At 54.0% G+C, this 140,886-nt stretch overlaps 6 protein-coding genes, 2 long non-coding RNA genes and 1 pseudogene across 9 annotated transcripts in view; 6 read left to right on the top strand and 3 right to left on the bottom strand.

Annotated features, from left to right (window-relative positions):
* The window catches only part of SNRPA (small nuclear ribonucleoprotein polypeptide A), a 10,376-nt gene extending 9,764 nt beyond the window's left edge, over positions 1-612 (top strand). The window contains exon 7 of the mRNA XM_050984151.1: positions 1-612. This exon is cut by the window's left edge and continues 845 nt beyond it. The gene's annotated coding sequence lies outside the window, so the exon portion shown is untranslated.
* A 16,402-nt stretch (positions 613-17,014) lies between these two features.
* Positions 17,015-21,353, top strand: LOC103821177 (zinc finger protein 418-like). The gene is made up of 3 exons (XM_050984055.1): positions 17,015-17,408; positions 17,813-17,897; positions 18,084-21,353. The coding sequence occupies exons 2-3, from the start codon at positions 17,843-17,845 to the stop codon at positions 19,355-19,357; spliced, it is 1,329 nt and encodes a 442-aa protein (XP_050840012.1). The 5' UTR covers positions 17,015-17,408; positions 17,813-17,842; the 3' UTR covers positions 19,358-21,353.
* Positions 21,354-21,482: 129 nt separating this feature from the next.
* LOC127060508 (zinc finger protein 572-like) lies at positions 21,483-23,952 on the top strand (annotated as a pseudogene).
* Positions 23,953-27,509: 3,557 nt separating this feature from the next.
* On the top strand, positions 27,510-96,719 carry LOC127059077 (zinc finger protein 646-like). The gene is given in 15 exon segments (XM_050984777.1): positions 27,510-27,929; positions 28,353-28,434; positions 28,620-29,267; positions 38,043-38,516; positions 38,519-38,791; positions 79,394-80,158; positions 81,663-81,679; positions 84,022-84,412; positions 89,597-89,727; positions 92,151-92,232; positions 92,421-92,831; positions 92,834-93,300; positions 94,051-94,434; positions 94,862-94,937; positions 95,126-96,719. Coding segments are annotated over 14 exon segments (5,502 nt in total). The 5' UTR covers positions 27,510-27,929; positions 28,353-28,382; the 3' UTR covers positions 96,457-96,719.
* Positions 65,192-68,325, bottom strand: LOC103824831 (zinc finger protein 397-like). The gene is made up of 2 exons (XM_009100139.4): positions 68,244-68,325; positions 65,192-66,403 (listed from the first exon to the last, which is right to left on the bottom strand). Exon 2 carries the CDS (start codon positions 66,387-66,389, stop codon positions 65,733-65,735), a length of 657 nt encoding a protein of 218 aa, XP_009098387.1. The 5' UTR covers positions 66,390-66,403; positions 68,244-68,325; the 3' UTR covers positions 65,192-65,732.
* Positions 72,565-77,342, bottom strand: LOC127060567 (uncharacterized). The gene is made up of 2 exons (XR_007779781.1): positions 77,302-77,342; positions 72,565-76,208 (listed from the first exon to the last, which is right to left on the bottom strand). It is a non-coding gene; the product is annotated as an uncharacterized LOC127060567 (long non-coding RNA).
* A 1,527-nt stretch (positions 96,720-98,246) lies between the features above and the next one.
* On the top strand, positions 98,247-108,630 carry LOC103824830 (zinc finger protein 271-like). Its single transcript, XM_050984215.1, is given in 4 exon segments — positions 98,247-98,628; positions 99,019-99,100; positions 99,254-100,489; positions 107,080-108,630. Coding segments are annotated over 3 exon segments (2,328 nt in total). The 5' UTR covers positions 98,247-98,628; positions 99,019-99,045; the 3' UTR covers positions 108,117-108,630.
* On the top strand, positions 103,416-105,073 carry LOC127060544 (uncharacterized). The gene is made up of 2 exons (XR_007779733.1): positions 103,416-104,262; positions 104,494-105,073. It is a non-coding gene; the product is annotated as an uncharacterized LOC127060544 (long non-coding RNA).
* A 21,518-nt stretch (positions 108,631-130,148) lies between the features above and the next one.
* The window catches only part of MAP2K7 (mitogen-activated protein kinase kinase 7), an 18,478-nt gene continuing 7,740 nt past the window's right edge, over positions 130,149-140,886 (bottom strand). For both annotated transcript variants that reach the window (XM_050984038.1, XM_050984037.1), the window contains 8 exons: positions 140,047-140,160; positions 139,240-139,359; positions 137,493-137,600; positions 136,236-136,415; positions 135,160-135,240; positions 134,264-134,406; positions 133,050-133,095; positions 130,149-132,024 (listed from right to left, as the gene is read on the bottom strand). In XM_050984038.1, the coding sequence (XP_050839995.1) occupies positions 131,890-132,024; positions 133,050-133,095; positions 134,264-134,406; positions 135,160-135,240; positions 136,236-136,415; positions 137,493-137,600; positions 139,240-139,359; positions 140,047-140,160 (927 nt within the window). In that variant the 3' untranslated portion in view covers positions 130,149-131,889. The remainder of the gene's footprint in view (positions 132,025-133,049; positions 133,096-134,263; positions 134,407-135,159; positions 135,241-136,235; positions 136,416-137,492; positions 137,601-139,239; positions 139,360-140,046; positions 140,161-140,886) is intronic.

Genomic DNA, 140,886 nt, shown 5'->3' on the forward strand with positions numbered 1-140,886 from the left:
TTTTACCCCAAATTCTCCTTTTTTCATTTTAAATCCTTCTTTTTCCACCCCAAATCCCCCTTTTCCCACCCAAAACCCTTTTCCTTCCCAATATCCCCTTTTCCCATCGCAGCTGGGGTCAGTTCTGACCCCAAATCCTCAATCCCCACCCTAAATCCCCTTTTCCCACCCAAATCTCCTTTTTTCCATCCCAAATCCTTCCTTGTGCATCTCAAATCCTCCTTCTTTCACCCCAAAATCTTCTTTATCCATCTTAAATCCTATTCTTTCATCCCTAATTCTCCTCACCCCAAATCCTTATTCTTTCATCCCAAATCCCTTCTTCCACCCTGGATCCCCACCCTAAATCCACTTTCTCAGCCCCCCAGGGGCTTTTGGGGTTTCCCAAAGAGTTTTTGGGGTTTTTCCCAGCATTGTACCCAGAGTCTCTCTGCAGACATTGCACCTGGAGCTGCCCCCACCCCAGATAAACCCAAATCCCCTTTTCCCACTCCCCCTGATGTTTCTCGGGTTCCCAAGGGGGTTTTGGGGTCTTTCCCAGCATTGTACCCAGGGTCTCTCTGCAGACATTGCACCTGGAGCCTTCCCAAATAAACCCCACTGTGCCCCCCAGTGCCGGAGTGGTTTTGGGGGGGTGTGGGGGATTGGAGGGGGTGTGACCCCCCCAAACTTCAGGGATTTGGGGGGATTTGATCCTAAAATTTGGGGTTTGGGGGGTTTGACACACTAGGTAGGGTTTGGGGTTTGGGGGTGTTTGACAGTCCCAAGATTTGGGGTTTTGGGGGTTTTGACCCCAGGATTTGGGGATTGGACCCCAGACTTTGGGGATAAGGAGAGTTGGACACCCCAGATATTTCAAACTCCAGGAGCTGGGTATTGGGGGTTTTAACCCCAAACATTGGGGTTTGAGGGTGTCTGGTACCTCAGGATTTAGGATTTGGAGATACTTGACCCCAGACTTTGGGAATTGGGGGTGGTGGACACCCCAAATGTTTTACACCCCAGGATTTGGGGTCCTGGGGATTCAACCCCAACATTTGGTAATTGGGGAGTGTTTGACACCCCGGCATTTGGGGGGTTTGCTTCTGAAGTTTGGGTTTCAGGGTGGAGGGGGGAGGTTGGATTTAGGGATGTTTGACCTCCCCCCAAGTGTTGGAACCCCCAGGATTGAGGTCAGGGGTGTTTGACCCCAGGATTTGGGGTGTTGTGACCCCCTCAGGTTTGTGGTCAGGGTTGGGATTGGAGCCATTCCTTGGAAACGGCAGCAGGATCAGGAATGGGAACAGGATCGGGAAGGGGAGACACCCTGACCCAATAATGGTCCCCAACCCCAGGGAGAGATCTCGCCCCAATCCCGGAATGGACCCCTCCCTATTCCCAGACTCCACCCCACTTATGGACCCTTCCCCACTGCTAGACCTCTCCCCAGTTCCAGATCCTCCCCCGTTCCCAGACCCTTCCCCATTCCTAAACCCCTCCCTGTCAGGCTCCGCTCATACGAACTGGGGTCATGATGGGTCATTAACTGATCTTGGAGTGCAAAACAGAACATTGAAAGGGGATTGCAGTATCAATCAAAACCAAATGCACCCTTTATTGAATGACCACAGCAAATGTGTTAAAGGAATTAGGGAAAGGAAGAGAATAGAAAAGAGGGGAAGAGAGAGGGGGGGGGGAACCTAGCTACCAAATGTAGAGAGACAAAGTCCATGTAGTCCAGCCAATGGAGTTCACCTAGTCACGTCGGGGAGATCTCAAATACTGGTTAACTCAAGGTTCTGTTATAGTTATTGCTGAGAGGAGGAGAACAGATCTTGAAATCAAGGGGGAACAGATACAATAAAGAATAAGTCTATTGAAATTGCTGAGAGGGAAAATGGTTTCGAAGATGGGTACGGACAGTCCATGTTCTCAGCAGGATAAGTCAATATCAGCAGTGAGTGGGAGCCATTGTTTCAGGACTGGTTTCTATGGGAAACCAGTCTAGGTCCAGTGAACACATCCACAGGCAACACTTAGCAGGCATCCTGCTTCAGTCAGGCCAGCACCCCTGGATCACGATTATAGGGGTCTGAGTCTCAGTCCTTGGGAGGGGGCTTCAGTCTCTGTCTGTCACGGTGGTAGTGGAGCAGATGAAGGGTTTTCCATGGGGGGGGGCTACCAAAGTTGCACCAGCAAGTTCATCTGGCCAAGAGGTGGGAAAATTCCTGGGCTATTGTCACAAAGCAGGTGCAAGCGTATAGGGCGTGTCGTCACTTGGCAGGCCAGAATTCTGCTCATGGGCCTCAGGATTTTTGGTTCTTATCCACCCCAAGCAGGCCAGAATTCTGATCAGGATCCTCAGGGTCCCGATGTCTGTCCTGGGGATGGTCATGAGGTAAATGAGGGGAATTTCAGACCATCTCTCACACCACCCCATGACTCACAACAGTCTTCCAAGGGTCTTCATCACCAGGGTTCCATAGTGTAGTTGTGAAGTCTTCAGGACTTGTCAAATGTTAGCAGGTAGCATGTCCTGGAAAACAGAGACAGTAGTCAGAGAGAAAAGAAGGAAAAGATAAAAAAAGGGGAAAAGGGAAAAAATAAATAATATTAATTAAAACAATATTCTTTTAAAACAAGTTTTTCAAATGATCCAAACAAATCACAAATAATCAAAGGCGACGAAGCAATAAACAAATACAACATGTATTAATTTAAAATATTTTTTTCAAAACAAATAACAAAAAATCAAAAGTAATTTTCACAAAATCACAAAAGAAAATTAAATATTATTTCAATACACATACTATAAGTTATAATTGCCTTGTGTCAACAGTCTTGGGGATGCCCACAGTGAAGAGAACATCAGCCAAGTTGGGTGCATGAATTATAAACTTCAGTTTTGTTAACCACTTTCTCATTCTCCAATTCATAATGAATAAGATTGCCAATAAAGTAAAACCAATCCAAACTAAACTCAGGAGGACAATGATGGGATGACTCGTATTGTTCAGGACACTTGTGGCAGTAGGTGACCATCCAAAAAGAGTGTCCCCCCACCTGTGTTCAGCATCTTTTCTTACTCTCTCTATGACATGGTGTATTTCTTTCACATTGTGATGAACACTTACCAGGGATTTCTGTCCATTTTTCTTGATCTTTTCCAAAATTTCGATTAAATCCTGATGAAGCAACAATTGCTTTACCAAAGTAATGTTCATCCCAATGGGAGGAGGTAATAGTTTGTGAATCAGTGTGTAATTGCATTGTAAAAGGTGATGGGAGGTAACTGGAGCTTCTTCAGAAAAATCACCTCTTGCAATTTTAGTAAAGTTACAAGCACAAAACTTTGAATGATTTTTAGTATCCACTACTACATTTCTAGGAACACACTATCCCAAGCAGTTCTAAAGCATGCACACCCATTGCCTATGTATAGAAGGACTGTTTCAGAAGTCTTGTTAGGATGAATTTCCAAATGACAGATATTTTGCTCTGTGTCCAAAGAAACATCTTGAGCTAGAATTGCATTGCTTTCACAGATGAACCCTTGTTGTTCTCGGACAATACAAGATTCCAAATCAACAGTTTGCCATTTTTTACCAATTTGATGGTCCCATTCTCTATGTTCAGAAGGATAGAGAACAGCTCCATCACGATTCAGCCCTAATGCAATAACAGGAAATATCAAATACACAGAGGCATTACGTATGGTTAACACAAAAGCTGTGGCTGTGGTTGTAATGGGGCCAAAAGTAAAGTTCACTAAGTTCCACCAGGATTGGAATTCTCTTTCAATATCAGTAGCCCTGTCCCAAATTATTTTCCAAATTTCAGTAGGAAAAGTGCTTTCTTCACCTTCTCTTATAATTGAGGCAGCAACTGACTGCATCCATGATTGTGCCTGGATACAGCTGAGAGCCAAAGCAAGGTTATTTTGTGTAGCACTGAGTGCATCAATTACTAATTTGTGATAATTTACATTTATCTTCTCCCAGTTTGGTAATATGTTTGATCATAATCACTGATGTGTTCCCAAAGACAATAAGGACGACCACAGTGGTTGTAATTTGGTCAAATCTCTATTTGTGGCAGCCGATTTATTCATTAGTACTTCTGAATCAATACTATTTAGAATTCCCAAACCTGTTCCCGCAACACCAGTTATGTCTCTTAGCATCCATTTTTTGAAAGAGCTCCATTTTCACAGCCAGGTTGTCCAACCCTCAAAGGAAGTCTGCAAAAAAGGCAAACAGGCCGGCTGAATTTCTGAGACATTGTTTTGCATCAGAAATTTGACTTGTTTAAGAGACCATGCTGGATTGAACAATATTTGTTGTTGACCAGTTTTCCTGATTATATAGGGTCCAATTTCAGCAATTCTCGGACTAAGCATAGCCAGTGGTTGGGCTGAAGTGGTGGTAGTAGAATGTTGAGTCATAGCACTTATTATAAACTTAAGAGAAAGGCCTTCAGTATTTTTGGTCCAAAGACAAACTACTTCTGCAGTTTGTCTTACTGTAAAATTGTGCCAACAGTCTTGTACGCTTGGGTGTGTACAAACCTGTTGGCTTATTTGTCTGATCTGTCAAAACACTGATTGAGATTGCCTTACTATAGATAGTTCTGTTAATCATTTGGCATTCTATGCTAATTTCTTCTCCCACTACCCCTTGAAGCTGCCAGGTTTTTTGCTTTTCCCACTCCTGCCTAGTGTATATCTGATTTTCATGCATAACAACAGTTGATTAAAGGGTTTAAACCCTTTATATTTCCCATGGATCCGGTAAAGTGAACAAAAGCCTGGGACCAATTCGGTAACATATTGACTAAGGGGGCTCTCAGTCCCTTCTACCAATTGGGGTATAATTATTGTACTTAATGTGGGCTTCATGCTCTCAGTCCCTTCTATCCACTGGGATGTAACTATGGTACTCCGTGTGGGTTTTGTTAGAGCATTTATCTTAAATTTATAAACTAAGCCTTTTAAACCTAACAGATCTGTCAAGTTATTTTGCCAGCAGCATGTCACATAAGTTGGTTTAGCTAAAGTAAAATTATGCCAGCAATCAATTGGTTCATTTTTACAATCCTTTGTAATTGCCACATTGTTAGTTTTGTTACCAACATTGTTGGTTTTAATTACCAACATACTCCTGACGGCAACAGAGAGTAAGGGGAATTTGTTTGGCACACTCCCACTTCTTTGTAGGACACAGCCTTGCTGAAGGGATATCCAGAAAATTTTTCCCACCTGGTTCCATAAAACTTCCAGCAACTGTAATGGAGGTGGCTTTCTCATGGGGAGATCCTTCTACTTTTCTGCAATGGTGCTACCACAGTCATTTCACCGATTGTTCAGTTAGGGTTCTAGTCCAGTCCTTCTGATCCCATCCCCACTCACTTGGACAATATAGCTCGGAGTCATGCAACACTATAGTCACTAGGTTTGGGTGGCAAGCCTTGGGATATGATCCTAGAACATTAGTGTGAGGGATGACCACGACCACTCAGCAGGATTCTGCCCATGGAGTTGTGGTAGGATGCAGAAAAGCATCACCAGTGCTATCATCGTTCATATGATTCTCATGTCCCTTGGGGTTCTTCTGTAAAAGTAAAAAGAACAGAAATCCTACCACTGAGAGGCAGAAAAGAGTTCAAATGATGGGATTATCCAGCATATATTTATCCAATGCTCTTTCCCTAGAGCATCAGAGGCTACCCATGCATATTTATTCTGAGGTTTTTCAGCACTAGTGGTACTTCCCCTACAGTAGGGAGGTCTACCAGAACAGGTTGTCCAGGGTGATGTGCTGGATTTTTTGAATCATCAGGTCCCCATAGTGAGGGGATGATGCTTGGAGCTGTTGGGCAAGAGGCAGTGATTTTGGGACATCCATTCACCCCCCATCTACTGTTCATTCCTTTAACAGCTTCCCATAACCGAACGTCCCAATTTCCCTCCTGTGGCTTCAGAAGTTGTTTCAAAAAACCATTGGGCCTTTCTACCATCCCGTTAGCTTGAGGGTAGCAAGTGTTGTAGAAAGTCCACTTAATTCCTTCACCTTTTGCCTAGTCCTGTACAACTCTAGCAGTGAAGTGGGAGCCGTTGTCAGATTGAATTTCCTGTGGCTTTGGGAAAGTTCCAAACCACCTTTGCAAAGCTTTAACCGTATTATCACCTGTAGCTCTTTTAAAAGCATCAGCTTGAACCAATCCAAATACAATTTCTACTCCTGCTAGCACAGTGTTTGCCTCCTGACTTTTTAAAGGGGCCGATATAGTCTACTTTTCTTAAATGCAGAGGGTTATCTTCTAAATGATGTCCTTCCAGTTGCCTGCAACATTCCTTGCAGGCTGAGATGCATGTTTTACACATTTCCCTGGTAACTGGCCAACCACAAGCATGAGCTTCCTTGTACAAATTACAAATCTTTTGTACCTGTGTGCTGTCTTTTTACATGCAGCCATTCCAACAGTTGTTCCCAGTCCTCAGTAATTTGTTCCTTTTTCAGGGGGCTGAGCCTTTGAGAGTTCATCAGCTCTATTATTCCACTCTCCTGCTGGATTTCCATGTTTGGTGAGAAGCTACACAACCAACAGAAAAATTTCCTTGATTTGCAATATCTAAAATTTCTTACCACTTTTCCTTTTGCCACACTGGAATTCTGTTAACTTCCCAATCATTTTGCTGCCAGAAAGGAAGCCACTCGGTACAACCTTTGTACACTGCATAAGAGTCGGTGTAAATGCAGACAAGAGAAATGTTCTGTGCCTCACATCAGAAAACAATTCCAAACAGCTGTGAGTTCCCCAACCTGAGAGCTGCCTTTCCCTTTGGTAATAATTCTTTCACCAGATGAAATGTGTAAGGCAGCTGCCCTACATCTCCATACCTTCCCTTCCCGTTTCGCAGAGGCATCTGTGAACCAAGAACTTGCTGCTAGTTCGGGGGAGAAAGGAAGGGCAGCTTTGATTCCAGAGGCAGGTTTATCTTGGCTGCTAGCCAGGCTCTCGGTGTCTTAGATTGCTAGATTTTAGCAGCACCTTCTGTTATTGAGATGGTATTACAGTAGTGTTCCATCTGAGCATACCATTTTCTGACTGAGGCTCTTTGGGCCACCCCATCAGGTGGGGGGGTCCCATTAGTGACAATTTTGATAACTTTGAAAGGGCATCTATGAGAGCTAAACTAACCACAAACAGCCCCTTTTCCCAGGCACTGTACCTTTTCTCAGCATCTTTGGAACCACAGGAATAAAAACCAGCAGGCCTTGTTGGACCCTCGGGACCCTGCTGCCAAATGTGTATTGACAGCCCTGAGGAGACAAATCCCCATTCCACCTGAAAGGGATCTGTGGGATGGATAGGGCCTAGTGCTTGGTGACCTCAAAAATCAGTAATTGTAATGCTTCTTCCTGAGAAGGAGTCCAATCCAATTTCACCCCTTTCCTCAGCAAGTCATAAAGCAGCCTAGCAATTATTGAGAAATCTGGGATGTGATGTGTTTTCTCCAGAACACTAACAGAGCTTGCTGGAGATCATTCCTGGATTGAGGCATTTTAATTTGATCTGAAGAGGTTCAGGTATCTGGTGGAGTACACGTCATACCTCCTTTCCACCAAATTCCCAAAAACTTCACTTCCTGAGAAGGCTTCTGAATTTTCTCTGGGGGCATCTGCAAATCAAGACTAAGTGAGAGATTATTTTATGCTGATGTTTCTCTACTATCTCTATTTCACCTCCCCACCCAGAATGTCATCAATGTATTGATAAACAGCTACAGGATCAGGTTTGGGTATTTTTTCTAATTCCTGGGCTAAAGCATGCTGGGCCAAAGTGGGGGAGTGTTTGTAGCCTTGGGGAAGCCCAGTGAAAGTGTATTGCTGTCCTTCCCCTGTGAAGGCAGAACGGTCCATATCTTCTGGCTGTATAGGTATCATAAAGAAGATGTCTTTGACATCTATAGTTGTCATGACTGAGTGAGCTTTTTCTTGAAATGATGTTATTAACCCAGGTAAGTTTGGCACTGCTGCTGTAAGAGGCTCTGTGTTGGCATTAAGCCTACAAAAATCCACTGTTAACTTCCACTTTCCATTGGCTTTTCAGCCAGTCTGAATTGAAAGGAGAATGTGTGTGAATTATTACCCCTTGGTTTCTCAAGTCCTGTATAACCACTTTGATACCTTCTCTGGCACCAGAAGGTAGAGGGTATTGTTTTACATGAGTTCTTTTACTACACAGTAGAGAGGGTGAGGCTTGAAGCAGCCTAATGTTAAGTGGCAGTGTGCCAAAAGACCACAGAAATCCCTCAGAGTCTTCCCACTGCCTCCCAGCAAGGACATCCATTCCTAATAAACTATTTGGAATGTCCCCAATTACCATTTTGATGACTAATTGATGCTCATCTCCAGTGGAGTTTGACTAAGGCAACATTCATAGATTCTGTAGTTCCCGTAGCATTAAGAACACGACATTGTCTGAGTTGGAACAATTCCACACCTCTGGGCATCCTTTTTTGTTAATGCAGAGTTTTGAGCCCCAGTATCAATCAAAACGGTTACTAGTAGTCTTTTGGGGCCTTTAATAGCTGGGATTAATATATTTCCTGATTTATTTTCAGTGAGCATTCTTAAATAAACCCAAGCTCTGTCCCTTTGCCCACCTGTAAGTGGTGGAGAGATTAGTTTTCCGAAAACCCTGCTGGTTTTGGTTCATTGTCTGTGTTCTGAGAACCCTGGGGGAGGGTTCCACTGCCCAGATTCTGAGAGAGAAACTGGGAGAGGGTTAATTTTGGCTCATTGCCCATGTTCTGTGGGGGAGGCTGGGGGAGGGTTAATTTTGGTTCCTGAGAAGGGAGGGGTGTACTGGGTTGAGCCGATGGATTTGGTTTTCGATAGTGCCAATTATTTATTATTTTCTGCAATTTATCTAGGATCAAACCATCCATCACCACTTTTGGGACCCCCTTTTTAATTCCCAACAACCACCAATGGTGATGGTTAGAGATCTGCTTTCCCTTCTCTATATTTTCACTGTGAGGAGCCCCAGTAAACCGAACACCTTTTGTTTTTTCTGATTTCTCCTCCAGGGTTTTTACAGGTTCATATTGTCTACAATAATTAATCAGATCTACTGCAACTTCACCCCATGTCCAAACTTTACAGCTAATGGCAGGTGAATCAGATTGAGAAGCTGAGGGCTGTGAGGGGGAAGAGTATGGAGTGAAGCCAGGATCTCTAGATCCACTTTGGTCAGTGGAGTTCCTGAGGAATCTATCTGGTCTCTCTACAGGACTCAAAGCCATGATGGTTTTCTGTAGAGTGATTGCTGTAGTTTAAGCGTTTCTGGAACCCCATGAATTCAAGGGGTCATTAGTTCTGGCTTCACTGGTAATTGCATCGGGGATTCAAAACCAGGAATTAATTTTTTTTCATGACTCATTTGCGGGCAGGCGTGTCACCGACATAGTTTATGAAAAATCCTTTACTTAGGAATTTTCCTCTCCTGAGAGCTGAGAAGCCTCAGGAACGGACAGTAAACAATTCTTATCTGCTGCTGTGGAATGCCACGGGAAAATCTGTGATTGGCCCGGTCAGACTGTTTGCAATTAAGAGCCTATCACAATTCACCTGTTCGGCCTGTCTCGGGCTGAGAAGACTTCAGTTTACACATTCCTATTCTATTCTTAGCTTAGCTTTGTAGTGAAATCCTTCTCATTATTCTTTTAGTATAGTTTTTATATCTTATATATCATATAATAATAAATCAAAGCCTTCTGATGCATGGAGTCAACGTTGTCGTCTCTTCCCTCATCCTGGGACCCCCAGAAAACCGCTGTAATACAGGCGGCTTTGTGGACACTTTCTAAGAGCTGCTCGGGGGTACCGATGATTGCCAGGGGGTCACCCCTTTCCAAAGGATTCATTCCCCCGGCCCAAAAAGCTGCGTGCTGTGTCAGGGACCACATGTCATGCTTATCTCCTGTTGTTAACAAGACTCCATGTCCCCAGTACCCACTGGCCTCCTGTTCAGGTAATTTGATATGATCCCCACCAGTGAGGGACACGTGGAAGACATATTCTGTCTCCGATTCTTGTGGGAGGCGCCCGAATTATTTTTTCAGCTTAGCAAATTTAGTAGAGCTGAATAGTATTTGTTTAGTTGTGATATTTGGGTCAAGATCCTCATCATTAATACAGTTCTATTCTGTTTGAACCAAGGGTCTCAAGCGAGGACAGCAGTATTCCCCACAATTTTTTTACTGCCTCAAGTTCCTTATGGGGATAGATCTGTTTAATGTGAGAAGTTTCCTTTTCCTCTGCCTCTGTAGAGCAATTGGCATTATGTGAATTCTTAAAATGTTCCTCTCTAAGGGCAGCTCGCAACATATAGATCTCGTTTCTATCTTCATTTAATTGTTTTTGCAAAATTTCAACTAGGTTTTAAAGGGAATCTATTATTGCTATTTCCTCACTTCTTCACTTAAAATGGGTCACTATGGCTGCTGTGAGACAAGCTCCCAAAAAAATGAGCAGAGGATGGTTTTATTTTTGCCCAGTTTAAATTTTGTTTCATGTTGTAAAGAACATATTCTGTCAATAACATTTTCTAAATTAAACCAGCTGTTCTCTACCCAAACTTCCCCCCCTGGAGACGGTTTGGCACTGTATTTAGCAAGCAGAGCATAAAACTCAGCTTTAACTTTTGCACTCTTTTCACTCATTTTGTGAAGGGACCAGAACCACGACAGGGAGAAACAGACTTAAGTTACACAATCACACAGCCTTTGCTGGGACGAAGCTGCCTGAGAGGCCCTGCTCAGTTACTCCAAAGGTGTCCCTTCCTTCCCAGACAGTCCAGATACACACAAACACTAAAACAGTTTCCCCTTTTTGCACTAAGAGATCTTTTGTGAAATTCTGGAGACAGAACCCTCAGTTGAGTATGGGGATGCTTTTCACCTAGGTGAGTGCAGTTTGCAGGAAATTTGAGTCATACCCCTTGCTATCCAGATACGTTCAACCCTTTGGGGATAGACGGGCTGGGTGAGGCTGGTGTAGAACTTTTTATCTGTATCATCAGCCCATGCCTGGTGCTTCTTCAGTCTAACCTGGTTTTAGCTGATTTTGCAGTTTCCAAGTTCTGTTAAAACTTGCTATCTTGCTCTTGATGGCATTTGTTGTGTCACTTCCTCTGCTATCTTGCTTTCTCTTCTCACTTGCTCTCCGTGCACATCTTGTTCCAGTGCTGCTTGTGGTGAACCTTCCCTTGCACACCACTAAGGATTCCTCCACCCCGCTGTCCCAGCAGTTCCATGCCCAGCAGGAGGAGCAGCAGGGCTGACAGGGCATGCCCCCAGATTTCACCCGCACTGATGACACAGCTGGACACTTGGGAGGCTGCCTCAGGCTTTATTGTCCACCAACATCCCAACAGGGAGCAGAAAACTGTCCCCCCTCCTGCAGACACTGATTCCAGAGGCTCACAATGCCTCCTTGCTTTCATGAGCTTCTGTCAAGTCCCAGTGAAACCTCGGTGCCACATTGTTCCACAGCCTCACAACGCTCTCCTGGCTTCCACAAGGTTCCTCTGGGACCCACTGCAGCCTTGGCTCCATCAGGGTCTCCTGGCTTCCATCAGGGTCTCCTGGCTTTCATGATGCTCCACTACGTCCTAAGGAGCATCCATGGCTCAGCTCTGGAGCCCTGCAAGATCCAAAGATTTCCCCCCAGAAAGCACCAACCCAGGGACCCCCATGATATTTGGGCAGAGCTCCCCTTTTCCCAGCATCTGCTTGGAACCCAAGTGACCGCTGTGACTCCATGGAATGTCCTGGAACAAACCATCCCTTGTCAGACAGCGGGGTGCCATGGAACACAGGTGCCACTGGGACACAGCCACTGCCCATGGAACCAGGTGTCCATGGTGACAGAGCCGGGCCTGATGGAACACTGGAGAACATTGTTACCCACTGGAATCTCATGGAACCAGGTGTCCATGGTGACAGAGCTGGGCCTGAGGGAACACAGGAGACCACTGTGACCCAACGGAATCTCACAGAACCAAGGCTCTGCTGTGACACAGAGGGGCCTCTTGGCATCAAGGAGACCACTGTGAGGCAATGAAATGTCCTGGAACAAGGAGTAAATTGTCAACACATCAGGGTCTGATGGAGCCCAGGAGCTGATGGGACACTTCCAAGGCTCATGGGAGCAAGCGTCCATAGTGGCAGAGCCAGGTCTAATGGAACACAGGACAACATTGTTACCTGATGGAATCTCATGGAACCAAGTGTGCGCTGTTTTACAGCGCAGCCTCATAGTGGTGAGACTCTTGTGTTGCAATGGAATATCCTGAAACCAAGGCTCTGTTGTTACAAACCTGAGTTTCATGAAACCAAGGACACCACCGTGATGGAATGGAACCTCAAGGAACCAAGGGTCAACTGTCAACACATCAGGCTCTCAGGAAACCAAGGAAAACATTGTGACACAGTGGAATCTCATGGAAACATGGCTTTATTTTGACAAAGGGGCCGAACAGAAGACAGGTGCCATTGGAACCCAAGAGAGTTTTCCCCAGCAGTTCACAGCTTTTAACCCCCTGTGTTCTCAGAGGCGTATCCATGCCCTCAGTGGACAAACCAGGTGCCAATATAAAATTCTGAGCACCTATTGATTTGATCACAGCATCCCAAAAACTCACATCCTCTTAATCAAACCATGACAGGCTCCAATACAAACACAGCCACAGCTTTTGTGTTAACCATACATTGTAATGCCTCTGTGTATTTGATATTTCCTGTTATTGCATTAGGGCTGAATCGTGATGGAGCTGTTCTCTATCCTTCTGAACACAGAGAATGGGACCATCAAATTGGTAAAAAATGGCAAACTGTTGATTTGGAATCTTGTATTGTCCAAGAACAACAAGGGTTCATCTGTGAAAGCAATGCAATTCTAGCTCAAGATGTTTCTTTGGACACAGAGCAAAATATCTGTCATTTGGAAATTCATCCTAACGAGACTTCTGAAACAGTCCTTCTATACATAGGCAATGGGTGTGCATGCTTTAGAACTGCTTGGGATAGTGTGTTCCTAGAAAATGTAGTAGTGGATACTAAAAATCATTCAAAGTTTTGTGCTTGTAACTTTACTAAAATTGCAAGAGGTGATTTTTCTGAAGAAGCTCCAGTTACCTCCCATCACCTTTTACAATGCAATTACACACTGATTCACAAACTATTACCTCCTCCCATTGGGATGAACATTACTTTGGTAAAGCAATTGTTGCTTCATCAGGATTTAATCGAAATTTTGGAAAAGATCAAGAAAAATGGACAGAAATCCCTGGTAAGTGTTCATCACAATGTGAAAGAAATACACCATGTCATAGAGAGAGTAAGAAAAGATGCTGAACACAGGTGGGGGGACACTCTTTTTGGATGGTCACCTACTGCCACAAGTGTCCTGAACAATACGAGTCATCCCATCATTGTCCTCCTGAGTTTAGTTTGGATTGGTTTTACTTTATTGGCAATCTTATTCATTATGAATTGGAGAATGAGAAAGTGGTTAACAAAACTGAAGTTTATAATTCATGCACCCAACTTGGCTGATGTTCTCTTCACTGTGGGCATCCCCAAGACTGTTGACACAAGGCAATTATAACTTATAGTATGTATATTGAAATAATCTTTAATTTTATTTCGTGTTTTTGTGAAAATTACTTTTGATTTTTGTTATTTGTTTTGAAAAATTATTTTAAATTAGTACGTATTGTATTTGTTTATTGCTTTGTCGCCTTTGATTATTCGTGATTTGTTTTGATAATTTAAAAAAATGGTTTCTAAACAATATTGTTTAATTAATATTATTTATATTTGTTTATTGTTTCCTTTTCCCCTATTTCTATCTTTTCTTTTCCTTCTTTTCTCTCTCTCTCTCTACATCCTGTCTCTGTTTTCCAGGACATGCTACCAACATTTGACAAGTCCTGAAGACTTTGCAGCTACACTATGGAACTCTGGTGATGAAGACCCCTGGAAGACTGTTGTGAGTCATGGGGTGGTGTGAGAGATGGTCTGAAGTTCCCTCATTTACCTCATGACCATCCCCAGGACAGACATCGGGACCCTCAGGGTGTTGGGAAGGATGAAAGTTTGACAAGGAAGTCTCACAGATATGTATGCTTAGCAGAAAGATTTTTGAATGTAGAGTCTGAAGAAAGAATAGAGATGGAAGCAAGTTTTGATATAGAAGAAAAGAATTGCTGAGCCAGTCTCACTGGGTAACCAAGGAGGCAAAGGGGATGTTAGTTAGAAGGGGTTTTTATGGCTTAGAGCAAAGGATAAACCCACCTCAAACAAGATGTTTTTACCAAGCAGGAAGAGAGCACAGGCGCACAAGTCAGCAAATGTTGCAAGCAGAAAAAAGGTCTCAGAATTTTCCACTGCAAGAAAACTGAAAAACAACTTCTAGCTTAAATTGTAATGTACTAACTTTTAGTGATTGGAGAATAGTAGCATGAGTATGGTAATTACAGGAGCTATGATAGGCTATAGGTAAAAGTAAATGTATAGATTGGTTCTTCTGTGTTAAGATGCTCAGTATAGAAAAGTATATAATGCATTGTAACCAAAGCCAAAGGGTCTCCAGGCCTGCCTGCAGCTGGAGCTGACATCTGCAGGCACAGCCCACGACCCTGGACTGCTGTAACATCTTGCATGTAATAAACTGCATTTTGGAGAGCTGCCTGGAGCCCCACATCTCTCATTTCAGCTCTTACACCTGAGGACCCTGATTGGAATTTTGGCCTCCTTGAGGTGGATGAACGGCAAGATTCTGAGGCTCCTGAGCAGAGGTCTGGCCTGCCAAGTGATTGTTTGCAGGTGTATTTGCTGCCATGGTACACAGCTTCTAGCAGGGCCTGGTTAAGGGAGCAATGTGCCCTACATGCTTACACCTGCTTCGTGACAATAGCCCAGGAATTTTCCCACCTCTTGGCCAAATGAACTTGCTGGGGCAACTTTGGTGGTCCCTCCCATGGAAAATCCTTCATCTGTTTCACTACCACCATGAGGAACGGAGACTGAAGCTCCCTCCCAAGGACTGAGACCCCTATAATTCTGACACGGTACGCTGACCTCACCGAAGTGAGCAAAAACGTGGTGGCCAAGGGTCTTGTTGGAGACAGCCAGATACTGTGGAGACAGGGACATGGGGCTGGAGGTGGCCCTTGGTACCTCAGTGTCCCCAAATCACCCCGGTGTCCCCAGTCCCCTCCCTAGCCCTGAGAACCTCCACGTCTGCCAACCTCCTGTACACAACCCCTCCAGGTCCCCATGGCACCTTGTTGAGGGAGTGTGCAGGGTGCTCCAGGGGGTCCCAATGTCCCCAGTCTCTCCTGGTGTCCCCAACCCTGCCTGGCATCCCCGTGCTGCCTTTTAAATGGCATAGCCCACGTGCTTCAGGAGGTCCCTTTGTCCCCAAGCCCCACAATGTCCCCAACCCTTCCCAGTATCCCCATGCCACCTTCTTGAGGACAAAGGCCAGGTGCTCCAGGAGGTTTGGCAGGTATAGATGGCCTGGGTGTCATCAGTGCTGTCTTTGTAGCCCTTGGGGAACATGTGCTTGAAGGCCACCGTGTTGTCCTCCTTGAAGGCCACCACCAGCTGGTTGCTGAGCCCAAACAGGATCAGCTTGGGGACAAAGGCCACCACCTCTGTCACCACCTGTCCCACCATGGTGACACTGCTGTGTTTTGTCCCAAAATGGTGTCACCCCATGCTTGGGAACAAAGTCCTCCATGGTCAGGCCCTGTCCCACCCTGGTGATACCACTGTGTTTCACCCCAAAACAGTGTCACCCTATGGTTTGGGACAAAAGACACCACTGCCATCAGCTCCTTTCTAACTAAGGTGATGTTGCCATGCTTTGTCCCAGGACACCCCAGCATCTCTTTCAAAGTGTCCCCATGTCCCCACGCTCCCTCCCGGTACCCTAGCCCCTCATGCTACCATCCCCAGTGTCCCCACCTGCCATCCCCACTGTGCCAGCTTGTTGTCTACCAGCACTGGCATCAAAGCTGCTTCAGCCGTGCTGTACACGGCTCAGCAGCTGCTCGGTCTCTGGGGACACCCGCCAGTGTCACCTCAGTCTGGTGTCCCGCCTGCTCGGTGTCAGCCCCTGGTCCGTGTCCCCGTTGTTCAGTGTCACCCCGTGTCCTGGGATCACCCCTGTCCCGGTGTCCCCCCTACTCGGTGTCACCCCCCGGTCTGTGTCCCCCTCGGTCCGGCATCACTCCTCTCTTCCAGTGTCCCCACTGCCCAGTCCACAGCGTCCCCTGTCTCCGTTAAACCCCCGGTCAGGACTCCCTGTCCCCGGTGTCACCCGTGTCCCCCCCACCCCGTTCTGGTGTCTCTGCTCGCTGTCCCCTCTGCCCACAGTGCAGGGGCACAGTGTCCCCTGCAGGCGGTAACTCCCCCGGCCCGGTCCTCGGTGTCCCCTCGCCCGAGTGTCGCTCCTGTTCCCGGCCCCCCCCGCCCCGGTGTCACCCCCCGTCCCGCCCGCTTCCCGGTATGCCCATTCCCCGTGTCCCTGTTGGCCGGTTCCCTTCTCTGTCCCGTTCCCACTCCCGTTCCCGGTCCCTTTCCCGTATTTCCAGTCCCATTCCCGTTTCCGGATTCCCGGACCCTGTTCCCATTCCCGGCGGCAATCCCGCTCCCGGCTCCTGTCCGCATTGCTAGTCCCAATCCCGTATTTCCTGTCCCATTCCCGGTCCCCTTCCTCATTCTCGGTCCGTGTCTCCATTCCCGGTCCCCATTCCTGGTCCCATTCCCGTATTCCTGGTCCCCATTCCCGCTCCCTGACCCCTCTCACCGGACGCCGCCGCCATCGCTCCGGCTCCCCTTGGTTCACGTGACCGAGCAAAACCCGCGCTGTTCCCATCCACCAATCCCAGCGCGCAATCCCTCCTTTATTTGCATAACCGCGCCCTTCATCTTGGCCCGGTCCACCGCCGGCTGCAGGGGTGTCCGGCCGCTGTTTGCTCCCAGTTCCCTCTCAGCGCTCCCAGTAAGAGCGGGACTGGCAGGGAAAGCGCTCCCAATTTCCTCTCGCTGATCTCAGGATCCCTCCGGTGCTCCCAGGATCGCTCCCAGTGCCGCGCGGGGCGGGGCCGCTTTGGGAACCCCCCCCAGGGCAGAGCGCGGCTGCTTTTGAGCGTCGGCACTGCCCGTGTGGGGCGGGGAGCAGAGGAGGAGCGGGAGGAAGAGGCGGGACAGAGGAGGGACAGAGGAGGAGGAAAAGGAAGAAGAGGAGCCGGAAGTGGAGATAGAGACGGACGAGGAAGAGGAGCAGCAGCACCAACACCGCGTGGTTCCCCCGCTCAGGCCGCAGCCCCCCCGCCTCCAGAACCCACAGGTGAGCGGGGAGCGGGAGCTCGCCCCAAATCCTTCGGCGGGGAGGGGTCTCCGGGAGGTTTTTTTGTGTGGCAAAGGATCTTAGGATCTTCCAGGACCCAAAAGCTGAGCCACAAATTACCCTTGGGGGGGTCCCTCGTGCCCTGTCTCTGCGGGCAGAGAGGCGATATCGGGTTTGGGGACGCCAGGGAGAGCCGGGGGGAACGCGGGAGCCTCGAAGAGGGGAGAGCGCAGAGGGGCGATCACACAGCTGGGAGACCCCGGCAGCCTGGAGGGTTGAAGGAAGCCAGAGATGAGCGGGGTCCGGTCACCCCTGGGCTGAAAGGGGCGCTGACTTCTCCAGCTGCACTTGGGCAGTGGGACCATCAAAACAAACGCATTCAGCCCTTGTTTTCCCCCCCAAAGAAGGATTTCCCGTTCCTAAACCTTGGCCGGATGGAGGAAGAGGAGGCTGGGAGGAAGAAGAAGATGGCCTGGGAGCCCCAGGCAGGTGAGGAGGAAGTCAGTGCCCCTTTTCCCCTCTCTCCTGCTCCATCTCCCAGCCCAGCCCAGCCCCCAGCAGCAGAATAATCCTGCTGCTGATGCCATCCTGCTGGGGATGCACTCGGGGAATCTCCTTGCCCTGCCCTGTGGCATGCAGCCAAATCCCATCCCCTCCTTGTCCTTCTTCCCCCAGACACTGAGCTGAGGGTGGAGAGCAGGGAGGATGAGTCACCACAGCAGAACCTCATGGATGAGGCCGTTTTGAGCTGTTCCACTGCACAGGAATCCAACGTGGAGGAAAATCCCCAGAGATCCCGCACAAGGAAGGGCTGCAAACGTAGCCCAGGGAGGTCAGAGGAGGAAAGATCCACCCTGGGACAGGATGGTGGTCAGAGCTCAGAGCTGGGGGTCCCCGAGCAGCTTCCCAATGGGGAGAAGCCCCACAGGTGTGGGAAATGTGGGAAGAGCTTCAGCCGAAGCTCAGCCCTGATCCGCCACCAAAGGATCCACACTGGAGAAAGGCCCTATGAGTGTGGGGAGTGCGGGAAGAGCTGCAGAGACAACTTTGACCTGATCAACCACCAGAGGAGCCACACTGGGGAACGGCCATATGAGTGTGGGGAATGCGGGAAGAGCTTTCAGAGAAGCTCCACTCTTCTGAAGCATCAGCGGACACACACAGGTGAGAGGCCCTATGAGTGTCCCAAATGTGGGAAGAGGTTTCAGACAAGCACCCATCTCCTCACACACGAGCGGATTCACACAGATGAGAGGCCCTTCCGCTGCCCCGACTGCATGAAGGGCTTCAAATATAACACCGACCTCATCAAGCACCGGCGCATCCACACCGGGGAGAGGCCCTACGAGTGTGAGGAGTGCGGGAAGAGATTCACCCAGAAGTCGAACCTGATTGTCCACAAGAGGATCCACACCGGTGAGAGGCCCTATGAGTGTGGGCAGTGTGGGAAGAGATTCAGCCAGAGCTCTGAGCTGATGCTTCACCAGAGGATCCACACTGGAGAACGGCCTTACGAGTGTCCCGACTGTGGGAAGACCTACAGCCGTAACGATCACCTGATGATCCACCAGAGGAGCCACACCGGGGAGCGGCCCTACGAGTGTGGGGAGTGCGGAAAGAGGTTTCAGAGTAGCTCAGATGTCCTCGTACATCAGCGGATTCACACGGATGAGAGGCCCTTCCGCTGCCCTGAGTGTGGGAAGGGCTTCAAGCACAACTCCACCCTCGTCACCCACCAGCGCATCCACACTGGGGAGAAGCCCTACAAATGTCCCCACTGTGGGAAGAGCTTCAGCCAGAGGTCAGCCTTGACCCAACACCAGTGGAGGCACCACTATGAAAGCCCTGTGAGTGCCCCAAGTGTGCAAGGAGTTTTGTGCACTGCTACAATTTCATTACCCGTGGCAGTATTTGTGCTGCACGATGCCCAGTGGGTACAGCCCCAATGATGTGTGGTGCTAGTAATCTGTGTTGGGAAGGCACCTGGCTGGGGGCTCCACCTCTTAAAGGCTCCATGTGGCCTTGATTATTTTTTCATTTCTCTCTTTCCTTTCAAAACGCCCCAAACCAGGATAAAAATAGAAAAAAATGAAAAAAAAAACCAAGGATGGGGACATGTGGTAATCTTCCAGGGGATGTGGGGGCTGCTGTGTTCCAGGGAGTTGAGGGTTCCTGGATGGGACTTGGGGTTGCTCAGGGCTTTGGGCACCCTAGGCTGGGTGACTCTGGCTGCACTGGGAGACCCTGGAGGAGGTTTTGGGGCAGCTGATCAAGGACCCCCTGCCCTAGAACTGACCCCATGACTCCCTGTCCTGGTTCCCCATGTTCCCTGTCCACGATCCCCCTCTCCCTGCTGTCACTCCCCCTCCTCCCCACCTGTTCCCACGTCACCGCACTCCTTGTCCCATCCTGCTCCCATCCCAGTCTGGATTCCATTCCCAGTCTTATTCCCCGTCCTGGTCCACTATTCTTTGTCTGGTTGCCGGTCCCATATTCCCAGGCCCATATTCCCTCTCCTGTTCCCGTTCTCATATTCCCAGTCCTGCTGCCGGTTGCGCTTCTGTTCCCATATTTCCATTTCTATGTTCCCAGTCCCATTCCTGTATTCCCGTTTGCGATCCTGGTCTCATCTTCCTAATCCCCATCCCATATTCTCTCTCCGGTTCCGGGTTCCATATTCCCTGTCCCGGTCCCATATTCCCTGTCCCCGTCCCTATCCCTTCTTACCCACCCCCCCCACGTGACCAGGGAGGTTCCGCGCTGCTCCCGCCCACCAATCCCAGCGCGCGGTCACTACTGTATTTGCATAACCACGCCCTTCGATTTGGCCCCCGCCCACCGCCGGCTGCACCCGTGTCCGGGCGCTGTTTGCTCCCAGTTCCCTCCCAGTGCTCCCAGTAAGAGCGGGACTGGCAGGGAGAGCGCTCCCAATTCCTTCCCGCTGATCTCAGGATCCCTCCCGGTGCTCCCAGGATCGCTCCCAGTGCCGCGCGGGGCGGGGCCGCTTTGGGAACCCCCCCAGGGCAGAGCGCGACTGCTTTTGAGTGTCGGCACTGGCCGGGTCGGGCTGGGAGCGGAGGAGGAGCGGGTGGGAGAGAGGAGGAGGAGGAGGAAGAACAAGAACAGGAGGAGGAAGGAATAGGAGCAGCAGCAGAAGCACGCGGTGCCCCCGCCCGCCCGCAGCACCCCCAAGTCCAGCAGCATCGCCCCTCCCCAGAACGCGCAGCTGAGCGGGGCCGGGGGGGTTGGCCCCAAATCCATCACGGATATCTCCAGGAGGTTTTGGGTTTTTTTTGTGGGGTAGGGGATGCTTGGATCTTCCAGAACCCCAGAGCTGAGCTGGAAATGCCCATTTCGGGGATCCTGGGGAGGTCCCACGTGGCGATCGCCCAGTAATGCCAGGCACAGGGGTGATATCCGGATATCGGTGATATCCCGGGATGTCGGAACTCAGGACATCCCTCTGGGATTCCAGAGTTGCCGGGACCCCTGCCAGGAAGCTCATACCCTGGCACATAGCCCAGAACAGCGGTGGGTTCAATTATTGCCAGCTTTGTATGAAGACCTGAAAGCCACAGCAGTTTAAATAGTGTAATAATAAAATTACCACTGGGTGAAAATGTAGGTTTTGGGATTTTTAGAATAGGGGTTTTGGGAACAAGATGGAGGGACTTGGGCGTGTCTAGCCTTTCTTCTTCTCTACCTCCATCTTCACTGGTGATGCTGGCACTTTTGGATTGGTTTAGAGTAGAAACTCACTGTCTAACATAGGTGATAGGTACTGGAAAGTAATTGTAAACATGTTATACATAGGTTTTATTATAAAGAGATAACACTGCCCGGGGGCAGGCAGAGTGCCTCTGACTGTCCTGCTGAGCAGACCTCGGCTGGGCAGGAGGAAAAATTTTACAGATAACATACAATAAACAATTCAGAGACTGAAAACTGAAGAGCTTTGAGTCATCCTTTGAAGGTGCAGGCTGAAGCAGAGACTTTTTATGTATCTCAGGGTCACAGAGCCCCACGAGCTTCTGAGACCAGGGGAGCTGGGGATAAACACGAGCCCTGGAGGTGGAAGAGTGCAGAGGGGTGATCCTGGAGTGGGGGGGATCCCCAGCAGCCTGGAGGGGTGAGGGAGGCTAGAGATGAGCGGGGTTTGGGCCCCCTGAGGCCAATAGGGGCAGTGACTTCTCAAGCTGTACTTGGGCAGTGGGACCATCAAACCCAAGGCACTCAGGCCTCATTTTCCCTCTGAAACTAAGATTCCCATTCCTAAACCTTGGCCAGATGGAGGTAGAGGCTCTGAGGAAGATCCCGTGGGACACCCTGGCAGGTGAGGAGGAAGTCAGTGCCCCTTTCCCCCTCTCCTGCTCCATCTCCCAGTCCAGCATGGCCTCCTGCTGCAGGACAATCCTGCTGCCAAAGCTCTCCTGCTGGGGACACATTTGGGAAATCTCCTTGCCCTTCCCTGTGGCATGGAGGCAAATCCCATCCTGTCCTTGTCCTTCCTCCCCCAGAGCAGGAGCTGAGCATGGAGAGCAGGGAGGACAAATCCCTGTGGCAGAACTTCGTGGAAGAGGCCGTTCTAAGCAGCTCCACAGTGCAGGAATCCAATGGGGAGGAAAAACCCTGGAGATCCTGCATGAGGAGGGGCTGCAAGCTTAGATCACAGGGATCTGAGGGGGTAAGATCCACCCTGGGCTGGGGAGGTGGACAGAGCTTGTTGGGGGTCCATGAGCGGCTTCACAATGGGGAGAAGCCCCACAAGTGCTCAAAATGTGGGAACAGCTTCAGCAAGAGATCCTTCCTGATCTATCATTGTAGAATCCACGCAGGGAAATGGCCCTATGAGTGTGGGGAGTGTGGGAAGAGCTTCTGTAAATGCGCCAGCCTGATTGTCCACCAGAGGAGCCACACTGGGGAGAGGCCCTGTGAGTGTGAGGAACCCAGAAAGAGGTTTCTGACCAGCTCCCATCTCCTTGTATACTAGTGGATTCACACAGAGGAGAGGCCCTTCTGCTGCCCTGACTGTGGGAAGGGCTTTAGGTGCAACTTCCACCCTGTCAGCCACCGGCACATCCACACCAGGGAAAAGCCCTGTGTGTCCTGACTGTGGCAGGAGCTTCTCACAGAGCTCAGCCTTGACCCAAAACCAACAGAGCCACCACTAAGGGAACCCTTGCAAGTGCCCTGAGTGTGGGAAGAGCTTTGTGGGTTGCTCCAGCTCCATCCCCCATGGAAGGATCTGTGCTGGATGATCCCCAGTGATCCGTGGTGCCGGTGATCCGTGTTGGGAAGACCCTGCCTGGGGGCTCCACATCCTGCTGGCTCCCTGTGGTCACCTGAACTCAGCCACAGCCCAACATCAGAAATCCATTGTGGAGAGCGGATTGGTCAACTTCCAACCCCAGAAAAATCTCCTTTTGCTGCTTCTGGTGGCATCAAGCAACATTGAATGGCCTTGCAGGTCTTCTCCAACATAAATCCACCCTTTTAATTCTCCCTGGCCCACACACATCTTCCACAGCCAAATGGGGATAGACTGGGGCAAAACCCCTGATTTTGGAGACAGCTGGGTGGAAATCCCTCCAAAAAAGGTTCTTCCCACCCATCCAAGCACATGGATGCTCTGTTGGCAGGGACATAAATAATTTTGGTTTGGTCTTGAAACAAAAAAGTTTCTGTTCATCCCTTTGAAACTCCTGAAATTGGGGTAAAAATAAAGACAATGAAGGTATAGATGGGGACACATGGGGGATAATGACATGGTTGGGGACGTGTGGGGATATGGACATGAATGGGACACAGGGATACAGACGTGCCATGACACCCATTGACACCCTGTGACGTGCCATGATACCCTTGGTCCTCTGATTTCTGGTTTCCCCCCCTCCCCCATTTTGGGTCCTTTCCCCCTCTTTTGGATCATTTCCCCCTTTTTTGGGTCCCTTACCCTCTGTTTTGCATCATTTCCCCCCTGGTTTGGATCCTTTCTCTCTTTTCCATTCTTTCCCCCAAATTTGGGAGCCCTCCCCATGCTTTTGGCACAGAAAAAAGGAAAAACTCTGCCTCAAAATCCCTAAAAAGAAAAATTCTGCCTCAAAATCCCAAAATAAACCAATGAAAAAGGAGAATTCCACCCCAAAATCCCCAAAGGAACAACAGGAAAGGGAAGAAATCTGCCCCAAAATCCCAAAAAAATCCTGTGAGTTCTCAAAGTCCCCCAAAAACACCAGGAAAAGGAAAAATTCCACACTAAAATCCCCCAGAAATGAAATTTTCACACCAAAATCCCAACAAAACTAATGGGAATGGAATAATCCACCTAAAAACCCCAAAGAGTTCCCAGACTTCCTAGAAAAGGAAAAATTCTGCACCAAAATCCTCAAAAAAACCAACAGCAAAGGGAAAACTTGGCCACAACATTTCCAAAATAATCACCACAGGAAAGGGAAAATTCCCCCCCAAAATTCCATGCAGAAATTTGGGAAAAGTGAATGCAAACCTCACACTAGAATTTTAGGGGTGTGAAACACCCATAAGTGGGATTATCAGGAATTTTGGGGGGGGGTTTGGGATTTACCTGTGGAATTGGAGGGTGAAGTTGCCGTTGGTGCCATCCAGCCGGGTGTCCCTGGGGTGCACCCCCAGGATCTCTGTGGGGTCAGAATTGGGGTCAGGGAATGCCGGGAGCCCAAAGCCCCTGGGACTTCCCATATCCTGAATCCCAAATGCCCCAGGACCGCCCCAAATCCCAAACCCTGAATCCCAACTCCCAAATGCCCTGGGACCATCCCAAACCTTGCACTTTAAACCCCAAAGCACCCTGGGCCTGTCCCAAACCCCAAATTTCAAATCCTAAACTCCAAACCCCTTGGGACCATCCCAAATTCTCAACCCCAAGTCCCAAACCCCAAATCCAAACCCCTTGGGACCAACCCAAACCCAAACCCCAAACCCAAGCCTCAAACCCCAAATCCCAAACCCAAACCTCAAATCCCAAACCCCAAACCCCAAATCCAGCTCCCCACACCACAAATTCCAAACCCACACCCCAAGCCCAGTGTCCCTACCAGAGACCACGCTGGAGTCGATGTCCCCCCTGCAGAAGAAGTGCTGGCACAGTTGGAGCCTGGTGCCACCCTCAGTGCCACCCCCGGCGCCACCATAGGCGTAGTCACCCCGGGTCCCATTGGGGACAGCCAGGTACTACAGGGACACCAAGGCTGGAGGTGGCCCTGGGGCACCTTGGTGGCCCTAAACCACCCCACAGCCCCAAAACATCTCCATGACCCCAAAACATCCCCAAGGCCCCAGAACATCCCCATGGCCCCAAAACATCTCTGTGTCCCAGAAACATTCCCATTTCCCCACCATAGGTGTGGTGGCCAAAAGTCTTGTTGGGGACAGCCAGGTACTGCGGGGACAGGGACAGCAGCACTGGTGGTGGCACCTTGATGGCCCCAAATAATCCCCATGTCCCCAAACCTCGCCTGGTGTCCCCAACCCTCCTGATGTCCTCAACCCCTTCTGGTGTCCCCATGCCACCTTCTTGAGGGCATAGACTAGGTGCTGCAGGAGGTCTCGATGTCCCAAATCCCTCCTGGTGTCCCCAGTCACCCCAGTGTCCCTGTGCCACCTTCTCAAGGGCATAGGCCACATGCTCCAGGAGGTCCCAGTGTCCCCCATCACTCCCAATGTCCCCAACCCTTCCCAGTGTCCCCATGCCACCTTCTTGAGGACAAAGGCCAGCTGCTCCAGGCCTTCCCAGTGTCCCCATGCCACCTTCTTGAGGACAAAGGCCAGGTGCTCCAGGAGGTCCCTGTGGGTGTAGATGGCCTGGGTGTCATTGGCACCGTCCTTGTAGCCCTTGAAGAACAGGTGCTTGAAAGCCACCATGTTGTCCTCCTTCAAGGCCACCACCAGCTGGTTGCTGAGCCCAAACAAGATCAGCTGAGGACAAAGGCCACCTCTGTCACGATCTGTCCCATCATGGTGACACTGGTGTGTTTTGTCCCAAAACAGTGTCACAGCCTGGGGACAAAGGCCACCACCCCCATCAGCCCCTGTCCCACCACAGTGACACTGCCATGTTTCACCCCAAAACAGTGTCACCCCATGCCTGGGGACAAAGGCCACCACTGCCATCAGCTCCTTTTTCACCATGGTGATGGTTCCATGCTTTGTCCCAGGACACTCCAGTGTCCCTTTCAAAATGTCCCCATGTCCCCGTGGCCCCTCCCTGCTGTCCCAGCCCTTTGTGCTGCCATCCCCACTGTGCACACTGTCCCCAAGTCCCAGTGGCCCCTCCACGGTGTCCCCATGTCGTGGTTTGAGAGGAAGTGAGTTCTTTGGGATTCTGTGGTCAAACCAATAGGTGCTCAGATTTGACTATTGGCACCTGATATGGCCACTGAGGACATGAACAGGGCTCTGAGAACACAGCGGGGTTAAAAGCTGAGAACTCCCAGGGCAGAGTTCTTTTGAGTTCCATCCGTGAAAGAGAGATCAGACCCCCCTGCCTGGCTCTGAGCTGGGCAGGGGAGGGGAGGCCACGAGGCCTGACTGAGGCAGGCTGGGTCTGGGACAGAGAAGGGAGGTGAAGGTCCCTGCAAGATGGAAAAGTAGAAGAAGCCTGAGAGGCTTCAGGCAGCCCCGGCTGGGAGTTTTGGACAGGCAGAGCCTGACAATTTCAACCCTTTTCTTGGATGCTGGAAACCTTGCAAATGCTGATTCCTCCTGGAGTTGAATGAGAAGAAAGACAGAGATGAGATAAGAGGAAATGGGCCACGAGAGGAGCTGAAAAGAATCTTAGGTGAGAAGAAGTGATGGAGTAGCCTTTAGCTAAACTTTTCTTGTAATGCCATGGACAGAACCATTTTTCCTGTGTCACAGAGACTGCATTTAGGGGGGAGGCAATAGCTTGGAGCCAAGAGAGTGCAGTGATGTGATGTGAAGGGGTGTGTGAAGAGGGATGAGTGAGGAGAGTGGTGGTGGTGCCTCCATCTTCAGAGAAGAAGATGATCTCTGTTCTTGAGACCCCTCGGCCCCAGGGGGTGAAATCTGGGGGGGACAGGTGTCCCAAAAGTGAGAGACTGTGCTCTTTTTGGAACTGGGCAAAGCACCCTTTAAAAAGGAAAACCCTAGAAGCAGCTCTGGTCCATGCACAGTGGTGAGAGCACTGGGCATGGAAGGAAGATGTCATGATGGCAAAATGATCTCCGGGCGGTGCCATGTGTGACATGGAAACACATGAGGTTTCAATTATGTTTCCAGGGGAAGCCTATGGTACAAGAGGGACTCCTCTCTCCTTGATGAACTGAGAATTGATTATCTGAAGGGTGATGATGGAATGAGAGTTAGTGATCTGAGGGGTGAATGTACTGGAAATTTGGTGGGGGGGGAGGAGGAATGTTTTTGGAAGGTTTTCATCCTGAGTTCCGTGTGTTTTCTTTTACAGTTGTAATTAACTAAAGTTTTTTTTTTTTTTTCCCTTTATTCCTAAGCTGGAGCCTGCTTTGCTCTATTTCTGATCACATCTCACAGCAGACACCAGGGAGAAGGCATTTTCATGGGGGCACTGGCATTGCGCCAGGCTCAAACCATGACACCCCATGTCCCCCCTGCCACCTCTCCGGTGTCCCAGTCCCTCAGGCTGCTGTCCCCACTGTCCCCACCTGCCATCCCCGACTGCCATCCCCGGTGTCCACCCCGTCCGGTGTCACCCCTTTCCAGGTGTCTCTCCTGTACTGGTGTCAACCCCTGATCTGTGTACCTCCGGTCCGGTGTCGCTCTTGTGTCCGTGTTCCCCTTGTGCCCTTCCCATCCCTGTCCCGGTCCCATTCCACTCCCGTTCCTGGTCCCTTTCCCGTGTTTCCAGTCCCATTTCCAGTGCCTGTCCCGGTGCCAGTCCCTGTCCCCATTCCCGCTCCCTGTCCCCTCTCACCGGACGCCGCCGCCATCGCTTCGGTCCCCCCGGCCCTCCCGTAACCGAGCAAACCCCGCCCTTCTCCCGCCCACCAATCCCAGCGCGCAATCGCTTCTAAATTTGCATAACCGCGCCCTTCGGTTTGGCCCCGCCCACCGCCGGCTGCAGCCGCCTCCGGGCGCTGTTCGCTCCCAGTTCCCTCCCAGCGTTCCCAGTAAGAGCCGGACTGGCAGGGAGAGCGCTCCCAATTCCCTCCCGCTGATCTCAGGATCGTTCCCAGTATTCTCAGTGCTGTTCCTGGTGCTCCCAGTGTCGCTCCCAGTGCTGCGCGGGGCGCGGCCGCTTTGGGAACCCTCCCCCCCCCCCCACCTAGGGCAGAGCACGGCTGCTTTTGGGTGTCGGCACCTGCCCGGGTCGGGCTGGGAGCGGAGAAGGAGCGGGAGGAAGACGAGGGAGAGAGGAGGAGAAGGAGGAAGAAGAGCAGGAATAGGAGGAATAGGAGCAGCAGCAGCAGAACCAAGCGGTTCTCCTGCCCGCCTGCTCAGGCCGCAGCTCCCCCGGCTCCAGCAGCATCGCCCCCCCGGAACCCACAGGTGAGGTGAGCGGGATGGGGGAGCTCCCCCTAAATCCATCGGAGGGGTCTGTGGGAGGGTTTTTTTTTGTGGGGCAGGTGATGTTTGGATCTTCCAGGACCCCAAAGCAGAGCCACAAATGCCCCTGGAGGGATATTGGGGATCCCACCTGGCGATCGCCCGGTACCGACGGGCACAGGGGCTGTATTGGATTTGGGAATACCGGGAGAGCCGGGGGAAAACTCGGAAGCTCCGAAGCGGGGAGAGCGCAGAGGGGCGATCCCGGAGCTGGTGGATCTCTGGCAGCCTGGCAGGGTGAGGGAGGCTAGGCATGAGGGGGGGCTGGGTACCCCGAGGCTGAAAGGTGCGGTGACTTCTCCAGCTGCACTTGGGCAGTGGGACCATCAAACCCAACGCACTCAGCCCTTGTTTTCATCCCCAAAGCTGGATTTCCCATTCCCAAACCTTTGCCTGATGCAGGAGGAGGCTGCAAGGAAGAGAAAGATGGCTCGGGAGCCTAAGGCAGGTGAGGAGGAAGTCAGTGCCCCTTTCCCCCTCTCTTCTGCTCCATCTCCCAGCCCAGCATGGCCCCCGGCTGCAGGACAGCCCTGCTGCCAACGCTGTCCTGCTGGGGATGCCCTGGGGGATCTCCTTCCCCTTCCCTGTGGTACAAGGGCAAATCCCATCCTCTCCTTGTCCTTCCTCCCCCAGAGCAGGAGCTCAGGACAGAGACCAGGGAGGACAAATCCCCGGGGCAGAACCTGGTGGAAGAGTCCGTTTTGAGCTGCTCCACAGTGCAGGAATCCAGTGGGGAGGAAAAGCCCTGGAGATGCCGCACGAGGAGGGGCTGCAAACGTAAATCACAGGGATCCGAGGAAGAAAGACCCACCCTGGTCCAGGGAGGTGGACGAAGCTCGGAGCTGGGGGTCAGTGAGCAGCTTCAGGATGAGGAGAAGCCCCACAAGTGCTCGGAATGTGGGAAGAGCTTTAGTAAGAGATTCTCGCTATTGCGCCACTGGAGAATCCACACGGGGGAGAGGCCCTACGAGTGTGGGGACTGTGGAAAGAGCTTCTTCGAGCACTCCAAGCTGATTGTCCACCAGAGGAGCCACACAGGGGAGAGGCCCTATGAGTGTGATAAATGCAGGAAGAGATTTCAGATCAGCTCCACTCTCGTCAGGCATCAGCGGATTCACACAGATGAGAGGCCCTTTCTCTGCCCCGACTGCGGGAAGGGATTCAACCGTAACTGCACCCTCATCAAGCACCGGCACATCCACACCAGGGAGAAGCCCTAGGAGTGTCCCGAGTGTGGCAGGAGCTTCTCACTGAGCTCTCACTTGACCAAACACCAACAGACCCACTACTAAGGGAAGCCCTGCCAGTGGCCCAACTCCGAGAAGAGCTCCGTGCACTGCTCCAGCTCCATCCCCCATGGGAGGATCTGTGCTGGAAGATTCCCAGTGACCCCCGGAGGGCAGAGCCCCGGTGATCCATGTTGGGAAGACACCTGCCGGGGGTGCTCCACATTCTCCTGGCTCTCCTGGTCACCTGAACTCATCCACAGACCAATATCAGAAATCGATTGTGGAAAGTGGATTTGCTAACATCTGACTGCAGAAAAATCTCACCTTTTATGTCGTCTAGTGGCATTGAGCAATACAGGACAGACTTGCAGGTCTTCTCCAATATAAATCCATTGTTTTAGTTTTCCATGGCCCATGGCTGTCTTTCACAGCCAAATGGGGACAGACTGGGGCAAACCCCTGATTTTGGAGACAGTGGGATGGAAACCCCTCCAAAAAAGGTTCTTCCCACCCACCCAAGCACATGGATGCTCTGCTGGCAGGGACTCGTAAATAATTTTGTTTTGGCCTTGATTTTCTTTTCCCTTCTCTTCATCCCTTTGAAACTCCTGAAACTGGGGTAAAAATAAAGACATTGAACTAAGGCATGGATGGGGGCATGGGAGGACAATGACATGGGTGGGGACAAGGGGGGACGTGGAAATAGATGGGGACATGGGGGACACCGACATGGAGAGTGACATGGGGGTGATGCCCTGAGTTTTAGCTTTCATGTTTTTTAGGTTCTCTACTGCCTTGGTGTGTAACTCTGAACTTTGTATTAATTGTTTGTAAGTTCTCTTCACAGAGTAGTTAGACAAAACGATCCTTTTCCACCTTGAGGATCCAAGGGCAGCTGTGATGGCCTCAGGCCCAAAAAGCAAAAACAGTGAATTGAAGGGAGAACACAAGGAGGATGGGACTTCATAACCTGAAGCTGTAATTGGACAACTTACCCCATATGTAAATAGTTATTTAACAAACCATTGTTTATAAAAATGTGAAAAACTTTTAAAAGTGTGAAAACTCGTGACCAGTGGTCCATGTTGTGTCCATCTTGGGCAGAGCCCCGGCCAGGCTCTTGTACTGCCCAAGGTATATCCTTTAAAGGCCTTTTAATAAATACCTGCTTTATTCCTTTAACTCTGTCTAGCCTCTGTTCCAGGTCAGCCTCTCATAGGCATCAGTTCTGGCACCCCATGAAGGGACTGAAGGGATCTGGAAAACCCCCTGGACCAGAGGAACACCTTGCTGCTCCTCCCTACTCTTGCCAGCACTCCCAGGGTGCCCCAACTGCAGTAGAGAAGGTATCAGAGCCCAAGAATCCTTGGGCCTGGCACAGAGGCATGTGAGTAACTGCATAAAGGAGGAATTCTGTTTTAGCACCTGAGTTAGGTGTTAGGAGATCTCTTGGAGTTTTGTTTAGTGTGGAAGGACCCTAAGGGGTTCAGGTGGAGTTGCTTTACATTCACTCTCTGTCTCATCCACTAGAGCAAGAGAGGAGACTCTGAAAAGGGGAGGCTTCAGCATTACAGTGGTAAGTGTTGGCCTGAGGCCAGGAGTGGTGCCATAGGTCAGCTCCTGCACTATGGTTCCAAAGGCTGTGAGCTCTCATCCTGCATCTTACTTGTTCTGGCTTGCTCTTTCACTATTCCTCTCAATGGCTCTTTTGATCTCCTTCCAAACGTTCCTACTTGCAAATGTTAAGATGGAGTTTGTATTCTCCTGTGACTGTAATAGTAATATACCAAGAAACAGTCCTCTGGGGTTAGTATTGAAAAACTGGCACGACCTAAAAGGTCATCCCTTTTAAATCCAGACTTATCAGGCTCTCAGAAAAGGTGTGTCCAATGTATGAACTAGACAACAATGAGGCGTGGCCTGAATTTGGTAGTTTCGGTAAGAAATTAACATCAAGTTTAATATCCCACATATGGGGGGCAAATATTTCGACAAGTTAGAATATGCTAGGCTTCTCATGGCATTAGCATGTCAGCAAAGCCCATCAGCAAACAAAAAGGAACAGCATATACTCGTTTTAAATAAAAAAGAGGGGAAAGTAAAAAGGAGCAGTCGATATTGAGCAGATAAGGAGGAGTTTCCATTTGTTAAGATAACCATGAGTTCCCATAGCAACCCTGAACATTGCAGAGATGACATCTTCAAAGTGAGCAGGCACACAGCCTGGCTTCCACCACGGTGTAAGTCATGCTTAGAGCTTTCTAGAACTGGCATTGGTAGAAGCAGATGTACTACTCCAGCAGAGTCAACAGAGTCAGGCAGCTCTTGCTCAAGTAACTCCGACGAGGAGGAGAATGAGATTATTGCTGCCTCGAGCAAGCAGAGGAGAGGAAAGATAGCTAAAAAGGCCATACTGCACCCCCCCATAGCTAAATGTACTAGGTCAAAAAAGAAAAAAGGTAAAGAACTGGTTTTGCAAGCCCCATTGCAGCAGGCAGCTGGCAACCAGGGGCCAGTATGTGTAAAGGTTCCATACTCCCTTATCGAGTTGGAATAGTGGAAAACTACTGTGGGGAAATATAAGGAGAATCCAGTTTAAGGTGGCAAAATTAGTAGAAAGAGCAATTAACTCACAAAACCCTGACTGGGCTGATTTGAACTCTATGCCAGACACATTAATTGATCCCAATGAGAGATAGATGGTCAGTGAAACAATTGCATCAGTAGAGGCTAGCACAGCAAACGGGTTGTTTCAAGGCACCATTACACAGATATTTCCCCTAGAAAATCCAGGTTGGGATCTAAAGATACCAGAACATATGGCAAGGTTAAAACAATATCAAAGTCTTGTGGTATATGGGTTAAAACATAGTGTCCCTAAAGCTATAAATTGGTCAGAGACTTACAAAGTAAGGCAAAATTATGATGAATCACTCTCTGATTTTTTTTAATGGATTAAGGGAAACTGCCATCAAATATACAGATGTAGATCCCAAAACAGCTGATGGTAAAGCACATCTAGTTCTCTTATTTACAGCTCAAATGATATAGGAAGAAAGCTGCAAAAGATACAAGGGAGTTTGAGACATAAATTGGTAGAGGTGGCCTGGAAGGTATTTTAAGACAGGGGCCCAACTGAAAGAGTTAAATCCCAACCTAATAAGAAGGCAACTCAGGAAAAGTCATGCAAGAAAACATCCCCTGCAGAGAAAGATCAGTTGGTTTATTGTAAAAAAATGGGGGCATTGGAAGAATGACTGTCCAGCATTGAAAGAAAAGTCCCCAGTTCCCCAGCTCCTGTAGAGTACTCCTAGAGTACAGAGCTCTAGTAGGTCAAGTTCCAAGTGATGTGGACCAAAGGCCAGCCCCTCAGTGGAGCCTTTGGTTACAGCTAAGCTCTGGAAAGATGACACTGAATTTTTAGTAGGTTCTGAAGTGGCATGTTCTATGTTAAATACCTTAGAAGGGAAGCTGAGTCACGATACTGCACGTGTTGTTGGGGCAACTGGGGTAAGCGAAACATGGCTTTTCTTCCAACCTTTAAAATTTAAACTGGGAAAGCGCTGGGTAACCCATCAATTCCTCTATCTGCCTCACTCCCCTAAATCATTGCTGGGGAGGGATTTACTAGAAAAATTGGAAGCAGAAATTAAATTTAAAAAGGAAAAGAGTGTAAGAGTTGTAATTCCTGAATCTAAATTTATCCAGGTTGCTGCACTTTTTATACAGGGAAAGTGTGAAGCTGAGAATGTGGTAAGTCCAATAGTGTGGGCCAGTGATATCCTAGGAAGATCCAAACAAGCAGAACCAGGGAATATTGCACTCAGACCAGGAGCCACACTGGTAAGGCAAAACCAATACCCTTTGGAATTAGAAAACCACAAGGGATAATTATCTGTAATCAAAAAACTCCTTCAACATGGGTTACTAGTGCAGTGTGAGTCAAAATACAACACCTCCATCTTAGCTGTTAAAAATCACCCCAAAATTCCTCACCCACAATTGTCCACCCCCTGGACCCCCGCAGGCACTTGGCCACTGAGCTGTCTCTGGTGCACCACAAAATCCCTGAAAAATCACCCCAAAAGCCATCGATATCCCCTAAAATGTTCACCTGTTACATCCACATGCCCCAGGCACTTGGCCACAGAGCTGTCACTGGTGACATCAAGCCACAGGATCCATAGGATGTCCCTGAGGGTGGCCCCAGCCACCGCCTCCAACAGCCCCTGCCACAACAAGTGGCCAGGACTGCAACACCAAAAATCAGTCAGAGACCCAAAAAATTCATCAGGGATCCCAAAAACCCATCAGGGATTCCAAAATCCCATGTTAGGGACCATACCTGGGTGTCCACACCCTTCCCTCCCAGTATTTCCCATGTCCCCTCCCACCTTGGGGACATTTGGGGACACCCCGCTCACCCTCCCAGAGTGTCCTCTCTTTCCCTCCCACAGTGGGGACAACTCCAGTGTCCCCTTCCCTTTTGTGGTTTCTGCCCTTTTGCTCCTGTGTTGGGGACATTTGGGGACAACCCCCCTCACCCTCCCATGTTCTGCACATCCAGGGTGTCCCTTAACAAGTTGGGGACAATCCCAGGATGTCCCCCCTCACCCTCCTTGACTTGGAGACATTTGGGGACACCCCCCTTACCCAGGTATTGCTTCTGGGGGTCCCTGGTGAGCTGCACAGCCATGGCCAGGCTGATGCCTTAGGAGCAGCTGGTGACAAGGACAGTGTGGGCTGGGGGGGTGGCCAGGGTGTCACCTCCCCACCCCGACAAAGGCTCCTAATGGGATCAGCGCTAATGTGGCACCGGGAGTGGGGTCAGGACAGGAGGGAACAAACGGAGGTGACACCCTGAGATCCCCCCAACAGGGGGAATCCTCCCTTAGCTGCCTCCTGGGGTGGCAGAGATCTGGGGACAGAAATATCCCTAAAGGGACCTTGGGGGATCCCATGTGGAGATGGCCTGGTACCAGCAGTCAGAGGGGTTGTCACTGACATGTTCTATGAAAAATCCTTTCCTTAGGATTTTTCCCTCCTGAGAAGCTGAGAGGACTCAAGAACAAACTGTAAACAATTCTTATCTGCTGCTGTGGAATGCAACAGGGGGAATCTGTGATTTGCCTCATCTTGTTGTTTCTAATTAATGGCCAATCACAGTCCACGTGTCCAGACTGTCTCAGTCAGACACAAGCCTTTGTTATTCATTCCTTTTCTATTCTTAGCTTAGCCTTCTGATTAAATCCTTTCTTCTATTCTTTTAGTATCATTTTAATATATTATACATCATAAAGTAATAAACCAAGCCTTCTGAAACATGGAGTCAAGATTCTCGTCTCTTCCCTCATCCTAAGACCCCTGTGAACAATGCAACAAGGGGTGATACCGGGTTTGGGGATCCCCAGGAGAGCCAGGGTGGAATGTGGGAGCCCTGAAGTAGGGACAGCACAGAGGGGTGATCCTAGACCTGTTGGACCTCTGGGAGCCTGGAGGAATGCGGGAGGCTGGAGATGAGTGGGCTCCAGACCCCCTGAAGCTGAAAGGGGCGCTGACTTCTCGAACTGGACTTGGGCAGCGGGACCATCAAACCCAACGCACTCAGCCCTTGTTATCCCCTTCACCAGGATTTCCCATTCCCAAACCTTGGCCCAATGCAGGAAGAGGAGGCAGCGAGTAAGAGGACACACTCACACCTTGTTTTCCCCCCAGAAAAGGAATTTCAGTTCCCAAAGTTTGACCAGATGGAGGAGGAGACCATGAGGAAAATGAAGATGGCCCGGGAGCCCCAGGCAGGTGAGAAGGAAGAAATCAGTGCCCCTTTTCCCCTCTCTCCTGCTCCATCTCCCAGCCCAGCCCAGCCCTTCTCGGAACTCAGGACATCCCTTTGGGAGTCCGGAGTTGCCGGGACCCCTGCCAAGGGGCTCAGAGACCCTGGCACATAGCCCAGAACACCGGTGGGTTGATTATGAACTGTGGACCAAATTGCCAGCTTTATATGAAGACCTAAAAGCCACAGCAGTTCAGATAGTGTAATAATAAAGTTGTCACAGGATTTAAATGTAAGTTTTGGGATTTTTAGTATAGGGGTTTTTGGAGACAAGATGGAGGGATTTGGGTGTGTCTAGCCCTTCTTCTTCTTCTTCTTCTTCTTCTTCTTCTTCTTCTTCTTCTTCTTCTCTTCTCTCTTCGTCTTCTCTTCTCTTCTTCTTCTCTTCTTCTTCTCCTTCTCTTCTCTTCTCTTCTCCTTCTCCTTCTCCTTCTCCTTCTCCTTTTCTTCTTCTTCTTCTTCTCTTCTTCTTCTCTGCCGGCCCTTCTGCCGTCGCCTGCTCGGCGCCGGCTCCTTCGCCTTCTCCTTCTCCGTCTGTCTCCTTCTCCTTCGCTTCTCCTTCGCCTTCTCCTGGCTCCTTCGTCTCGGCTGTCGGCTTCGTCTGCTGCTCTCTTCTGTCTTCTCCTTCTCTCTTTCCTTCTCCTTCTGCCTTCTCCTTCTCCTTCTCCTTCTCCTTCTCCTTCTCCTTCGTCCTTCTCCTTCTCCTTCTCCGTCTCCTTCTCCTTACCTCCGCCTCCTACGTCTCCTCCTCCTACCTCCTCCTCCTCCTCCTCCTATCTCCTCCTCGCTCCCTCCTCCTCCTCCTCCTCCTTCATCTCAGTTCTCCTTCTCCTTCTCCTCCTCTCCTCCTTCTCCTCCTTCTCCTCCTTCTCCTCCTTCTCCTCCTTCTCCTTCTCCTTCTTCTCCTTCTCTACCTCCATCTTCACTGGTGATGTTGGCACTTTTGGATTGGTTTAGAATAGAAGCTTACTGTCTAACATAGATTATAGGTATTGGAAAGTAATTGTAAATATTGTTGTCATGGTTTGAGCTTGGCACAATGCCAGTGCCCCCATGAAAATGCCTTCTCCCTGGTGTCTGCTGTGAGATGTGATCAGAAATAGAGCAAAGCAGGCTCCAGCTTAGGAATAAAGGGAAAAACTTTATTAACCTACAACTATAAAAGAAACACACAGAACTCAGGATGAAAACCTTCCAAAAACATTCTTCCTCCCCCCACTAAATTTCTAATACATTCACTCCTCAGAATACTCACTCTCAGTCTAGCACTACTTTTCAGATAATTAATTCTCAGTTCATTAAGGAGAGAGGAGTCTCTCTTGTACCATAGGCTTCCCCAGGATATACAGTTGAAACTTCTTGTGTTTCCATGTCACACGTGGCACTGCCTGTAGATCCTTTTGCCATCGTGACATCTTCCTTCCATGCCCAGTGCTCTCACCAATTGTGCCTGGACCAGAGCTGCTTCTAGGGTTTTCCTTTTTAAAGGGTGCTTTGCCCAGTTCCAAAAAGAGCACAGTCTCTCACTTTTGGGACACCTGTCCCCCCCAGATTTCACCCCCTGGGGCCGAAGGGTCTCAAGAACAGAGATCATCATCTTCTTCTTCCCTGAAGATGGAGGGCACCACCACCACCCTCCTGACCCACTGTCTCTGTTCACACACTCCTTCACATCACATCACTGCACTCTCTTGTCTCCAAGCCATTGCCTCTCTTTAAATGCAGTTTCTGTGTCACAGGAAAAATGGTTCTGTCTATGGCATTACAAGAAAAGTTTAGCTAAAGGCTACTCCATCACTTCCTCTCACCTAAGAGTCTTTTCAGCTTGTCTCGTGGCCCATTTCTTCTTATCTCATCTCTGTCTCTCATTCAGGGGGAATCAGCATTTGTAAGGTTTCCAGCATCCAGGAAAAGGGTTAAAAGTCTCAGGCTCTTCCTGTCCAGAACTCCCAGGGCTGTCTAGCCGGGCACCTCACCACAACCCCCCTCCCTCCTCTTTCACGCCAGCCATGCTATTAAATTTCAAGGTGGCACAGGCACAGACACCAGCTCTCTCTCTCTCTCTCCTGGGGTGGGGCTGCCTGAAGCCTCTCAGGCTTCTTCTACTTTTCCATCTTGCAGGGGCCTTCACTTCTCTTCTCTGTCCCAGGCCCAGCCTACCTCAGTCAGGCCTCATGGCCTCCCTTCCCCTGCCTAGCTCAGAGCTGGGCAGGGGAGGTCTGATTTCTCTTTCAGGACAGAACTTAAAATAACTTCCCCCTGGGAGTTCTCAGCTTTTAACTCCCCTGTGTTCTCAGAGCCGTGTTCATGTCCTCAGTGGCTATACCAGGTGCTAATATTCAGATCTGAGTACTTATTGGTTTGACTACGACATCTCAAAAAACTCACTTCCTCTCAAACTATGACAATTATACACGTAATTTTTTAGTATATAAAGATAACACTGCCCAGGGGGCAGGCAGAGTGCCTCTGGCTGTCCTGCTGAGCGGACCTCGGCTGGGCAGGAGGAAAAATTTATAGATAAGATACAATAAACAACCTTGAGACCAAAAAACTGAAGAGTTTCGACTGATCCTTTGAACACACAGGCTGAAACAGAGACTTTTAACACAAGTCGGGGTCGCAAACCCTGCGGCCACCTAACAGGCCCCCAGCTGTGGGACATCCCTGCTGCCAAAGCCGTCCTGCCAGAGATGCACTGGGGGATCTCCTTGCCCTTCCCTGTGGCACAGAGGCAAATCCCATCCTCTCCTTGTCCTTCCTCCCCCAGAACAGGAGCTGAGCATGAAGAGCAGGGAGGACAAATCCCCGCAGCAGAACCTGGTGGCAGAGGCCGTTTTGAGCAGCTCCACGGCGCAGGAACCCAACGGGGAGGAAAAGCCCCGGAGATCCCGCACGAGGAGGAGCTGCAAACACAGATCGTGGGGATCTGAGGAGGAACGACCCACCCAGGTCCAGGAAGGCAGCTGGAGCTTGGAGCTGGGGGTCCCCAGTTTCACGATGGGGAGAAGCCTCACAAGTGCTTGAAATGTGGGAAGAGCTTCAAGAAGAGATCCTCTCTGATTTGTCACTGGAGAATCCACATGGGGGACTGCCCGTACGAGTGTGGGGAGTGTGGGAAGGGCTTCACCCAGAGCTCCTACCTGACTGTCCACCAGAGGAGCCACACAGGGGAACAGCCCTATAAGTGTGGGGAATGTGGAAGGAGCTTCAGGACCAGATCCAAACTTATCCACCACCAGATGATCCACACTGGGGAGAGGCCCTATGAGTGTGATAAATGCATGAAAAGGTTTCAGAACAGCTCCAATCTCCTCACACATCAACGGATTCACACACATGAGAGGCCCTTCCGCTGCCCTGACTGCGGGCAGGGCTTCAAATGCAACTTCCACTTTGTCACCCACTGACTCATCCACACTGGGGAAAGGCCCTGTGAGTGTGAGGAGTGTGGAAAGAGCTTCGGACAAGCTCTGAACTGATTGTCTACCAGAGGATCCACACAGGGGAACAGCCCTATAAGTGTGACAAATGCAGGAAGAAGTTTCAGAGCAGCCACCATCTCTTCTTGCACAAGCTGATTCACACAGAGGAGAGGCCCTTCCTCTGCCCCAACTGCAGGAAGGGCTTCAGGTACAACTGTAACCTCTTCACCCACCAGCACATCCACACTGGGGAGAGGCTCTGTGAGTGTCCCGAGTGTGGCAGGAGCTTCTCACAGAGCTCTCACTTGACCAAACACCAACAGACCCACCACTAAGGGAAGCCCTGCCAGTGGCCCAGCTGCGAGAAGAGCTCCGTGCACTGCTCCAGCTCCATCCCCCATGGGAGGATCTGTGCTGGATGATCCCTAGGGCCCCATGGTGAGCAGAACCCCAGTGATCCATGGTACCAGTGATCCATGTTAGGAAGACATCTGGCTGAGGGCTCCACATCCTCCCGGCTCCTTGTGCCCTAGATTGTCTTTTCATTTCTCTTTGTCCCTTCAAAACATTCAAAACCAGGGTCAAAATAGATGTTGAACTGAAACATGTATGAGGATATGGTGTGGGCATGGCCATGGATGTTGTCATGGGGGATCTTTGATGGGATGTGGGGGATGCTGGGTTCAAGGGAGGTGAGGGTTCCTGGGAGGGACTTGGGGGTTGCTCAGGGCTTTGGGCACCCTAGGCCGAGTGGGGAGACCCCGGCAGAGGTTCTGAGGCACCTGATCAAGGACTCCCTGCCCTGGACCTTTGCCCATGTCCCCCCATTCCAACTTAGTGTCCCCTGTAGCAGTTGCCCTACTCCCCACTGTCACTCCCCTTCCCCCCGCCTGTTCTCGTGTCTCCCCTATCCTGGTCCTGTCCTGTTCCCATTCCAGTTTGCATCCCATTCCCAGTCCTTGTCCCGCCTTCCCAGTCCTATTCCCTGTCCCTGTCCCCATTCCCAGTCCCATTCCTGGTCCTGTCCCGTATTCCTGGTCCCATATTCAGTCCCTGTTCCCATTCCCGGTCTCTGTCCCCATTCCCAATTCCTGGTCCTATCCCCTATTTCCAGTCCAATTCCCAGTCCCATTCCTGAGAGTTGCCTCTCGCATGGGTCCCTGAGGGCTCCACAGCTCAGGCTGGCTGTGCTGCACAAACCTTTCGGCCACATGGGCTCCCCCTGCCAGGATTCCTCCAGGGCATTTCTGACTCAGCTTTGGGGTTCTTCAATAGGCAGACATCCCCTGCCCTGCCAAAAGTCCCCCTGGAGACCCCTGGATGGATTTGAGGCAGCCTCCCTCTCCCCTCTCACCTGCGGGTTCCGAGCTTGGGGGCGATGCCACGGGAATGGGGGTGGGGAGTAGGGCTGCAGCCTGAGGGGGTAAGGGAGCTGCGTGGTGCTGCTGCTGTTAGTGCTCCTGCTCCACCAGAGGGCAACTCCAGGGAGAGTCCCGACGATTGGAAGCATCTTTGGCAACATTTGGTATTTAATTGTGCAATTAATTCAAATACAGAAGGTGCTGCCTTTTTAGGTTGGTGAGGGAAAAAATGCATTTCAGAATGTGTAGTGGGTCAGATCACTGAGTGTCCCATTGACCAATGATACCCGTGGGATGTAGGTCAACAACAAAAACAAATACTGTAACACAAACTTTTGGACATATCCGATACACTTGTCTGTTTTTTATGACCCACTCTACTAATTCAAGTGTGGGTTTTGCCTCTGGTGTGAATTTTCTTATGAGGTTAACTCAGGGTCAACTTAAAGGATGTTAATAAAGGTGCCAGTTGTGGGGTGGTGTCGTGGTTTGGAATGCGAGCAAATCATCAACCATGAGGCCGATTCTAACGCTGTCCCAGCCACAGCTCTGCCAGCCATAAGTTACCAGCTGGCCAGGTAAGCTCCAGGTGTGATATTAACTCTTTCTGTGCTTCAATCCTCCCTCGAGAGAAATAAAAGAACAAGATGCAAGCATGTAAAGAAACACCATAGAGACATCAAAGTCAGTAAAGAAGTTAAGTCTCAAAGAAGAAAAGTAAAGAGATGTCTTGTTTTTAGAGCTCAAATCTTCTTGTAAACTATAAAGAAAAAACTCTTTTTTTCCCTATTACGTATAAAACTATAAAGAGATAAAGTTTTCAAATTAATGTTGAGCAAAAGCCTCCATACTAAGATAAACAGGTGTTAAAATAGTTATAACCCCATGAGAAGTTTGAACAAAGAGAGAAGAGTAATCCTGTGCTTCCAAAAAAGAAGAAAATTTCTATCCCAAAGAATAAAGATGATTTTAAAGATAGATAATGAGAACAAGAACTGGGGGGTGGTTGTTCACTCAATTTCTTATTTTCATTTAGTTTTTGTTTCTCTTTTAATGCAGTAACAATTTGGAAACTCCAATATACTAATCTTTTGTTCCGCCATCCCTCTTTAGTACCTAATTAAGATAATTTCACACCGACCGAATTCCAAAAGTTTATATCGTTAACTGAATCTGGGGACAGCTCGGGAAATCGAGTGAACAACCAAAGAACTAATTGCTTCAACTCTTTTTTAACAATTTTAACATCCCGCCCCTCAAGGGTACCCACAACTTGGTATAGGACTCTTTTCTGGGGAACGGAGAGGTTAGCACCCATCTCCGTCCCCAAAAGGCGTAACCACGGATTAAAACTTAAAGAAAAACAGCAACTGAAAATCCCCAACCACCAGCCCCAACCTCACCGGGCCCAGGGCAGAACCTAAGACCCGACCAGGCAGAACTGGGAGATTGGGCGGGGGTAGCTCACAAAGATGGTGAGCTGGAGCTACTCACCCAAACCGGTGGGACGCGGGGAAAAGCTCCGTGGGCCGCAGCTTCCCTCAGGAACAGTTCCCGGGTGTAGGAGGTGTTGTTCCTATCCCCGCCGGGAGCGCTACCCCTAGAACGGGGTCTGCTCGACGGGACAGGGTAGCTTGACGACCACGGAGCAAACGGCAGTCGTCGAGGCGAAGAATCTCCTCGGCGCTGCTAACTCCTGCCGTGGGGCAAGGGGGTCTTCTCTCGCCTCACGTTGGGCGCCAAGCTGCTGCACTGCTGCTTCGAAGACCCTCTACTCCCCACACGGTGGGGAGGAGGAAGCGCCGGCTAGCAGGTGAGCACTAGCAGCAGCTAGCAGCGGGGGGCACTACCTTGATGAGCCAGGGGCGTCCAGGCAGCGCCTTCAGCAGGCTGGAGCAGCGTCTGAGGAGCAGCGAAGGTCGGAGGAAGCGTAGAGAAAAGAGGACCTTCACCCAATTGGTGCAGTTCGGAGGGCTTTATTTGTCTCCAAGGGAAATCCAACCGGGCAAAGGCAAGGGGGGACAGTGACAGCAACTTATAAAGGGGGTGGAACATAGGTAGAGATACATTACATGAACCAGTGAGGGAAAACTGAGGAGGGGTATTGAACATAAGTGACACCAGAGGCAACAAATAATATACAGACTAGGGAGGGGCCCAGAGCACCTGCCCAATCACTCCCTGGGGAAGGGAAAAGTCTCTGGAAGAATGGGCAGGGCCCCGGGAGACGGACAGGGCCTGGGAGGGGAGGAAAATGTAACAAATGGGGTAGTTGCTAGGGGAACGGGGGTGGAAACAAGGGGTTGGCAGCGTGCCCAGACAGGGAGGATACTATCCGGGGAAAGGGGGAACCAGGACTGAACCATCGAACTAAATATGGGGTTGAAACTGGGGAGAACATTACAAAATGGGGAGAACAGTACAAAATAGGGGAGATAACATAACTGGAAATTGGCCGTGCACAGCAACAGTTGTACCTTTTGTAGTGCAATTTGTAAGCCAAATTCTTGCATCAATTCTGGGCAAATTTGTAAAAGGTCTTCTTTGGTTGGTGTTGCTATTAGGATGTCATCCATATAGTGATAACAGCATGCCTCTGGAAATTGTTCTTTTACTATTGAGAGTGCCTGTGCAACATACCACTGGAAATTTTGGGGCTATTTTTCATATCTTGTGGCAGCACTTTCCATTGGTGTCATTCAACTGGTACTACATGATTGATGGAAGACACTGTAAAGGCAAACTTTGGGGTATCACCTCGGTGTAAGGGAACAATTAAAAACCAATCCTTTAAATCAACAATCTGTCCCAATTGGCAGGTATAGTAGGTGATGGCATTCCAGACTGTAAAGCACCCATACTCTCCATGACAGCATTAATCTTTTTTAAATCATGGTGTAACCTCCAGTGACATTATTTCTTTCTGATTATGAACACAGGAGGGTTCCACAGGCTTGTTGAAAGCTGTTGTGACCTTGAGCCAATTGTTCCTATACTAGGGATTTATAGGCATTTAGATTTTCATTTTCAAGAGGCCACTGTTGAACCCGGACAGGCTGTTCAGTGAGCCATTTCAAGGCTAAGGTAGGTTGTTGTACACCATTTACAGTAGTCCCAGATAAAAATCCATTCCTATCCTGACTCTCCATGCTGATAAGATGTCGCTTCTCCATAATTTAAGTGGGGCAGCACTTAACTTATGGGGAAGGGACATTTTATAGTATAGTGGCTGTTTGATCTTCAGGATTTTTACCAACACAGGTTTACTGCTTAGATGACTCTGTGTAATACCTCCAAGGCCAGAAACAACAGATACTACGGCTGTGGTAAGCCACGATTGAGGCCATGTGTCTGCAGAAATGATAGTAATGTCCGCTCCGCTATCTACCACAGCACTGTCATAAATGACTCAAACTCCTGGCAGGAATGAGTAAATAAAATTTAATTAGAACTCCTCAAAATTGCAAGGCAAAGGGGAGGACAACACTGGGAGCATAGTGAGACTCCTTCTGCTCACCAGAGGCTTGGCTTAAAAAAATGGCATTTCCACCTTTTATACGCCCAAATGTGCATTAGCCTCATTAATATTCATGAGGAGTCCTTTTATGTCCTTCCATGCCTTTCATTGGTGGAGCTCTTCTTGCATCTTGATTGGTGGTGTGATGCTACCCTGCCAGGCCTCCCAGCAAGGGGCAAGCACATGCCCTCCCCCATATGCCCCAACAGTCCTGTCAGCTGGAGGTGCCAGGCAGCCACCACACAGGGTGGGGGAGGATTGAAGGGACAACAGAAAAGGACAACAGGTCCTTTTATGTCCTTCCATGCCTTTCATTGGTGGAGCTCTTCTTGCATCTTGATTGGTGGTGTGATGCTACCCTGCCAGGCCTCCCAGCAAGGGGCAAGCACACGCCCTCCCCCATATGCCCCAACAGTCCTGTCAGCTGGAGGTGCCAGGCAGCCACCACACAGGGTGGGGGAGGATTGAAGGGACAACAGAAAAGGGTTCAAAACCACTCTGGAACAACAAAAGTACGTGTCAAAAGAACCACCAACCCTAACAGAACCTCTCTCCACCACACTCAACAACTCCTCCTCATTTGCATGAGCCAACCTCCATACCTGACTCATAACAGCACTGAACTTTATGTGAGATGGACTTACCCAAGGTATTGTAAGTGTACAAATCATAGCTGGTCTTCAATCAAAGATGACCTGAGTCTGGTACACCTGAGGTTCTCCAGTTGATCTGAAGCCTCGATCTCCTTGTGTCCTTGGGTCTGTTTTGGGAACACAAGACTTGAAAGGGATAAGCTGGCTGGATATGAGTTTTTGCTGCCAAAGTTACAGGAGGAGAAGGCATTGACACCATAGCACATATGTGTCCTGTGTAACCAGCGTCTATGACACCAGGGTAAACAAAAATGCCTTGTAGTGTTGCACTTGATCTCCTCAGCAACAGAGCACTTAACCCTCTCCCTTTATGTACCTGTAATAAATTTATAATTACTGTGATGACAGTGGAAACATCCATACCTATCCATACCTGCCGACTCTCTGGTTTTTTGGGTGAGTCGGTTACATAGGCTCACACTGGGGAATGGAATGACGATTGTGTCTGTGCACGCCTCTCCATTGTGCTCCTGTTCCCGTTTCCCTGTTCACTGAGAGGCTGTCCATTAAAGTGAAACTTGGACCTACACAGCTTGGCCAAATGACTGGGTTTCCCGCATCTATTACAATTTCCTATTGCAGTCACAGTTCTGTGTCTCTGATGTGTTCCCAGTAAGCTGGTCTTGTGGGGACAATCTGTTCTTATGGGGCCTTGTTGTCCACATCCATAGCATCAATGGGACAACTCCACAGCATCTGCAAAAAAATCAGCTAACAAAGCCATATTATATGAATCAGTCCCAGCTTTACCACACACATCAATTAACTCATTTAAGGATGGATTTTCTTTTGGTAACAAATTGATAGCTCTTTTGCAGTCCTCATTTGCATTATCCCAAGCTAACTGTAATATTAATTGATTACTTGTATCATTATTTATTATTTGGTTTTCCATGGCATCTCTTAACCTCTGTATTGTTATAAGTGAGATTCAGTTTGTGTTGAGTTGGGGTTGAGTTGGTTCTTGTGACCTTGGGAGGGGGAGTTGTTGTTTTTTTTTGGGGGGGGGGGTTGGTCAGTGTTCTTTGTGGGTTCTGGGGGATCCAGGGGGGCAGAGTGGCATCCAGAGACAGAGTCAGCACAGTGGGACCAGCACTGCGGGGGGTGATTGGATGAAGGACCTAGCTAATCATTCGACCCCCAAGGAAATGATTGGTCAGGAATTAATGGCAGTAAAGACCAATGGGAGCACCAGAAACAGGCCAATTGCCTCGTGGATCCAAAGCCCACCAATCCTGGACCTGAAGGGGGGTTATAAAAATGAGAGTTCAGTTAAGTTCGGGGTTCTTTTGAGGAACTCACTTCCTGGAGAATGCAGTGTGTATGTGAGGTGGAGACACTGTTATTTTTTGACATGTTGCGTGGGGGTCTGAGCCTATCTCGGCCCTCCTGTCTCCTGTAGCTCCTTTTAAATAAATGAGAGCCTTTTTCTCTCAAGAAAGTCTGGCCTTGTTCATCCATAACAGTATGAATTGTATGCATGGTTCCTTAGAACCCTGTTTATTCATGGAATACCTCTGAGTTGGTGTTGCCATGTCAGCAACCTTCAGCAGGGCTTGTATTCCAAAGTCTTTTCCCTGTACCAAAATTAAAGAATGTAGTAATGCCTATAATTGTGGATTGTCATCAGGGGGCAGTCCCATAAGTTGAGAAACTCCTGCCCCAAAACGTGTAACTTGCTGTGGAACCTCTTGATTCTTCAGCCCCTGGTCCTCTGCATATTGACACCAGGTGGACTCAAACATCATATCCTGAACTGGGGTACAAAGCAGCTTCACTATCTGCTTGATGTCAAAAGGTTGCCTCATTGGCAGTTAAAAATCATAGCATGCTTACTACTGCCAGAGACCTCAGTGCATGTTTGGCGGGTAGCTGGCAAAGTCCTGAAAGGATTTGCCATTTGAGGGGAACACACCTGTCAGATGTGGTCCTGTCGCCTCTTAGCACCAGGAATGCTCTGACTGTCCCACCCGCAGGCTCTTGGCCACCCGATGACAACACAGGCATGGGCACAGAAATCCTTACCACACCGTTAAGATCCCCATCCATGATGGCTGTTAATTTTATCTGCTTCCACGAGCTGATTGGATCATGTATAGATAACTGATAACTGATAACTGATACCAGCAGCATGATGGAAGTGCCTTCCCTCAGGTCAGCAAGGGTGTGGTAACTTGACTCCCCCCTCATTTAGGATACTGGGAGTCTTGGTGGTAAATGTCCCTTGGGCTTTTCGACCCCTAACTGTGTGTGAAGCACGGTGTGGTGTCCCTCAGTGCCATGTGCCAGCAACCTCCTGCCAACACTTCTGGGTTCAGGCACTCGTGGCTCTGCACTAGCATTCCCGGCGCTGAGCGAAGTTTGATTTCCAGGCTCACTCACGTAGTGATGCCATTGGTGGGCGTGCCAAGTGATGGCTGGGCTGCCCAACCAGCTGCAGCCAGGGGTGTGCTGAGCGTGTTAACGCCAATATGGGGAGTAGAGCACAGCAATGGCTCCTGCAGCCATGGCGCAGGCAGGCTTGGGCACTGCACAAATGTCTCCCTTGCCAGCAGTGGAGGTCTGGAGGTGTGGTGATATGGGGCCACGGGGACTGGGGGCTCTGGTAGTGGCCACTCCCCTCCCAGTTTCTTGTCCATCCTCTCCACCCACACGCCCAAGGTGGCATTTACTCCTTCCCCTGCTTCCCCCTGCCCTCTGCCCTTATGGGATAATCTGGCGGGCAGTGCCCATGATGCCTCAGCCGTGGCTTTCATGCTCTGCCTGGCTTTCATTTGTTTTAAAGTGTCCAGCACCAGCCACCAGTTTGTTAAAATGTCTCTAGCCAATTCATTGCCTTGTGAGGCTGAGTCAAATATTAAATTGCCAGCCCGCTTCCATGTCTGTACATTACAAGCAACTTCTGTGGTAGGGTCCCGTCCATGGCTCTTACACCACAACAGCAGGGCTTGTACAACCCGTTCCTTGTATTTTATATTCCTTGTTTATGTAAAAAGATAGTCCATACCTGAATCACAGCCTTTTTTTCAGTGGAAACTTGCATCCCCATGTCCCCACCAGCTTCTTCTATTTACACAGTCTGGACCTTTGCAGCTCTCCCCGTTGCTGGCAGCTCTCCCAGCTGCCCTCCTTTGGAGCAATCCCTGCTGCCAGCAGCTCGCCCAGCTGCCCCTCTGCTGGGCTCCATCTCTCCACTCTCCACATGTTGTGGCTGCTGCCTATCACATCAGGATCACCCCTCATTGCAGTCGACACAGATACATAACACTCGAGGTTCATGCAACAACAGCCAATTTTTATCAAGTGCAGTTCCCTTTTATATAGTTATCAAAAGCCCACATGGTTAGTCCTGACTGGCTGGATTCTGCTACCAGCCAGCTAACTGGCCAATAGCTGTCTGCATCTCTAATGGCCTTGACTGGTTCCCAAATGGTCCAGACTGGTTGAGTTATATAATTATTAGTTAGTTACATAATTATTAGTTCTAATTAGTTATATATTAATTATATAATTATAATTAGGGTTATTTATAGCTGTGAGGCCTCCAGGCCAGCTGTTAGCCACCACAGGCAGTGACTTCCTCCTCACCTACTTGGGGCTCCTGGGCCATCTTCCTCTTCTTCACAGCCTCCTCCTCCATTTGGCCAAACTTTGTGAATGAGAAATCCTGGTTTGGGGGGAAAACAAGGGCTAAGCACATTGGGTTGGGGATTCCTCCTGCCCAAGCCCATCTCTAGAAGCCATCAGATATTTTGTGTCCATAAAAAAGTCCAAAGCACCAAGATTCAGCTGAAAAAACCCTCAGAAATACCAAGATTGACCCCCCACAGGACTTGAATGGATCAAGATCGTCCCAAAGTAAACCTCTCCAGGAGTTCCCTCTCTCTGATTTCTCCACTTTGGACTTCTGGGGATCCTGCATGTATTGAGGGTTCTCCTCTCCAGGGTGCCCACCCTCTCCAGGCTGTCACGGGAATCTCTAGGGTCCCCCCTCTCTGCTCTTCCAAACTCAGGCTTCTGGTGCTCTCCCTTGTCTGTGCTCCAGAAAGAAACACAACCTCCTCAAAGGAGGGAACCACGCTGTTGTCAAAGGCACTTGGGGTCAGAAAACAGCGCCTAAACTCACTGTGCCAAAGTAATGTCGTGCGGTAATCCGTGTTTTTCCTGGGCCTTATATGAGTCCAAATCCGGCTAGCATAAGACTCTAGCCCACACGGATCCGCATAGACAAAGGTAAAAGACGAGAGGCGCTCTTCTCCACGTGGGTGCAAGTATCCTGTTTATTGGCTTGGGGCAGGACACAGGTGATGGGTCACCCAGGTACAAAAGAGGGGTTGGAGCTCTCACACAGGAGGTTTTATACCCTAGGGGATTGGGGGCGGGGGAGAGAGAACCGGAGCCAATGGGATGCCACTGGGGAGGGGCGAAGCACCTGAGGGACAGACCAGGTGTGCAGGGGGGAAACCATGTGATCAGGGAGGGGGAACCCACCACCAGTACAACAACAACTAAATAAACCATTTACTGCAATACAACACCTCCACCTTTTCTGTTAACTAAAATTGAAAGGAGATGTGTTGGACCATTTGTGCTACTGATTAAAAATTTGTCCACCACCCCGAGAGTCTCCAGTCCTTGAACAGTCCTCAGATTCTTGCTTGACTTGTCCGATCACGCCTTTTACTTCTCAGAGGGCTGCGTGGATGTCGGGTGACTTTGATGTTAGGTTCATGCAGCTCAGTCCTGTTGGAGCGTCTGTGCCAGGGTCACCCAGATGTTTTGGCGTGGCTGACGAACAATCCACGCAGCTGTCAGACTGCTCAGCGTGAACAGGATCACAACTCGGACAGAGCTCTTCGTGAGGTTAAGTGGGAAGTAGATTTCCTGTTCTACAAAGGAAAGCAGACAATTTTTTAAAGAAAATACATACAAGTTCATGGGTCTGCCGGAATGCAGCTGACTTTTCTATGATGATTTTTCTTTCTTTTCCCGGAGGCGTCTTCTCTTGGAGGCAACAGCTGCTTGCTTCTCATCCCTGTCTGCTGGAGCTGGATTTTTAGGGATGAAAGGTTTTACCCACTTTTGGGGTATCCATCGAGGTCCTGAGGGGGTGGATACACATGCGTAACCACGCCCCCAGGTGACGAGCTCATAAGGACCCTTGGTTGTCCAAGTTTCTGGGTCCTTAATGAGAACTGGTGGACGCTGTGACAACTTAAACCGGTTGTTATTATTGAAATGACGTATTACCGGAGGGTTCATGTTTTCAAATGAACAATTCAGAAAATTGATGGTAAACAAGGCTTTACAGAGCTTTTGTTGTGGAGTCATCCACACTGCAGAATTTCCCTGCCTAGCCAGAACTTCTTTGAGTGTATGGTGGGCACGTTCGATCACAGCTTGACCTGTGGGGGAGTGGGGAATGCCTGTCTTATGCTCCACTCCCCACTGCTGGACAAACTCCAGGAACTCCTTGGAGGCATACGCTGGGCCATTGTCAGTCTTGATCTCCCTAGGGACCCCCAATACTGAAAAGGCTTGCAGCAAGTGTTGTTTAGCATGCGCAGCCCTTTCCCCTGTGTGGGCAGAGGCATAAACCGCACCTGAGTATGTGTCTATGCTGACGTGTACGTATTTCATGCGACCGAAACTGGGAATGTGTGTGATGTCTGTCTGCCACACTTCACAGCTGCCAAGGCCTCGGGGGTTAACCCCAACACCCAGGGATGGCACTGCCTGAAGCTGGCAATTGGGACAGGTGGCCACAATGGCTCGAGCCTGACTTCGTGTTAGCTGGAACTGGCGGATTAGACCTGGAATATTTTGATGGTATTGTTGGTGACTGAGTTTTGCCTGTTGAAAGATGTCTGGAAGGCGTGCCATTTCTGCTGGAGCTGCAAGGGAATCTGCTTTGCGATTACCTTCTGCGATCTCGCCTGGCAAATCGGTGTGTGACCTCACGTGCATCACATAGAAAGGGTGCTCCCGCTGTGAAACCAAATAAATTAGTTTTGAGAGCAACCTGTGGAGATGCCCATCCTCAATGTCCTTGAGAACTGCCTGCTCCGCCCTGGACACTACTCCCGCCACGTAGGCTGAATCGGTAACCAAATTAATTGGCTCCGAAAACTTCTCAAAGGCTCTCACGACTGCGGCCAGTTCAGCAATCTGGGGCGACCCCTCCACAAACTCAACATCAGCTTCCCAATGCTGGGTCTGGGGATTTCTCCAAGTCATCACCGACTTGTGGGATGCTCCAGATGCATCAGTGAACACTGTAAGCGCCTTGAGTGGCCTACGACTCCTTTTCTCAGGAGCAATGAGGTGGAATTCCTCGTTGAACAGCTTGTGTGACGGGGCCTGGACTGATACCTGTCCACTGTAGCTGTCCAGGGATAGCTGGAGACTGGCATTGTTCTGGAGCAGGTCATTGAACATTTTCTTTGTCAACTTCTCAGGAGAGCCCTTTCCCTCCTTAGCAAGATGGACTGGAAGGTGAATACACTCAAAGTCACAACCGGCCAGCTCACGCAATCTTAACCTGGCCTTCCAGATCAGCTGAGCTATCAGCTCCTGTGGCTGTGTGATGGTTTTGGATCTCTGATGGGAGAGGAAAACCCACTCTATGATTAGAAGTGGATCTTTTTGTACTTCAAACCACTGGAATATCAATCCGTGTATGTGTGGTAACTTCCCTAAAACAATGAATTCGAAAGGCAGCTCGGGCTTATAACGATGAGCCTGCCTCTCGGCCAAAGCCTTCTGAACTTTTTGGAGGGCGGTTTTTGCCTCTGGGGTCAGTTCCCTGGGAGAGACTAGCTCTCTCTCTCCCTTCAGTAAATTGAGAAGGGGAGCTAGGTCCCTGTTAGTGAGACCCAGCCAAGGCCTGACCCAGTTCAAAGACCCACACAAGGAATGGAGATCTGCTAGGGTTTTGGGATCACTCTTAATTTCCAATTTCTGCGGAACAATGGTCTGCGCAGTGATTTGCAAGCCCAGGTAGTTCCAAGGTGGCATCCTCTGAACCTTGTTTTCCTGCAATTGAAATCCAGCAGAGGTTAAAACTTTAACCACTAGGTCAAGTGTGTCTTGGAGTATTATGTCATCGGGGGCACACACAAGCACATCATCCATGTAGTGTAGGATGATTGCCTCTTTTTTCTGGGCGCGCACTGGGGACAGCAATGAAGCCACGTACCACTGGCAGATGGATGGACTGCATTTCATTCCCTGTGGCAATACTTTCCAGTGGTAGCGCTTCATTGGGGCTTTTCGATTGGTGGTAGGAACAGAAAAGGCAAACCTTTGAGCATCTTCTATGTGTAGAGGGATATGGAAGAAACAGTCCTTGATGTCTAGGACAGCCAATTGCCAATTTTGGGGAAGCATCGCTGGGGAGGGCATCCCTGGTTGGAGAGACCCCATGTCCACAATTTTTTGTTTATTTCTCTTAAATCTTGGAGGAGCCGCCACTTATCCTTCCCTGGCTTTTTTATTACAAAGACTGGGGAATTCCAGCAGCTAGATGTCTCTTCAATGTGTCCTTTAGCCAATTGTTCTTCCACTAGCTCCTCGAGCGCCTTTATCTTTTCATTACTGAGTGGCCACTGTTTTACCCAGACTGGATCATCATTCAGCCATGTTAACTTGTGGGCGAGGCGCTCCACAGTGGCCGCTTTTAAAAATCCTGGGGTGTCTTAGGAATGACCAGTTTGACTCCCCACTGGGACATGGTGTCTCTACCCCACAAGGGAGCTTTGTAATTAGTAACAAATGGACGGACACTGGCCAATTTTCCGTCTGGTCCCTCAATTTGTACGATGCTTTTTGATATCTTTGCCAATGTGACTCCTCCTACACCTTGGATTTGGCCAGCCACAGGCTGCAAATCCCAATGTGACGGCCACAACCTTTCGGGTATGATTGTCACATCTGCCCCTGTGTCAAGCAACCCTTCCACGTGGAGATGTTCTGTTCCACGCATCAGGTTGCATCCCATGATGGGTTTGTCCTCGCCAACCACTTCTGCCCAGTATACACTAGGTGCCTTGTCATCTACCGAAATGTCTGCTGGGACAGGAATGGCCTGGGCGATGATTTGCCCCTTGGCCAAATAGAAGGGTGGCTGTGGACAGCGCGCCAGGAGAATGAGGTTAGGTATGTCCCCTTTGATTGTCATGGGAGCCACCTCAATCTCCATGGGTGTGTGTGCAGTGTCCCCAATAACAAAGTACTCACTGTCCAATTTTGCGCAATCTTTTGTCAAGTTCTGCGAGTCCTCAGGTGGGCCCACTCCAATGACCATCCACTGGGTAGACCTGAAAGCAAAAGCTTTGGTGGTCACGAGCTTGAAACGCTTGTGAGACCACCAGATTTTATCCTGTAAATGGCAATGTTGTTTTCCCGCATCCCACTTCCCTTCCTCCCCCCTTTCTGTTTTGAGGGAGGTTTTCCCTTCAGGGAAGCCCGCCGCATTTATGTCGTGGCGCTGGGCGGGTTTGCGCTGACTTCGGAGTTTTTTGGTGTGAAGGGTGTCTTTTGTTGCTGGTTTTGAGGGCAGTCCTGGGCAAAGTGTCCTGGTTTTTTGCATATGAAGCAAATGACATGTTGAAGTTGTTCTGGTGACATCTGCCGCCTCCTGACTCCCGGAGATACAGCTGCCACCGTCTCTGGGTGTGTTGGCCTTGACCACGCCTCCCGTGCAGCAAACAGTTCCGCCTTCCTAGCACAGGCTTCGATCATCTCTGCCACTGTAGGCGGGGGGTTGAGAGGCAGTCCCAGGAGCACCCTAGTGCAGACTTCATTGGCATTCCTCTGTGCCATCTCTTTCACTATTTCCATTTGTGTCTTGGGGTCCCGTACTTGTCGCTCAACCTGTGCACGGAGTCGGTCGACAAACTGCAAGAAACTTTCTGAAGGAGATTGTTTAATGTCAAGAAAACTACCAGTAGGTTCAACAGTTGGTAGGTGGATAAAAGCCTTGTATGCAGCTTTTGAAACCTTATCTAGAATGAATTTGGACAACACCCGAACTTGGTCCTCAGGCTTATCCCACTCCCCCTCGCCGCATATAAGTAATGTTATTGTTTTCTAAATCTTTGGCACCCTGAGGGGTTTGTTTGAGTTCCTCCACGAGATCTCTGAGAGATCTCTTCCAAGAGCTTTCCCATAGATCAAACTCTGACTGTGTAAGCAGGCACCCGAAAAGATCCACTATATCAGTAGGAACAAATTCAAGGGATGTTAATGTAGCTCTCATCATGCTTCTAAAAATTTCACTACTTCTCCCAAATTCTAATTGACTTTTGCATAACTCGCACTTTGTATGATATGAGAAGGGCTGATAGGTTCTGGGACCAGCCCTACCACCTGTGTACTGAACTGGGGCTACCAAGGGGATTGCTTCTTCCTCTCGGCTTTTAACTCCAGGGTTTCCCTTTTCAGCCCCACCCCTGTGGGACCCAGCAGGGAGACCACCCTGTCCCCAAGGCCCACTCCCATGAGAACCAGAAAGGGGCCCACCCCCTCCCTCAGCCCTACTGTCTTGGTAAGCAGGCAGGAAAACACCCTTCACCCCACCCCCATGGGGAATGGGAGAGGGTACACCCCCTGTCTCTGCCCCCCCCACCCCGGTGCCTTGGTAGCTAGGAGGGGGGACATCCCCTCCCCCTGCCCCACCCCCATGGGAAGCAGGCAAGGGCCCACCCCCCCAGCCATCAGCCTCACCCCCCCAGCCCTCAGCCCCACCCCCCAAGCCCTCGGCCCCACCCTCTTGGGACCCAGGCAAGGGGGCGTGGGAAACAGGCAGGGAGGCGGGGCAACCGTGGGAACCAGGGACGGGGTCACCAGTTGACATAATGGGGGGCGGGGAGACAACAGGAGGGGGAGGAGCGTCCGAGGGAAGGAAAGGGTTGTGAGACCGGAAGGGGTTGGGGACAGGTGGGCGAAAGGGATTGTGGGGAGAAGAAGGATAAGTGGAGGGCTGAAACACATGGGTGCCGCCATTTTGGGCTCCAACCATGCGGTCGCAGCCATTTTTGGAAGTGGGGGGGTGAGAACGCGAGCTCGGGATAACAGAAGTTTGGTTAGACGGGTGCACTGAAGGTACACTGTCCGCCTGTGCACAACTGCCAGGGTACTGAGAGAGAGGTGGGAGGCCAGGGAAGCAGTGGCAGTGCCAGTTACCCTGAAATTGCCAGTTAGCCTCGCTTGAGTTTCTCAGTTCAGGGGCAGAGGGAGTGGGAGGAGCTGCCGGAAGGGAGACTTGTGCTGGCCATCCTTTAGAATCCCTCTTTAGGACTGCTTTCCGAATCACCAGGAACACAGGAAAAAACTGAGACACTGTCCCATCTCCCTGTTCCGCTTTGGCTGTTAACAAGTTTCCTATTTTGTCCCAGGCATAGACTGAATGAACATTCTGCTGGGTAAACTGAGGCAAATGTAAAGAAATCCACCGAACGAACCGTTTCAAAACTGCTTTGGAAACGGTAACGTTTCCACTTCTCAGGGTGTCTAAAACTTGGGTATAAATACCTCTCTGTGTAGCAGAAAGCTTACCACCCATTTTTGCTTTCTGCAGCACTCAATCTACCTTTTATACAGCTAGTACAAACAAAACTGAAAGCACTGAGTCCACAGCCAATCCGGGAAAGAAGCCGGGCAGCCTCCCCCCCCCCTCCGGGGGAGAGACGAACTGCTTGCGTAAAAACTGCGCGGCTTTTAAAATGGCGGGTGCCCACTGCCGGCTCCCCCGCGCCACGTGACCGCCACGCGGGCGTTCGGAGCCGCCCGTCTCGGTTCGCCGCCGCTTGCTAGGGTCTGCCGCTGCCTGGGTGCGGCCGCTCACGGCAAAAACGCAAGCCGCGGCTTTCCTGCCGCCTCCGCACCGCCGCTTTTGGGAGCCGCGCGCCGCAGAAACCCGACCGACGGAACCCCGCTGCCGCCGAGACGGCACACAGACAACGCCGGACTCGCTGCACCCGTGCAAACCGCGCGGAGTCCGCAAACCTCCTCGGGACCGGGCTTTCCCTTCACCGGGAGCCCACCCTCACCCTCCGGGGGCTCCCCCAGGGTCCCACTAACACTCGCGGGGAATACTCACCCCGCCTGGGGACTGTGGCTGGCTTTGAGAGCTGTATAGAAGTCCTCGTCTAGAATCGATCCGCCGTGGGTGCGGCGGGTTCTCGATCCCACCCTCTAAATTTCTTGCTGACAAAAACGTGACGAAGAAATCAGAGGCAGATGATAGTCCCAAAAGCTAACGTAATCCACTAGTGGAATTACCAGTTGCTCCGTGGCCGTCGTGGGAGACGAACACGTGGGGCGCCACCTGCAGTAATCCGTGCTTTTCCTGGGCCTTATATGAGTCCAAATCCGGCTAGCTTATGACTCTAGCCCACACGGATCCACATAGACAAAGGTAAAAGACAAGAGGCGCTCTTCTCCACGTGGGTGCAAGTATCCTGTTTATTGGCTTGGGGCAGGACACAGGTGATGGGTCACCCAGGTACAAAAGAGGGGTTGGAGCTCTCACACAGGAGGTTTTATACCCTAGGGGATTGGGGGCGGGGGAGAGAGAACCGGAGCCAATGGGATACCACTGGGGAGGGGCGAAGCACCTGAGGGACAGACCAGGTGTGCAGGGGGGAAACCATGTGATCAGGGAGGGGGAACCCACCACCAGTACAACAACAACTAAATAAACTATTTACTGCAATACAACAATGTCACGATCTGGTTAATAAAATTGTAAGACAGATGCCTCTGCCCCAATTAAGGTGTTTAAGAGACCAAATCCAAAGTGGATTTTATTGAACCATAAATGTGAGGTAGAGAGAGAGATAGAAAGAGAGAGTAAAGGCAGGGAGAGCGAGAGAGCGACAAGGAGAGAGACCTCTCCTGTGGAGGGGCAAATGTGGCTCTATCCCCTGCGTGTGCGGCCTTCCCATGGTGGGGATTTTACACCTGAGCCAGTTTGGGTAAGGGGGGGTAGTGTTCACACCCCCCCACCCCTACCCCCCTTCTGAAGCTGGGATTACCCCACTGTTTCAGGTTACAGTGTAAGATGCAACCAAGAGAATGTTTTTGATCACCGTCTTCATTAACTGCTATGAACAGGCACGGCAGAGTTCTTTATCTCTTCCATGACTCAGCCCTGATAACGCCCTCCAGGGGAGATATCTTCTGTGAATGGGCCATCAAGTCTCACTGCATGACTCATAAATTTCATCATCCCATTGTGGGATGCTCCGCCCAGGGGGAGGAACCAAGCATTCCTACCTGGATATTATCAGAGGCTTGCAGCACCACCAGTGTCACCGACATGTTCTATGAAAAATCCTTTCCTTAGGATTTTTCACCTCCAGAGAAGCTGAGAGGCCTCAGGAACAAACTGTAAACAATTCTTATCTGCTGCTGTGGAATGCAACAGGGGGAATCTGTGATTGGTCTCATCTGGTTGTTTCCAATTAAGGGCCAATCACAGATCACCTGTCCAGACGGTCTCGGTCAGAGATGAGCCTTTGTTGTTCATTCCTTTTCTATTCTTAGCGTAGCCTTCTGATGAAATTCTTTCCTCTATTCTTTTAGTATAGTTTTAATATATTATCTATCATAAAATAATAAATCAAGCTTTCTGATACATGGATGCCGCGCTGCTGCGTCGAATGCACTTCACTCCCCTCCGAGCAGGGGGGGAAGGCGGCCGGGGCAAGCTCAGAGCACAGCAGCAGCTAGCAGCGGGGGGCACTACCCGGATCTGTCAGGGACGTCCGGGCTGCGCCTTCAGCAGAAGCAGCAACAGTATCGATAAGAGCGGCAAGGCGGAGAAGCCAGAGAGAAAAGAGGGTCTTAACACGCCCGGTGTAGTCCAGTGCTTTTAATGTATCATTGTCTCCACAGAATCCGGCGGGAAAAGACGAGGAAAAAAGGGGGGAAGCAGTGTATAAAGGGGTGTACAAGAACCAATCGGGGGAAACTGAGGAGGGGAATTCAACATGACTGACACTGGTGGCAACAAGTGATACACAAACAAAGGAGGGGCTCGGGGCACCTGCCCAATCACCCCCTGTGGAAGGGAGAAGTTTCTGGAAGGATGGGGGGGTTTCAGGAGATGAACAGGGCTCTGGAGGAGGGGAAAATGTAATGAAAAGGGGCAGTTGCCAGGGGAACGGGGGTGGAGACAAGGGCTTGGCAGTGAGCCCAGACAGGGAGGACACCATTCGAGGGAAAGGGGGAACCAGGACTGAACCATAGAACTGGGTATAGGGTTGTAACTGGGGGAAGCATCACAAAACGGGGGGGACAATACAAAACAGGTGGGATAACTCAATTGGGAACTGAGCACACACCACAACATCTCACTCTTTTTGTTTTAGAAGAAACAAAATTAAATTTGAATCTTTAAAAGCTGATTTCGGAGCTCGTCGATGCTTGTTCGCCGGCATCGTTGGTAGGTCTGGAGACTGCAAACCATTGAGGAATGGGTGAGATTGAAAGAGGTTGCATCTCCTCATAATAGAAAGTCTCTTGGTTAGAGCTCGTAGCAGGAGGGAGGGAGACGTGGTTCACTTGTGGTGCGGCGGTGGACAGAAGACGGAGGAGCAGCTCATAAATCATTGAGAAACTCAAGATGACACACAAAAGGTTAAAAATGATAAGAATAACGGAGCAACAAACTTAAACAAACGAAGAAAATAAGTTAAAAGTGAGGGCTCTGGGGTGGATGGTTCAGCCTGGGGGACACAGGACACGACATGGACTTTGCGCTTTCTCCTCAGGGCGGACTGGGTCACCTGAGGGGTGACCCTTGGTTTGCGTGCCTTCCCTGGGAGGAAGGGTTTTACCCACTTTGAGGGGACCCATTTGAGCCCAGCGGGGGTGGACACGCATGCGTATCCACGACCCCATGTTACCAGGTCAAATGGCCCCTCAACCTTCCAGGTTTCAGGGTTGGAGATGGTGAGGGTGTCTGTGAGGTGCAACCTGAAAGAGAAGGCACACAAAGCAGATGTTATCATTGGCAAAGTCTCATTTGGTGAAGTAGTCGTGTCCGGTGATGATAACTTATTGGGTGGGTTGGAATGGGTAAGGGTGTGGGAATGGGGTCCCCTCCCTGGATTTTTGGGGCTGATGTTAAAACTTCCCGCCTCATTTTTATCCTTGCGCAGGGGGTTACTGCGCTCGGAATTCAGTTTTTTTGTTGGTTGTCTTTGGATGCTGCCTGCTCCTTGCGGAACTGGAAAAACTGTTTCCGCAAGGGGCAGTCAGGCATCCAGTGTTCTGGGTCGCCACACAGGTGGCACTGTCCATGGCTTGGCTTCTTGCTTTTGGGTGACGTCGGCTGCTGCTGGGCGGCCATCACATCGCTGTCGAAATTTGTTGTTTCTGCGAATGACACGCAACGGCTTGGAGGTGGAGTTTTTGGATCCTTCTTGGTGAGGGATGGTGCCTTTTTCTGGCAAGCTTCGATCATTGATTGGATGGTTGGAGGAGGATCGACGGGAAGGCTGAAGATGACTGCTTTGCAGACAGCGTTAGCATTGGCATTAGCCAATTCTGTTAGGATCTCGAGTTGAGCGCTCTCCGCTTGGACTTGATGGTCAATTGCCCTGCGGAGACGCTCGACAAAAACAATGAAAGGTTCCCCTGGCCCCTGATGAACTTTGGTGAAAGTGGGCTCCTGGGCAGTAGGGCGGAGTGCTAAGAATGCCTGTTCGGCCATCCTTGCACTCTCCCGAAGTGCTTGACGGGGGCTATCTCTAGCTTGAAAAGCTCCGTCGGCCCAATTTCCAAGACCGACCAATAGGTCGGTGCAAACCGTTTCACCACTGAGGGTTGTGGCAGTTTGGGGATTCTCCCACAATTGTGGAAGAATGTCCCTGATTCCCTTTTTCCATGCCTCCTCCCACACTAAGAATTCGGTGGGGTTGAGGAGGCATGAAAAAAGCGTCCGCAAGTCGGCGGGTACAACATCAGATTCTAATAAAGAGGCCCGAAGGAGTCCCCGGAAGTATTGACTCTCCCGGGAAAACTCTCTTTGGGCCTTGTACAACCCCTTAATGGTGGAATGGGGGAATGGGGTCCATTGCACTTGGGAGGGCCCTACGCTTTCTTGGTGGTAAGAAACAGGAGCGGCAGTTATTAAAGATGGCACAGTAAAATCCGAATCATCTTGATCTCCACTCCCGGAAGTCGGGGCGTGGGAACTGGGAGGCAGGGCGTGGGAACCCGGAAGCCAAGGGGAGGGGTCAGGTGTGGGAACCAGGGCAGAGCTAGGAGGTGGAGCTGATGGAGTTGGCTCCGCCTGAGGGGCATGTTCAAAAGGCGGGGCTTGGGAAGGAGGAGGGGAAAGGGATGTGTAGGAAGGCGGGGGATTGGGAGAAGAATTAACATAATTAGGGGCGGGGTTATAGGAATGGGAAGGGGAGGAGAAAGGGTTGGCGGGAGAAAGGAATGGATTATGGGGAGAAGAAAAACTGATGGCGGGAAAAGCCATGCGGTCGCCGCCATTTTGGGCTCCATGGGAGCCATTTTGTGAAGAGGTCTGGGGGCTGCTGCCCTCTGAAACTGCAAATCTAACTTTGGGATGTACAACTGGGGACTCGGGGGAAAAGGAATTGGGGGATTGGAGAGAGCTCTCCGAAGTCTGGCCAGGACTTTGGAGGCGGGGGGTCAGGGAACCCCGAGGAGAGCCCGGCGGGTGGTAGGAAGCCGGCGCGGTGCTCTCGCGGGCTGCTCTCCTAAGGGTTCTGCTATTCTCAGGGAGAGAAGGGGTGGGACAAGGGTCTGGGACACGGGGGTAGGGAGAACACGAATGGGGGGGTGGTTGTTCCTTCAATTTCTGTTTTTCTCTTAGAGCTGTAATGATTTGGAAGGTCCAATAAACTAATTTTTTGTTTTTTTGATCTCCCTTTAGATTCGAATTGTGCTAATTTGTCTCCAACTGAATTCCAGAATTTTATTTCATTAACTAAATCCGGGGAGATCTCTGGAAATTGAATGAACAACCATATGATTAAATCTTTTAACTCCCGCTTAACAATTTTAACATTTCTCTCTACAAGGATACCCACAACTTGGTAATAAACTCTTTTCTGGGGGACAGAGAGTTTGCAACCCATCTCTGCCCCGCAAAAACGAACCTTCGGAGTGAAACGGAAAAAAAACGCTAACAAAAAACCCCAACCGCTAGCCCCAAGCTCACCGAGCCCAGGGCAAAACCTCAACTCGACCGGGTGAAACCGGGAGATAAGGCGGGGGGGGGAACTCTCGAAGTTGGGAAGCTGGAGTTACTCACCCAGACTAGCGGGAAAGCGGGGAAAAAAAAAAACTACGAAGTCCGCGGCTTCTATCCCGGATCGCCTCCTGGGTGCGGGGAGGTGTCGATCCGATCCCTGTCTGGAGCGGTACCCCTAAAACGGGGTCTGCTCCCGGGGCAGGGTAGCTTAGCGACCACGGAGCAAGTGACAGACGACGAAGAGGAGGCGAAACTCCTCTCGAGGCTGCTGACTCCTGCCGCGGGGCGAGGGGGTCTTCTCTCGCCGCATGGTGGGCACCAAACTGCCGCGCTGCTGCATCGAAAGCACTTCCCTCCCGTCCGAGCAGGGGGGGAAGGCGGCCGCGGCTAGCTCAGAGCACAGCAGCAGCTAGCAGCGGGGGGCACTACCCGGATCTGTCAGGGACGTCCGGGCTGCGCCTTCAGCAGAAGCAGCAACAGTATCGATAAGAGCGGCAAAGCGGAGAAGCCAGAGAGAAAAGAGGGTCTTAACACGCCCGGTGTAGTCCAGTGCTTTTAATGTATCATTGTCTCCACAGAATCCAGGCGGGAAAAGGCGAGGACAAAGGGGGGAAGCAGTATATAAAGGGGTGTACAAGAACCAATCGGGAGAAACTGAGGAGGGGAATTCAACATGACTGACACCGGTAGCAACAAGTGATACACGAACAAAGGAGGGGCTCAGGGCACCTGCCCAATCACCCCCTGTGGAAGGGAGAAGTTTCTGGAAGGATGGGGGGGTTTCAGGAGATGAACAGGGCTCTGGAGGAGGGGAAAATGTAATGAAAAGGGGAAATGTAATGAATTAAACCAGTGTATCATTGTCTTGATCCTAATTTTCTTATTAAATTGTACTTCTGATCTCCCACTAGTTTACTTTCAAACTAGCACAACACCCTAAAAAAAATAAATCTCACCTGGTCTGTCCAATTGTTTCTTCTGCTGGCACTGAGCACCACTGGATGATCCTTGGAGGTCTTTTCCATCCTAAATCATCTCCATCTTTATCCTGTGAAAACACCCATAATAGGGGTAAAAATAAATAAATTAAACAAAAATATCTAAAGCCTCACCATTTTCCCAGGGTTTGGGATTGGTTCAGAGAAATATGCAGGAGGATTTGGATGTTGTGAGGCCACCCAGGCCAGGCATATTGAGTCCACGATTTTGTAGTTGTGCCAGCAGAACGTGTCCACCTGAGCCTGTCAGCTCTCGAGGAATTCTGGTTGTCTGTCCCAGACAGACAATAACTCCTGAAGTGTTTTACCTGCTCCCTGCTGTGGATGCTCCTGTCCACCAACCTCTCCTGCTCTGTGCTGATGCCTTTTTGGGACTACCTAAAACCAGAGGCCAGACAAAATTATGGGATAAAGAGAGGTTCCACTTATTGAAGGGCCATCAGGTACATCTCGGGCAGACAAAGTCCCCTCAGGGGTTACACCCAAAAATGGACAACAGGTCACAGGTTTTCATACTTTTGAAAGTTTGCTCCGTTTGTATATTGGGGCTTAATCTTCCAATTACAGCTTCAGGTAATGAAGTCATTTACCCCAAGTTTGGTCCCCCCACAACTCACTTTTGTTTTGAGCATGAGACAGGGAGGTGTCCTTGATTCCCAGACCTGGAGAGGAATTATTTTGTCCAACCAAAATGGGAAAGCAGGAGTGAACACTCTATATGGAGTTTTGAGTTGTACACTAAAGAATTGCTGGATTACACATATATGAAAAATACAAAAGCTAAAATCCTAAGGCATCAGTGCCATGGGGGATTAGAGGGGATCTGTGGCATCCGGGGGGGACTGGGAGGGGCTTTTGTGGCACTTGGGGCCATTTGTGGTGCTAGGAGCAGGTTTGGGGGACTTTTGGAGCAGTCTATGGGGTAGTTTTGGGGTTCTGGGATGGCTGTGTGGCTTGGAGAGAATTTGAGTGGGTCTTGGAGGAGATGAGAAAGGGTTTTGATGGGTCTTGGGGCCATTTATGTTGCAGGGAGTGGCTGGGAGCGGGGGGCTGGCCAGGAGCTGTAGGGCGATTTGAGAGGTCTGGGACTGGCTATGGGGCTAGGGAGGGGGGTTTAGGGCAGATGTGACCCCTGCAGACCCCCAAAGCTGGGGGGTCAGGCCCACGGTCACCATCAGACCCTGCCTCCCCAAGATGCTGCCAGGGGCTCCATGCTGGGGTTCATCCTCCTGCAGGTGTGGGAGAAGGTGGGGATGGGGGTCCCAAGGGGCTGTTGTCCCTGAGCATGTGTGACCCCCCCACACACACTTTGGTGTCACCTCCTTTTCCCTCCCCACAGGGCTCCTACCCAGCAGGAGCTCCCCCATGAATGGGGCTGAGTCCTCTCTGAGCTCCAGCAGCTGCTGTGACCTTTGGAGGGGCCCAGAGCAGCCTGGCCTGAGCAGAGCTGTGGGGCCAGAGCCGGCTGGGCTGGGCTGGGGAGAGGCCCTTGATGCTGCCCAGAGCTCAGGGCAGCTGGGAGAGCTTGCAGGGAGCTGGGCTGGGCTCCGAGAGCGTGGCCCAGACACCATCAGTGTCCATCTCAGCCTGGCTGAGCGGGCAGGGGCAGGACTCAGGCCAGGCCTTGTGGGGCAGGGCCAGCGCCTGTGCCAGGCATTGGAAACAAGCAAGTGGCCCAGAGAGGAGGCTGCTCTGTGCCCTTGGGGGCATGGACAGAGCAGGGAGGGGGCCCAGGACATTTGTCAGTGCCAGCCTCTGTCCCCAGCCCTTGGCAGCCCTGGCTGCTGAGCCCAGCTCTGCCCTGGGCTGAGTTTGGCCGTGGCCCAGCTCCATCCTCCTGCGGGGCTCAGGGCCTGTTCCCGGCCATGGCCAGCCCTGGCTGCCTCTCTGCTGGCCCAGAGGCCGGCAGAGCCCGGGGCAGGGCTGTCTGTGCAGGCCCACAGGTGCCACGGGCTCTGCAGGAGCTGGCAGAGGCTGCCCAGCAGGGAGGCCATGGGGCACAGAGCCCCAAGGCTGCTGTGGGCACCACGGCACAGGGGCCGTTCCCAGCCGCAATGCTCCTGGCCTGGGCTGGGCCTGCACAGGGGCTGGGCCACCATGGCTGGGCCAGCACAGGCCACAAAGGGGCCATGCAGCCGCTGCCATGGCTGACAGCAAGGCCAGGCACTGAGAGGGAATTGCTGAGCATGGCCTGCGCTGGCCAGGGCTGACTGTGCCAAAGGCAGAGCTCAGCTGCCCTTGGGGGCTGCAGGAACAGTCCAGAGCCCAAAGAGCCTCCATGGCTGGGCTGGAGACCAAGGCTGCAGGAGGGAAATGCAGGGCTGCTTTGGAATGAGGAGGGGGATTTCATTTCAGCAGACACATCAGCTTGCAAGGTTCTCTGCTCTCCCTCAGCTCCTCTTTGAAAGATGCCAATCCCAGCTTGGCACCTCAGGGCACTGGGGCCCTACAAGTGGCACTGCCTGTTCATGGGCACACAGCTGATGTCTTTCTGGAAAGGGGCACAGGTTTTAATACTTGTACACTTCATAATATACAAGCACATCTTCATCAACCAGGTTATTGGAGTATTTTTAAGAAATGGCCAAGTTTTCCCACCAGGAACAGAAATTTCCTGGATCTACTAAATTCTTCTATTGATGGCAGGAGAAGAAATACTGATCTTCCCCTCTACTTGAATCACCAATGTTCTGTCTATTATTTTATCTCATTTTTCCTTCAGGTGTTTCCAGCTCTCCTGTTTAAATGGACATATGTAAGGACATCTCTCCACTAGACCAGCTGGATCTATGTGCTTCCAATTTCTCCCAGACTTCCTCCTCCAGATGCTCTCTGGTCATTCAAGGGCCTCTCAACTGACTGGTTTCATGCTTTGAGCTTCAGGGAGATGCCCAGTCTTTAAGATGTTTAAAAAAACATCACATTAAATAAATAAATCACAATAAATAACATCACATTAATAAATATCACATTAGTCAACATTTTATTTGTGTTTATATCTATCCTAGAATTACCTTTTCTTATGTCTTTGTCTAAAACTGTTTGTAAGAGCCATAATGAGGGATGTGGGACTCCAGGCATCTCTTCATAATGCAGTTTATTACACCCAAGATGTTGCAGCAGTCCTGGGTCCTGGGCAACAGAGCCTGTGCCTACAGCTGTCAGCTCCAGCTGCAGACACAGCTGAAGACCCTTTCATTTTGGTTACAATGCATTTTATACTTTGCTGGGCAACTTAAAACAGAAGAACCAATGTATACCTTAACTATTTTCTATAGCCTATCATAACTACTGTAATTACCATATTCATGCTACTATTCTCCAATCACTAAAAGTTAGAGTTTAAGCTAGAAGATGTTTTTCAGTTTTCTTGCAGTGGAAAATTCTGAGAGTTTTCTGCTTGCAACATCAGCAGTCTTGTTTGCCTGTGGAATCTTTTTGCTTGGTAAAAACATCTTCTGTTTGAGATGGGTCTATCCCTTGCTCTAAGCCATAAAACCCCTTCTAACTAACACACCCTTTGCCTCCTTGGTTATCCAGTAAGACTGGCTCAGCAATTCTTTTCTTCTATATCAAAACTTGCTTTCATCTCTATTCCTTCTTCAGATTCTACATTCAAAAATCTGCCAAGCACACATATCTGTGAGATTTTCTTATCAAACTTTCATCCGTCTCAACACTAGATGCCACTTTTCACCCCTTTCCCAACCCTTTTCACACAATCCCCCCCAATCCCCAGCCCCTGCTCAGTTTTAGGATGCCATTCTTCCTTTTCCAACCTCTCCCACCCCTTTGCTGTCATCCACCAGTACTCAGCCCCCTTCTCATTCCTGCTTTTTTGGGGGGGGGGTCCCCACTCCCTCTACCCCTCCAACTCATTTTGTGAGTCCCACCCACCCATTTCCCCTCCTCTCCCTACCTTTCCCACCATACCCTGGCTCCTCTTCCCAACCCCTCTACTCACCTCACAGCTCCACACCCACGGTCAGGGCGGCTCCAAGTACCACCAGTGCTACCAGTACAGCCCCAGCTGCCCCATCCCCAGCAGTGGGCAGGTGCTGAAACCTCCCCCCTCCCTAAATTTGGCTCCCAGGTAGGGTCCAGGTGGGGAACGCTGGGCACTGTGGGTCTGCCAGGTACCAGTGAGAAAAGCTCTGCTTGGCTAAAAATCATTTAGTGACTTTTCTGACTGAGAAAAGAAAGGCCTGGGTATTGAGACCGGGCCTGGAAGAGATCCTGCCCCTATCACCAGCACAGGAAAAACACTCAGACTGCATTTATGACCAACAAAATCAGAGCAGGAGAATAAGAAGTGAAAGAAATCTCTCAAACACCTTCCCCCCACCCAGAGGGGATCACCTGGAATGGTGGTCACCAGATCTCTGCCCAATGTGGGTCACTGTGGATCATCCAACATGGATCCTCCAGTGGGGGATGAAGTTGGAGCAGCGCACAAAACTCCTCCCACAGTTGGGGCATCCGAAGAGCTTCCCTCATTTGTGCCTCTGTTGGTGTCTGGTCAAGTGACAGCTCTGTGAGAAGCTCTTCCCACACTGGGGACACTCGTAGGGCTTCTCCCCGGTGTGGATGCGCTGGTGCCTGACGAGGTTGGAGTTGTAAGCAAAGCCCTTCCCACAGTCAGGACAATGATAGGGCTTCTCCATGGTATGGATCCTCTGGTGCTTGACTAGTAATGAGTTCTGGCTGAAGGTCTTCCCACATTCCCCACATTCACAGGGCAGTTCCCCTGTGTGCAGGCGCTGGTGCTTGATGAGGCTGGAGCTCCACCTGAAGCTCTTCCCACATTCCAGGCACTTGTATAGCCTCTCCCCCCTGGGCACACAATGGTGGAGGAAGAGATTGGAAGTGTGGCTGAAGCTCCTCCCACACTCCAAGCACTTGTAGGGCCGCTCCTTGGGGTGAAGCTGCTGATGGACTACCAGGTTGGCAATCCAGGTGAAGCTCCTGCCATCACCCAGGCCCAGGGTGGGTCTTTCCTCCTCAAGGCCCTGTGATCTGTGTTTGGAGCCCCTCCTTGTGTGGGATCTCTGGAGCTTTTCCTCCCCATTGGATTCCTGTGCTGTGGAGCTGCTCAAATCAGCCTCTTCCACCAGGTTCTGCTGCGGGGATTTGTCCTCCCTGGTCTCCATCCTCAGCTCCAGCTCTGGGGGAGGAAGGACAAGGAGAGGATGGGGGGACGGAGATCCCCCCAGTGGGAGCAGCTCTCTGGCCACAAAAAGAAACCAAAACTTTCCCAGGCCTTTCTGGGGAAGGCTGCGAGAAGATCAGAGAAAAGAATGAGAACCAATTCTTATCTTAGCTTGCTGCACCTATTATTGTGAGCATTGTGGAATGTGTTATGGAGATTTGTGTACCAATGGGCTGTTCCTTAATTAGCCAGTGGTGATGGGGTTTGGATTGGAGGACCACTTAGGTCCATGTGTATCATAACTGTCTATAAAAGCAATGGGTTTCTTAATAAGGAGATATATAATGAAGAGATTGATCAGCCTTCTGTGAATCATGGAGTCAATGCTGATTATTACCCATGCAGGGACCCATTTCAGTGATACCCCCAATGCATTCCTGGCAGGACAGCGTTGGCAGCGGGGTTGTCCTGGAGATGGGGGCCATGCTGACCTGGGAGATGGAGCAGGAGAGAGGGGGAAAGGGGCAGTCACTCCCCCCTCCTTGGTCTCCCAACTTAGGGATGCTCTTGGGTTTTTGGGGTCCCAGGGTTCCTTCTCTCCTTACTCTCTGCTTTGTGGTACAGGGGGTCCAAGGAGTCCCCCACTGCCCCTCTCCAGGCTGTTGAGGGTCTTGCAAATCACAGCACTCCCCCCTCTCTGGGCTCCCCACTTTGGGCTCCTGGAGGACACAGGGGTCTTCTCCTCCAGGCTGCCTCTGCCGGCAGCTGCCACCAGGACCCCCCAATGTCCCCCCATCGGGCATTTTCCACCCAGCTTTGGAGTTCTTAATTCCCAAACGTTTTCCCCCAAAAAAACCCAAACCCAAGGAACCCCCAGGATATCTGGGCTGAGCTCCACCTTCCCAGTCACCTGGGGGTGGGGGGCTGATGCTCCCAAGGGTGGGGGGACTGAATTCAAGAGCTCAACCTCTTGGCTTCTTCTACTTTTCTTGATCCTGCTTTGTTCCTCCTCTTCCTCCTGCTCCTCTTCTTCTATCCCTCCTCCTCTTTCTCCTACTTAAACCCATCTCCTTCTCCGATTTCCATCCCTTCTGATGCTGCTTCTTCATCCCTCCCCCTCCTCCCCCAGCAGCCCCGACCCCCTCAGTGCCCCGTTCCTGCAGCCCTCGCAGCCCGCGGCTGGAGCGGGGATGGAGCCGGGACAGTTCGGGATGGGCAGCGCGGGGCTCTCGGCTGCTCCCAGCCGCTGCGGGCGGGGGGAACCCGGCCCGGGCCAAAGGAGAGGCAAACTGGGCAAACTGGGGGCTGCACATCCAAACTGGGCCTTGCTGGGCACTACAAGGATCATACTGGGAGGGACTGGGCTGATACTGGGAGCAGCCATTTCCAGGACTTGGGAGCCACAAACCCCTTTCGCGGGCATTGCCCCACTCCAGCCCCAGCACGCCCTGCCGGGGTCCCGGGAATCCCAAGGGTCCCCTACCTCTGGGTCCCCAATTTGGGGGTTCTGGGGCTCTCCACTACCTGGGCTCCCGCTCAGGGAAGCTGCGGCTCTCCCGGGGCTCCCCAAAACCCGTGTCCCCCCGCCGGTGCCGCCGCTCCCGCGCTGTCCCCACGTGGCCCCGGCAGAGCCCAACCCCCACCGTGGGGGGACCCGCATCCCCCGCCCCCGCCGGGGCTCTGCCGCCACCCACACCGGGACCCCCTAAAAACACCTCCCGGGGACCCCCGATGTCCCCCCAAGGGCCATCTGCGGCTCGGCTTTGGAGCCCTGCCAGCTCCAAACATCCCCCCAAAAAACCCCAAACCCGGCACCCCCCGGCAGATTTGGGCCGAGCTCCCCCTCCCCGGGCACCTGCGGGATGGGGGGCGATGCTCCCGGTGGGGCTGCGAGATCAAAGAGCGCTGGAAGGGCGCGTTACCTCCTCCCGTCCTCCTGCTTCCTTCTGCCGCTCCGCCTCTTCCTCCCTCCCTCCCTCCTCGTGCCCCATTCCCGCTTTGGGGAGCCGGGACAGGTCGGGATGGGCAGCGCCGGGCTCTCGGCTGCTCCCAGCCGCTGAGGGCAGGGGGAGCCCGGCCCGGGGAAAAGGAGAGGCAAACTGGGAGAATTGGGGGCTGCAGATCCAAACTGGGGCTTACTGGGGACCCTGGGTGGGAAATTCCATCCCTTTGGGCTGATGAATGAAAGATAGGCTGGAAATAAATCCCCACAGAACTCACACAGTATGATCTCATGGTTATTAGATAGTTCTTCTGCACCGCCCTTGCACCTCTCCAATGTGGGGCTCATCAGGGGTTGGTGATGAAGCCTTCCAAGGTCTTCACATCTGAAGTTTTCAATTTTGTCTTTGGAGCATGTGCAACTATGGTGTTCCTTGGTGTGTCTGGTCCTAACCGGCCTAAATTCTTTCTTTTGTGGCTAATTGGCTTTGCACGATTTCTCATTAATACTATCCTTGTCTTCCTCTGAAACTATCCACCTGGTGAGTTTTTCCTCTTCTTTTTTTGTCAATTCAGCAACTAGTTAACCATATACTAGCCATTGCATTGTAGAGAAAGTTATTTACATCAGGTTATATAGATAAAAAAGTTATGATTCAGGTTGTCAAGGTATTAAGTTATATAGATATATAAAAAGTCATGATTTAGGTTCTATTGCTATCAGCTTATGCAGATATATCAGGTTATACTGGTATCTTATAACTCAAGCTATATCATCACTTTGGGAAGCAGGAGCACAACTCCCATTCCTACCCCACAAATACCTCCTATTCCCACGGATCCCCCCAGCCCCTGGCTCCCCCTTCTCACCCCTGCTCTGCCTGTACCAGACTTGCAGCAGCTCCAGGTCAGTGGGGGATGTGCTGTGCACACTCACCAGGCTGGCTCTGGGAGTCCCAATATTCTGGCTCAAATCTGGCCCTGCTTTAAGGGGGTCCCATCCAGGTGCATGCAAAGGTGGGTGAGGAGCCTGGAGCACTGAGTGAAGCTCTTCCCATGGTCCAAAGAACTTGTAGGGCTTCTGCCTGCTATGAAGTTGCTCAGGGACCACCAGCTCTGAGCTGCACCTGGATCTCCAGCCTCTTTCTCAGCACAGGGTGGGTCTTTCCTCCTTGGGGCTCCCTGGGCTGGGTTTGGAGCCCCTCTTCATGTGGGATCCCCGGGGCTTTTTGTCTCCATTGAATTCCTGCACTGTCGAGCCTCTTAAAACTGCCACTTCCACGAGGTTCTGCTGTGGGGATTTGTCCTCCCTGGTCTCCATTCTCAGCTCCTTGTATGCGGGAGGAGGGAAAAGGAGAGGAAAGAACAAGAAAAAAGAAGAAAATAAATCTAGAAAGACAGAAGGAAAGAAGGAGAGAAGGAGATTTATTTTCATGCTACAGGGAAAGAGGGATTTCTCCAATCCACCCCTGGCAGGATGGCGTTGGCAGCAGGGTTGTCCTGCAGCCAGGGTCCATGCTGGGCTGGGAGATGGAGGAGGAGAGAGGGGGAGAGGGGCAGTGACTTCCTTTTCACCTGCTTGGGGGTCCCAGGACATCTTCTTCTTCTTCCTCATGGCCTTCTCCTCCATCTGGTCAAACTTTGGGAACTGAAAATTCTCTTTTATGGGAAAAACAAGGTGTGAGTGTGTTGGCTTGAGTATTCCTCCTGCCCAGTTCCATCTCTAGAAGTCACCAGGTGTCTGGTGTCCATAAAAACCTCCAGACCACCAAGATGCAGCCACCCTCAAAAAAACCCAAACCACCAAGATTCACCAAACAACCATCCACCCAGGAGTTCCCCCACTCTGGTCTCTGCACTTTGGGATTCAGGGGGTCCCTCCTGTCTGGACTTCTGCAGCTCCAGTGTGTATTGGTATCCCCTCTCTCGGGGCTGCAGGAACTCCTGGCAATCCCAGAGCTTCCCCTTCTCTGGGCTCCCAAGGTGGTGTTATAAATAAGAAGCTTGACTATGCCAATGTTCAAGCAGCAATCAATTTATTAATTAATATGGTAAAGTATGAGCAGCACAGCGCTGGGTACAGTGGGGGCTGTTTCCCTCCAACTGCACACCAATAGTTGGGGCTTACAGGTATTTATAGGGGTACTCAGAAGCTTTCTCAGCAGTTTCTATTCCAAGTTTTTACATCACAATTTTATACACTATTGTGATTCAGTTTTTTCTCAGGATGTGGCCCAAAAAGGAGTAACCCCCCCAGATGGTGGTGGTGATTTTGGAAATATTAGTCCGGGTTTCCGCAAGAATAAAGACGAATCCCATCTGGTGGAGTTCAGCTCCCCAGATGTGGGTCCACCTTTTAATTACAGGGACTATAAATCTCATAACAGTGATGTCCAGCTTCCCTTGGTCGAAACCACAAATCCTTGAGATGATGTTCCCCTTCCTTTCTCAAGCTGTTTTTCTCTGTTTTGTTAAGGTGTGAGAAAAGCTTATTTCCTTTATATATATTCCAAAGCTATAGTTTCAAGGACACAAATAATATTCTAAAATTATACTTCCAAAGGGTTATTATTGCATCACTCTTTAAGGCCTGACTACAAGCAAAAAGCAACATCCTTAACGCTTTAATTCAAATGCTCCTAAATCAACTAAGGTTAATTGCAAACAAAAGATAGGTTCAAATGCCTTCTTCCACGCTTTCCTTTCCTCAGTTATTATTAGAATTCGCAACTGTCCCATTGCTGGCCTCCACACCTATCGCAATCACAAATACACACGTCTGTTTGTACCTGACACGAAACACAGCTTGGTATTTCACAGTGGGTGTCAGAGGGGCTCAGGGGTACTGCCTGTGTGGGGTTCCTGTTTCAGGGCCCCAGGGTACCCAGGGTCTCTTTTGTCCATGGTCCCAACATCTCCAGGCTGCAGAGGGCTGCCCCTATCCCGGCTCCACTTTCCAGGCTCCCGAGGGTCCCCCTGTCGAGATGTCTGACCCTGCTGGCTGCAGAGGGTCCCCCAGCTCCGGTACCGCCCTCTCAGCTCTCCCAACCCCCACCCCTGCCGGTACCGGGCTGTGAAAAATGCCTATTTAATGATTGGCTTTTCGCAAATATTAAAATGAGTATTATATGTGCTGTGTTAGAAAGTAATGCTGTATTAATTCTCTTAAGCGGTGTGTTAAATATAGTTTTAGGTTATAAAAATTGTTAAAATAGAAACTATGCTATGTAGGATACTTTTTTTTAAAGAAAGGACTTGCAGCCAGATAGCAGCCACAGGACACCTAAATCTTTCAGAGAAAAAGAATTTATTGCCCTCTTATCAGAAGAAAGGAACTTCTTCCCACCTCGAAGACGCTGTTAGGATTAGGAGGAAGAAGCTGACAATGACCAGACAGAATCCTGTGTTTGAATGGAATTTATGCATCATGCATGAAGTGTATGAATATGCAACAGGCTGTTGTTTTTAATGGTCAATCCTTTGTAAACAGGTGTCCTTTTTCGGGCTTGTGCTGCCCAGAAAAAGGCACCTGGACGTCCGTAACTCTTTGTTTCTATTGTCTCATATTGTCTTAATTCAAATTGTCTAAATTATTATTACTCTAATTGCATTATTATTTTTATAACTATTTTATTACTATTAAATCTTTAAAATTAAAAAAAAAACCAAGTGATTGGTGTTTTTCACAGGGCGATCCCCACGTGGCTCCAGGCTGACGATGCAGCACCTGACCCAACCACCACCGCAGGAGGGTCCCACGCATCCCCCGGCCCAGTGTCAGGGCTCTGCTAGCAGCCAGCACTGGAATCACCCAAAATTCTGTCCTGGAGCCGCTGAGACCCTTGGCCCTGAGCAGAGAGCTCTGCCCAGGGGTTCCTTGGAAAAGGCGGGGGCTCGGCAGTGGCCCCAGCCCGCCCAGCCCGCAGGAATTCCCCTGCACTGGGACAAAATCCTGCCCCAAAGGAAGCACTTGGAACACCTGCCCGCGGCTCCTCCCTGCCCCGAATATCCTGGGAGCTTCCCCGCTGTTGCAGGTGGGGATTTGGACCAGGGAGGCTCTGCGGGCCCCCCTGGGCCGTGTCCCCTGCCCGCCCTTGCCTGCCTCGGTGAATCTGTAAAACCAAAAATCGTGGGCGGGCAAAGACTCTAACTAGTCAAAGTTAGAAAGTGGTATGTTTGTTATGCCTGCGGGCATAATACGGTCGTCCCTGAAATGGGTGACTGCACCACACAAAGATTTTTGACTTCTATTTATTTCCCAAAAATTATACATATGCAGAACCCCAGCACCTCCCATCCCAGCTTTGTATTAAAATGAGGTTATTAGTCTTTCATGTGTGCACAGTTCTTCTCTTGAATCGAGTCAATGGTCTCGAATTGGACCCAGGGATGAAGTCAGGAAGGTCTTCGTCGGGTCTCTGTGACCCTCTGGCATGATCCAAGGCTGCCTGCTTCCTGATGGATTGACACAGAGTCCAGGTGCTGGGCATTGTTCTACTGGTTTCACTATGTTCCTATAATGGTTCACTTGCTCCACTTCCTTCAACAAACGAGCTCATAATATAACAATTATCTTTAGCTTAAGCATCTAATAATCATTAACCTATCGCTGGTGTATCTAACTTCAATATGAATTGGTTCTAACCCTCAGCTAAAATCTTAAACTTTTAAAATCATGATTCACTGGTGCTGATGTTTGGCCCAGGCTCTCTCACTGCTCCTGGCTCCCCCAGAATCCCAGCGTGACCGGGCACCAACCACCCGGCACTCCAGGTCCCCGTGCCCCTGCTCAGCAAAGGGTCAGTGTCTGTAATAAGCAGCAATATGTTTGTTCATTAATTAATTCAATAGCTAAATAATTTTACAATATAAAAGCAACAGCTAAATAGTTAAAACTGCTTGTTCAGCGGGATACAATCCATAACTATGTGCAGCCACATTTGGTAAAGGCTGTAACAATCCTTAACCTCGAGAGAATTGCTTAGCTTGCAGAAAACCTATAGTGCCTTGGAGAATTTTATTTTATAGATATGCCTTATAAGGGAAGGTTCACCCAGTGGTCAAAGAGGAAGACTTGGGGCCTTCATCCCAAAGACCACCAGAAGGCAGAAAAAGACCCCCTAGCAACCAGAGGAGCAAGGGCAGAAGACAGAACACATCATCCATGAACCAGGAGAAGAAGGCAATAAAAGACAAACCTTGGGGATGGAACAATGTGTGCCTAGGAGAGCGAGACTCTCGGCCACCCAGTGCTGTGCTTTGCTTGCCACTGCTTGCTTTTTAATCAAATAAATTCTTATTAGAAAAAGAGATTTAGATGGTACAATTCTCATTTATGAGTGTCCATTGCTGGCCCCTGGCCACGGGCTCCGGCCATTGCCCACCCCTGGCACAACCTGCAGCTCCCAGTGCAGCTTGCTCAAGCCAGCCACTGGAGGTTCTGCCACAAGGCAGAATATCCAGTTCATGGAATCTTTGTTATCCCTGCTAACAAGTGCAAAACCAGCTGCTGCAGAGACAATCCTATCTCTGAGTGAATGCTCCCCACCTGTTATGGATGCATATTATAATATTGGCTTTTTGCAAATAAAAAATGGATTTTATCTGTGTAATGTTAAAGTAACTTTGTTATATAGTTTTTATTTCTGTTGTTAATTCAGAAATTAGACACAGAAGTGAAATAGCTATGCTTGTGTTAAAATGCCTGCTTGGATGGGATAACAACCAATGAACACAGGATGAGGACACCTGTACAGATATGTCAAATATCAGCACTCACCGTATGAAGACAGTGTGGATCAAGACCCAAAAACTGGAGGTGATAAAGAAAGGACTAAAACCACAACCAAGGAATATGCATGCTCTAAAAAGGTGGACCCAAGGAGGATCCATGCTAAATAATTCTTGGAACCTGTAAACTAGTTTGGGGGAAAAAGTTTACTATGCATAAGGATCTCTGAATATGCAACAGGCTGATGTAACAAAAAAGGTATTTCAGGGGTATCCCGAAGATAACAGGGTGCTCTTGGCTGAGTGCCCTTTGCTCTACGGTCCCTGTCTCCTACTGCCCTTTATTAAACTTTTAAAATTTTCACAGGAGAGTGAACGTGTTTTTTTCACACCACCCAAAATGCTGTGGTCAGTTCTGACCATTGTAAAGAAATCCAAGAGCAAAACTGAAAGCTGACTACAGAACCTTGCAAAATCACATCTAGAACATTTTGGTTTAAAATCTCAAATATTAACAGAAGCTGATAGTCAACAACATCACAAAACAAGGTTCCAACACTGGGCTAGAAGAGCTCAGGCAATGCATTTGATTGGAATGAGCCCTCTCCTTCTGACATGTGAGCAATGCCATCGAATTTCCCAAACCAGGGGAATACAGAGCCCTGGCAGCAGCAGCTTCACACACAGCACTGACACAGAACAGGGCAGGGCAAGCAGCTGCCAAAATTATTACTTCTACTTGCAATAAGGACTCTTGTTTCAAGTTCTGCTACAGACACTCTTAATATATAAAAGTCAAAAGGACTAAAAAGTACTAGTAATAACTGTAATATTAATAGCAAAAATAGAGATAATAGCAATAATAGGATTGAATAATGGTAATAAAACCCTACCATACTTATACTAGGTTTGCATGGCCGGAGTTTGGTAAGAGGGGGCTCTAGGAGCACCTTCTGTGAGAGGGTGATGGAAGCAACTGCTCCTCCGTGTCCCACAGAGGCAATGCCAGCCAGCTCCAGGAAGGACCAGCCACTGGCCAAGGCTGGGCCAGTTGGAAAAGGTAGAAATGCCTTTGAGATAAGAGATTTATCATGTAGTTGTAACTGTGACCAGGGTGAGAACATGTGAGAGGAACAGCCCCAGGGCAGGAGGAGGGGCAGGAGCTGCTCCAGGGGCTGGAGCTGATTGCCCTGAGATTCCCTGGTGCAGTCTGTGGTGAGGCAGCTGGGCCCCTGCAGCCCATAGAAGGCACGGAGAGCAGAGATGCACCTGCAGCACCTGAGGAGCCCGTGCTGGAGCTGGGGAATGCCTGAGCTGGAGCAGGGACCTGGCAGGACTTGTGAGCCCGTGGGAGAGTAAGGCACGCCGCAGCAGCTTGTGAAGAGCTGCTGTCCATGAGATGAATCCACCTTGGAGACATTCATGGAGAAGTGTCACCAGGAGGGACCCCATGGTGCAGCAGGGGAACAACTCCTCTCCCCGAGCAGCAGGAAAAACAACAGGTGATGAACTGACCAGAACCCCCAGTGCCTGTCACCCTGCACCCAGTGGGGGAGGAGGTAGAGCTGGGAAGGAGAGAGGGATGGGCAGAAGGTGTTTTTAAAGCTTTATTTTACTTCTCACTATCCTGCTGGGATTGATAGTAATAAATTCAATTAACGTCTCTAATTTTTTGCCCATTATGGCATTTGCTGAGAGATCTGTCCCAGCCCTTAACTCAACCCATGAAGACTTAATTCTATTTTCTCTCTCCTCTCCCTCTCTGGAGGGGAGAGAGCAGCTTTGGTGGGTGCCTGACATCCAGCCCTGCTCCTTGTGATGCCACAGGCCCTCTGAGTCTCCCGAGTGTGGGAGAGCTTCTCCCAGAGCTCAGCCTTGACCCAACACCAATGGAGGCACCACAAAGGGAAGCCCTGCAAGTGCCCTGGGTGTGGGAAGAGCTTTGTGTGCTGCTCCAGCTCCATCCCCCGTGGGAGGATCCGTGCTGGATGATCCCTGGTGACCCCCAGTGGGCAGAGCCCCAGTGATCCATGGTGCCAGTGATCCGTGTTGGGAAGACAACCTGGCTGAGGGGTTCCAATTCTTCCTGGCTCCCTGTGCCCTTGATTTCCTTTTAATTTCTCTTTGTCCTTTCAAAAAAACCCAAAAACTGGGTAAAAAGAAAGATGTTGAATTAAGGCAGGGATGGGAACATGGGGGAATCTTGCAAGGGATGTGGTGGATGCTGGGTTCGAGGGAGCTGAGGGTTCCTGGGAGGGACATGGGGGTTGCTCAGGGCTTTGGGCACCCCCAGCCAAGCAGGTTCAGCTGCAATGGGAGACCCCAGTGGAGGTTCTGGGGCAGGTGGTCAAGGAGCCCCTAGCCCAGGACTGTCCCCCTGTCCCAGTTCCTGGTGTCCTCTGTGCAGGATCCCTCTCTCCCTGTTTTCACCCCTGTCTCGCCCACCCGTTCCCATGTCACTCCACTCTGGGACCCGCTGTGCTCCCATCCCAGCGTGAATCCCATTGCCGGTCTCATTTCCTGTTTCTGTCCCATATTCCCTGTCCTGTTCCTATTCCTGGTCCCAATGCTCCTCTCAGATTTCCATTCCTGTATTCCCTGTCCCATTCCTATCTTCCCATTACAGGTCCCTCTCCCATATTCCTGGTCCTAGACCTGGTCCCTGTCCCCATTCACATCCTTGTACCCAGTCCTGTATTTCCTGTCCCCGTACCCATTCCCGATCCCAGTATTGGTCCCAATTCTGTATTCCCAGTCCCATTCCTGAGGGCCGCCTCTCGCACGGGGCCCTGAGGGCTCCACAGCTCGGCCTGGCTGTGCCACACGAACCGTTCAGCCCTGCTGTGTCCTTGGCCAGCTGCAGAGAGCACAAGGCTTTGGGCATTTCTCAGAGGCCCCAGCTGGCCGGAGCAGCCCCTCCTGCCAGCAGCCGCTGTGCCTCAGAGCCCTCCCTCAGGCTGGGGCCATGGAGGGGCCGTGGGCCTGGAGGAGGCTCCTGTTCTTGAGAGCGGAGCAAGGCTGCAGCTCCCGCCTGTGGGCCCTGGGCCGCAGCAGCGCAGGGGAGGCCCAGCTGCAGAGCTCACAGCCCCTTCTGGGTCTCACTTGGACGCTTTGGAGCACGAATACCCATCCCATGTTCCCTCTGCAGTTGCTGTTTCCATGTTCCCGTCCCGTTCCCACGTTCCCATCCCAGGTCTCATTCACAGTCGCTTTCCCTATCCCCGCTCTCTATCCCCTCTCACCGGACGCCGCCGCCATCACTCCAGTCCACCCCCTGGCTCTCACGTGACCGAGCAAACCCCGCCCTGCTCCCGACCACCAATCCCAGCGCGCGATCGCTACTTCATTTGCATAACCACGCTCTTCAGTTTGGCCCCGCCCACCGCCGGCTGCAGCTGCTGTTTGCTCCCAGTTCCCTCCCAGCGCTCCCAGTAAGAGCGGGACTGGCAGGGAGAGCGCTCCCAGTTCCTTCTCGCTGCTCTCAGTGTCTCTCCCTGTACTCTCACCATCGTTTCCAGTGCTCCCAGTATCACTCCCAGTGCCGCGCGTGGCGCGCTTGTTTTGGAACCCCCCCCAGGGCAGAGCGCGGCTGCCTTTGGGTGTCGGCACTGCCCAGGAAGGGCTGGGAGAGGAGGAGCAGCGGGAGGAAGCGGAGGGAGAGAGGAACAAGAGTAGGAAGATGAGCATCCCCAGCTCCACGGGGTTCCTCTGATCGCACGCTCAGGCCGCAGCTCCCTCGGCTCCTGCTGCAGCGCCCACCCGGAACCTGCAGGTGAGGGGGCAGGGGGAGCACCCCCAAATGCATCGGCGGGGGAGGGGGGGCTCCGGGAGGGTTTTCTTTTTGTGGGACAGGGGATGTTTGGGTCTTGCAGGACCCCTCAGCTGGGCCGGAAATGCCCCTGCAGGGATCTTGGGGGAGTTCCACTTTGCGATCGCCCGGTACCGGCAGGGAGGAGGGGATATCGGGTTTGGGGATCCCCGGGAGAGCCGGGGGAAAACGCGGGAGCCCCGGAGCGGGGAGAGCGCAGAGGGGCGATCCCGGAGCCGGGGGACAAACCGGCTGCCTGGAGGGGTGGGGGAGCCAGGGGATGAGCGGGCTCTGGTTCCCTCAAGGCTGAAAGGGACGCTGACTTCTCCAGAGGCACTTGGGCAGCGGCACCATCCAACCCAACCCTTGCTTTCCCCCTGTTAGAAATGATCAGCGAGAATTAACAAATGCGAAAGATTTTTTTTTCATTACCAGAAATACGGTCCTCAAAAAGCCACAGTCAAAGAGACAACGTTGAGCCCGGGATGGGCGCTGGGTGAACCTCGATCCGACCTCTATCGCACCGTATCTCCCTCTGATCACAAATGCTGTCTCTAGCCGGACTGTTTTACACAGTTTTTTACGCCTGAGGCAGAGGTGCCCCGATTTCTTTTGTCACCCCTCATATGTATGATGTTTCTTTTTACTGTGTTGTTTCTTGGGTGGTGGTGGGCGCTGATCATGTCAGGAGAAGTCGTGTATTCAGATGTATGTTTTTGACGACTTCAGTTATGTTGATTGACGACTTATCAAGTACTGATCGTCCTTGGGTGGTCTCTGGTGATTCCGTTGTTGTTCCCCGGTGGTTCCATTGTTCGGGGGAAGCCCATCTCCGCACAAGCCACGTGATTTTATTTGTTAATGAGGCATTCTTTTCCTGCTGCCACCAGGAGTTTCACAACTTCAGTGAGGTAATCTGTCTCTAGGTTGTCCGTGGTCAGAGGCTCGTTGGATTTTAATTTATTTTACAATTTTATTTTTATGCATTTTCCCTCTAAGCATGAATTACTTTACGTTACATATTACACCTCCAAATCAGGATTTCCCATTCCCAAACCTTGGTCCAATGCAGAAGGAAGAGGTTGCGAGGAAGAAGATGGCCCAGAAGCCCCAGGCAGGTGAGGAGGAAGAAGTCAGTGCCCCTTTCCCCCTCTCTCCTGCTCCATCTCCCAGCCCAGCACGGCCCCAGCTGCAGGACAGCCCTGCTGCCAAAGCTCTCCTGCTGAGGACACACTGGGGCATCTCCTTGCCCTTCCCTGTGGCGCAGAGGCAAATCCCATCCTGTCCTATCCTTCCTCCCCCAGAGCAGGAGCTGAGCATGGAGAGCAGGGAGGACAAATCCCCGGGGCAGAACCTGGTGGCAGAGACCGTTTTGAGCGGCTCCTCAGCACAGGAATCCAACGGGGAGGAAAAGCCCCGGAGACTGGGCACGAGGAGGGGCTGCAAACGCAGATCACAGGGATCTGAGGAGGAAAGACCCAGCCTGGGCTGTGGAGACAGCTGGCACTCAGAGCTGGAGGTCCATGAGAAGCTTCATGATGAGGAGAAGCCCCACAAGTGCTCAGAATGTGGGAAGAGCTTCAAGTTCAGATCCGAGCTGATCCGCCATTGCAGAATCCACACAGGGGAACGGCCCTACGACTGTGGGGAATGTGGGAAGAGCTTCAGGACAAGCTCTGAACTAACCATCCACCGGAGAAATCACACCGGGGAACGTCCCTATGAGTGTGAGGAGTGTGGGCAGAGCTTCCAGAAGAGCTGCCACCTGACCCGCCACATAGGGATCCACACAGGGCAATGGCCCTTCAAGTGTGGGCAGTGTGGGAAGAGCTTGAGGTCGAGGTCTGAACTGATTGTCCACCAGCGGAGCCACACGGGGGAGCGGCCCTTCGAGTGTGGGGAGTGTGGGAAGAGCTTCATGTCCAAGTCCCACCTGATCTACCACCAGAGGACCCACAGCGGGGAGAGGCCCTACGAGTGTGATAAATGCAAGAAGACATTTCCAATCAGCTCCAGTCTCATTCTGCACCAGCAGCTTCACACAGATGAGAGGCCCTTCCGCTGCCCTGACTGCGGGAAGGGCTTCACCCGCAACTGCAATCTCATCAAGCACCGGCGCAGCCACACCAGGGAGAGGCCCCACGAGTGTTCTGAGTGTGGGAAGAGCTTCTCAGAGAGGGATGCCTTGACCAGACACCAACGGAGCCACCACTAAGGGAAGCCCTGCGAGTGCCATGAGTGCGGGAAGAGCTTCGTGCACTGCTCCAGCTCCATCCCCCATGGGAGGATCCGTGCTGGGTGATCCCCAGTGATCCCCAGTGATCTGTGCTGCCGGTGATCCGTGTTGAGAAGACACCTGGCTGGGGGGCTCCCCATCCTCCTGGCTCCCCATCGGCATCTGCACACATCCACAGCCCAGCATCAGAAATCCCTTGTGGAGAGCGGATTTGTCAACTTCTGGCCCCAGAAAAATCTCACTTTTTGCATCTTCTGGTGGCATCAAGCAACATTGAATGCCTTGGAGATCTTCTCCAACGTAAATCTATCAGTTTAATTCTCTGTGTTTCACAGGCATCTTCCACAGCCCAATGGGGACGGACTGGGGCAAAACCCCTGGTTTTGAAGACAGTTGGGTGGAAACCCCTCCAAAAATGGTTCTTTCCACCCACCCAAGCACGTGGATGCTCTGCTGGCAGGACCATGTAAATCCTTTTTGGCCTTGAAACAAAAAAGTTTCTGTTCATCCCTTTGAAAGCCCTGAAACTGAGGTAAAAATAAAGACCTTGAACTAAGGTATAGATGGGGACGTGTGAGAACATGGGAAACATGGATGGGGACATGAATTAGGACAGCATCAGTGCCACCACCTGTGCCACCACAGTGCTACCAGCGCCTTCATCTTGGCCATGGCCAAGCGCTGCCTGGTGCAGTTCCTGCCACCATGTCCCCACTGTCACCACTGCAGTGTCCCAGCTGAATGGCTGTCCCACCACCATGGCAGGATGGGGAACTTGTTCAGCTGGTGACAAGTGGCCTAGAAGTGAGTGACAGACACCAGGGTGTCCCAAAGCCACTGCACTCAGGGGGTTCCAACCACCCCTGGGGACAGGGCAAGGGTCAGTGTCTCCCACGGATGTGGATATTGACAGCCTGGTCAGAGAGAAAGTCAGATAAAATTTCCCAGGCATTGTCCTGGGGAGTTTTGAGAACACTCAGAAAAAGAACTAAAGGAAATTTCTAATCTCTGCAGCTGGTGTTGTTGTTACTTGTAAGATGTGCTGGTTTAGGGCAAATTTGGGAGAGAATCCCCAAAAAGGGGGCCCCTCCAGAAAGCAAACCCACACGGCCCCTTCCCCCCAACCGGTTCAGGAAGGATTCCTGGGAGAGAAGTGGAAAGAACTTGTTTATTTAACAGGCACAACACCCCCAGCACACAAAATAAACAATACCAGATGACACCACTCTTTCACCGCTCTGAAAAGGATGACAGATGCAGAAAGTCTCTCCTGGGGTGGTCGCTCTGTTATCAGTCCCTCCGGCGCTGGGGCAGCTGCTGCAGCCACAAGGTGCAAACTCTCAGTGTTTCCCAGGTCCCAGTCCAGAGCAGGTTCAAGTAGTTCCAAAAAAGGGAAAGGGAAAACAGTCCAGGGAAAAATTTGGACTGCTTAGCTAAACTAACTAATGAGCAGAAGGAAAAAGCAAGAGCAAAGCAGAAGCAAGAGCGAGAGCAAAGCAAAAAGCCAAGCATAAAGCAAAAGCTGCACTATGTGCTGCCCCATGTCTGTGTCCCGCCAGCCGTGGGGGAGTGGGTGGTAAGAAACCAAAACAAAACTTTCACTCTTCAGAGCCAGTCTTGAAGGCACAGAACATAATATCCAGCAAAACCAGCACACACGAATGGGGATACAAGCATCACAACGTCACCCTAGGACAACCAGCTGCCAAGAAAGTTGAACAGTGCAACAAACTACTTTAGACTACTGTGGAAAATGTGGTTTTTATGATTGGCTTATCACAAATATTAAAATGAATATTATATGTATTATGTTAGAAAGTTATGATGCATTAATTCTCTTGGTAGTGTGTTAAATGTAGTTTTATGTCATAACATAATCTTAAAATAAAATCTATGCTATGTAAGATATTTTTTTTAAAGAGAGGAATGAGGTACTCACACCAATATAGCAGCAACACGACACCCGAATCTTTCAGAGAAAAAGAATTTATTGCTCCCTTCTCAGAAGAAATGAACTTCTTCCTGCCTTGCTCAGCCCTGAAGACGCTGTCAGGATCCAGAGGAAGAAGTTCACACTGACCAGACAGAATCCTGTGTGTGAATGGAATTTATGCATCATGCATGAGATATATGAATATGCAACAGGCTGTTGCTTTTAAGGGTTAATCCTCTGTTAACGTGTGTCCTTTTTTGGGCTGTTTTCCCAGAAAGAGGCACCCAAAATGTCTGTAACTCTTTGTTTTTATTGTCTCGTATTGTCCTAACCCTAACTGTCCAAGTTTTTTTTACTCTAATCATATACCTATTTTTATAAATAGTTTTATTACTATTAAACTTTTTAAATTTTAAAAACAAGTGATTGGTGTTTCTCACAGACCCCCCCTGGGAGGGACCCCCCGCTGGACCAGGGAAGGAATTCTTGTCCCTGAGGCAGAAACAGTGGCAGGAACTGACCATGACTCCCATCCCCTCTCCCTGCCCCGCTGGGCAGCGCAGGGAGGGAGTCGGGAATAATGGGAAGTCCGTGAAGGACAGAGAGGTGGGGAGAAAGTTCTTTTTCAGGGTTTATTTGACTCCTCATTCTGCTGTTCTGATTCACTCAGTCCCAAATCCAATCCATTTTCCCATGTCAGAGCTGTTGTGGGTGTGATGGAGATCCCTGAGTGACCTCTCCCTTCCCTTATCCTCGGGGGAAGGGGGAACAGGGGGTGCAAGATGAGGGGGGTCAGGGCAGTCTTAGTGCCAGGGATGGATGTGCAGGGGGAGAGGGGATTCAGACCTGGATATGGGGGTAAAAGAAGGTCCCAGTGCCAGGAATGGGGGATCAAGTGGTGTCTTAGGTTGGAAATGGGGGTGTGTATTCTATTCCTATCTGTTAGAGGTGGGGCAGTTATCTTCTGTGAATCGGGCAGTTTTCTTTATCTCTTCCACAAGCAATCTTCCCCCTGGAAAATATCTCCTGTTAACGAGCCATTGAGTCTCAGTGCCTGACTGATAAACCTGCATCATCCCACTGTGAGAAGCTCTGCCCAGAGGGAGGAGCCAAGCATTCCTGACTGGATATAATCTGAGATCTGGAAGACCACAATCAGCCTTTCCCACTGGATTCCCAGAGGAAGACCAGGCCCATCTACACCATCACTGGATTTCAGAGAAAGGCTACACCCTTCTGCAGGATCACTGCTTCAACAGAACCACATCTGTTACTCCAGGAGGACTGCAGCCACCATTTCAATTGGGCTGCTAGCAACACCCTGACCCACAGGGTATTTTGACTCTGTCAGTGTTGTTTTGTATTACTGCATTGTTTCTTTTATTTTTTAAAATTTTCTTCCCTAATAAAGAACTGTTATTCCTACTCCCATATCTTTGCCTGAGAGCCCCTTAATTTCAAAATTATAACAATTTGGAGCCGAGGGATTTCCATCTTCCATTTCAGGGGAGGCTCCTGCCTTCCTCAGCAGACACCTGTCTTTTCAAACCAAGATAAGTGGTCGTGTTATCAGGGAACAGAGGGGACAGGGGGATCCCTGGCCTGGAAATTGAGTTCCAGGGGTGTCCTGTGGCAAAGAAATAGTGGATCAGGGTGTTTCCTGAATGGGAAACGTGGGTTCAGGGAAATCCCCTTCCTGGAAATGGGGGTTCAGAGGGGTCCTGGTGCCTACAAATGGAGGTTCAGAGAGGTGCTGATGCCCAGAAATGGGGGTTCAGGGATGTACACGTGCCTGATAATGAGTAACAGGGGGTCCTGGTGCTGGGTAGGGGGGTGCAGTGAGTCATAATACCCAGGAATGGTGGTTCAGGGGGATTCAGGGAGATCCCGGGAGATAAGGAACATGGGGGCTTCTGGTGCTGGGGAAGGGGATTCAGGGAGGTCACGGTATCCAGGAATGGGGGTGGATGGTGTTCTAGTACTAGGAAATGGAAGTTCAGGGAGTTCCCAGTGCCCGGAAATTGCGGTTCGGGGAATTCCGGGTGTCGAGGGTCCCCCTCACCTCTCCCCGGCCCCCTACGAGCCCCTCCAAGAGCGCCCCCAGCCCCAGCGCTGGAGCCCGCTACGGCCCCACCCCCAGAGCCACCATTGTTGTTGCTCCTTCTTGCCCACCAATAGTATACTGCGATTTCTGTGACGTCATCAGTTGCTGGGCAGATTGCGGCGGCGCAGAGCAGGGAACGAAAGCGAAAGTGCCTGAGGGAGCTCAGGGGAATTCCAGGGAATTCCCCGGGATCCCCTCCTGGGATCTCCCGGGACCCTCCTCGGCCTTCCCTGCTGGACCTGCGCTCAAACTCTGCGGCGGCTGCTGGGAAGGTACTGGCATGGACTGGGACACAGGGATACAGAGACACACTGGGATACACCGGGATACACCGGGATACACCGGGATACACCAGGACTGGGACCCACTGGGAGCAGGATCAGGGCACACTGGGAACCAGCAGGACCAGAGCTTGGGCAACAGGGATCATAGTGGGACCAGTCTGGTAGTGACTGGGTCTACCCTGGGGGCAACTGGGATTGACTGGGACCATGCTCAGGGAGATTGGGGTCCTACTGGGATCATACTTGGAATGACTGCATCTATGCTAGGGGCAACTGAGAGCAACTGAGGTCATACTGGGATCATACTGGAAGTGACTAGGAGCAGGCTGAGGGCAACTAGGATATACAGGGAATGATAGGAATCACACTGGAGGTGACTGGGATGACTATGAGCAACTGGAATCATGCTGGAAGCTACTGGGAGTGAGAGGAGACACACTGGGGGACCTGGGATATACTGGGAGTGATGGGGAGTGACTGGGATCACAGAGGAACCATTAAGGAAGTTACTGGAATAATACTGTGAGTATCTGGGGGTGACTGGGACCATGCTGGGAGTGGCTGGAACTATACTAGGGGTGAATGGAAAGCCCTGGGACCATGCTGGGATCATAGTGGGGTGACTGAGAGTGACCTGGGGAGAACTGGCCCAGCTGGGGCTCAGGATTTTCTCCTGAGGGTTGCCCCAGGTCCTGCTGCTCCCCTGGCCCTACAGAGCTGAGGGACAGGGGACAGCTGAGGGACAGGGCACAGCCAGGGAACACGGCCTGGCTGAGGGACACTGAGCTCCAGCACTTTGGGCTGTTGCCCTCGGGCTCCCAGCACAGGCCCAGGGGCAGAATCCCCTCCAGGAACTGCTGTTTGCTTTGCTCTGGAACATTCCCCAGGGGCCCCTGCAGCAGCTGCAGCCTGGCCAGGTGCCCAGGGTCACCAAAGCCACCCCGGCAGTGCCCTCCTGCCCCGGGCAGGGCACAGAACAGCCAAGGAAAGGCTCGTGCTGGGCTCAGGGCAGGGACAGGACACTCCCCTGGTGCTGCCACGGGCACAGCAGAGCAGGCCTGGGCAAAGGATTGGCATCCATGTCCCATGGAATCCCAGCAGGGATTACGTCTCATTGCACTGCTGGCATTGCATTGGTCATCAATTCAAATCATTTCCCCATGGAATTCTCATGGCAGTGGGTTGGGAGGGATCCATCCATGGAATTCTCACCTGACTGGGATGAAAGTGAGATTCAGCCATGGAAATTCCATGGGAATTTCTGCATTCCAAGTCTCCCATTCCTGAATCCCCCATTCCCATAGGAATTCCCCTCCCACACCCACTTCTGTGCTCCAGAGCCTCCAACCACAGAGCTCCATTTGGGAGCTCTTCCACGCAGGTGTGTCCCAGGTAATGATTCATCTGTTCCACCGTGACCCCTTTGGATTCCCAGCACCTCTGGCTGATCCAGGTGGCACTGTCAGACACTGCAAAGCTCCTGGATCCCAGCTGGAAGGAGATTAAATCCCACCCCTCGTAGCCATACCAGCGGGATCCATGGATATTCCGTGGGACAGGAGGGCACAGCTGGAAACCACCTGCAGTGTGGGGAGACCTGGGAACGAGGAGAGAACAAAGCCATTGGGTCGTGTCCCAGCCCCACAGAGCCCCTTGGAGCTCCCTGGATTCTCATGCCAGCCCCACAGGTCCCATCCCATTCCCAGACATTCCCTCAGCCCCACAGATCCCAGTCCAGCCCCCGGCTCCCCCAGCTCCCCCTGCTCTGGTTGTTCCAGCCCCGTCTCCAGGGCACTGTCGGCTCCGTGCTGGTTCCTGTCCTTGAGCTGGGGCTGGATATCCCAATATCCCTCATCTGCCTATCCCAATATCCCAGGGCTGCCTATCCCAATATCCCAGGGCTGGCTATCCCAATATCCCAGGGCTGGCTATCCCAGTATCCCAGGGCTGGCTATCCCAATATCCCAGGGCTGGCTATCCCAATATCCCAGGGCTGGCTATCCCAATATCCCAGGGCTGGCTATGCCAATATCCCAGGGCTGCCTATCCCAATATCCCAGGGCTGCCTATCCCAATATCCCTCATCTGCCTATCCCCATATCCCAGGGCTGGCTATCCTAATATCCCAGGGCTGGCTATTCCAATATCCCAGCCCTGGCTATCCCAATATCCCAGCCCTGGCTATCCCAATATCCCACATCTGCCTATCCCCATATCCCAGGGCTGGCTATTCCAATATCCCTCATCTGCCTATCCCAATATCCCAGCCCTGGCTATCCCAATATCCCAGGGCTGGCTATCCCAGTATCCCAGCTCTGCCTATCCCAATATCCCAGCTCTGTCTGTCCCAATATCCCAGCCCTGGCTATCCCAGTATCCCAGCTCTGCCTATCCCAATATCCCTCATCTGCCTATCCCAATATCCCACATCTGGCTATCCCAATATCCCAGGGCTGGCTATTCCAATATCCCACATCTGGCTATCCCAATATCCCAGCCCTGGCTATCCCAATATCCCACATCTGGCTATCCCAATATCCCAGCCCTGGCTATCCCAATATCCCACATCTGGCTATCCCAATATCCCAGCTCAGCTCCCCCCACCCTCCCCTGTGTCTGCAGCTCCATCCGGCCCCGCTCGCTGCCCCAGCGCTCCCAGGGGGTCCCGTCCACGTCCCCCCCAATCAAGGACTGGGGGACCCTCGGGCCGGGCTCCGACAGCGCCACTTCCAGGCACTGCAGGGAGTGCAGAACTGGGGGGACACGGAGATCTGGGGGTCTGAAAGTGAGAGTTTGGGGATCCAGGGCACTCAGCTGGTCAAGGAACTGGGAGAGCTGAGAAGGAGGTTCAGGGGCTCAGAGCCAAGGAAAGGGGGTGCAGGGACTGGGAGACATGGGATGGGCTGTCCTGTGCCCAGGAAAAGGGGTGCCAGGGCTCTTCTGTGTGAGGAAAGGAAGGGCTGGGGGCTGAGAAATGCAGGAATAGGGGCCCAGGGGTCCCAGGTCAGGGAAAAGGGTGGGGCAGGGGGCTGGAAGAGGCGGGGGCTGGGGAAAGGCTGAGTTGGTGCCTGATGAGGGGGTGCAGAGGGGTCTCAGTGCCAGGCAAATCAGGAACGGGGGGGCAGAGGGGTCTCAGTGCCAGGCAGAGGGGTAAAAGGGCATCTCGGGTCTCAGGAATGGGGGTGCAGGGGGGACTTAGGGTCACAGAAATGGGGGGCAGGGACTGGGAGAGGCAGAAGGGAGTTCCAGGGGGGCCTTGAGCCCAGGAAAGGGGAGTCCAGGGTTTCCCAGAAAAGGGGAGTAACAGGGTGGGGAAACCTGGAATATTTGGGAACAGGGAGTTCCAGGGTTCTCTGGTTTTGCAGAAAGGTGGGGCTGGGGGCTGGGAAAGGCAGGAATGGGGGTCCAAGACATTCCAGGGCATCCCAGGGTCAGGCACATGGGAAGCCTGGAGGCTGGGAGCCATGGGATGGCTGGGAAAAGGCAACCAGAGAGTCCTGATGTCCGAGAAATGGGGGATCCAGGGGGGTCCCTGTGCAGGATAAGGGGAGCAGAGGTGTTCCAGTGCCAGGAATGGTGGTTCAGGGTCCCAGTGCCAGGGGTCCCACTCCCCCCTGACCCCCAGGAGCACCCCCAGCCCCAGCCCTGGAGCCATCCCGCTGCTCTGGGCAGATCCCAGCGGCGCAGGTTGGGAGATGCGACAGTTCCCGAGGGAAGGCTGGAGGGGAACAGGGGGATCACTCCCAGTTGTCCCCAGTGGAGTGGATTAAATCCCAGTTAATCCCAGTCACCCCCTGTGTGGTCACAGTCACTCCAGTATGCTTACAGACACTCCCAGTATATCCCAGTTGCCACGAATTCGTAATCATTCCCAAGAACTCCCAGTTACCTCAGCGTGGTTCAGTTGTCCCCAGTCACTCCCAGTACATCCCAGTTGTCACCATCATGCATCCTATCATTCCCAGTTTCTCCCATTGTGTAGGCCTGGTAGCTCCCAGTAACCCCAGTCAGGGTCCATTGACCCCCACTATAGTCCCAGTATGATTGTAGCCACTCCCAGTATGATCCCAGTATGATCCCAGTCACTCCCAGTCTAATCTCACTCACTCCCATTATGATGCCAGTGGCCCCCAGTGTGATCCCAGTGGCTCCCTGTCAATGCCAGCATGACCCCAGTAGCTTCCATGACTCCCTGTCTCTCCCAGTAGATCCCAGTCACCCCCAGCATGCTCCCAGTCACTCCCACTTCCTCCTGGTTGCTTTCAGCATGATTCCACTTGCTCACAGCCACTCCCGGTCAATCCCAGTAGGATCCCAGTCACCCTCAGTAGGATCCCAGTCTCACTCAGCATGGGCCCAGCTGTTCCCAGCAGCTTCCAGTCACCCCAGTATGGTTACAGACACTCCCAGTATATCCCAGTTGCCCTCAGCATGTCTGTAGTCATTCCCAGTGGCCCCAGTAAGGTGTTAGTTATCCCAGTATGATCCCAGTCATGCCCACAACATCCCAGTTGCTTCCAGCATGCATCCAGTCCTTCCCAGTTACGCCAATTTGTTTGCAGCATGATCCCAGTTTCTCTCTGCTGCTCCCAGGAGCCCAAAGTGTGATCCCAATTGATCCCTTTCAACACCAATATGAGCCCAGTAAGCTCCAGTATGATCCTAGTCATGTACCAGCACGGTCCCAGAATAATCCTAGTTGCTTTCAATCTCTCCCAGTATGGTCCCAGCTGCCCCCAGCTAGATCAACCCAGTCAGTCCCAGTATGATGCCATTTGCTCCCAGTTACTCCCAGTCACCAAGTCCCTTCTCTGCCCGACTGGGATCTGACCAGCACGGCAGCCAAAGGCACTCTGACCTTCCCCCAAGGCGGGCACATCTTTTATAACAAAAACTACGGATATCAGATTTACTTTTTATCCCCAATATCTATCACCCTCGTCACCAAGTACACCCTCACCCCAGCCCAATCCACAAGTGCCCACACCACCACAGAAGATGGATGACAAGAAGAAGAAAGAAGAGTCTTGTGACATGCCCTGATTCCTCCATCTTGTCTCCACAACCCCTCTGTACCAAAACCCCAAAATCTGTGATTTACCCTATAATTATGTCTTCCCTTCACCGTTCACACCCGAGTGATTCTCACAGGTTTCATCTCCTCATACACAGGTGGCACATCCCTAGATGGATCAAAATCAAGCCACCAAGTGCTTCTGGCAACATTCCAGGACCCCCGAGCCCCCCCAAGGGTTCTCTCGGTAGCTCTGGACATCAGGAGTGATGTGCTGAGCTCCCACAAGGTACTCCTGTTATAAATGATCAGATCGGCAACCAAATTTCTTAAAAAAAATTAACAAAGATTTATTAGCTCGACAACAAACTAGAATTTTGAAAAACCACTACAGCCAAGGCAGCGTCAACCCCTGAAGCTGGTGCTGGGTGAACCTGGATCCGACTGACAGAGTGCCAGCATCTCTTTAGCAGTTCACCCCGACTGCTTCATGCAGCTGGCTTATATCCCCTTTAACTGGGATAAATTAAAGGGGATATAAGGCAGAAATGATGGAAGGTTCTTTGGTGTCCCTTCACATGTATAAATGGGACTATAGAGATGCAGAAGTGTACAAAAGCCGGTCCAGAGGTTCGGGTGGCTGTCTGGATTTCTTCAGAACAGCTTTCTCTCACATGTAACCGAGTACTGCCGGTGCTTGAGCTGGTAATGCAATTTCTCCAGGTGCAAGTTCTCGTGAAGGGCTCAGACATTCCTGGGAAATCGGCCCTCATGGTCCGGGAAGGTTTCATTCTTACATTAAAGGTCTTAACGGTCTGGGAACTAGCAGAATAGAAATACGACTCTGCTCCCAGCCAGGGTGGTCAAAGACATATCTTGGATCTCACAATATTTTATATAAATACACAGCATGAATTATCTCTACTACATACTACACTCCCCATACTAGTCCAGTCACTCCCAATATGATCCAAGTGTGCTCCCAGTGTGCTCACAGTCACTGCCAGTTGGGCCTCACATGGTTCCAGTTGCTCTATTTCACCCTCATTTTCATTCCAGTCTCTCCCAATATCTCCCAGTGTACCCCAGTTCCTTCCAGCATATTCCCAATTACTCCCTGTTCCTTCCAGTATGATCCTGTTTCTCAAAGCCACTCTCAGTCAGCCTCAGCAGTCACACTCACTGCCAGTATGAACCAAGTTACCTCCAGTATGATGCCAGTTGATCCCAGTATAAGCCCAGTTGCTTCCAATCACCTCCAGCATGCAGCTAGTCACTCCCAGTTCCTCCCAGTTGCTCACAGCATGATCCCAGTTACTCTCAGAAGCATCCCAGTCATGCCCAGTATATCCCATTTGCCCCCAACATAGCCTCAATTGCCCCTGCAGGCTCCTACTCACTCCCAAAATGATCCCAGTATGATCCCAGTACAGCCCAGTCTCTCCCAGTGATGCCACTCCTGGGATCCCCCAGCCCTCTCTGCGTTCCCCCCTCCTGGATCTCCCGAGAGGACCCGCAAGGGCTGGCAGTGCCCAGGCAGGGTCCCCAGCAAGGCCCAGTTTGGATGTGCAGCCCCCAGTTTGCCCAGTTTGCCTCTCCTTTGGCCCGGGCCGGGTTCCCCCCACCCGCAGCGGCTGGGAGCAGCCGAGAGCCCCGCGCTGCCCATCCCGACCTGTCCCGGCTCCATCCCCGCTCATGCCGCAGGCTGCGAGGGCTGCGGGAACGGGGCAGGAGGAATGGGATGGTGGAGCGGTGATGGAGAAGCAGCAGGACAAAGGCTGGAGGAAATAAGAGAAGGAGAAGGAGGAGGCGTGGAGGAGGAACAGGAAGAGGAGGAGTGGGAGGAAAAGCTGGGATACAGGAAGAAGAGGAAGAGTGGGAAATGGAATCGGAGGAACTACCCGGTCCAGCCCTCGCTGCGTCCGCAGCCCTCCCGGCCCCTGGGGCATTCCCCCCCCAAATCTCGGGTGACTGTGGAGGGGGAGCTCACGCAAATATCATGGGGGCTCTGTGGGAGGGTATTTTTAGGGTGGCCAGGGGAGTTTTGGAGCTCGAAGGACTCCAAAGCTGAGCACAAATGGCCTTTGGAAAGATTTTGGGGATGTCCCGGGAGGTTGTTTTATCACAGGGGAGGGCAGGAGAAGGCAGAACACTGGGACACCAAAGTGTGCAGCCCAGAGAGAGGAGACGCCCAGGAGTCAGCCTGGAGAGGGGAACATCCAGGAGAGGGGGAAGCCCTGGAGCTCCCCACAGCCTGGAGCAGAGTCAGGCTGGGGAGCACTGGGACCCCAAGGGTCCCGGCATCGCTAAGTGGGAGCCCAGAGAGGGGGAGCCAGGGAACCCCCAGCAGCACAGAGAAGGGGGAGCCCCAGAAGCCCAAGGTCAGAAGAGCAGAGAGGGGGGACCCTAGGGATTCCCATGACAGCCTGGAAAGGGTGGGCACCCCGGAGTGGAGAACCCTCAATACATGCAGGACGCCCAGAAGTCCAAAGGGAAGAGACCAGAGAGGGTGGACTCCTGGAAAGGATTTTTTGGGATGATCATGAGCCATTTAAGTCTTGGGGGGCCCAATATTGGTAGTTGTGAGAGGTCTTTCAGACAAATCTTGGTGGTCTGAAGGTTTTTATGGACACAAAAGGTCCGGTGACTTCTAGAGATGAGCTTGGGCAAGGGGAATACCCAGCTCTCACAGCTTGTTTTCCCACAAACCAGGATTTCCCATTCCCAAACCTTGGCCTGATGGAGAAGGCAGAGGCTGTGAGGAAGAGGAACATGGCACAGGAGCACCAGGCAGGTGAGGAGGAAGAAGTCAGTGCCCCTTTCCCCCTCTCTCCTGCTCCATCTCCCAGCCCAGCACAGCCCCCGGCTACAGGACAGCCCTGCTGCCAAAGCTCTCCTGCCGGGGATGCACTGGGACATCTCCTTGCCCTTCCCTGTGGCACAGAGGCAAATCCCATCCTCTCCTTGTCCTTCCTCCCCCAGAGCAGGAGCTGAGCATGGAGTCCAGGGAGGACAAATCCCCGGGGCAGAACCTGGTGGAAGAGGCTGTTTTGAGCGGCTCCACGGCACAGGAACCCAACGGGGAGGAAAAGTCCTGGAGATCCCGCACGAGGAGGGGCTGCAAACGCAGATCGCAGGGATCTGAGGGGGAAAGACCCAGCCTGGGCAGGGCAGGTGGCCAGAGTTCAGAGCTGGGAGTCCATGAGAAGCTTCATGATGGGAAGAAGCCCCACAAGTGCTTGGAATGTGGGAAGAGCTTCAGGTGGAGATGCCAACTCAGCTCCCATTGCAGAATCCACACAGGGGAACGGCCCTACGAGTGTGGGGAGTGTGGGAAGAGCTTCAGCCACAAATCTAACCTCATTGGCCACCAGAGGACCCACACTGGGGAGAGGGCTACGAGTGTGATCAGTGCAGGAAGAGGTTTCAGACCAGCTCCCATCTCCTCAGGCACCAGCAGATTCACACAGAGGAGAGGCCCTTCCTCTGCCCCGACTGTGGGAAGGGCTTCAAGGGCAAATCTGAACTTGCCAGCCACCAGCACATCCACAATGGGGAGAGGCCCTACGAGTGTCCCGAGTGTGGGAAGGGATTCAGCCAGAGCTCCTACCTGATTGTTCATAAGAGGAACCACACCGGGGAACGGCCCTATGAGTGTGGGCATTGTGGGAAGAGCTTCAGCCCTGGAACTGTCACCCTGTCCCGCTTCCTGGTGTCCCCTGTCCAGGATTCCCTTCTCCCTACTGTCACCCCACTTGCTCGCCAACAACTCCTGTTGTCATCATATTTTAAGTCCTATACCTTCTCGGTGATTTTTCATGGGAAGCTCCTCACAGCACTGACTCCTTCACAGCACAACCAATAAGCTCCATCCATCTTCCCAGCACAGCTAACCCCAACTCTCCCTCAAATAGCTCACCCTCTTTTGTAGCACTCTTATTGGACACAGCTGTGGCCCATCAAGGGCAGGTCTGTTCCCAACCCCAGGCAACCAGCGCAGCTGCAACTCCTCAGGGGTGAGACTACCCTCTGCACTATTTTCCTACATTCTATCCCTCCACAGATTCCCAGATCAGCAAGCTTGTCTCGTCCTGCTCCAAACCCAGTCCGAACTTCATTCCCAGTCTCATTTCCCTTCCCATGTTCTCTACCTGGTTGCCATTCCCATATTCCCTGTCCTGTTCCCTTATTCCCAGTCCTGCATTTCTTTATTCCTTGTCCCATTCCTATAGTCCCAGTTGCACACCCCTATTCCCATTTCCAATCCTGATCCCATCTCCCTAATCCCCATCCCATATTCTCGCTCTGATTGCCGTTTTCAAATTCTGTGTCCCATTCCAATATTCCCCATTCCGGTTCCATTCCAGGTCCTTCTCTGTATTCCCTGTCCCGTTCCCGGTCCTTGTCCCCATTCCTGATCCCATTCGCAATTGCTTATTCGCAGTCCATGTCCCCACTTGCAGTCTTGGTGCCTCTCTATTATTTTGAGTCCCATTCCCAGTTCCAGCCGCCATCGCTCCGCTCCCCCCCCACCCCGGGCCCTCTCGTAACTGAGCAAACCCCGCCCTGCTCCCGCCCACCAATCCCAGCGCGCGATCGCTCCTTCATTTGAATAACCACGCCCTTCGGTTTGGCCCCGCTCACCGCAGTCTGCAGCCGCCTCCGGGCGCTGTTTGCTCCCAGTTCCCTCCCAGCGCTCCCAGTAAGAGCGGCACTGGCAGGGACAGCGCTCCCAATTCCCTCCCGTTGTTCTTACTATCATTCCCGGTGCTCTCAGGATCACTCCCAGTGCCGCGCGAGAGGGGGCGGCTTTGGAACCCCCCCGCAGGGCACAGCGCGGCTGCTTTTGAGTGTCGGTACTGCCCGGGCCGGGCTGGGAGCGGAGGAGGAGCGGGAGGAAGAGGAGGAGCGGGAGGAGCCCCAATCCCACGCGCTTTCCCCGCTCAGGCTGCAGTTCTCCCGGCTCCTGCTGCATCGCCCCATCCAGGAGTCACAGGTGAGCGGGGAAGGCGAGCTCGCCCCACATCCATGCGGGGGACCGCTGGGAGGGTATTTTTTGCGGGACACCGGGCGTTTGGATCTCGCTGGACCCGAAAGCTGAGCCGGAAATGCCCCTGCAGGGATCTTGGGGGAGGTCCCACGTGGCGATCGCCCGGTACCGGCGGGCACAAGGGGGATGGATATTGGGTTTGGGGATCCCCGGGAGAGCCGGGGGGGAAACGCGGGAGCCCCGGAGCGGAGAGAGCGCAGAGGGGTGATCCCGGAGTCGGGGGACAAACCGGCTGCCTGGAGGGGTGGAGGAGGCTGGGGATGAGCAGGCTCTGGTTCCCCGAGGCTGAAAAGGACGCTGACTTCTCCAGCGGCACTTGGGCAGAAGGACCAGCAAATCCTACTCGGTAAGCCTTGTTTTCCCCCCAAACCAGGATTTCCCAAACCTTGGCAGGATGAAAAAGGAGGGTGCTGCAAGGAAGAGGAAGATGGCCCAGAAGCCCCAGGCAGGTGAGGAGGAAGAAGTCAGTGCCCCTTTCCCCCTCTCTCCTGCTCCATCTCCCAGCCCAGCACGGCCTCCTGATGCAGGGCAACCCTGCTGCCAAAGCTCTCCTGCCAGGGATGCACTGGGGCATCTCCTTGCCCTTCCCTGTGGCACAGAGGCAAATCCCATCCTCTCCTTGTCCTTCCTCCCCCAGAGCAGGAGCTGAGCATGGAGTCCAGGGAGGACAAATCCCCGGGGCAGAACCTGGTGGCAGAGGCTGTTTTGAGCGGCTCCACGGCGCAGGAACCCAACAGGGAGGAAAAGCCCTGGAGATCCCGCACGAGGAGGGGCTGCAAACGCAGATCGCAGGGATCTGAGGGGGAAAGACCCAGCCTGGGCAGGGCAGGTGACCAGAGCTCGGAGCTGGGAGTCCATGAGAAGCTTCATGATGGGAAGAAGCCCCACAAGTGCTTGGAATGTGGGAAGAGCTTCAGGTGGAGATGCCAACTCAGCTCCCATTGCAGAATCCACACAGGGGAACGGCCCTACGAGTGTGGGGAGTGTGGGAAGAGCTTCAGCCACAAATCTAACCTCATTGGCCACCAGAGGACCCACACCGGGGAGAGGCGCTACGAGTGTGATCAGTGCAGGAAGAGGTTTCAGACCAGCTCCCATCTCCTCAGGCACCAGCAGATTCACACAGAGGAGAGGCCCTTCCTCTGCCCCGACTGTGGGAAGGGCTTCAAGAGCAAATCTGAACTTGCCAGCCACCAGCGCATCCACAATGGGGAGAGGCCCTACGAGTGTCCCGAGTGTGGGAAGGGATTCAGCCAGAGCTCCTACCTGATTGCCCATAAGAGGAACCACACCGGGGAACGGCCCTATGAGTGTGGGCATTGTGGGAAGAGCTTCAGCCGAAGCTCCTGCCTGATCAAACACCAGATAATCCACACCGGGGAACGGCCCTATGAGTGTGATCAATGCAGGAAGAGGTTTCAGACCAGCTCCTGTCTCCTCAGGCACCAGCGCATTCACTCAGAGGAGAAGCCCTTCCGCTGTGCCAAATGCAAGAAGGGCTTCAGGTTCAAGTCTAGCCTTGTCACCCACCGGCGGATCCACACCGGGGAGAGGCCCTACGAGTGTCCCGAGTGTGGGAAAAGCTTCGCAGTGATCTCCACCCTCATTATCCACCACAGGAGACACACAGGGGAACGACCCTTTGAGTGTCCCCAGTGTGGGAAGAGCTTCAGCACAAGCTCCAGCCTGACCCGCCACAAGAGGAACCACACAGGAGAGAGGCCCTACGAGTGTGAGGAATGCAGGAAGAGGTTTCAGACCAGCTCCTCTCTCCTCCTGCACCAGCGCATTCACACAGAGGAGAGACCTTTCCGCTGCCCTGACTGCGGGAAGGGCTTCAAGCAGAACACTGCTCTCATCAGCCACCGGCGCATCCACACTGGGGAGAGGCCCTACAAGTGTGGGCAGTGTGGGAAGAGCTTCAGCAGGAGCTCTCACTTGACCCAACACCAGCGGAGGCAGCACTAAGGTGCAGCCCTGTGAGTTCCCCGAGTGTGGGAAGAGCTCTGTGTACTGCTCCAGCTCCATCCCCCAAGGGAGGATCCTCACAGGATGATCCCCAGTGAGCCCTGCTGGGCAGAGCCCTGCTGGTGATCCATGGTACCAGTGATACGTGTTGGGAAGACACCTGCCTGGGGGGCTCCACATCCTCCTGGTTTCCTATGGCCTAGATTTTCTTTTCATTTCTCTTTGTCTTTTCCAAACAACCAAAACCAGGGTGAAAATAAAGACGTTGAAGTAAGACAATGATTGGGCCATGGGGGATCCAGGGGATGTAGGGGATGCTGGGTCAAGGGACTTGAGGGTTCCTGGGAGGGACTTGGGGGTTGCTCAGGCCTTTGGGCACCCGAGGCCAAGCAGATCTGGCTGCACTTGGAGACCCTGGCAAAAGTTCTGGTGCAGCTGATCGAGGACCCCCTGCCCAGGGGTTCCCCTGTCTCGCTTCCTGATGTCCCCTGTCCAGGATTCTCCTCTTCCTGCTGTCACCCCACTTGCTCACCACCCATTCCCATGTCAGCATGCTCGTCTTGTCCTGCTCTCATCCCAGTCCGAATCTCATTCCCCGTCCCATGTTCTCTACCTGGTTGCCATTCCCATATTCCTTGTCCCATATCCCCTGTTCTGTTCCTGTATTCCCAGTTTTGCATTTCTTTATTCCCTGTCCCATTCCCATAGTCCCAGTCTCACACCCCTCTTCCCATTTCCAATCCTGATCCCATCTCCCTAATCCCCATCCCATATTCTCGCTCTGGTCGCTCCGTGTCCCATTCCATTATTCCCCTTCCCCGGTTCTATTCCAGGTCCTTCTATGTATTCCTGTCCCATTCACGGTCCTTGTCCCCATTCCTGATCCCATTCCCAGTCTCTGTCTTGTATTTCCAGTCCCATTCCCAGTTGCTTATTCACAGTCCATGTTCCCATTTGCAGTCCTGGTCCCTGTCTCTTATTTTGAGTCCCATTCCCAGTTCCAGCCGCTGTCCACATTCTCAGTCCATGTCCCCATTCCCAGTCCCTGTCCCTACTCCCAGTCCTGTCCCATACTCCCAGTCCCATTCGCAGTCCCGGTCCCCATTCCGGGTCCTGTCCTGGTCCCATTCCTGAGGGCCGCCTCTCGCATGGGGCCCTGAGGGCTCCACAGCTCGGCCTGGCTGTGCCACACGAACCGTTCAGCCCTGCTGCTGTCCTTGGCCAGCTGCAGAGAGCACAAGGCTTTGGGCATTTCTCAGAGGCCCCAGCTGGCCGGAGCAGCCCCTCCTGCCAGCAGCCGCTGTGCCTCAGAGCCCTCCCTCAGGCTGGGGCCATGGAGGGGCCGTGGGCCTGGAGGAGGCTCCTGTTCTTGAGAGCGGAGCAAGGCTGCAGCTCCCGCCTGTGGGCCCTGGGCCGCAGCAGCGCAGGGGAGGCCCAGCTGCAGAGCTCACAGCCCCTGCTGGGTCTCACTTGGACGCTTTGGAGCACGAATACCCATCCCATGTTCCCTCTGCAGTTGATGTTTCCATGTTTCCTGTCCCGTTCCCATGTTCCCATCCCCGCTCTCATATCCGGATCCTGTTCCTGTTCCCGTTCCCGGTCCGCATTCCAGGCCCCAGTCCCAGTTCCCATTCGCGGTCCCTGTCCCCTCTCACCGGACGCCGCCGCCACCGCTTCGGTCCCCCCGGCCCTCACAAAACCGAGAAAAACCCGCCCTGCTCACGCCCACCAATCCCAGCGCACGATCGCTCCTTCATTTGTATAACCACGCCCTTCATATTGGCCCCGCCCACCGCCGGCAGCATCCCTGTCCGGGCGCTGTTTGCTCCCAGTTCCCTCCCAGTGCTCCCAGTAAGTGCGGGACTGGCAGGGAGAGCGCTCCGAGTTCCTTCCCGCGGATCTCAGGATCCCTCCCGGTGCTCTCAGGATCGCTCCCAGTGCCGCGGGGGAGGGGGCCGCTTGGGAACCCCCCCAGGGCAGAGCGCGGCTGCTTTTGGGGGTCGGCACTGCCCGGGCCGGGCTGGGGGCGGAGGAGCGGGAGGAAGAGGAGGGAGAGAAGGAGGAGCAGGGGCAGGACAAAGGAGGGACAAAGGAAGAGGAGGAGCAGCCCCAACCCTGCTCCGGCCGCAGCTCGCCCGGATTCACCGGCATCGCCCCCCTCGGAACACGCAGGTGAGCGGTGAGGGGGAGCTGGCCACAAATCCATCGGGGGGCGTCTCCGGGAGGGTTTTTTTTGTGGGGCAGGACCCCGAAGCCGAGCCGGAAATGGCCCTGGAGGGATCTTGGAGGGGTCTCAGGTGGCGATCGCGCTGTAGCAGCGTGCACAGGGGTCATCTCGGGTTGGAGGATCCCCGGGAGAGCCGAGGGGAACGCGGGAGCCCCGGAGCGAGGAGAGCACAGAGGGGCGATGCCGGAGCCGGGGGACAAAGTAAGCCCGGAGGGGTGGGGGTGGCTGGGGATGAGCGGGCACCGGGCCCCCCAAGGCTGAAAGGTGGGATGACTTCTCCAGCTGCCCTTGGGCAGCGGGACCATCAAACCCAACGCACTTAGCTCTTGTTTTAGCCCAAACCAGGATTTCCCATTGCCAAGATGAAAAAGGAGCATGCTGCAAGGAAGAGGAAGATGGCCCGGGAGCCCCAGGCAGGTGAGGAGGAAGCCAGTACCCCTTTCCCCTCTGTCCTGCTCCATCTCCCAGCCCAGCACGGCCCCCAGCTGCAGGACAGCCCTGGGGGGATCTCCTTGCCCTTGCCGGGGCACAGAGGCAAATCTCATCCTGTCCTTGTCCTTCCTCCCCCAGAGCAGGAGCTGAGTGTGGAGAGGAGGGAGGACAAATCCCCGGGGCAGAACCTGGTGGAAGAGGCCGTTTTGAGCAGCTCCACAGCACAGGAAGCCAACGGGGAGGAAAAGCCCCAGAAATCCCGCATAAGGAGGGGCTGCAAACACAGATCGCGGGGATCCAAGGAGGAAAGACCCACCATGGGCCATGAAGGCAGCCAGAGCTCAGAGCTGGGGGTCCATGAGCAGCTTCAGGATGGGGAGAAGCCCCACAAATGCTCAGAATGTGGGAAGAGCTTCAGGTGGAGATCCTCCCTTATCCGCCACTGCAGAATCCACACAGGGGAGAGGCCCTATGAGTGTGGGGTGTGTGGGAAGAGCTTCAACACAAGGTCCTACCTGATTGTCCACCAGAGAATGCACAGCGGAGAGAGGCCCTACCAGTGTTCCCACTGTAGGAAGAGCTTCATGCTGAGCTCTCATCTGATTGTCCACCTGCGCATCCACACTGGAGAGAGGCCTTATGAGTGTGGGCAGTGTGGGAAGAGCTTCAGCAGAAGCTCCCACCTTCTTTCCCACCAGAGGTCTCATACTGGGGAGAGGCCCTACGAGTGTGATGAATGCAAGAAGAGGTTTCAGACCAGCTCCCTCCTCCTCCTGCACCAGCGCTCACACACAGAGGAGCCGCTCTTCCACTGTCCCGACTGTGGGAAGGGCTTCAGGGTGAACTCCAACCTCATCAAGCACCAGCGCATCCACACTGGGAAGAGGCCCTCCAGGTGTCCCCAGTGTAGGAAGAGCTTCTCCAGGAGCTGCCAACTGATTGTCCACCAGAGGAGCCACACGGGGGAAAAACCATATGAGTGTGGGCACTGTGGGAAGAACTTCAGTGAGAGCTCAAGCCTGATTGTCCACCTGAGGAGCCACACTGGGGAGAGGCCCTACGAGTGTGGGGAGTGTGGGAAGAGCTTCAGCACAAGCTCCAGCCTCATTGTCCACCAGAGGACCCACACGGGGGAGAGGCCCTACGAGTGTGACCAGTGCAGGAAGAGGTTCCAGACCACCTCCTCTCTCCTCCTGCACCAGCGCATTCACACAGACGAGAAGCCCTTCCGCTGCCCTGACTGCGGGAAGGGCTTCAAGCAGAACGCCACTCTCATCAGCCACCGGCGCATCCACACTGGGGAGAGGCCCTACAAGTGTGGGCTGTGTGGGAAGAGCTTCTCCCAGAGCTCTACCTTGACCAGACACCAACGGAGGCAGCACTAAGGGCAGCCCTGTGAGTGCCCCGAGTGTGGGAAGAGCTCTGTGTACTGCTCCAGCTCCATCCCCCGAGGGAGGATCCTCACACTATGACCCCCAGTGAGCCCTGGTGGTGATCCATGGTACCAGTGATCCATGTTGGGAAGACACCTGCCTGGGGGCTCCACATCCTCCTAGTTTCCTGTGTCCTGGATTTTCATTTCATTTCTCTTTGTCCTTTCCAAACACCCAAAACCAGGGTAAAAAGAAAGACATTGAACTAAGACAATGTTGGAGACATAGGGAGATGATCTGGGGATATGGGGGAGACTGGTTTCAAGAGAGATTGAGCATTCCTGGGAGCGTTTTGGGGGTTGCTCAGGGCTTTGGGCACCCCAGACCACATGACTCTGGTTGTGCTGGGAGACCCTGGTGGAAGTTCCAAGGCAGCTGATTAAGGACCCCCTGCCCTGGAAGTGTCCCCATGTCCCCCTGTCCCCTGTTCCAGATCCCCCTCTCCCTGCTGTGACTTCCCTTACCCCTCACTGGTTCCCATTTGTGTTTGTTTTGCTGTGATTGGCATTTAGTGAGGAGGGAAGAAGTCACCCATAGAAATTATTTTTTCTGAAAAGAGCTGATGAGAGCTTCTCTGTGCCTAGCAAAACCAATTGCTGCCTAGCTTTGAGAACAGGCATGTTTATAAGCCAATTAAAGCTAGATTCCCTTCTGTGACATTCACATTTTGGTGCAGGCCATTGCTGAGTCCCACCTGCAGTTGCTGGATTGTGCTGGCTCTGCTGCTGGATTTTTGGCAGCTTGGCCAAGGTTCTGGCACTGCTGAGCTTCGTCCTCAACCACCAGGCAGGAGGAGTGAAAGCCATCAGTCCCTGGCATGCTGCTGCTGTGTTCTAGCCTGGCTACCGAGATCCTGGCCTCCCCTCCAGCACAGCCAGGCTGGCCCAGGTCTCAGCTGAATTTCACCAGAAACTGCCATGCAAAGGGAGGGGAAGCCATCAGCCTGTGGTGTGCTGCTGTTCTAGCCCAGGCCCTCCTGAGATCCTGGCACAGCCTCCTCAGTGCAGCCTGAAATAATGCACTACAACGGCTCCAACCACTGCCTGGCAGGAATCATAGAACCAACAGCAAGAATGATGCCATGCCTCGGTAACATCAGCTCCTTCACTGCACAAATGAAACTTACAGACCGTCAGTCCTCTCTTGAGTGAGAGAAAAAGATAGACAGACCTATAGAAGACAACATAAAGACACCAAAATCAGTAAAAAAGGATTCAAGTCCCAGCCAGAGAAAAATTAAGAAATGCTTTAGTCTTAGGATGAAATCCTCCTGTAAGGCTATAGAGAAGAATACAATTGATACATTAGACTCTTTTTCCCTGTAACTCATTAAAATGCATTAGAAGGATATAGTGTTTTAATTACCATCATGAACAGAGACACCATTGCTAAAGTGAACAGCTGCTAAAGGAGCTGCAATCCTGATAAGAAGCTTGAACAGAGAGAGACAAAAGTAATGAAGCCACTTTGCTCCCAGGAAAGAAGAAGAAAACCTCTGTTGTCAGAGATGAAGATGATTTCAGAGACACATAAAAAGAACCTTTGTTTTTTAACAGTTCATCCTTAAAAATGGCACCCCAATAAGTTAACATAGCCCAAAAACACAGCTGTGGGAAGGCTGTGAAAGATGAGAAGGCGTTCACAAATTCCCAAATGGCTGCTATTTGTGTAGATTGAAGCCACAAGAACACTGTTTCTTGTAGAGAAATCTCCATAGCCATGGCAAGAAAGACTCCTCTCCCTAAGAAAACTGATGAAAGATTATTTTAGGACAAGTAAACTGACTGAGAATACCAAATTCATCTCTGGACTTTGTCAGTGGGAAAGATAAAAAGTTGTGGGGAGAAGAGGAGAAGTGTTCTAAAAGTTTTATGCTTGTTCTTACTATTTTTTCTTTTAGTCATATTACTGAAGTTTTCATTATACCCTGTTAAAGTTTTAACCCTACTTTCTTCTAATCCTGTCTCGCAACAAGAAATAAGTAAATAATTCTAGAGAGTACATTATTATTTAGCCAACTGAACCCACAACACCTTGTCACCCCGCTGCCAGTCCCATCCCAGATCCCACTCCCTGTCCCTGTCCCATATTCTCTGTCTGGTTGCCATTCCAATATTCCCAGTCCCATACTCCCTGTCCTGTTTCCATTCCCATATTTCTGGTCCTGCTGCTATTTCCTGCATTTTTTATTTCTATATTCCCTATCCTGTTCCCATATTCCCATTCCCAGTCTTGTTCTTGTCATTTCCCATCCTGGTCCTGTCTTCCTAATTCCCATCTCATATTCTCTGTTTGCTGTTTCCATATTCCCTGTCCTGTTCCCATATTCCAAATTATGATCCTCTTCCCGGTCTCTCTCCTGTATTCCTGGTCCCTGTCCCCATTCCCGGTCCCGATCCCATATTACCTCTCCCTGTACCCATTTCCAGTCCCAGTCCGGTATTCCCGGTCCCTGCCCCTATTCCCTATCCTGGTCCCATTCCTGAGGGCCGCCTCTCGCATGGGGCCCTGACTGTGCCACACGAACCGTTCAGCCCTGCTGCTGTCCTTGGCCAGCTGCAGAGAGCACAAGGCTTTGGGCATTTCTCAGAGGCCCCAGCTGGCCGGAGCAGCCCCTCCTGCCAGCAGCCGCTGTGCCTCAGAGCCCTCCCTCAGGCTGGGGCCATGGAGGGGCCGTGGGCCTGGAGGAGGCTCCTGTTCTTGAGAGCGGAGCAAGGCTGCAGCTCCCGCCTGTGGGCCCTGGGCCGCAGCAGCGCAGGGGAGGCCCAGCTGCAGAGCTCACAGCCCCTGCTGGGTCTCACTTGGACGCTTTGGAGCACGAATACCCATCCCATGTTCCCTCTGCAGTTGATGTTTCCATGTTTCCTGTCCCGTTCCCATGTTCCCATCCCGTTCCCATATTCCCATCCCTGGTCCTTGTCTCCATTTGCGGACCCTGTCCCCATCGCTGGTCCCATTCCTGGTCCCTATCCCCTTCCCGGTGCCATTCTCGGTCCCTGTCCGCATTCCTGGTGCCGGTCCCGGTCCCTATCCCCATTCCCAGTCTCTGTCCCTAGTCCCTGTCCCTTTCCTCGGTCCCATTCCCTGTCCCCATTCCCGCTCCCTGTCCCCTCTCACCAGACGGCGCCGCCATCGCTCCGGCCCCCCCGGCCCTCACATAACAGAGCAAACCCCGCCCTGCTCCCGCCCACCAATCCCAGGACGCGGTCGCTCATCTATTTGCATAGCCACGCCCTTCACCATGGCCCCGCCCACCGCCGGCTGCAGCCGCCTCTGGGCGCTCTTTGCTCCCAGTTCCCTCCCAGTGCTCCCAGTAACAGCGGGACTGGCAGGGAAAGCACTCCCAATTCCTTCCCGCTGATCTCAGAATCTGTCCTGCTATTCTCACTATCGTTCCCGGTGCTCCCAGTATCCCTCCCAGTGCTGCGTGAGGCGGGGGCTGTTTCGGAACCCCTCCAGGCAGAGCGCGGCTGCTTTTGGGTTTCGCCACTGCCCGGGCCGGGCTGGGAGCGGAGGAGGAACAGAAGGAAGAGGAGGGACAGAGGAGCAGCAAAAGGAAAGGGAAAGTGAGGTGCGGGAGGAACAGGAGGAGCAGGAAGAGGAGATACGAAAGAGGAAAAGGAGGAGCGAGAAAAGGAGCAGCACCAACACCGCGCGGTTCCCCCGCCCGAGCTCACCCGCTTCCACCGCCATCGCCCCTCCCGGAACCCGCAGGTGAGCGGAGAGGGGGAGCTCGTCCCAAATCCCCCTCTTTCCTGCTCCATATCCCAGCCCAGCACTGCCCCGGCTGCAGGACAACCCTACTGCCAGCACCGTCCTGCGGGGGATGCACTGGGGGGATCTCCTTTCCCTTCCCTGTGGCACGCAGGCAAATCCCATCCTGTCCTTGTTCTTCCTCCCCTGGACTGTCGCGGGGATTTGTCGTCCTCTGGACTCCATCCTCAGAGCAGGAGCTGAGGAGGAGTCCAGGGAGGACAAATCCCCGGGGCAGAACCTGGTGGCAGAGGCCGTTTTGAGCAGCTCCACAGCGCAGGAATCCAATGGAGAGGAAAAACCCCAGAGATCCTGCAGGAGGAGGGGCTGCAAACGCAGATCGCGGGGATCTGAGGCGGAAAGACCCAGCCTGGGCTAAGGAGGTGGCCAGAGCTCAGAGCTGGGGGTCCACGAGCTCCTTCAGGATGGGGAGAAGCCCCACAAGTGCTCAGAATGTGGGAAGAGCTTCTCCAGGAGCTCTCACTTGACCGACAGCAATGGAGCCATCACTAAGGGAAGCCCTGAGTGGGAAGGGTGGGAAAAACTTCATCTGCTCTTCCAGCTCCATCCCCCGTGGGAGGATCTATGCTGGATGATCCGCAGTGACCCACACTGGGCAGAGCCCTGGTGATCTGCGGTGCCAGTGATTCCTGTTGGGAAGACACCTGCCTGGGGGCTCCACATCCTCCTTGCTCCTAGGTTTTCTTTTCATTTCTTTTTGTCCTTTCAAGACACCCAAAATCACAGTAAAAATAAAGACGTTGAACTAAGACATGGATGGGGACATGGAGGGGTCTTCCAGGTGATGGGGGATCCTGGGTCCGAGGGAGTTGAGGGTTCCTGGGAGGGACTTGGGGGTTGCTCAGGGCTTTGCGCAGCCGAGGCTGAGCAGCTCCGTTTGCACTGGGAGAGCCTGGCAGGGGTTCTGGGGCAGCTGATCAAGAACCTCCTGCCCTGGAACTGTCCCCATGTTCCTCCATCCGGCCTCCCCTGTCCAGGATGCCCCTGTCCCTGCTATCACCCCCCTTGCTCCCCACCCGTTCTCGTGTCACTCCACCCCTGGGCCCATCCTGCTCTCATCCACCTCCGGATTCCATTCCCAGTCTCATTCCCTGTCCCTGTCCTGTATTCCCTGTCTGGTTGCTGTTCCCACATTCCCAGTCCCATATTCCCTGTCTTGATCCCATTCTCGTATTCCCGGTCCCACTGCAGGTCCCGCATTTTCATTTCTGTATTCCCGGTCCCGTTCCCATATCTCGATTCTGGATCCTAATCCCAGTCCGTCTCCCGTATTCCCCCTCCCATTCCCGGTGCATGTCCCTATTCCCTGTCCCCCGTCGCGGTCCCTATTCCCTGTCCCCCGTCCCGGTCCCTGTCCCCATTCCCGCTCCCTGTCCCCTCTCGGACGCCGCCGCCATCGCTCTGCCCCCCCCCCGGCTCACATGACCGAGAAAGCCCCGCCCTGCTCACGCCCACCAATCCCAGCGCGCGATCGCTCCTGAATTTGCATAACCACGCCCTTCACATTGGCCCCGCCCACCGCCGGCAGCATCCCTGTCCGGGCGCTGTTTGCTCCCAGTTCCCTCCCAGCGCTCCCAGTAAGAGCGGGACTGGCAGGGAAAGCGCTCCCAATTCCTTCCTGCTGATCTCAGGATCCCTCCCGGTGCTCTCAAGATCGCTCCCAGTGCCGCGGGGGTCGGGGCCGCTTTGGAATCTGCCCAGGGCAGGTGTCGGCACTTTCCCAAGACGGGCTGGGAGCGGAGGAGGAGCGGGAGGAAGAGGAGGGACCGAGGAGGAGGAGGGGGAGGAGCAGCACCAACACCACGCGGTTTCCCCTTTCAGGCAGGAGCTCCCCCGGCTCTTGCTGCATCGCCCCTCGGAACCTGCAGGTGAGCGGGGAGAGAGAGCTCGCTCCAAATCCATCGGGGGGCGTCTCCGGGAGGGTTTTTTTATGGGGCGGGGGGCATGTTTGGATCTTGCTGGACCCCAAAGCCGAGCCGGAAATGTCCCTGCAGGGATCTTGGGGGCGGGGGTCCCACGTGGCGATCGCCCGGTACCGGCGGGGAGGGGGAGATACCGGGTTTGGGGATCCCCGGGAGAGCCGGAGGGGGGAGAACGCGGGAGCCCCGGAGCGGGGAGAGCGCAGAGGGGCAATCCCGGAGCCGGGGGACAAACCGGCTGCCTGGAGGCAGGGGATGAGCGGGCTCCGGGCCACCGAGGCTGAAAGGGACGCTGACTTCTCCAACTGTGCTGGCGTCTTGGGCAGTGGGACCATCAAAACCAACGCATTCAGCCCTTGTTTTCACCCCAAACCAGGATTTCCCATCCCAAACCTTGTCCCGATGGAAGAGGAATAGAAAGTAGCCCTGGAGCTCCAGGCAGGTGAGGAGGAAGAAGTCAGTGCCCCTTTCCCCTCTGTGCTGCTTCATCTCCCAGCCCAGCATGGCCCCCGGCTGCAGGACAGCCCTGGGGAATCTTCTTCCCCTTGCCTGGGGCACAGAGGCAAATCTCATCCTGTCCTTGTCCTTCCTCCCCCAGAGCAGGAGCTGAGCATGGAGAGCAGGGAGGACAAATCCCCGGGGCAGAACCTGGTGGCAGAGGCCGTTTTGAGCGGCGTCACGGCACAGGAAGCCAACGGGGAGGAAAAGCCCCGGAGATCCCGCACGAGGAGGGGCTGCAAACACAGATCACGGGGATCCGAAAAGGAAAGACCCACCCTGGGCCGGGGAGGCAGCTGGAGATTGAGCCAGAGCTTGGAGCTGGGGGTCGATGAGCAGCTCCATGATGGGGAGAAGCCCCACAAGTGCTCGGAATGTGGCAAAAGCTTCAGCCAGAGATCCTCCCTTATCCGCCACTGCATAATCCACACTGGAGAACGGCCCTACGAATGTGATGAATGCAGGAAGAGGTTTCAGACCAGGTTCTGTCTTGTCAGGCATAAGCGCATTCACACAGAGGAGAGGCCCTTCCACTGCCCCGACTGCTCGAAGGCCTTCAGGGTGAAATCCAGCCTCATCACCCACCTGCGCATCCACAGCGGGGCAAGACCCTATGAGTGTCCTGGGTGTGGGAAGAGCTTCGCCCAGAGCTCCACCCTGACTGCCCACCTGAGAACCCACACTGGGGAACGGCCCTACGACTGTGCAGAGTGTGGGGAGGGCTTCAGAACAAGCTCTGAACTGACCATCCACCAGAGAAAACACACTGGGGAACGGCCTTTTGAGTGTGTGGAATGTGGGAACAGCTACAAGACGAGGAGCCACCTGAACCGCCACATGGGAATCCACACAGGGTGGAAATGCAAGCTCAAAAAGTGTGGGGAGTGTGGGAAGAGCTTCAGATCGAACTCTGAACTGATTATCCACCAGAGGATCCACACGGGGGAACGGCCCTTTGCGTGTGGGGAGTGTGAAAAGAGCTTCATGTCAAGGTCCCAACTGAGCTACCACCAGAGGAGCCACACTGGGGAGAGGCCCTACGAGTGTGATAAATGCAGGAAGAGGTTTCAGACCAGCTCCTCTCTCCTTATACACCAGCGCATTCACACAGATGAGAGGCCCTTCCGCTGCCCTGACTGCGGGCAGGGCTTCAGGAGCAACTCCACCCTCACCAGCCACCGGCGCAACCACACCGGGGAGAGACCCTATGAGTGTCCCGAGTGTGGGAGGAGATTCCAGGAGAGCTCAGCCTTGTGCTGCCATCAACGAAAGCACCACTAAGGGCAGCCCTGAGAGTGCCCCGATTTCGGGAAGAGCTTTGTGTGCTGCTCCAGCTCCATCCCCTATGGGAGATCCACCCTGGATGATCCCCAGTGAGCCCCATTGATCCGTGGTGCCGGTGATCCGTGTTGGGAAGACCCTGCCTGGGGGCTCCACATCCTCCTGGCTCCCTGTGGGCACCTGGAAACATCCACAGACCAACATCAGAAACCTGTTGTGGAGGGCAGATTTGTTGACTTCTGACCCCAGAAAAAACTCACTTTTTGCATCTTCTGGTGTCATCTGGATGGCCTTGGAGGTCTTCTCCAACATAAATCCATCATTTTAATTTTCTCTGGCCCACGGGCATCTTCCACAGCCAAATGGGGATGAACTGCAGTAAAACCCCTGATTTTGGAGGCAGCGGGGTAGAAACCTCTCCAAAAAAGGTTCTTCCCACCCACTCAAGGATGTGATTGCTCTGCTGGCAGGAACACATAAATCTTTTCTTTTTTTTGGCCTTGAAACAAAAAAGTTTCTGTTCATCCCTTTGAAAGCCCTGAAACTGGAATAAAAATAAAGACATTGAACTAAGGCATTGATGGGGACATGTGAGAACATGGGAAACATGCATGGGGACATGAATTAGGACAGCATCAGTGCCACCACAGTGCTACCAGCACCTTCATCTTGGCCATGGCCAAGCGCTGCCTCTGTCACCACTGCAGTGTCCCAGCCAAATGTCACCACTCATTAGGGCACGATGGGGACCTTGTTCAGCTGGTGACAAGTGTCCCAGAAACGATTGACAGGCAGCAGTGTTTCCCAGGAACCCTGCACTCAGCGGACCCCAACTGCCCCTGGGGACAGGTCAAGAGTCAGTGTCACCTGGGGGCCCCCGTGGCCCCATGCTGGGTGTCACCAGAGGTATCCTAATGGCAGTTTCCCCACAGTTGTGGCGACATTGTCCTCTGATGTGTGTGCTGGTGGCATCACATGCCTGTAAAAAAGCCACAGGGACTTGCTTCTTAGCCGGGTAGCTGATTCCCCGTAGGGTCAGAGCACCCCAGGCAAGCAGTATTAGGGCCGGATATTTGAGCCCTCTGGGGGCTGGGTGCCCCAACTACTGCACAGCCCTGGCCACCTTAGCAAGCTCAGTGATTGTCAGCTCTTAGTGATATCATCTCTTTTATGGTTTCACCTCTTAGCTTGCCAAGGGGCTCTGGCTGGTCGTGGCTTTCAGAAGAGCAGACAAGGAGAGAGAGAGAGAAGGCAGGCATTGGCTTTTCCACGATGGTTTATTTTGAGGGATTTGTGAAGGGTCTGAATGCAGCTCTTCCAACAAAATGGGCCAAGGCAGCTCCTTTTATAGGGTTAGGGGGTCTTGGAAACTGACCTATTGTAAGGGTTAGGGAAACTAGCCTGTGGGGTCGCAGGAAGATAAACAGGCCTGGAGGACTGGAGTGAAGACTTCTGGTTCAATTCCTATGACTTAGCATTTTCTTATCTCTAAGCATTTCTCCACAGGACTGTATCTGGCCCCATGTCTGCTACACATGCCCTCTGCTCAGTTTGTCCTCATTCCCCACTGTGACTCCCTGTGACCCCTCCGAGTGTCCCTGTCCTCCCTGTGACTCTCTGTCCCCATCTCCCCTGTGTGTCCCTGTACCCTTCCGTCTGTCCCTGTCCCCCACCCCTGGAGGGGCCAAAGTCCCTGAGGTCCTGGCCCATGTTTCACAGGGTGTCCCCGCATCCTTCAAGGTGTCTTCGTGTCCCTCAGGACGTTCCCATGGCTGCTTCTGGTGCTGAGTGTCTGTGTCTGCCCCAGCACAGGTAGGGACATGCCACAACAACCCTGTGACACCAGATGACATCCCGTGACACCCTTTGTCCTCTGATTTTGGGTCCTTTCCCCCACTTTGGGACATTTCCCCCTGGTTTGGATTTTTTCCCTTTCCTTTGTGTCCCTTCTCCCTATTTTGTGTCTTTTCCTCCCTATTTTGGATCCTTTCTCTGTCATTTGGATCCTTTCTCTGTTTTGGGTCACTTCCCCCCAATTTAAGGGTCTGTTCCCCCCTATTTTGGATCCTTTCTCTCTTTTCCATTCTTGCTCCCAAATTTGGGAGCCCTCCCCTTGCTTTTGGCACATTGTTGGGTGGATCCCCCCCTCCAACCCCCTCTCCACCCCTTACCCCTCTGACCCTCCTCCCCCTGTCCCCCCAGGCTTTTCCCCACCTGTCCCCAACTGTCCCCCCTGCAGCACATGGACTTGTTGCTCACCATCCTGGATGCCCTTGAGTCCCCAGCCCAGGAATGTGGATCTCCTTGTTCAGGACATCCAGAGCTTGCCTGGCTTCCAGGGGACACCAGTGGCACCAGGGCTTCCAGGGGTGGGTGGCCTGATTGGGTTGGTAGGAGGGGATTTGGGGTCATCTTGGGACTGACCGTGGGTCTTGTCCACTCTGCAGTGAGGAGTGGCCCAGGCTGGGGAGGATGGACACTGGTCTGGATGGGCACCAGAGCCATGGATCCACTCTGGATGGACCCTGGTCTGGATGGGCACCAGAGCCATGGATCCACTCTGGATGGACCCTGGTCTGGATGGACACCAGAGCCATGGATCCACTCTGGATGGACACTGGTCTGGATGGGCACCAGAGCCATGGATCCACTCTGGATGGACCCTGGTCTGGATGGGCACCAGAGCCATGGATCCCAGTCTGGATGGACCCTGGTCCAGATGGGCACCAGAGCCATGGATCCCAGTCTGGATGGACAGTGGTCCAGATGGGCACCAGAGCCATGGATCCACTCTGGATGGACACTGGTCCAGATGGGCACCAGAGCCATGGATCCACTCTGGATGGACTCTGGTCCAGATGGGCACCAGAGCCATGGATCCACTCTGGATGGACAGTGGTCTGGATGGGCACCAGAGCCATGGATCCACTCTGGATGGACCCTGGTCCAGATGGGCACCAGAGCCATGGATCCACTCTGGATGGACCCTGGTCCAGATGGGCACCAGAGCCATGGATCCCAGTCTGGATGGACCCTGGTCCAGATGGACACCAGAGCCATGGATCCACTCTGGATGGACTCTGGTCCAGATGGGCACCAGAGCCATGGATCCCAGTCTGGATGGACAGTGGTCCAGATGGACACCAGAGCCATGGATCCACTCTGGATGGACCCTGGTCCAGATGGGCACCAGAGCCATGGATCCACTCTGGATGGACCCTGGTCCAGATGGGCACCAAAGCCATGGATCCCAGTCTGGATGGACCCTGGTCCAGATGGGCACCAGAGCCATGGATCCACTCTGGATGGACCCTGGTCTGGATGGGCACCAGAGCCATGGATCCCAGTCTGGATGGACCCTGATCTGGATGGGCACCAAAGCCATGGATCCACTCTGAATGGACCCTGGTCTGGATGGGCACCAGAGCCATGGATCCCAGTCTGGATGGACAGTGGTCCAGATGGGCACCAAAGCTATGGATCCCACTCTGGATGGACTCTGGTCCAGATGGACACCAGAGCCATGGATCCCAGTCTGGATGGACAGTGGTCCAGATGGGCACCAGAGCCATGGATCCACTCTGGATGGACCCTGGTCCAGATGGGCACCAAAGCCATGGATCCCAGTCTGGATGGACCCTGGTCCAGATGGGCACCAGAGCCATGGATCCACTCTGGATGGACCCTGGTCTGGATGGGCACCAGAGCCATGGATCCCAGTCTGGATGGACCCTGGTCCAGATGGGCACCAGAGCCATGGATCCCAGTCTGGATGGACCCTGATCTGGATGGGCACCAAAGCCATGGATCCACTCTGAATGGACCCTGGTCTGGATGGGCACCAGAGCCATGGATCCCAGTCTGGATGGACAGTGGTCCAGATGGGCACCAAAGCTATGGATCCCACTCTGGATGGACTCTGGTCCAGATGGACACCAGAGCCATGGATCCCAGTCTGGATGGACAGTGGTCCAGATGGGCACCAAAGCCATGGATCCACTCTGGATGGACCATGGTCCAGCTGGACTCTGGTCTGGATGGACACCAGAGCCATGGATTTCACCTGAACTCTGGTCTGGACAGCCCCTGGCCCGGCAGCCCCCCAGCCTGGCCAGCCCCCAGCCCAGATGACCACCAGCCTGGCCACACCCTGGCCCACACCACTGGCCCACCAGTCTGTCCCAGTAGCCCCAACCCCAAAATCTCCCAAAATAAACCCAATTCCAGAACATCAGCTCTGGGTGATCCCTGCAGAGCGATGGGGAAACTGAGGCACAGGCAGGTGAGGTGACTTTGTAGTGATGGGAGGGGACTTTGGGACCCACCCTGGAGACCCCAAAATGAGCACCCACCCCCCAAATCGTCATTGCAGCATCCTGGGGCCCCAGCTGTCACATCAGGGGGACTCCAGGAGCCATTGTGACCCTGCAGTCCCTTTGAGGGGTGACCCACGCAGTCCCCCCAGTGTCACTGGCGTGTCCCCAGTGGGAGCAGCAGCATCACCTCCTGGGGCAGAGGTGAAGGAGGAGGAGGAGAGTGGGGAGAGTGCAGGGTTGCACAGCATCCTTGGGGGGTAGAAGTGGTGAGGGAGACCCCAAAAATGCAGTCAACCCCCCTCCTGTAAAATGTGGGGCACCCCTCCTTCTTTGGGGTGCTGGTGGCAAACTGGTGGGTTGTGACAAAAAGCACAGGTGCCACTTTGGGGATGTCACAGAGAGGGGGTCCTGTGGTGCCACCAAGTCCCCCCACCCCCCTTCCTGCTGAGGGGATGACAAAGGGAGAATGAGAGGGGTCTCTGGGGTGTGGGGGAGGAAGGGGAAGTGAGGCAGAGGCTCAAACTAAACAACGACGGTCCCGCCTGCACCCTGGGCATAAGAGTGGCAGGACACCTGCCTGCCTGCCACCACGTCACCATGTCACCCTGTCCCTGGCATTGGTGGGGACTCTGAGGGGCTGGCACCGGTCCCCACTGGGTGGGGACCCCCTAGACGGGCAGGAGAACCCAAAAAATTGGGACCCTTGGAGTGGGCACCCAAAAAATTAGGACACCTGGATGTTAGATTTGGTAAACCCCAAATACTGGGGACCCCTAAGGTGGGGATGCCCCCCTCACCATGCCCAAATCCAGCCCCTGGAGTCCCCAAAGTGACTACCCCCATCCCTACCCTCCACCCCACAACCCCAAATCCAGCCCCAAAATTACTCCCTCCATCCCACCACCCCCAAATCCAGCCCCAGGACCGCCCAAAATTACTCTCCCCATCTCACCCTCCTCAAATTCACCGCTCTGAACCCCCAAACTCTACTCCTGCCCCTCCCCAGCTGATGGAGGCAGAAGCCCCCCTGGCTTCCCCTGAGCTCCCTGCCCTACTGAAGACCTACAAGTGGTGCACTGCAACTGCTGCCACCCCTGGAGGCAACCCAGAAAGGGGCAGGGGGTCCCAGGGTGCCAGCTGGGCACAGCTGCAGGGCAGGCCCCATGCATGGCCTTTCACTGTCACACTGCCACACCCACTGGCGTTGCCACCCTATGGACACGTATCCCCTGGCACCGTCACGATCATGGTGGCACCTCCATGGCCGTGTGCCCCTTAGTGTCACCACACCCATGGTAGCACCTCCACGGCTTCCTGTCCTCTTGTGTCATGACTCCCATGGTGGCATTTCCATAGCCACCTGTACCCTCATGTCACCACACCCTTTGTGGCAACTCCATTGCCACCTGTGCCCCATCCTGGCACCTCTGGTGGCATGACCAGGACACCTGTCCCCCATCACTGCTACGCCCCCCGTGGGTGACAGGGGCCCGGGAGGCACCCATACCTTGTTCTGTCCCCTCCCATGGCTGGCTGCCGAGGTCCCCCTTACAAGCAGCCAGTAAGGAATGGAATTGTTACAGTGTCTCCCACACCTCTGCCCAGTGATCCTCAGGCTCAGTGTTCCAAGTCCAAGGAGTCACTGTCCTCCTCAAAGGAGGGAGGTCTTTTGGCAGAGGAGCAGTGCTTCCAGTTAACCGGTGCAGCCCAGTGTTGTGGGCCGCTGGCAGTCAAGGCGGCCGCCTTCTGGTCACCTTCATGGCTACCTCTGGTTCCGGTGACATGGGAACTGGAAGTGTCAAGGCCACTGTTGGTTGAACTTGAAACGGAAGGGGTGTAAACCACAAGGGGAGGGCCAGGGTCTGTGTTGGGAAGGGTGGTACTGATGGAAAGGGGGCATCCTGATGCCGAGGCGACCATCGACGCAATGAGTGGAGGGGAATGCATCGCAGGAGAGGAGCCCAATGATGTAGGAGCAGGAACAGAAAAAGGAGAAGGAGGGTCCTGGGCACCATTTTCAGTGGTAAGGCAAAATTTGGCGTCACTTGGCCTAAGATGGTGGGTCTCCTCAGAGGGCTGACACCATCTTGGCTAATAAAACTGAACAGGGGAAGTGGGTAAGATGGCATGGGAAGGAGGGTTAGATTAGGGCTCAGGAGGGCGTGGCCAGCACCATCCTGAGAGGACAGGAGAGGTCAAGAGATGGCAGAAAGCTGGTGGCATTCCTGCACCTCTTGGTGGGTTCCATCGCTCGACCTCCCCTTAGGGGATGAGGGAGCAGGGATGCGAGGGGAGGAACACAGCAGCTGGGGAGACAACTGGAGATCTAAACGTGTAACTTCTCCCAAACTTTCCCCTGATTTTTTAACTGAATCATAAAAAAAAAAAAAAATTAAAACTTCCCAACCTTAAAATTTTCCTCCATTTGTAAAATAAATACATTACCCCAACATTATCCCAAAATTCAAGCGATAAAACTGATTCCCTCACAACATTAGGAAAATATTTGAAAAGAAAATGAACAAAATCTTTCAAATTCCCCTTTGAAAAACAAATTCCCCAAGCAACAAGGGTTAATTTAACTCGGATATAAATCTCCCGCTGCAGAATGGTGAGTCTTGTGCCCATTCTGCAGTCTTCCCTCCCACGAGATTTAAAATGAGAAAGCAAAAGGGTGACCCTGACTGTAACATACTCAACTAACGGTGGGTCAACAAAGGATCTTGTGGAGATCTGTCGAGGAGAGCAATCCTGTAGTCCGTGACTCTGGGAGGGTTGCCGCTCTCTCCCCTCAGTGTGCCCTGATAAAACTCAGAGGTTGCTTTGGGGTAGTGTCTGACCTGAAGGTGACTTAAGGTCCAGTGACACTGGAGACGCTCTTCAGGGGTACCAGTCGACGGTCCCTGTTCGGGCGCCACTTGTTGCGGTCTACAGTGGTGGTGGATGCAACATTCCCTGAGACCGTCTTGCACCAACGGGTAGGAGCCATGAGCACCAGCACACAGGCACACAGACACACAGACACACACACAGAGCAGCTCGGCAGTGAAGACACAAGAGGGTCCAGGCACAGAGTTCCAACAAGGGTTTATTAGGGTCCAGCTCTGAAGGAGTCCAGGGGCCAAAGACTAAGACAAAGGAGGGTCCAGGGTATAAATACAGGGAAAGAGGGGGGTGCAGAAGAGCCTCAGGGATCCAATGGTCTGAGGGCTTAGGGGTGGTAGATAGGGAAGGGACTAATAGGAAATGCCAGGGTGGATGGGTGGGGTTCCACAAACCAATGGGAAGACAGGGAAGGGAGAACTCACTAGAATATGAACACAGAAGGGTAAAAGACGAAGGGAAGGCCAACGGGGAGGACAGAACTGGGACAAACTAACATAGTGCTGCAGAGCACCATGGGGGAAGCTTCTTTCCTCACCCTGATCTGAGAAATGCCCAGAGCCTCCAGTGCTCTCTCCAGGGGATCAGTGTTGCCCTCTCCCCAGTAGGCTCTAGGGCCTCCACACCCCAGTGCAGAGTGTGACAATCCCCTCCCTGGCTCAGCTGCTGATGCTGGGCCTGCTTCCCCCAGGACACAGTGGCACTTTGGACTGCCAGGGAACTGCTGAATCACGTTCAACTTGTCCTTGGCAGGGACCCCCAGGTCCCTCCTCACAGCTGCTCTCCAGCCTCTCCTTCCCCAGTCCATACACCAAGCCAGGGGTGCCCACTGCAGGGGCAGAATCTGACCCTTCTCTTGTTAATCTCCATACCATCGGTAATTGCCCATCTCTGTTTGGGAGGTCTCTCTGCAGAGCCTCACTGCCCTCCAGACAGTCAAAAGCTCCTCCCAGTTTAGTGTCATCAGCAAATTTACTGATTATCCCTTCAAGGTCACAGCCCCACCACCTGAAGAGGCATCAGAATGCCCCTCATCCTCAACGTTTGGCTGTCCTGGGTGATCCTCGCCACGACCACCACTGTGTGGGTCATCCAACACCCCAAACAAAACTTATGGCTCCTCTAGCAAAGTCCCTTCAACAGGACAGTTCTTACATAGCTATGGGCAGTGTGGAGGATCCTCTATCCAAGCGCCTGGTGGTAATACCACTCAGAGCAGATGAGGGCCCACTCACAGGTAGGGGACTCAACTCAGAGGACAGCTGGGACAGGTGGATGAGGGCACTACCACATGCACCAGAGGAACCCCAAGAACTGGACCTGTTGGGGTCCTCCCTAGCTTCACAATGTATTCATTTCGATTATAGAAGATTGGCAGGAAGCTCTTACAGCTATCTAAAAAGAGTGACACCTAAACTCATCAACAGAGTTTATGAGAGAAATTGGTGCAGCTACACTGCCAAAACACCATCTTGGTCCTCATTCCAACCTGAGGTGCTTCCCCGAGAAGTATTCCTTATCTGCAGAGATTGAGCTTGGCATGGCATTCCATCCTGCCTCCCAGGAGGGCAATGCTCCCTTGGCCGGCTTGCTTCCCTCACCCCAAATTTCACCCTAAATAAAGACTGGAGGAAACAGAACCAATTGGCCCATCAAAAGAGAGAATATACAGAATTCAATAGAAATTGTGATTCAAAAATTTATGATTGGGACAAATCCAGGAGGGTTGTGGCTTCAGTATTATTACCTTGGGTAGCTGCAGCTAAGGCCCTCGGTGAGATTTCTCACCTAGGGTGCTGGCTTAGCAAGCAGGCCAACACCATGTCTGCTGCTTTGAGTGATCTACTAAAGGACAAAGAGATAACCAGGCACGCAACCCTCCAAAACAGGGCAGTCATTGACTTCCTCCTGCTAGCCCATGGCCATGGATGTGAGGACTTAGAGGAACTTCTTTGTTTTAATTTAACATCCCACAGCCAGTCCATCCAATCTAACATCAGGAAGATTCAAGACTTAGTGAAGGAGATCAAAATGGAGAAAAAGCCTGCAGACTGGATGGACAATCTGTTTGGACATTGGGGCATTCCAGGGTGGGCATCATCCATAAGATAAAGTTTGTTATGGGTTTTAGTTATCATTATTGTTACTTTACTTATATTTTCATGTTTTATTAAGTTCATCAGGAGAACTGTGGGAGAAGTATTTTTAATAATAACTAAAAGAGAGGGAGTATTTGTATCCCAGGATAACGAAGGAGATGCCAAGATTGGGATGCCCTGGGAAGATAGCTCTAGGATAGGGTGACCCAAAGAGGTGCTCTCCCACAGTTCCTTGCCCTGTTATGTAATGATCACAGTTACATCATCCCTGTTCTCCTCCCCAGTTCCAGAATGTTCCTCATTCCCGCTCACCCTATTGGTCCCCATTCCTTACAGCTCCTCCCCTGAATCCCTGTTTGTTGTCCCCTTGTAACCCCACCTTTGTACCGCCCCTGCTCCGTTTACCCATTGGCCCTCAGACCCAATGCTCCGCCCCACCATCCCAGTCCCAAATAAAACCCTGAACTGTCCTTTGTTCTTGGTTCTTCTGTGCCTGGACTCATTCAGTGCGTTATAAATTTGACTGCCGATTTGATCATTTACAACACAGCCAAATCACAAACTCCTGCTTTCTACAGGAAAACACATGAAACATTTCCTAAAATATAGAACTGAAATGTACAAGAAAGGAAGTGCTCACAAAATGCCACCAAACTGTTTCCAAACCACCCAAATCCATGAAATGTACTCAGACGATTAATTTAAACAGCAGAATGTGATGGGCTCCTTATCTTTGCTTTGCAAAGAACAAAAAGTACAGTATGTCTGCGGCGGTGCAGCAGGAGCTGCCGAGGCCATTGCCTTCCCGGGAGTGTCTTACTCCAGAAAGGGACAGATAGCTCAGGGTGCAGCAGACACTTGTGCTGCTGATGGTGACTGCAGGTCAACAGAAAAAGCAGGCTTGAGGGTTCTTTGTTTGGAGTTGCAGTGGTAGTTTATTAGCTAACGCACCGGCCTTGAGACAAGTTCAGACACACACAAGCCCCGGTTCACCTCTGTCGCAGATGCTTTAAGGCAAGGTGAAGGAAAAGAGTGGATTCTGCTAGAGTTTCAATCCAGAGTTTATTCAGATGGCAGTCTTCTGAATCCCATAACAGCTACTAACAGAATCCCGAGCTGCGTGGTCGCTGGCTCTTTTAACCCCTGGGAGAGAGGGAGGGGAGGGCTAAGGAACCCACCAACCAGGTACAGGCTGGGCAGGTCTCAGGTGCAAGGGACACCTGGATGGGCCAATAGACCCCCAGGGTTGCAGGGCATCTTTTGAACTCTGCCAATCAACTCGATGCCCCACTGGAATGCCAGGATTGACAGACAGCACCCAGCAGGGGTCAGGGTGGGGAGGGGGGAAGTGATTGACACCCGGGAAAGGACAGGAACGCTGGAGACAAACTGTGACATCACCCTGCTACACCAGTGGGGTTAGGGGGGCACTGCAGCATCTCCTCAAACACCTCCAGGCCTGGGGACCTTGGTGTCCTCAGCCCCACCTCATCCTGGGGCTCTGAGGGGCTCGGGGTGTCCTTATCCTTCATCTCTGTGCTCAGGATGATCTCAGGGTGTTCTCCAGGCTGGGAACAGCCAAAGCAGCCGCAGGATTTTGGGCCTGGACTCTACAGGAAGTTTTGTGTCTCTGCTTTGGTGCTGTGTCTGGGATTTCAGGTCCTTGGCACATGGGATTTCCCAGAGTCGGTGATGGGAAAAGCTGGTGTGGATATTCTCAGTTCAGTTGAAGAAAGAACAGAGATAATTTCTCTCAGGCTGAGCCTGGGAATCTTAGAGGAAAGAATTAAAATTATTATTATCTCTCTTTCTGTAACCATTGTTTACAGTTATGGTTCTCTAGAGTGTGCTATTCATAGTCACCAACAATGTGAGATGTTTTCACTTTGAGACCAATCAGATCCCAGCTTAACAAGTAAGACTATAAAGCTTTCAACTTCTTGCTAATAATGGAATTATTCTTTTGCCTTCTGATTCACCTGAAGGCTGAAGTCTTTCTTTCTGTCCCAGACTCAACAGGGTCGTCTGGTAACCCCGACGTGAATAGCAGGAGGCCGATTGGTCGGGTGGACTCCGATGTCTGGTGCAGCTTAGTCTGAAGCCACAAGACTGTGGAGGGTCCGGCTGAGTTCGCAGCCAAAGCTCAATCTGGAGACCCCTTGTGAAATCAGACGCCATTTGCCCTCTTGAGTGAGGTAACACTGACTGTGCCCTGTGTCTTCCTGAGAGGACTGGTCCCATTCAGACCAGGGGCATTGTTCCTGGAAGGCCAAGAACTGAGTGGGGGATGGCTTTTCCCAACACAGCAGACTGTCTCTTGAAGTGGACACCTTCTGAGGGACGAGTTTTCCTTAAAAATGGGGAACCGACTTTCCAGAGATGAACAAACTATTGTCTCTGCCTTTCAGGAATCTGATAATTCCTCTGACACTTGCTGTCTCTGAGGAATCCCTCTGCGATCTGCTGGCCTGGGCCAGAGATCAGAGGTTCACAGCAGATGTAGGTGCTGCATCCAATTTGGAGACTTGGGAATCCCTCAGTGATTGTTTGCTAACTGCCATCACTGCACTGGTCATTCCCTGGAGACGTGTTTCCAAAGCCCTTCGACGCAAGACCCCAAGGAGCAGGAAAATTACAAAGCCGACAGGTTTTTCACCTGCAATGGCTCTGGGAACTGTGTCTCGATCAACTGTGGCAGATCATCCTGCTCCATTTCCACCAGCTCTGACTCACCCTGCACCGAGAGGGGCGGCTGGAGTGCAGTTGCACTCACTGGCATTTCCAGCATTCCCTGCCCCACAGGGACTTGTGGGCTCATCCCCACCGTGGGCTGCCCTGCTGCAGCTGCCAGCAGCACCTGATGCTGCTCCAGACAGGGCAGCCGGTGTATCTTTGTTTCGACCAGCCCTGAGCTGACTGCCCCTGGCTCCATGACCTGCTTCAACGCTGCCAGTGCTGCCCCCCCAGGGACTGGGAGAAACCACCATGGCACTTTATCACGTGCCTGCCACCACCATGCTGACCATCTCTCCTGTGCCAGCGCCAGCTGCTGCTCTCCAGCTGCGGAGTCTGCAGCTGAGCCCCTGGCCGCAGGGGCTGTCTGAGCCTGCAACCAGCCCAGTCTCCTTCTGCCTTCCTTGGACAGTCCCAGGCCATGCTCCCCTGAGGCGGAGGCTGGGACAGCGAAAGGAGACACCAGCCCATTCCGCAGCAGAGGCACTGCTCGACAATTGACTGCTGGTGCCGAAAAACTGAGAATTTTGAATCTTAGTGCTTTTCTGGGGACCAGTGTTTTCCTGGGACCAGCTCTCTGTTGGATGGGGGGTGCCCTCACTCTGTAGAGCTCCCATGGGGGCTCAGGGCACTCTGCCCCCCCCGGCTTGCACCTGAGGGATGGGAGACACAATCTCCTGCCCCAGGGGGATGGGGGTGGCAGCACGAATCAGAGAGCTGGGCAACAATCACTTGTATCGTGGGGGAGGGAGGTGTAGGAAGGAGTGCAGAACACCCGCTTGTCCTGGGCAGATGAGGGCGGTGCCAAAAACCCCAAATACAGGGTGGAATTTCATATTCCCAGAAAAACCTCTCCTTCCCATATGCCAACATGGACCAGTGGTCTTGGAGAGAATGTGGGGAGGAGGAGGTGGCGCTCTGTCAGGGAGCCCATCCCTTCAGCTACTCCTGCGATCCTTCCCCTTGTTTTGGCATGGTGGGGTTGAGGGAAAACAATAGACCAGACACGTCTTGGCTCAATGGAGAAATTGCTGCAGCCCAGCATGGCCAGGTCCGGGGCCATCACTCCTGGCCCCCTTAGCCCTTGGCTTCTTGGCCTGCCGATCGGGGCCAGGTCCACCACCCCGGCTGCTGGGTCTGGGTGCCTTGGCCTGCCCACCAGGACCAGGGCCCCCACCCCACCCACCACTGCTGAGTCCGAAGACCTGCTGCTGCTCGCCTTTCTGAAGAAAAAAACAATAAATAAAAAGGGCATCATCTTCATAGACGGCTCAGAGCACTGGAATGTCTCAAGTTAGGCATGGCCTGGTTGTATTCTGGCTGTATTAAAGGCTGTTGCCATGGTTTTCCAGCATTTTCTCAAGTGTCAGAATTTGGTCAAATTCTGCTTATGTGGTAGACACACTCAATTGTTTGAAAACTTTGGGGATGCAATTCAGACCTGAGTTCATTTTTATCACTTGGGTTGTTCATTCAGGACATGACTGGCATAGGCCAAAAGCCTTGCATGATTCTTCTACCAAAGTGCACACACCCTGCAAAAGGAATTTCAATGAATGCCAGCCAAGGCTTGACCTGCTGCACCTTACTGGCTGGGATAAACCCCAGAGGCATAAAGGCTTTGCAGCTGTGGCAAACAGATGTCACTCGTGTTGCCAAATTTGGCTGACCTGATTTTGTGCACGTGTTTATTAATAGCTTCTTCTCTGTCGTGTGGGCATCTACTCACACTAGGAAACGGGTGCTGATGAGTTAGACTGCCTGTGTTACGAGAGAACTAACAATGTTTTGTTATTAATAGTTAAGTTTATAAAAAAATGTAATGGTAGAAAATTTATAGCGTAAGTATAAGTTAGAGATCTCTTTGATTGTACTGAGGCAATGTCTGGTTGAGGTTTTGACTGATAGCTGATCAACTCTGGAGCTGAGTTTGTTGTCTTTCCTGCAAGGGATCCCGCAGGAGATCACAAACACTGCCTCCTCCTGTAAACAAAAAGGGGGAATTGTGGATATTCTCAGTTTAGTTGAAGAAAGAACAGAGATAATTTCTCTCAGGCTGAGCCTGGGAATCTTAGAGGAAAGAATTAAAACAATTATTATCTCTCTTTCTGTAACCATTGTTTATAATTATGGTTCTCTAGAGTGTGCTATTCATAGTCACCAACAATGTGAGATGTTTTCACTTTAAGACCAATCAGATCCCAGCTTAACGAGTAAGACTATGAAGCTCACAACTTCTTGCTAATGACGGAATTATTCTTTGCCTTCTGATCCACCTGAAGGCTAAAGTCTTTCTTTTCGTCCCAGACTCAACAGTGCCACACTGGGAACAGGAGACCCCGGGAATGAGGGACCCTGGGAATTGAAGGACCCGGGAATGAGGGACCCCAGGAACAGGATGGACAGGGACCTGGGTGATCCAGAGATGATCCCAGGGGGTCCTGGAGGAATTTCCAGGGATTCCCCGCCCCCCCCCGCATCCCTCAGTCACTTTGGCGCCTCCCAGACGGCTCCTCTGGGATTTGCCCAGCGATTGGTGACGTCACGAACATCCCTGGCTACCATTGGCTGCTGCTTGGGGTTGAGGCGGAGCCACTCGATGGCTCCAGCGCTGGGTCTGGGGGCGCTCCGGGGGCTCCTGGGGGACAACAAGGGGACAGAGGGACCCCGGGCACTGGGACCCCCCTGAACTCCCCATTCCCAGGCACGGGGACCCTCCTGAACCTCTGTTCCCGGGCTCGGAGACCCCCTGCACTCCCTTCTCCGCCCCCGGGACCGCCTGCACCCCCTTATCCTGACCCAGGACCCCTCTGACCCGCCCGTTCCCTGGCACCGGGACCCTCTGCAGCCGCTGTTCCTGGCGCTGGGAGCCTCCTGCCCACCCTGAACCCCGCTTATCTTCTCACTGGGCACCCCTGGAACCTCCAGCCTTCTATGATGGGACCCCTTGAACCTCCCAATCGCCCCCCGTGGGACCCCCTGCAGCCCCCGATGCGATCCTCTCACCAAAGCCCAAACCCGGGGGCTGCCTTGGCTGTTCCCAGCCTGGAGGGCACCCTGAGCCCACCCGGAGCACAGCGATGGGGGTGAAGCCCAGGCACACCTCGAGGGGCGGCATCTGCAGATTTCATTCTCAGCACACAGCGGGAGCTGGGCGGGTTCCAGAGGCCGGACCCCCCGACGGTCACAGCACGAGCTGGGGGGTCCCCAAAGGTGAGGGGTCCCCAGGCTGGGGTCTCCAGAAGCCGACCCCCGATGCTCACAGCAGGAGCAGGGGGTTCCCCAAAGGTGGGGGGTTCCCCAAAGGTGGGGGGGTCCCCAAAGGTGAGGGGGTCCCCAAAGGTGGGGGGTTCCCCCTACGCTGGGGTCCCCAGAAGCCGACCCCGATGCTCACAGCAGGAGCTGGGGGTTCCCCCAACGGTGGGGGGTTCCCCAAAGGTGGGGGGTCCCCAAAGGTGGGGGGTTCCCCCTAGGCTGGGGTTCCCAGAAGCCGACCCCCAGTGCTCACAGCAGGAGCTGGGGGGTTCCCCAACGGTGGGAGGTTCCTCAAAGGTGGAGGGTCCCCTAAGGGGGGGGGTCCCCAGAAGCCGACCCCGATGCTCACAGCAGGAGCTGGGGGTTCCCCAAAGGTGAGGGGGTCCCCAAAGGTGAGGGGGTCCCCAAAGGTGGGGGGTTCCACCTACGCTGGGGTCCCCAGAAGCCGACCCCGATGCTCACAGCAGGAGCTGGGGGTTCCCTAAAGGTGGGGGGGTCCCCAAAGGTGGGGGTTCCCCAGAAGCCGACCCCGATGCTCACAGCAGGAGCTGGGGGGGTCCCCAAAAGCCGCTCTCCCCTCCCCCATCAGCAAAGCTTTGCACGGTCGGGACATTTTAACAATGAGCGAAGGCGTCAGCGCTCATTGGTTACAGACGGCAGAACTTTGATTAATTAATTAATTAATTAATATCCCAGTTTGCTGCTTCTGTCTCCCCCCCATGCCAGTGATCCCAGGGTGCAGCTCTTCCCTTCCTGGCAGCACTGCTGGGGTGTGTCCTGAGCAGGTGAGGATGACTCGGGGCTGGATGAGCTGCTGGTGGCCGTCTCCCACTGCCGGAATTTCCTTTTCCCTCAGGAATTTCTCAGGCCAAGCGCTCGGAGCTGCCAATCATCGCCCGACAGTGACAGTGACAGTGAGGACAGGGACAGACCCAACCCACACCCCTCCCACACGCCCCAGCCTGGCCCAACGGGGTCCCCAAAACCCCCAGGTCCCTGTCACTCCTGGGGGCCTCTATCTCCCCCAGTGCTCCCAGTATCCCTTCCCAGGGCTCCCAGTACCCCATGTGCACACCCAGTATCCCCAGTATGACCAGTTTCCCCCAGTACTCCCAGTATCCCTTTCCAGTGACCCCCCCAATACCCCCACGTCCCTCCCAGTTGCCCCCAGTATCCCCTCCCAGTTCCCCCAAGATCCCCCCCAGTATCCCCCATGTCCCTCCCAGTCGCCCCCAGTGCTCCCAGTAACCATTTCCAGTCCCCCCAGTCCCCCCAGTACCTGGCCCCTCGTGGGCTGGGGGGCAGCGCTGGGGCCGGGGGGGGCGGGGGGCTGCGGGGGGGAGGGGCAGAGATCAGAGGGGGAGGGGCAGGGGGAGGGAAGGTCCCGCCCCAAATTGTGAGGGTGTGGGGGAGGGGCTCGGAGGATTTTGGGGAGGTCTCGGTTAAAGGGGAATTGGGGGGTGAATTTGGGGGGTCCTGGGGGGGTTTGGGGGGGGTCCCAGCCTTGGGGAGGTCTGGGGGAGGGGCGGGGCCCAGGGATGGGGTTCGGGGGGGGATTTTGGGGATTGTTCTGGGGAGGGGGTTCTTTTGGGGGGATATTTTGGGGAGGGGGATTATTTGGGGTGGGGGATTGTTGGGGGGGTCTTTTGGGGGTTGGGGGTTATTTGGGGAGGGGGATTGTATTGAGGGGATTATTTTGGGGGAACAGGGATGATTTTGGGGGGGGTCTCTCACCTGTCCGGCCGTGCACGAGCCAGAGCCCCCCCGCCAGCGCTGCCCCCACCACGAAGGCACCGAAGGAAACGGCGGCCACAGCCCCGGGGGGCACGGGGGGGGCTGGGGGGCAGCGTCAGACCCCAAAATCGAGACCTCCCAAATCTGGGGGCCAGGACCCCCCAAATTCCCCTCTAAACCCACCTTGGGGCCAGAACCCCTAGCGCCCCCCAAAGGGACTCCGGGGTTCGGGACCCCCCCAAAAGGAAAACCAGAGCCCCGAGACCCGCCCAGCCCCCCAAACTCCCCCCAGAAAGGATCCAGGGATCTGAGACCCTCCCCGCAGCCCCCCAAAACCCCCCAAGGGATCCCGGAACCCCCAAAATCCCCCCTCCCCCAAAAGGGACCCAGGAGTTCGGGACCCCCCCCCAGAAGAGCGGGGTCTCTCCCACCCCCCAACCCCCAAAAAGTCAATCAGGGCTCCGGGACACCCCCCGATTCCCCAGTGCCCGGGGTCCCGGTGCCCCCTCCCCCATTCCTGTCACTCACCCGCGGGGGGGGCCCGGGGCCGCTCCGGGGTGGGGGCGGGGGGCGCAGGAGGGGCGGGGGCGGCGGGAACGGCAGCGGGGGGAGCCCCGGGGGGGCACCTGGGGGGGGAGGGGCGTTATTGGGGGACACCGGGAACGGGGGGAGGGGTCCCTTCTGCCCTCGGGGGGGGAATTGGGGATCTCAGTTGTGGGGGGGGGGGGTCTCCGGTTTGGGGAGGGGTCCCGGTTGGGCGGGGGGTGTCCCGGGGTGGGAGAGGTGTCTCTGTCAGGGGGTCCTGGGTCACGGGTGGTCCCCCGGGATTCTCGGTTGGGGATCCCGGAGGGGTTTGGGGAGTGGGTCCCCTCCCGAGGGTCTCGGGGGGCGTGGTCCCAGTGGGAGGGTCCCGGTCAGGGGGTCCCGGGGCTGCAGCGGAGTTTGGGGTCCGGGGTTCCCGAGGGAGGTACGGGGATGTCCTCGCCTGGGGGTCCCGTACCGGGCGCGGGGGTCGCGGGTGTCCCCAGGGTCACCACGATCGGGCGGGTCACGGTGCGCAGCGCGCGCCCGGGTCCGGGACCGGAGCGGGGCCGGGAGCGGGGGGCGGGGCCTGAGCCGGAGGCTCCGCCCCCTCGGCGGGGACAAGGCTCGGCCTGGCACTGGGGGAGGGGCGGGGTTAACGGGGGCGGGACCAGGGGGCGACACCTCCAGAGCCCCCGGTGCCCGGGTGCCACCCATGCGTCCCCCTGTCCCGGTGCCCCTGGTGCCACCCCCCGGTGTCCCCCGCTGTCCCGTTATCCCATTCCCTCTATCCCCTCCCCGTTATCCCGTTATCCCTGTTATCCCACCGCCGTTATCCCACTGCTATCCCGTTATCCCATCGCTGTCCTGTTATCCCGTTATCCCCATAATCCCAGCGCTATCCCGTTATCCCACTGCTATCCCGTCATCCGGCTATCCCACCCCTGTTATCCCGCTATCCTACCCCCGTTATTCCATTGCTGTCCCATCATCCTATCCCTGTATCCCACTCCTGCTGTTATCCCATCCCCGCTATCTCATCCCCGTTATCCCGTTATCCCCGTTATCCCACCCCCGTTGTCCCATCGTGTTCTCGCTTTTATCCCATTCCCGTTACCCCACTGCTATCCCGTTATCCCACTCCCGTTATCCTGTTATCCCGCTATCCCATCGCTGTCCCGTTTTCCCATCTCCGTTATCCCACACCTGTTATCCCATCCCCCTTTCCCCCCCCCCCGTTATCCCGCTATCCCATCGCTGTCCCGTTATCCCATCTCCGTTATCCCACCCCCATAATCCCACCCTCGTTATCCCACCCCCATTATCCCATCCCTGTCCCATCATCCCACCCCCGTATTCCCACCCCCGTTATCCCGTTATCCCCCGTCCCGCCGCGGCGCCGCCGCCGGGCCGGTACCGTGGGCAGCCCCGGCGGGGTGCCGGTGCCGGTGCCACCGCGGCGGCGGCAGAGGCGCAGGCGGCAGTGCAGGAACTGCAGCGGCTCCGGGAACCGAGCCGGGAGCACGAACGAGCCCCGGAGCCGCCGCCGCGCCCCCCCCGCGCCGCAGCCCCCCCGCAGCACCACGAGCGGCCGCGGCACCGGGGGGGGACCCCGGGGGGGGCCCGGGGACGAGCGCGGGGACACGAAACAGCGGCGGAGGGAGAAACCGAGCCCGGGGGGGGCGCGGGACAGCGACACCTGCGGGGACAGGGACAGGGGGGTCACGGGGACAGCGACACCTGCGGGGACACGGACGGGGGTCACGGGGACAGCGACACCTGCGGGGACACGGACAGGGACAGGGGGGTCACGGGGACAGCGACACCTGCGGGGACACGGACAGGGACAGGGGGTCACGGGGACAGCGACACCTGCGGGGACACGGACAGGGACAGGGGGGTCACGGGGACAGCGACACCTGCGGGGACACGGACAGGGACAGGGGGGTCACGGGGACAGCGACACCTGCGGGGACACGGACAGGGACAGGGGGTCACGGGGACAGCGACACAGGCACAGGTGACAGGGACAGAGGGGCGGGTCACGGCTGCGGGGAGACACCTGGACAGGGACAGGGACGGGAGGGACAGAGGGTGGTCACAGGGGAGACTCCCCCGTTCCCCCCTCACCTGCATGAACGCACACCCCTCCGTGTCCTCTCGTGTCCCCTCACCTGTCCCCTGTCCCCTCCCCTGTCCCTCACCTGCAAGAACACGCCCCTCTGTGTCTCCGGTGTTCCTCCCGCCGTGTCCCCCCCTGTGTCCCTGTGCTCCCTTCTCGTGTCCCCTCACCTGTCCCTGTCCCGCACCTGCAGGAACACGCATCCCCTCACCTGTTCCCCGTGTCCCCTGTCCCCTCCCCTGTGTCCCTTCTGTCCCCTGTGTCCCCTCACCTGCAGGAAAACGGTCCCCTCCCCTGTCCCCGTGTCCCCTCACCTGCAGGAACACGGTCCCCTCCCCTGTCCCCGTGTCCCCTCACCTGCAGGAACACGCGTCCTCCCGCGGGCACCGCTCTCGGTCCCGGTGCCGGCCCGAACTCGGGGGAGGGGGCGACGTCCAGGCGGAGCCGGGGGGGGCGGGGGGGGGCACCGGGGCTGCGGCGGCGGCGTCAGCGCAGGCCCCGCCCCCAGTGCCACCAGTGCCACCAGTGACCTCCCGGTGCCACAAGTAACCTCCAGCGACCCCCAGTAATCCCCAGTGACCTCCCAGTAAAGTCCCAATGACCTCCCACAGCCACCAGTAACCCCAGTGACCGCCCAGTGTCCCCTCCCAGCGCTCCCCAGTGTCCCCTCCCAGCGCTCCCCAGTGACCCTCCCAGTGCTCCCAGGTCCCTCCCAGTCACCCCCAGTTCCCCACCCCGTTCCCTCCCAGTTCCCCCAGTGCCGCACTCACCCCGGGCCGGTCCCCGCTGCAGCGCGGCCTCGGGGCTCCCGGGGGGGACACTGGGGGTCCCGGGGGTCGCGGGGTAGGGTCGGGGTCACCCCACGGCCAGCCCGGGGGGGGTCCTGGGGGCGGTGACACCTCTGGGTGTCCCCTCGAGGCCACCCGGTCCCCTCCCTCCCGCCACCCAGGACCCCCCTCCGTGCCATGGGTTCCCCCCAGTGTCCCCCCCGGGACCCTCCCGTCCCCTCCGGGTCCCCCAAAGTCCCCCCGGGACCCCCCCGCCCACCTGGGACCCCCCCCGGGTCCCTCCCCTGTCCCCTCTGTCCTTTACTGTCCCGCCCCGTCCCCTCCTGTCCCCCCCGTCCCCTGTCCCCGTTGTCCCCCCCATACCCCCCTGTCCCCCCCATGTCCCCCTTTCCCTTCTGTCCCCCCCACCTGCGGGACCCCCCTCGGGCAGGAGGAAGATGAGGATGAGGACGGGGAGGGCCCGGGGGGCGCTCGGTGGCGCTGCCATCCTGCCCCCGCTGTCCCCAAGGTGTCCCCGCTGTCCCCACAGCTCCCGCCCACGCTGGGGGGATGTCCCCGTGTCCCCTCCCTTCCCGTCGCCCCGGTGACACCCTTGGGCCTGGGAACGTCACGGGGGTGGCACCCGAGTGCCCCCGCGTGTCCCTGATGTGCCACCAGTGTCCCGGCCCCGATGTCCCCAGTGCCTCCCCAGCCTTCCCCCCGGTGTCACCTGGATCCTCCAGCTGTCCTTCGATGTCCCCCTGTGTCCCCAAACCCCCGCCCCCCCGGTGTCACCTGGATCCTCCAGCTGTCCCTCGATGTCCCCCCATGTCCCCAAACCCCCGCCCCCCCCGGTGTCACCTGGATCCTCCAGCTGTCCCTCGATGTCCCCCTGTGTCCCCAAACCCCCGCCCCCCCCGGTGTCACCTGGATCCTCCAGCTGTCCCTCGATGTCCCCCCATGTCCCCAATCCCCCCAGTGGCCTCTGCCACCCTCCTGTGCCCGTGTTCCCCCCACGCCACTGGTGTCCCCTGTGTCATCCCTTCCCATGTCCCCAATGTCACTCGTGTCCCTCCACTGTCCCCAGCCCCGATGTCCCCATCCTCACGCCCCCACCCTCCACCTTCCTGTTCCTGTCCCCATCCCGATGTCCCCAAGGTCCACCTGTGCCACCTCCATCCGTGTCCCTGTCCCCCCATCCCCATCCCAATGTCACCCTGTCCCCAATGTCCCATTTCTCGTGTTCCCAATGTCCCCAACGTCCCACCTGTGTCCCCAATGTCCCATTTCTCGTGTTCCCCAGCATCCCATCTCTCATGTCCCCAATGTCCCCAGCATCCCATCTCTTATGTCCCCAATGTCCCATCCCTCATGTTCCCAATGTCCCCAACGTCCCACCTCGTGTCCCCAACATCCCATCCCTCATGTTCCCAACGTCCCACCTGTGTCCCCAATGTCCCATCTCTTGTGTCCCCAATGTCCCATCCCTCATGTTCCCAATGTCCCCACCCTCCACTTTCCTGTCCCTGTCCTGTGTCCCCATGTCCATCTCCCAGTGTCCCCATCCCCTCTTTCCCAATGTCCCCCAGTGTCCCCCCATATTTCCCCGTGTCCCCACTGTCCCATGTCCCCATCCCAATGTCTCCGATGTCCCCGTGTCCCCCAGTGTCCCCAGAGCCTGACGCCAACGCGGCCCCTCGGGTTCCACATGCGCATTTATAATAATAATAATTAATAATAATTAATAATAATAATTAATGAGGGTGACGGGGGGCGGCGCCGCCTGCGCCCCCAATGCACTAAAACTGCACCTGCTGGCCTTGGGGACAGCGGGGACATGGCAGGGACACGGCCTGGCCCTGATTGTCACCGTGCCACCACTGCCCCGCCACCCAGGGCCACCCCGGGCCGTGTCCCCGGTGTCACATCCTTGGTGTCACAGCCCTGGGCCGTGTCCCTGGTGTCAAAGCCCCGGGCCATGTCCCCGGTGTCACATCGTGGTGTCACAGCCCCGGTGTCACATCCCTGGGCCATGTCCCTGGTGTCACATCCTTGGTGTCACATCGCAGTGTCAAATCCCTGGTGTCACACCCCTGGGCCATGTCCCCAGTGTCACATCCCAGTGTCACATCGCGGTGCCACATCGCAGTGTCACATCCCGGGACTGGATGTCATGTCTGTGACGTGTCCGTGTCCCCAGGCCACCACTCGGTGTCCTTCAGTGCCATGTCCCCATTGTCACAGCCTGGGGACATCTCTGTCTTGTGCCATCCCCGTGTCACAGCCTGGGGACATCTCTGTCCTCTGCCACTTCCCAGTGCCATCCCTGTGCCACATCCAGGTGCCACCTCTGTCCTGTGTCACATCCCGGTGCCATTCCTGTGTCCCCATGTCACTTGCCGGTGCCATCTCTGTCCTGTGCCATCCTGGTGCCATCTCTGTTCTGTGTCCTGTGTCACTTCCCGGTGCCATCCTGGTGTCATCCATGTGTACCCATGTCACTTCCTGGTGCCACTTCTGTCCTGTGCCACCATCCTGGTGCCATCTCTGTCCTGTGTCCCCGTGTCACGTTCCAGTGCCATCCCCGTGTCACGTCCCGGTGCCATCCCCGTGTCACGTCCCGGTGCCATTTCTGTGCCATCCTTCTGTGTCCCCTCGCTGTCACCTCCCCGTGCTGGCTCTCCACGTTGTCCCCTGTCCCCCGTGCCACGTTCCTGTGCCATCTCCGTGTCCCCGAGTGCCATTTCCATGTCACATCCCCATGTCCCGGTGCCACCTCCGTGTCCCCTCAATGTCCTCTTGGGGCCGAGTGTCACATCCCCAGGCCCCGGCGTCACACCCGTGTCACATCCCCCAGCCATGTCCATATCCATGTCCCTGGGCCACCTCCCAGAGCGTCACCTCTGAGTGTCACCTCCGAGTGTCACATCCCAGAGTGTCACACCCTCGGTGCCACCTCCCCATCCTGTCCCCAGCCTTGTCCCCACACGGGACCCTGTGGGAAACTGAGGCCCGGCCAGGGGGACACAGAGGGGACAGGAGTGTCCCCTGGCCTTGGGAAGGTGGGGACAGTAGGAGGGGACAGCTGGGATGGCAGGGACACGCTGGGACATGCTGGGGACACTGCAGGCCAGGCCAGGGCTGTGGTGGCTGTGGAAGTGTCACCGTCACACTGGGTGTCACCGAGGGGGGCACATGGGGGTGGCACAGGTTTCACCACCCCCACTGGGTGTCACAGGTGTCCCTGTCCTGGGTGTCCCTGTCCCATCACAGGGAACGTCCCAGCTGTCCCCGGTGTCCCCTGCCGGGCGTGCTGGCACCAGGCAGTGTCCCCAGGCTGCTCCTGTCCCCGGAGGTGGCCCGGCTGTCCCCGGTGTCCCAGGGCTGTCCCGGCTGTCCCCGGTGTCCCCTGCCGGGCGTGGTGGCGCCGGGCGGGCGCTACCTGGTGAAGAAGGGCAGGTGGTGGCCCAGGCCACCCCCCGGGCGTGGGGACTCTGTCCGGGCCATCACGTCCTTGAACCAGGAGGCCACGTCCACCTCGAGCGTCTCGTAGCGCTTGATGAAGGTGTGCTCCTGTGGGGACAGGGGACATGGGGACATCGGGGACAGCAGGGGACAGCAGGGACATGGGGACATCGGGGACAGCAGGGGACAGCAGGGACATGACATGGGGACATTGGGGACAGCAGGGGACAGCAGGGAGATGACATGGGGACAGCAGGGGACAGCAGGGACATGACATGGGGACATCGGGGACAGCAGGGGACAGCAGGGACATGGGGACAGCAGGGACATGACATGGGGACATCGGGGACAGCAGGGGACAGCAGGGACATGACATGGGGACATTGGGGACAGCAGGGGACATGGGGACAGCAGTGGCATGACATGGGGACATTGGGGAGAGCAGGTGACAGCAGGGACATGACATGAGGACATTGGGGACAGCAAAGACAGCACAGGACGTCAGGGACATTGGGGACATAGGGACGCTGGGAACAGCAGGCTCATGGGGATAGCAGGGATGACAGCAGGGGACATAAGAGGACATCAAGGGACATCAGGGACAGCAGGGATGTGGGGACGTGGGGACATCAGGACACTGGGGGATACAAGGACAAGGGGACCACACTGGACATGGAGGACAAAGCTTGGGGACACAGGGACAGAGCACCGAGGGTGAGGGTTTGGGGACAAGGTGGGGACGGAGATACGGGACATGGATGTAGCCTTGGGGACACAGGGACACAGGCACAAGGACACGGGGACAGACACAGGGACATGGTGACAGATACAGGGACACTGGGACACAGCTGCAGACACGTAGGGGAGGTGACAGGGACTTGGGGACCCCCAGGGATGGGGAGGGGGTGGCCGTGGCTCTGGTAACAGCCGTGATGGGAAGGTGGCCCTAGGGACACAAGTGACAGGGGACAGGGAAAGAGACAAATGTGATGGGACAGATGACAGGTATGACAGGTAACAGGTGTGACACTGACAGGTGTGACAGGTGATGGTGACAGTGACAAGTGCCAGGTGTCAGGTGTGACAATGACAGGTGTCAGGTGTGACAATGACAGGTGACAGATGCCACTCACCAGTAACTTGTTGTACTTTGGTCTCTTCCTGTGGTCCTTGGTGAGGCTGGGGGAGGGGACAGGGGGTGAGCGCCTTTGGGACCCTCAGGCCATGTCCCCATGTCCCCCTCTGTCCCCAGTGTCCCCCACCAGTCCCAGATGAAGGCCCGGAACTCCCCAGAGAAGGGGGGGCGGCACCTTGGGGACCGCTGGGGCTCTGTCCCTCCCATGTCCCCTATGTCCCCCCATGTTCCGGTGTCCCCCCTGTGTCCCCGTGTCCCCCCTGTGTCCCCAACAGTCACAGACGAAGGCCTGGAAGTCCCCAGAGCATCTTGGGGACCCTCCTTGTCCCCTGCATGTCCCCATGTCCCCCCCCCCCCCTTTTCCCTGTGTGTCCCCATGTCTCCGCGTCCCCTGTGTGTCCCCACATCCCCCATGTCCCTGTGTGTTCCAATGTCCCCATGTCCCCCATGTCCCTTTGTGGCCCCACATCCCCATGTCCCTGTGTGGCCCCATGTCCCCCATGTCCCTTTGTGGCCCCACGTCCCCATGTCCCTGTGTGGCCCCATGTCCCCCATGTCCCTGTGTGTCCCAATGTCCCCCATGTCCCTGTGTGGCCCCATGTCCCCGTGTCCCCCATGTCCCTGTGTGTCCCAATGTCCCCATGTCCCCCACATCCCCGTGTGGCCCCACATCCCCCATTTCCCCCGTGTCCCTGTGTGGCCCCACGTCCCCATGTGCCCCACGTCCCCTGTGTGTCCCCACATCCCCCATGTCCCCCGTCCCTCCGATGTCCCCTGTGTGTCCCCACATCCTCCATGTCCCCATGTCCCTGTGTGTCCCCACATCCCCTATGTCCCCATGTGCCCCATGTCCCTGTGTGGCCCCATGTCCCCATGTTCTCTGTATCCCCCATGTCCCCCCGTCCCTCCGATGTCCCCTGTGTGTCCCTGTGTCCCCCATGTCCCTGTGTGGCCCAATGTCCCCATGTCCCCCATGTCCATGCATGTCCCCACGTCCCCCCCATGTCCCTGTGTGGCCCAATGTCCCCATGTCCCCCATGTCCATGCATGTCCCCACGTCCCCCCCATGTCCCTGTGTGGCCCAATGTCTCCATGTCCATACATGTCCCCACATCCCCCATGTCCCCATGTCCCCCTGATGTCCCTGTGTGGCCCCATGTCCCCATGTCCCTGTGTGTCCCAATGTCCCCATGTCCCCCCCGATGTCCCCACCAGTCTCGGACGAAGGCCTGGAAGTCCCCGGAGAAGCCCATGGCCGGGGGCAGCAGGGGCGGGTCCTCCTGCAGCACCTTGGTCAGCACCTCAAAATCCGTCTTGCAGTTCTGGTACGGGAACTGCCCCGTGGCCAGCTCCACCTGGGGACACAGGTGTGACACAGGTGTGACACAGGTGTGACACACACAGGGACAGCAGTTCTGGTACGGGAACTGCCCCGTGGCCAGCTCCACCTGGGGACACAGGTGTGACACAGGTGTGACACAGGTGTGACACACACAGGGCCAGCTCCACCTGGGGACACAGGTGTGACACAGGTGTGACAGGTGTGACACACAGGGACAGCAGTGCTGGTACGGGAACTGCCCTGTGGCCATCTCCACCTGGGGACACAGGTGTGACACACACAGGTGTGACAGCTGTGACAGGTATTGTAGGGAGGTGTGGCACTGCAGGGCTGAGGTGGCATCGTGGGGACACACTGGGGACCCAGAGGTAGTTGGGGCCAGCCTGGGGACACCGGGGTGGGGGTCAGGGGCATTTTGGGGACAGTTGGGTGATGCTTTGGGGACACTGGGGTGGGTCGGGGCGTTTTGGGGACAGCTCGGTGACACTCTGGGGACAGTTGGGTGGGTCGGGGATGCTCTGGGGACAGCTCGGTGACACTCTGGGGACAGTTGGGTGGGTCGGGGATGCTCTGGGGACAGCTGGGTGACATTTGGGGACCCTGGGTGACGTTGGGGGATGCTGGGGACTCGGGGTGACATTTGGGGACCCTGGGTGACGTTGGGGGATGCTGGGGACTCGGGGTGACCTTGGGGTAACCTGGGTGACATTTGCGGAGGCTTCAGGGACCCGGGGTGACTCTGGGGACACTCTGGGGACAGGCTCACCAGGGAGATGCCGAGGCTCCAGACGTCGGCGCGGATGTCGTAGTCGGGCTTGGTGGGGTCGGGGGGGTCGATGCGCTCGGGCTGGGGGAGGGGCAGCATTGGGGCCATGGGGTGGGGGGGCAGGGCCCCAGAACCCCCAACCCCAAACTTGGGAACCTCCAAACACCAAACCTGGGAACCCCCAAACCTGGGAACCCCCAAACCCGGGAACCTCCAAACACCAAACCTGGGAACCCCCAAATACCCAGAACACCAAACCTGGGAACCCCCAAACCCCAAACCTGGCAGGGACTCCAAAACCCCAAACGTGTGGGGGACTCCACCAACCCCAAACCTGGGAACCCTCAAACATCCAAAGCCCCAGACCTGGGGGGATCCTCCAAAAACCCAAACCTGGGGGGGGATCCTCAAAACCCCAAAAAAACCAAACCTGGAAGAGACTCCAAAACCCCAAACCTGGGAACCCCCAAACACCCAAAACCCCAAACCTGGGAACCTCCAAACACCCAAAACCCCCAACCTGGGAACACCCAAGCACCCAGACCCCAGACCTGGGGGGATCCCCCAAACCCCAAGGGATACCTGACACCCCCAAACCTGGGGAACCCTCACAGCCCCATCCCAAGGCTGGGCTGCAGCCCCCTCAATCCTGGGGACCCAACACCCCCCGATCCCCCCCAGAGGCCCACTCTGGGGCTGAGGGATGTGCCCAGTGGGCCCCCAACATCCCCCCAGTGTCCCCAATGTCCCCCATGTTCCCCACGTCCCCAATAGCCCCAGTGTCCCCCTAACGGCCCCAGTGTCCCCAGTGCCCCTCCACAATGTCCCCATGTCCCCCATGTCCCCAGTGTCTCCAATGTCCCCCTATCCCCAGCATCCCCACATCCCCAGTGTCCCCTCTCCGCCATGTAGGCTGCACACCCCACACTCTGGGGGATGTCCTTATGTCCCAGGGGATGTCCCCAACCCTGTCCCCAGTGTCCCCTCACCGCCATGTAGGCCGCACACCCCACACTCTGGGGGATGTCCTTGTGTCCCAGGGGATGTCCCCAGCCCTGTCCCCAGTGTCCCCTCACCGCCATGTAGGCCGCACACCCCGCGCTCCGGGTCTTGGCCTTGGAGTCCACCAGGCGGCCGCTGATGCCGAAGTCGCAGAGCTTGACCTGGCCCCGCTCGTCCAGCAGGATGTTGGAGGGTTTGACATCCCTGTGGATCACCCCGTGCTTCTCCTTCAGGTACAGCAGCGCCTTCACGATCTGAGAGACACAGATTGTCCCCACTGTCACCTCTGTGTCACCTCTGTGCCACCATTGCCCCGCCCAGAACCCAGAGACACCCCAACTGTCCCCAGTGTCCCCTGTGGGTCACCCCGTGCTTCTCCTTCAGGTACAGCAGCGCCTTCACGATCTGAGAGACACGGATTGTCCCCACTGTCACCTCTGTGCCACCTCTGTGCCACCATCACCCTGCCCTGAACATCCTCTGTCCCCCTGTGGGTCACCCCGTGCTTCTCCTTCAGGTACAGCAATGCGATTGTCCCCAATGTCCCCAGTGTCCCTCACCATCACCACCATCTTGCCCAGGGTGCTGGGACCCTTCTGCCTGTCCCCAGTGTCCCCAATGTCCCAACTGTCCCAAGGGCCACTCACTGCCACAGTCATCCTGCCCAGAACCCCGGAGCCACCCTGTGTGTCCTCAATATCCCCATTGTTCCCAGTGTCCCAATGCTCATGCTGTCCCCAATGTCCCCAGTGTCTCCCCTGTCCCCAGTGTCCCCAATGCTCCTGCTGTCCCCAATGTCCCCAGTGTCTCCCCTGTCCCCAGTGTCCCCAATGCTCCTGCTGTCCCCAATGTCCCCAGTGTCTCCCCTGTCCCCAGTGTCCCTGTCATCCCCACTGTCCCCAGTGTCCCCAATGCTCCTGTTGTCCCAATGTCCCCAGTGTCCTCATTGTCCCCAAGGCTCGAGGTGCCCCCAGTGTCCCTGGGTTCCCCAATGTCCCCAGTGTCCCCAATGCCCCCAGTGTCCCCCATGTCCCCAAGTGTCCCCATTGTCCCAAATCTCCCCAGTGTCCCCAAGGCTCCAGGTATCCCCAGTGCCCCCAATGTTCTCAGTGTCCCCATTGTCCCCCCATTGTCCCAAATATCCCCCAGTGTCTCCAATGTCCCCCCCACTGTCACTCACTGCCACTGTCATCTTGCCCAGAATGTCAGAGCCACCCTGCGTGTCCCCAGTGTCCCCAATGCTCCAGGTGTCCCCAGTGTCCCCAGTGTCCCCAGATGTCCCAAATCTCCCCAATGCTCCAGGTGTCCCCGCTGTCCCCACTGTCACTCACTGCCACCGTCATCTTGCCCAGGATGCGCTCGGGGATGGGGCCCTGGATTCTCTTCTTGAGCTTCTCAGCGCAGGTGCCCATGAGCTCCATGGCGATGAACACGTCGGTCTGGGGAGGGACTGGCTCTACTGGGGGCACTGGGAGCACTGGGGGGCTCTGAGATGGACTGGGGAGCACTGGGTGTACTGGGGGGCACTGGGAGCACTGGGGTGTACTGGGTGTACTGGGGGGCACTGGGAGGGCACTGAGATGGACTGGGGGCACTGGGTTGTACTGGGGGCACTGGGAGCACTGGGGGGGCACTGAGATGGACTGGGGAGCACTGGGTGTACTGGGGGGCACTGGGAGCACTGGGGTGTACTGGGTGTACTGGGGGGCACTGGGAGGGCACTGAGATGGACTGGGGGGCACTGGGTGTACTGGGGGGCACTGGGAGCACTGGGGGGCACTGAGATGGACTGGGGAGCACTGGGTGTACTGGGGGGCACTGGGAGCACTGGGGGGCTCTGAGATGGACTGGGGAGCACTGGGTGTACTGGGGGCACTGGAGCACTGGGGTGTACTGGGTGTACTGGGGGCACTGGGAGGGCACTGAGATGGACTGGGGGGCACTGGGTGTACTGGGGGCACTGGGAGCACTGGGGTGTACTGGGGGGCACTGGGAGGGCACTGAGATGGACTGGGGAGCACTGGGTGTACTGGGGGGCACTGGGAGCACTGGGGGGGCTCTGAGATGGACTGGGGAGCACTGGGTGTACTGGGGGCACTGGGAGCACTGGGGGGGCACTGGGTGTACTGGGGGCACTGGGAGGGCACTGAGATGGACTGGGGGGCACTGGGTGTACTGGGGGGCACTGGGAGGGCACTGAGATGGACTGGGGGGCACTAGGTGGGCACTAAGATGGACTGGGGGGGCACTGGGTGTACTGGGGGGCACTGGGAGGGCACTGAGATGGACTGGGGGGGCACTGGGAGGGCACTGAGATGGACTGGGGGGGCACTGGTTGTACTGGGGGGCACTGGATGTACTGGGAGCACTGTGGGGTACTGGGTGTACTGGGAGCACAGGGGGCACTGGGTGGCACTGGGAGGGCAGGAGGACACTGGGTGTACTGGGGGGCACTGGATGTACTGGGAGGCACTAAGGGGCACGGGGAGAGCACTGGGTGTACTGGGGGGCACTGGGAGAGCACTGGGTATACTGGGAGCACTGGGAGAGCACTGGGGGCACTAGGGGGCACTGGGAGCACTGGGAGAGCACTGGGAGGGCACTGGGTGTACTGGGAGCACTGGGTGGGCTGGGAGAGCACTGGGGGCACTAGGGGGCACTGGGAGCACTGGGAGGGCACTGGGTGTACTGGGAGCACTGGGAGAGCACTGGGGGCACTAGGGGGCACTGGGAGCACTGGGAGGGCACTGGGTGTACTGGGAGCACTGTGAGCACTGAGGGGCACTGGGAGCACTGGGTGTACTGGGAGCACTGGGTGGGCTGGGAGAGCACTGGGAGGGCACTGGGAGCACTGGGAGGGCACTGGGTGTACTGGGAGCACTGGGAGGGCACTGGGAGCACTGGGAGGGCACTCCAGATGCTCCCCAGCCCTCCAGGTTCCCCTGAGTGCCTTGGGTGTCTCCTCAGGTGCTCACGTTGGTGATGAAGGTGCCGAAGCACTGCACGATGCAGGGGTACCCATAACCCCAGGTGTCCCCAGGTGTCCCCAGGCCCCCCCAGGTGCCCCCAGGTGCTCACGTTGGTGATGAAGGTGCCGAAGCACTGCACGATGTAGGGGCAGTCGTGGCTCTTGAGCACCACGTCCAGGTCCATCAGGATCCGCTTGTTCTCCTCGCGGTTCCCCGAGCGCCGCATTTGCTGGGGGAGGGGGGACAGGTGTCATGGGGGGGGGTCACAGGTGGCACAGGTGTCACCAGGGGTCACAGGTGTCACCAAGGGGTCACAGGTGTCATGGGGGGCGGTCCCAGGTGTCGTGGAGGGTCACAGGTGTGTCACAAGTGTCACCAGGGGGTCACAGGTGTCACCGAGGGGTCACAGGGGGTCCTAGGTGTCACCAAGCAGTCACAGGTGTCACAGGCATCACAGTTGTCACCAGGGGTCATGGGGGGGTCACAGGTGTCATGGGGGGTGTCACAGGTGTCACGAGGGGTCACAGGTGTCATGGAGGGTGTCACAGGTGTCACAGGGGGGTCACAGGTGTCATTGAGGGTGTCACAGGTGTCACCGAGGGGTCACAGGGGGTCCTAGGTGTCACTAAGGAGTCACAGGTGTCACAGGCATCACAGTTGTCACCAGGGGTCACAGGTGTCACGGAGGGGGTCATAGGTGTCATGGAGGGGGTCACAGGTTTGTCACAGGTGTCATGGAGGGGGTCACAGGTGTCACAGGGGGTCACAGGTGTCCCGAGGGGTCACAGGTGTCATGGGGGGTGTCACAGGTGTCATTGAGGGTGTCACAGGTGTTATGGGGGGGATGACAGGAGTCACTGGGGGTCATGGCAAGTCACAGGTGTCAGAGGTGTCACAGGACGGGCCTGGTGCCCACCTTGACGGCGATGACGTGGCCGGTCTTGCGGAAGCGCATCTTCCACACCTGCCCGCAGGTGCCGCTGCCGATCTCGCCCAGGTTCTCCAGGTCGTTGATCTCCGCCTGGTACCGCTGGGGAGGAGAGGGGTCAGGGTCCACCTGGGACAGCCCCAGGCTCACCTGTGTTCCCCAGAGCCAGGTAACCCCCCCCAGAGCCAGGTAACTCCCCCAGAGTCAGGTAAACCCCCCCTCCCGCCATTCTCACCTGGGCCCCTCACCATGCCCATGTGTTCCCCATCATCACCTGCCACCCCATCAGTCTCACCTGGCCCCCATGGTCAGGTAACCCCCCCTGACTCACCTGGCCCCCCCATGGTCAGGTAACCCCCCCTGACTCACCTGGCCCCCCCATGGCCAGGTAACCCCCCTGACTCACCTGGCCCCCCATGGCCAGGTAACCCCCCTGACTCACCTGGCCCCCCATGGCCAGGTAACCCCCCCTGACTCACCTGGCCCCCCCATGGTCAGGTAACCCCCCCTGACTCACCTGGCCCCCCCATGGTCAGGTAACCCCCCTGACTCACCTGGCCCCCATGGTCAGGTAACCCCCCCTGACCCACCTGGCCCCCATGGTCAGGTAACTCCCCTGACTCACCTGGCCCCCATGGTCAGGTAACTCCCCTGACTCACCTGGCCCCCATGGTCAGGTAACCCCCCTGACCCACATGGCCCCCATGGTCAGGTAACCCCCCTGACTCACCTGGCCCCCATGGCCAGGTAACCCCCCTGACTCACCTGGCCCCCCATGGCCAGGTAACCCCCCTGACTCACCTGGCCCCCCACGGTCAGGTAACCCCC

Source organism: Serinus canaria, chromosome 25 (genome assembly GCF_022539315.1).
Source record: "Serinus canaria isolate serCan28SL12 chromosome 25, serCan2020, whole genome shotgun sequence".
In the NCBI taxonomy this organism is placed as follows: domain Eukaryota; kingdom Metazoa; phylum Chordata; class Aves; order Passeriformes; family Fringillidae; genus Serinus; species Serinus canaria.

Coding starts and splice junctions, on each gene's coding strand:
- LOC103821177 (XM_050984055.1), top strand. CDS start 17,843: ATGGAGGAAGAGGAGGCTGGGAGGAAGAAGAAGATGGCCTGGGAGCCC. Junction 17,898..18,083: donor GGCCTGGGAGCCCCAGGCAG/GTGAGGAGGAAG, acceptor TTCTTCCCCCAG/ACACTGAGCTGAGGGTGGAG.
- LOC103824831 (XM_009100139.4), bottom strand. CDS start 66,389: ATGGAGACCAGGGAGGACAAATCCCCGCAGCAGAACCTGGTGGAAGAG.